This window comes from Polypterus senegalus, chromosome 6 (assembly GCF_016835505.1).
Source record: "Polypterus senegalus isolate Bchr_013 chromosome 6, ASM1683550v1, whole genome shotgun sequence".
Taxonomy (NCBI): Eukaryota; Metazoa; Chordata; class Cladistia; order Polypteriformes; family Polypteridae; genus Polypterus; species Polypterus senegalus.
Window position 1 is genome coordinate 132,545,278 of NC_053159.1, and position 101,228 is coordinate 132,646,505.

At 39.9% G+C, this 101,228-nt stretch overlaps 1 protein-coding gene across 3 annotated transcripts; it reads left to right on the forward strand.

Annotated features, from left to right (window-relative positions):
* Window positions 1–26,706: 26,706 nt before the first annotated feature.
* On the forward strand, window positions 26,707–93,423 carry LOC120531633 (solute carrier family 13 member 5-like). 3 transcript variants are annotated; one of them, XM_039757224.1, is made up of 13 exons: window positions 26,707–26,882; window positions 35,723–35,827; window positions 67,709–67,837; window positions 69,004–69,140; window positions 69,503–69,699; window positions 70,072–70,240; window positions 70,467–70,589; window positions 70,943–71,155; window positions 71,268–71,374; window positions 78,092–78,210; window positions 78,581–78,742; window positions 87,570–87,707; window positions 90,989–93,423. In XM_039757224.1, exons 2-13 carry the CDS (start codon window positions 35,726–35,728, stop codon window positions 91,112–91,114), a joined length of 1,722 nt encoding a protein of 573 aa, XP_039613158.1. In that variant the 5' UTR covers window positions 26,707–26,882; window positions 35,723–35,725; the 3' UTR covers window positions 91,115–93,423. The 3 variants fall into 3 exon arrangements, with proteins under 3 accessions (XP_039613158.1, XP_039613155.1, XP_039613157.1); XM_039757221.1 differs by having other exon boundaries at window positions 26,708–26,882; window positions 70,069–70,240; XM_039757223.1 differs by lacking the exon at window positions 26,707–26,882 and adding an exon at window positions 27,246–27,821 and having other exon boundaries at window positions 70,069–70,240.
* Window positions 93,424–101,228: the final 7,805 nt, after the last annotated feature.

Below are 101,228 nucleotides of genomic sequence, written 5' to 3' on the forward strand. Positions count from 1 at the left end.
CTCTGGTGACCCCATATAATTACAAAAGTTATAAACAAAAAACATAAAACAGGTTGCAAAGGTGTCTGTTCAGACGAGAGAGAGAGAGAGAGTGAGAGAGGGAGGTTGTGAGCATGCGAGCTCAGAACCAAACTCCCTTCAAAATGGCCGAACTTCCAATCATATGGGTTTCAGGCAAGAAAAGGTGGGTCCAGGAGGGCGGACAGTGGAAGTGACATCAGTGGTGGAATGACCATCAATCTTCCATCCTGCACAAGTGGAAAGAAAGAAGGCATTAGAGCATTAGAACACATTACTCTGGTTCGGTGGGTAAGTACCACCACTAGAGCCTTTAAGCTTCCTCCCTGCACACGCGCATGACAGCAGTCTGAATACTTTATAAACTGAGTAACCTAACTCATATCTTATTTAAGTAAACAAATCAGTGTGTTATTATTATTCCAGCAGCACTAGGTGTAAGGCAAGAAGCACACTTACTGGTACGGCGATTTTTTTGCATGGCTCAATCACACATCCAAGCATAAAAGAGTGTGCTGTGTTTAAGAAGTAACAGAAACCAATAAATAAAGCATCGATTTGACTAAACAAATTTATAAAACACGAGAAAATGATCAGAGGCTTCAGACTTAGTTTTGGATTCACGGTGGCCGATGATGATGTTTAACACTTTTTGTGCAGTTTAATGAGGTTGGAGCATTTGGACAAATGATAAGTGCAGAAGATTACTTGCTTATGTAAATGCAAATTTTTAAGAAACCAGGTTTCAGCCTTAACAAGGTGATTTTTCTTAGTCCAATGATGTGTGTGCATGCACTGTAAATGCGCTCAACGTTTGACCCTGAGAGGTGCCACAGAAGAATTAACCATGCGCTCTTAAAAATAAAGGTGCCAAAGTGGCTGTTCAGATCAATGCCATAAGGGAACCATTTTTGGTTAACCCAAAGTATCATCCACATGAAGGACATTTTAGAACCTTTATTTTTAAGAATGTCAGTAAATGATCCTGAAAATGGATTGAGCAGTGATGAACATGTGGAAGGGGCCAACATGCCAGGATTAGCTGAGCGATAATCATTTACCACAGAGCCCTCAGCGGCAAACTCCAAGTAAAACATCCAAAATGAGTGTGTTAGATGACTTTCCGCAAGGACAAAGTATGGCTCAGATTGGACTAAGTATGGCTCTTGTGAGGCACAGATGATATCCTTGAACTAACAGACAAGGACAAAGCTGACAGATTCAAGGTAATGATCCAAGAAAATTGTTCCTTACTACTAAAATATTTAGCACAGAGAAGTCCTATTATGTCATAAACAGGAGAGCAGCCAAGATGAACCAGATAGGGATTCTTGAAAAGCAGATGAACAAGATGAATGTTGAAGAAAGCATAGGACTGGCAGGGTTACAGCTTAGCAAAACGCAAAGTGGCTTTGCACAGGATGGAAAGTGACAGCAAGGGAAGGGAGGTGCATTTGTCCTATGTTACTGTTTACTTTTTTTGTAATTATTAAAATCTAAAGGAAATCAACATTGTAGAATGAGAAGCAATCAATATGTGAAAACAACCCAAAAAGTGACCCCCATACCACGTCCTGTGACATACCACCAGGAACTGCAGCAGGACAAGCAGTCCAAACCACTACAGAACTGCATCAGATGTTTGTACTACTAAAAGATTTTTACTCCTAGTCATGAAGGGAGTTGCTGGATGCTCCATTCCTTCATGATTTAGACAGCTCCAGAAGAATCAATCTATGGAAGACAGACAGCCAGTTCTTCAGTGTACTCAGGTCAGGGGACTCCCATCTAGAGGCAAGGAGAAGTTTACTAGCTATTGTGCCCAAACACAAAAATTTACTCTGGTTGCTGAGAGAGCCTTAAATTCTAGAAGTATAAGAATAGGCAGTAAGGGTTTAAATTTGAACTAATAACATCAACCAGAGTTAGGGAGGCCAAACAGCCAAAACAGGAGGACAAAACCAGTATGTGTGCATCATGCAAGCAGAAGTGACTTAGAAGATCTGGACTGAAGCCCACTAAATGTAGCTTATGAGGGGTAAGATATAACCCGTAACCAGATCTAAACTGAGTAAAATGATTGTAGGGGTTTGTTTGGTAAAAAATTGATATTTTTGAATATGGTATCCCAGCAAAAAAGAGAGGATAAGAAGATAATGTGATATCCTGAGGCAAGCAAGAGATGAGCAGTAGAAATTTATACAAAGCCTTACAAATCAGTAAGTAAATAACTGAGACCGGCTTCCTGAGAGGAGCAAATAAGCTAGCAAGTAAAAAATAAAGATGGTAGGGAAAAGGAGATGTAACCACGACACTATAGGGCCTTAGTGCTAAATAAAACTGAAAATAGTAGAAAAAAACAGAAGAAGTGTCAAATGAGACTGAAGATTTTGGAACAACATGAGGTCTCAACCCCAAAAACAATTCCATAACACACTGATACCACACTGCATGCAGCCAGACAAAAAACTTGTGCAACCATCTAATAGTGACACATGAATATGAAAGGATGGAAAATACCTATTGTCACACAAGCACAAGTAGGGAGTGCTCAACAATTCAAGTCAAGTCAAGTTGGGGAGTATGCACTGGTATAGTGCGTTGCCGCACCCACTACACGACGAAACAACTCGGGATCCCGGTTTGAAACCCCCCCAGGCAGACATGCGGTCCAGTCCCACCCTTCGGAAATGACCCTCCATCTGCTTCAGCCAGGTATTATGTGGGCAACCCCTTGGCCTGGTCCAGTCACTTGGATACCCAATAATGAGGATCTTACGAGCTGGATCACCCTCTGGGAAACGCGCCTCATGGCCGTAGTGCCATAACTGACGCTCCCTCACAATGCAGGTAATGTGCCTCATTCGGGACTCCATGAGCAGCCACTCATTCGACACAAAGTCAAACCAACAGTACCCAAGGATTTTCCGGAGAGACACAGTACCAAAGGTGTCCAGTCTTCGTCTCAGGTCATTGGATAGTGTCCATGTCTCGCAACCATATCGCAAGACAGGAAGCACCAGGGGCCTCATGTATAAATAGTGCGTATGCACAAACATGTTACGTACGAATGTTTCCATGCTCAAATCACGATGTATAAAACCTAAACTTGGCATAAAGCCACGCACATTTCCATGGTACCTCATACTCTGGCATACACAAGTTATGCGCTTGGTTTTGCAGACTGGCAGCACCCAGCGTCAAAGCAGTGCTAATATTCCAGTGTGGTTTCCTTTTCTTTTTTAGATCCACATCCCTGATGCGGCTTTATAAACACACTGAAATTAACTGCATACTGTTTACTAGTTTAATGCATCTGATTGTAATTAACCTGTAACAATATAATGGTCCACAGAATGGACAAACTATTCTAAATACAATAGCTGCTTTAGCATTGTTACTCTGACTGCACCTTCTTCTTCTTTCAGCTGCTCCAGTTAGGGATTGCCACAGCAGATCATCTTTTTCCATATTACTCTCACTGCACCACTCGGAGTATTTATATCACTGAATGGGGAATCACAGCTGTACAGCAGCTGATTGGAAAGAGAATTATCGGTATATAGCATCAAGCACACACTGCCTCAGTCATGCTGTCTATTGAACTGCTCTCATACGGCAAATGCTTCAGAGCCTTTCCTCACGGTTCAGAAAACGTTTCATCCCAAGAACTATAAATGCACTCAATCAGTCCATCAAGTGCTCCTTGTAGAACGCTTTGTATTTATAAGTACAGTTGCCTCACTGTAAACAGTTATAATATTGCACAACCTGAGCCACTTTATAAAGCGTGTATTAACATATGATGACGATATCATTTTTAAGATGAAATGCAGCAAAATAAAACTTTAACTTAATTTAAATAATCTATACTGTTAATAAATAAACATGTGAGGACACTGTCACAGCGCTAGCAAGGAGCTAGCACTCCGTTTACGGATTGTTCCTGCCTCGCACTGTATTCTTGCAGGGACTGGCACGACACTGGATGGATAGAATAATATAACATGTACATAAGATATTTCAATGTTCCTTAAACGTTTTGAAGAATCAGCGTTCTACGCTTACAGAAGGCTTAATGTCTATTACAGAGGTGATTGTGTGGCAATTTGGTATTTTGAGAAAGAAAAGTAAGGACAGGAATTGGGGATTAGTACATCTGAAAGAGACAGTACTGCTGCAATAAATTATTTCATCAAAGGGAGCACACGGTGCAGCAAGCATCTTGCATGAGACATGAACAATCACTGAGCCACCATGTTCCCATATTTAATAACATGCTTTAACCCCTATCATCATGAAAATTATATCAAGTATACATCTCAGTATTAAATTATTCAGAGAGCTGTAATATCACGAATGTAATGGATTCTGTGTCCTGTCGGAGGAAGAAAAATCTGGTTTAAGAAGCACATAGTAATTCACACACATAGAGCACACAGAAAATCAAATACAAAACAAAGTATTTAACATGCTACTTTAGTTACGATGGGATTTGAGAAACTAGTAAATTAAACGGTGTTAAGATGAAGTTTATTATGTTCTACTTTAATGTCAAAATAAACTATGTGATTAAAGTGGAAATTTACAGATTAAAGTTGACATTTCGTGCTTTTTTCCCACTGTGTGCCTATTTTTTTTTTCTCTGTACCCTAATAAGCTTTCATATGACACTCAGACGGTGGGCTACGACTCGCCTTTTCACAGCGACTTTGATATCTGACAGCTTCTTTTTTATTTTGGGCACTGTGCGACTTTGTAAACTTGAGCTTTCGGGTTTCTCCGACACTCTATGTCACTCGATCAACTTCCTTTTGTTGTTTACACCACTGTTTAAACCAACAAATAGTACGTTTTTCCTTGCCTCCACTTGGTATTCACTGAAATTCTTTTATTTACCCCCGTGCTTTTGCCATTGCCTTTTCACAGAACGCTGAGCTTAAGGGCCATTTACAGTATATTGATTTACATATTCAAAGAGGCGTAATTCTGGGAGGAGAGGGGGCAGGACAGCAGGCCACATGCGCATGCACGTGCATTACTTTTCACGCTGACCAGGATTTATGTAGCGGAAATTGGCGTTTGCACAGATTTATGCATCTGGATTTTTTTGTGCGTAAGCACATTTCCGCTTTTGTCCATACGCCATGTTAGAGTGTGAATTCTACACACAGCGTTATGCATGAGACCCCAGGACTCTAAGGACTTGGACCTTCGTCCTTTTGCATAGATATCGGGAGCACCACACACCCCTTTCCAGCGACCTTGTGACCCCCCATGCTCTCCCAATCCGTCTACTAACTTCATAGGAAGAGTCACCAGAGACATGAATGTCACTGCCAAGGTAAGTAAACCTCTCAACAAGGTCAATACTCTCTCCGCAAACAAACACACTGCTGATGGCTGTGCCCAAGAAGTCATTAAAGGCCTGGATCTTGGTTTTTATCCAGGACACTCGCAAGCCCAGATACTCAGATTCCTCGCTCAGTCTCTCGAGCGCCCCAATCAGAGCCTCTATTGACTCCGCGAAGATCACAGCATCGTTAGCAAAGTCAAGATCCGTGAATCTTTCTTCACCAACAGATGCCCCACAGCCGCTGGACCCCATGACCTTGCCCAACACCCAGTCCATATAAGCATTGAACAGAGTAGGAGCAAGAACACACCCCTGACGAACCCCAGAATCAACTGGAAAAAACACAAAGGTTCTGCCTTCACTCTGCACAGCACTCACAGTACCAGTGTACAAGCCGGCCATGATATCCAGCAACCTTGAGGGGATCCCACGAACCCTCAGGATGTCCCACAGGGCAGCACGGAGTCAAACACTTTGCAAAAATTGTCAAAGGCTGCAAAGAAACTCTGATGATACTTGCGTTTTTGCTCAATTAGAACCCTCAGTGCCAGGATGCGGTCGATGGTAGACTTCTTAGACATAAAACCAGACTGTTCCAGTTGCTAGTAGGTAAGCAAGTGATCACAGATCCTATTGAGGACGACCCTAGCAAGAACCTTACCCTAACAGTGTAAAGCTTTTGGGATCCAAGCATTCAAATTCACAATGAAAACAAATGCCTTGGTTAGTGTCAGTTAGGGCAATTAATAGAAGGACTTTATTCCTTCAGTATTTTTAGTTTGCTGCTAGTTTAGTGTTTCTGGCTTTGCCAACAAGTTTTGTTGCCTGTTTTCCTATTCTTACCCTTACCTGCTACACCTCTCTCTGGTTCTTCTGTTGCCTGGTCATTTTCTCTGTCCTCCTATCCAGGAGACAGCTTCCTGTTTGTAAAGTCCTCATAAAAACTACTAGTATAAAGATCTCTTTTTATGAGCACATGTGACCTTTCTTGATCAAGTTTTCTTACTGACAAGATGTTTTTTTACACCAAACTGCTACTCACTTGAGGTTTTTTGTTTAGCACATCATTTTCTATAAACTGTAGTGACTAATGCATGAAACTTCCAACAGAACAGGACTGCTGAGGTGCCTGAAACACCATGTCTAGCACCAAAATCATAATACACAGTCACATCTTTCCCATTTTATTGGGAAAACTGACTAAATTATTATAACTTGTATTATTATAAAGAAATATATATATATATAATATATATGTATTTATGCAATATATAATAATAATAATACAGTAATATACAATTTTATATATAAATATATATATATATTAATATAAGGTGCAGGAAGACAAGGAAACAAAGGTATTGTAATTGTATTGGACTGAGTCTCCCAATCACCCACTCCAAAATTCTGTGGTTAAATGTGGCTTTTTTCAGCTGGGACTTTTAGCTAAGGTAAAGGCTATTCTTTTTTTTAGTGATATTGAAAGGGCCATTGTGGTGAAGAAGGTCCACAGCTCAAATCAAAAAGGTCACTTTTTAAATAAATAGTCGGCGCACTCACGGCTTAGAGAGGGGGCGTGGTTTGTGTGGCCGGAGTGGTTCCCGGGTGAATTCGTGATGCGGGCAGTCCTCACTTAAGTGCACAGGTGAGGAGTCATCTGGAATTAATGCCGGGAGCTGCTAATTGCCACACCTGATCCACGTCCCCATAATAAATAGAAGCGCGAGGCGACTAAGAAAAGAGAAAAAAACGGACGAAGGTTGAGAAGGAGACAAGGAAGGAAGCAGGGAGGAGGAAGCAAGAGCATGAACGAGTGAAGGTGCTCATAGCAGAGAACACCTGCAGCTCAACAGTGAGCCTGGGTGTTTGGCCGGCACCCTGGGAGCAGATGGTAGTGGTCGCTCCTGCTGAGCATTATTGTGGAGCGGGAGTGACCGGAAGGAGGATGGCTCACTGCATAAGGCCGGGAAGGCAGCAGGAGTCGGGATTTGGGATGTGAAAGCCCCAGCAAGAGCACCCTGGTTGCTAGGGAGCCCAAGTCACGGTCAGGTGAAGCCCACTGGAGTCAGGGATCGACGAGATGAACAGACCAGCATTAGAAGGCAGAAAAAAGGTCAGCTGCAGGTAGGGAGAAGCAGGGGAGTCACTAGTAGAAAGGCACCGGGATTTGTTTTAAAAAAGACTGCTTCCAGCCATTGTATTAACCTCGTTTCTTAAGGATTTATTTATTGTTTTTAACCTCCACAATTCACTACTTTTTACGGATTATTTATTTAAAGAACTGTGATGCATTGCACTTTAATTTGAACACTGTTCTGATTTTTGCTGTTTTTAATAAAAACACTTTTTGCACCATCCCCTTGCTTCACTGTTATGCCTCACTGTCAAGCTCATCGGTGACATTACCGATGGTGTAGGGTTCAAGGGCTCCCAGAAGGAAGATGGGAGCATGGAGTAGAACCCAAATCTTTACAGTATTCCATGCTTTTGTAACATCTCACTTGGACTATTGCAGTTCTTTGTGTGTAGGTGTTGATCAGGCCCTGTAACAACACAAACAACTAGTCAAGAATGCCACTGCTCACTTATTGACCGACTCTCATAAGCATGACCATATTTTACCAATACCAGCCTCACTACGCTGGCTTCTATTCCACTTCAGAATCGATTGTAAAATTATATTCCTTGTTTTTAAATGTATGAATGGAGCACCCACTGTCTTACCTCTTAGAACTTCTTCACTTTTATGTGCCTACAAGAGCACAGCGGTCTACTAGCCAGAAGCTCTTAGTTGTGCCAAGGTCAAAGCTAAAGGGGGATTGAGCATTTGTTGTGGTTGCTCCTTTTCTTTGGAATGGCTTGCCTTATTATATTAGGTTTGTTCCAACACTGGCGATTTTTAAAACATTATTAAAGACTTGTCTCTTCGTGCTGGCATTTGACCCTGCAAGAGGTTAGTATATGCTGGCTCATGTACATTCATGATTATAAATATGTATACATGGGTGTGGGCAATTTGAATTTATCTTTTATGTAATGGTTAGTCATGTTTACAGTTTTGTGATGTGTGTTGTGACAGATAGGGGGCGCTGTCGTCCCCTTCATCCCTCTGACCAGATACCAGAAACCAGATAAAAGTCCTAAAGGTTGATATATTATTATAATTAAGTGTACAAAGCACCCTCCACTCCACATTACTCATAAACAATTCACAATCAATAATTACAATCTCAATCCTCCACTCCCAGACGAGTTGTCACCCTTCCTCTCAACTCAGCTTGATGCTCTGGGTTTCCCACAATCCTTTATAGTCCTTGACCCGGAAGTGTTTCTCTTCTCTGTCCATGTGACTGGCAACACTTCAGGGTTGGATGAAAACTCCTTTTCTTCAACCCGGAAGTATGTAATTTCTTCTGTCCCCATGACTGGGACGTACTTCCGGGCTGTATGGAAAATATAAGTTCCTGAGCCTCCCTGCAGCGTCCCCAATGTTATCCAGCAGGGCTGTGCATTAAAACTTCAATTACCATGATGCCCTGCTGGAATTCGGGGCATCTCCACGTCGCAGGGAGGGCTCCATCTGGTGGCTTGGGGGTATTGGCCGGGATAAGCTGCCGCCATAGTCCACAGTATATATATATATATATATATATATATATATATATATATTTAATTTCTTCTTTTATCCTTTCTTGTACAACACTTTGGCTCAGTTTTGGCTGTTATAAATGTTCTTTATAAATAAAGTTTGGCTTGACTTGACCCAAAGTTTGAGCTGCCATTCCATCAGCATTTGGGTGCCTATAAAAGTGGCAAGCAGTCCTTTTAAGAATAGCAAGCCACCTAAAAGAGTCTTGGAATCAGCACTGCCACTGCATTGGTGTCAGAAGTGGGACCCTCAGCCTAACTTAGCAAAATGCTGACTGTCACAAAGACCTAAATTGAATTTGCTTGGCTATGCTGAGGAGCTGCTGGAAAGTCTCTGAGCTGAGATCCGGGATCTGGAATGCCATTTACAACAGCAATACAAGATGGCACACAGCCGAGAGACTGCTACCTCTGCAACTCCACCAACACTTCTACATTTGCTAAGGTTCATTGATCTGGGTCTGCAGATGACAGTGAAGATTCTGGCTTATGGAGCTGGAAAGAAGAGTGCCAGATCGAGTTGTCACTGCACCAATGAAGCTAGGCCAATGGTAAAACTGTGCAGGCAAAGAATAAGGCAGATGACAGAGACGCTACAGGGCAACCATGGAGGGAGAGTCTCAAAGCTGAAATTCAGACCTGGAATGCTTGCTTCCAGTGTCATTTCAGTGAAGGAAAACAGCCAAGACCTCAGAACATCAGCAGCTTCTCACAAGTAATTTACTTGCTCACTTACAATCAACAGATTGCCACACGGTAGTGCAGTGTTTAACACCTCTGTAGCACAGCCCTCAATGTCCATACTGCATCACCTAACAGTGAAGCACTCAAGACCCCTTTTGACTGCAGAAGAGTTGTGTGCCATTTCAGAAAGTTGGAAGCATTGACTTCGGAGAGAGGGGTATGGAACTGTGATGACAAGCTTCATCAGCCAGGGATCAGCCACCAATTGTATAAATTTCAGACCCAGCTGCAGGTGCACCTATGAAGACAGCAAGCCTGCACTGTCATAAACAGAATTCCATCTAGTCCGGCAACAGCACAGTCCCTTTAAGAAAAGGGAACTACCTAAAAGATCCATGTCAAGAGCAAAGGGTCCGTTAAAGCACACAGCACTGTTGCTAAAATATTCAACAAAATAAAAAAGCCTTCCTACCCAAGAGTTCCGCTATTTCCTCGGTAGGGTGACTGATCGAATTTCCTACCTTGTTTCTCTTGCTTGCATCCTTGGTCTTTTCTTCTTTATTCACCTCATCCTGCCATTGAGTTCTTGCCTACACCAAATTTCCCAATTTCACATGTCTCCTGGCTGAAAGGGGCTTTTAAGGAATTTCTCAGACAACTGCTGGGGCCTTCTGGCTAACACTCCCCCTGCAACTGTGTTAAACAGGTCAAACCTCAGGACACTTGTACACCATACACAATAAGTGGTCATGCATTCATTACTGAGCCTCTCTATTGCCATCAGTCTACATGGGGGGTCAATTAGTATTCTTTGTTCAAGGAGTAATTATCAGGCACACAGAACACCCCAGGTGGTGTAGGTCTTACGTCATTTTCCTCCAGGATGTCCTGTGGTCCAACTCTGGTGTTGTATCTACTCAGTTTCCTTGCCGTTGTTTGTCCCTACTGGGCCCTCCTTTATTCTCTCTTTAAGTTTGTATGTGTAATTCTTCCCCTAAGCCAGTGTATGGACCCCACCATTACTAGCTGTGCTCATATATGTTAATGTTGCAGGGTTTTGCACTTTTATACTGTAGTTCTCTATTTGTAAATCAAAGTAAGGACTCTGAGCCTGTCTTCAATAAAAAGCATAACTGGTTTGCAGTCACATTTCTCTTGGCCCATTCACTCAGCAAGATTGATGAAACCCCCTCACACTTCTTCATCATCATTGAAAAGTGCTGATGGCATTTTAACAGAGCTTACAAGTGTACAGAGTGGTTAGGTTGATATGTGCTAAAGGCATGTGTTTTTAAAGTGTTTTCCCTCTGTGATTGCCAAGGTTCTTCATTACTTGTTTGTACATTAATGCATCAGTGCAGAAAAACAATATCACAAAGGGATTGTACTGCCAGAAACACACAGCTTTGTACTACTATGAGAATGAGAAGGGACTGGAAAATGAAACATTAGTCAAAAATCAAAGCCAAGTCATAGAATCCAAAATAAGCAGTTGTCAAAACCAGAATGCTTCCAAACTCATAGTCGAAATGAGACCAGTAGAATTACAAAGCCAGAAGTGTACTAATTACCACACAAATGGCTCTTTTTAAAAATCCACAGTCAGAGATGTCACAGGATGAGACTTTCAGGACAATGTACTCTGATGACAGGACAACTAGAATGGTGGGCACCCATCAACAAAATGGTGTGGCGGTAAATATATATATATATATATATATATATATATATATATATATATACATACACTGCTCACAAAAATTAAAGGAACACTTTAAAGAAACACATTAGATACATCAGATCTCAATATGAAGTTGGATATCTATACAAATAACGACAGGGCAATGTCTTAGGAACAAAAGGATGCCAAGTCTTTTAATGGAAATAAAAGTTTTCTGCCTACAGAGGGCTCAATTGTGTAGACACCCTAAAATCAGAGTGAAATGAAGATGTGGCAGGCTAGTCCCTTTTTCAAAAACTTAATTTCTGCTACTCAAAATGCTTTTCAGTATCTTGTGTGGCCCCACAAGCTTGTATGCATGCTTGACAACGTCGGGCATGCTCCTAATGAGACACGGATGGTGTCTTGTGGCATTTCCTCCCAGATCTGTATGAGGGCATCCCTGAGCTGTTGTACAGTCTGAGGAGCAACCTGGCGGCGCCTAATGGACCGAAACATAATGTCCCACAGATGTTCTATTGGGTTTAAGTCAGGGGATCGTGAAGGCCATTCAATTGTTTCAATTCCTTCATCCTCCAGGTACTGCCTGCATACTCTTGCCACATGAGGCATGGAAACCAGGACCTACTGCACCAGCGTAGGGTCTGACAATGGGTTCAAGGATTTCATCTCGATACCTTATGGCGGTCAGAGCACCATTTCCTACGTAGTAGATGTCTGTGCGTCCCTCCATGGATATGCCTCCCCAGACCATCACTGACCCACCACCAAACCTGTCATGTTGAATGACGTTGCAGGCAGCATATCGTTCTCCTTGTCTTCTCCAGACTCTTTCACGTCTATCACAGCTGCTCAGGGTGAACCTGCTCGTCTGTAAAAGTACAGGGCGCCAGTGGCGGACTTGCCAATTCTGGTGTTCTTGAGCAAATGCCAGTCGAGCTCCACGGTGCTGGGCAGTGAGCACAGGGCCCACTACAGGACGTTGGGCCCTCAGGCCATCTTCATGAAGTCTGTTCCTGATTGTTTGGGTAGAGACATTCACACCAGTGGCCCTCTGGAGGTCATTCTGTAGGGCACGAGCAGTGCTCAGCCTGTTCCGCCTTGCACAAAGGAGCAGGTATCGGTCCTGCTGATGGGTTGAGGACCTTCTACGGCCCTGTCCAGCTCTCCGAGAATAACAGCCAGTCTCCTGAAATCTCCTCCATGTTCTGGAGATTGTGCTGGGAGACACATTAAACCTTCTTGCTGCAGTACGTGTGGATGTGCCATCCTGGAGAAGTTGGACAACCTGTGCAACTTCTGTAGGGTTAAGGAATCGCCTCATACTGCCAGTAGAGATAATTACTCAAGCCAAAACTAGCACGAGTGGAAAACCAGCCAAAAAAGATCAAGAGGGAGAAACTTGAAATGACCTCCACATGTAAAACCAGTCCTGTTTTGAGGGTTTTCTAATTGTTGCCACTTTAGTGCACCTGTCGTTAAGTCCATGAACACCAATACAGCTGAAAGTGATTAACAATGACCTAAGCTGCTTAACCAACCAGAAAATTATCAGACAGGTTTAAATGATTTCATGCCAGGCCCAATAAAAAAGTGTTCCTTTAATTTTTGTAAAATAATATAATATACAGGGTGATTCTAATGAGTGGTAATAATGTATGACTGTCTTAATAATGAAGCAATCCAAACTAAATAAAGATCACTGCATCCCTGTATAAAATGTAGGAACGAATGAGGCATGGCGCTCCTTTTGACTTATTTGTGAAGGTTATTTCCGGCAAGTTCGCAGCATGGCACAGATTGAATCGTTTTTTTTTTTTTAGCAATCTGGTGATTTCAAAAGGACTTTGGCCACCTCGTCATCTCGGGATTTTTTTTTCCTTTGAGGAGCAATGAAAAGAAAAGTGTACAAGAACAAGCCTTAAAACACTGGAACAACACCGTGTTACAGTGAAACATTGAATATGAAATTGCTGCCATCACACTATACATCACCCTGCTTGTATCTGCACCTATGCTAATATGGAGCGGCGTGTCGATCTGCGTTTACGAGAAGACGACGATCAATTCCAACACCGAATGTAACTTGATCGTTTACACGTCTATCGATTTTGTGCACTGTATTCATTTCGTTTCTATCGCTTTACTATTATGTGGGTAACACATCGTAACTCGGGGCTCCGCCCATTAGAATCTCCCTGTACTTAAACCCTGAGATTAAATAGAAATAAAAAATCACACATCCAGAAATGATACATGACATTCAAAACGCCCCATACAACAAAGAAGGGTCATAAAAAATGCATTAGTCACGTAATAAATTTTAAAAGTTGTCTCGCCCGTAGCACAGGTATGGTTATATAAGGCAGACACGCTAACCTGGTCGTCATTTTGTACCTGGAATTTGTCGCAAATGATGGCTTTCATGTTTGCAAATTGTTGGTCTGGCATCATGATCCATGCAGGGCAAGTGACCCCAGGCCTGGTTCTAGAGGCAAAGCCGCTATCGTGCCATTTAATTTCAGCCGCCCCCTCACCCTATAATACCTTCACTCGTTTTCTAAACCAGTGTATTTAAAATTAAAAATTTTCGCAATTTCCTTAATGTCAATAAAATGAAAGAAAATTTCTTCGTAGGTATAAGAAAACTTAACTTACGCATTTAACGAATCGGCGACAGGTTTAATGAATTTATCAGTAAAATTCCGATTAACACTACAAAATCTTTTGATTGATGTGCTGCGTACTTGAGCTGCCACAATTCACGTGTTGTGACTTGCCCGTTTTTCTTTGAAGCAAGTTACCGACATTCGACGGGAAAAGCCGAGCCCCGCGCCGAGCCTGCGTTTTGTTGAGAATTTATTGTTCGACCACCTTCGTGCATGCACCCTTTGCATGACCGGCAGAACCGGGCATGAGTGACCCTGTTGTAGACCAGTCATGGGAACCACCTGACGCTGCAGGTTTTAATTTCAACTAGTTTCACCGTCGGCGAGTCATTTTACCTCTAATTAATCTCATTTCATTTGGTTGTGTTTTTTTTTACTTGTGTTTCCATCCAGAAAAGCAAAGCCGTGAGATTTTTACATTTATAATGCACTAGAAGCCGCACCCGGCGTTACACAAGGAGATTGTTTTAAGCTGTGGTTTGTTTGTTTCCTAGTCGGCTTCAGTTTGTTCTGGTGTTACACATGCTCTGAGCGACCAAGTGGCACTGTACATAATAAAAAAGAAGTACCTACAGGGTATGATGAAGGAGGAGTGCAAATATTTGCAGACTGGGTCAACGGCGTAGATTTGTATATACTGTATATACACACACAATAAAACTTCAATTATTCGTCAAGTGTTGAGACCGAGGCTGTGACGGATAAGAAAAAAGATAGATAACAGAACAGTTACTTTAAAAATTATATACAATAGATCAGTTTGGCAAATAGTCATATTAATTTACAAAACTATATTAAAATATAATGTCATGGCTGATATAAGTGTGTGCTGCTGGAATTGTTACAAAAATTGAAAATATTAAACGTTTACAAAACAGCAAAAGCGCTTCAAGTATTGCTTCAATTTACAGAGTAGGAAGAACAACAGTGAACGACATAAAGCGTGATGCCGATAAAATTAAAAAAGTGCCGAAAATGTAAACCACTGACACTAATGTCATTCCATATTAATGTTAATGTTCTCCTTGTACTGTCATTTTCTTTTTACATTCTCTTATATTATGTTTTGTTAATATATTGTGACTTGCAGGCAGCTTGTGATGCGCTGTGTGGGAGCAGCATTGATGGAATGAACGCGGTAAGTGATGAGACTGGGTGAAGGGCTTCTGCTCTGTAAGGGGCGGCCACGCCTATAAAGAGATGAGTGACGGGAACAGTTAGGAGAAAAAAGAAGGTGTGGCGAGTAGGGAGACTGCGGACAATAAGCGGGAGTGTCTCCAGTACAGAGAAAAACAGAACGTAAGTTGCAGGAGATAAACTGATTGGTAGGGAAAGCGTTCTTTTATTGTTTTGGAGGTGTACTCCGTAACCCAGATAACGTCGTATAAGACAGGGCACCGTTTGTTATGGAATGAAGACTCCAAGTAGGCCTAAAACATTGAAAACTCCAGTACCACTGAGTTGTATTTGCTTATTACGCCGGTCATTACAATATTATATAACTTAATTTTGTTACTATAGTAGATTCATTATAACAAAACAGAAAAGCTATGAAACGCTATTAAAACTGAAGGTACGTAGCTGACACTGTGATTTCAAAATGTTGCATGGCACGTGGTGCTGGGGAAGAACACTACATGCAAGCAGAAGGGAGAGTGTATCACACGGCTGTAGATACAGTAAAAGACAGGCAGTAGCATGCACATTTTTTTCTTTGGCTCTGATGGTTAATAGAGACTGGCGGTTAATCAGTTTTACTGTATATACATATATGTTATACAGTAACATATATGTTACACAGTATCCGCCAAATATTGCAAAGAGTACACGACATGCACTTCACCCTTATTGGGCCTCCTCAGGTTTGCGCACTTTTGCATCCCCTTACGGAAATCGAACCTCAGATATCAGCGGTTAGGGCGAAGCCTCTGACGTTGTGCCACAGTTGCTGGATGGCTTATTTGACAAAGTGAAGATCGGAGAATTACATTCTTAGGTTTGAATCGCAATCTGATTACTTGGGTGGTTAACTGCCAGGTAATGCTTGTTGGCAAACATCGGCCACCTCCTCTCAGATAACCGTAGATTTACAATATGTCAATATCAACGTCAATTTATTTATACTGTATAGCACATTTAAAACAACTTAGGAATGCTGTGGCCAAAGTGCTTTACAATAATATCCATCCTTCTTCCAACCCGCTGAATCTGAACACAGGGTCACGGGGATCTGCTGGAGCCAATCCCAGCCAACACAGGGCACAAGGCGGGAACCAATCCCAGGCAGGGTGCCAACCCACTGCAGAACACACACACCAAGCACACACTAGGGCCAATTTAGAATCTCCAATCCACCTAACCTGCTTGTCTTTGGACTGTGGGCGGAAACCCACGCAGACACGGGGAGAACATGCAAACTCCACGCAGGGAGGACCCGGGAAGCGAACCCGGGTCTCCTAACTGCGAGGCAGCAGCGCCACCGTGCCACCCTTTACAATAATAGAATACAAGAAAAACATACACATAACATAGTTAACATAAATAGAAATAAAATATATGAACATAAATAAAATAAATAGAAGTAATGTTATATAATCACAATAAGGAAACCATCAGTATTACTGAAGGTCATGGAATGCAAGTGAATAGAAACGAGTCTTTAATCTTGTTTTGAACAGTTCAATTGTAGACGACTCCTTTATGTGATGAGGTAAAGAGTTCCACAGGTGAGGAGCAGCAGCTGCAAAAGCTCTGTCCCCCTTAGTTTTACACTTGGTACGAGGGACAACAAGAGACAACTGACCAGAAGATTTAAGCACTCTGGATGGCTGGTGTAAAGCACACAATTTGGATAAATAGGCAGGAGCAGCATTTCTCAACCTTTTAAGTATTTGCGACCGAATTTTCATTACAGCTTTAATCGCGCCCCCCTAAAATTTTTTTGGAAATGTAGATGCATATTTTATTATACCTAGTTAACTTTTATCAACATTTATCTAACTCTATATTTATTGTTCTAGCATCAGAATGTAGTTTAAGTTAATTTGCTTTGGTTTCAACAGATGTTTTTTTCATATTTTTGATTCTTGTTTTCTTTTATTCTCATCTTCGCACCCCCCTTTTTGTTACTTCGTGCCCCCCTAGGGGGGCCTGCCCCACAGGTTGAGAACCACTGGGCAGGAGGAAGCTCCTGTAAAGATTTAAAAACTAGCAACAAGATTTTAAAATCAATTCGAAAACTGATAGGCAGCCAGTGTAAAGTAGCTAATATTAGAGAAACAGAAAAAATACTTTCTTGCCCCAACCAGGAAGCGAGCGGCAGCATTCTGGACCAACTGTAACCTGTGTATCATGGATTTGCTAATCCCAGAATACAGTGAGTTTCAGTAATCAAGGCGAGAAAAGATAAAAGCATGAGTAGCTTTCTCAAGATCCCTAGAAGATAAAAAAGGCTTGATCTTACCAAATAGACGAAGCTGGAAAAAGCAACACTTGACTACAGAATTAGTCAAAAGGTTACTGTCAAAATTAACACCTAGATTGCGGACTTGAGGTTTGCAAAAGACAGAGAAAGAGCCGAGAAGTCCAAGACCAATTTGGGCTTTAGCTAATGGACCCAACTATAAGCACCTCCGTTTTATTTTGATTCAGACAAAGAAAATTATTAGCCATCCAGGATCTTAGTTCAAACAGACAGTTGTGCAGTTGATTTATTGCAGAGTTGCAGACAGCAATATAAATCTGAGTATCATCAGCATAGCAGTGAAAAGAAATGTTAAATTTCCTAAAAACAGCTCCAATAGGGTAAAGGTGTATAGAGAATAAAATAGGAGATTAGTTTAGCAAATAGACATATTTATTTACAAAACTACAGTATATTAACAAAACATAATACAGTACTGAAAAAATTAATTCATTCATATATTATTGTAAAGGCCAGCGTAATAAGCAAATACAACACAGAGGTATTGGAGTTTTCTACATTTTACTTGGAGTTTTGGTTCTGTACCAAACAGCGCCCTGTCTTATACGCTTATACGTTATCTGGGTTACGTAGCACACCTCCAAAATAATAAAAGAAAGCTTTCTCTAACAATCAGTTTATCTCCTGCCATTCACGTTCTGTCTTTTTCTATATCTCAAACACTTATCTCCTGACTCCCTACTCAAAACTTCCTTCCTGCGTACCTTATTATTACTTTCGCGTATACGAAGTATAGGAAATGTATTGTAATCGTCCAAAGGATGAATGATGAATCTTGACGTTTTAGACCTCCCTGAGTCTGAAAATACATTTTTTGGAATTATGTCTGTGTGTCTGTCTGTCTGTATGTGTGTGTATATAAACACGATAACTTGAGTACACTTTCACTTAGGTCAACCAAATGTTGCAAACAAGTATTAGGGTCAAAACTTAGTTTTCTATCAACTTTATGTATATATAGTCACACACATGCAATTAGGAGACAGTTTACAGGCCTAAATTAATGTGATTATCAGCCACACCAGGGATTGGCACTGTCAGATAACACTTTCTCTCTTTCCTTCTCTGCAGACCATCAGAAGGAAGTCCCGCCTGATGACCTCACTTCATGTCCCAGCTCTACTGATCTCACTTCCTCCTCTGACCCTGTATAAATGCCATTTTGTATACTACAATTCGGTTCTGTATTAAGCCCGGTGTGAAAAGGCATTGTTGTTGCTTCATCTGTCGATACTTTTGCAGGTATACAGGGTGGTTACCCCAAACCTTTTTTTGTTGAGTTTGTGATTTCTTCACAGATTGGTGTAGTCAGCAAGATTCTACAGGAAAATGACAGAAGAGGAAGACCTGAATTCAGTCCTTACCAAGATCCAGAAACTCAAAGTCCAGGTGGGGGAGTATAAAATCCAGCTTGCCAAGTCAGTGTGAGGGTAGGGGATATCAGCATCACTGATATGCCAATGTGCTCAGGTTCACCAAGTCCAGTAAATTAACAATTATTTTTAACTTTTCAGTTACTCCATAGCTAAAACTTAACATAAAAATCAATTAGAGGCTAATTTCATTCCAACTCTCTTATTCAATTAAGTACCTATTTCATTAAGGCCATTAGGATAAATTGTTCCTAACATCTGCACCCATTGGGATTCATTACGGAGGTGGTTCTTTTTACTCCACATCAAGTCATGTTCCAAAGGGAAAAAAATGGGGGTGTGGCTAGTGTCTTTAAAATGGGTACAAAGGATGGTGATCTTTTTCTGATTTTCTATCAGTCTAAGGTGTTGTATGCACCTGGCTTTAAGTGCATTTTTTGTCTCACCGATGTATATCAAAGCACATTTCTTACACTGTATTGCATAAATACTTTACTGTTGTTAACGAGAGAGTCTGAAAAATCGGACATTCTACCAGTGTCGCAGAGTTTTTAATCATTTTATATTTGGAATCTGCCATGCACATTTATCTTTCCATTTAACAGAATAAGAAGCTCTCACTATCAGATTTTTTAAATTCTTGTTCTTCTTATATGCCGCCACGATCTTAAATTTTTGCATCTGTGTTTCCAAAAAATTAGCTTTTTAGCATAACTCCCTGTGGTTGCTTTGAAAAAGTAGATCATCGGGGTAATGTTGTCTTTTTCTTTTACCCTAGACTCCTCACCAACTATACCTTGTTGCAATCCACCTCCTCTCGTCCATTCCTCCCATTGTTCCAACCACTCAATCCAGCTCATATTTCCCCCCTTATTTACCTCCATATCCACCACTTCCAGCTCTTTAGTCCTTCCCATCTACTCACTATGCTCCAACTTTTTCCCACCTCTACTACAATCCTCCCCAGCCTCTGTAACCCTTCCTCCTTCCACCACTTTACTCCTACTCCTGGAAAATTTAGTTCACTCCACCCTTCCCTTTCTTTTATTTTAAGGGAGCAAATATAGGGTTCCTCCCAACCATTAGGGTATCATGATCCATAATCCATAGGGTAGTCTTAACATCAGGGCCCAGAATAGAAATGTTAACATCAGGGCCCCTTTTACTGCATGTGTGTCAGTCCAGCAAGATAAGTTGTGTGTTCCGTCCCAGATACTCTTACCCTGGCAGGAGAATGACAACTTTGAGTCAGATTCTCTTATTTTTGAGCATACCGCTACTAGGCACCACCAGGATCAAGCGGGATGGGTCAACATACTGGCACCATTCCTGAAGGGTCAGCAGACCTACTATATTCTTGAGGGTTAAGTACTAAGATTAAGCAAACAAGCACAGAGGACAGGGTTGAATGATACAGCATGAATACACTGAAATGGGAGCAGTGGGTTTGCTGGGCAGTTGCTCTTTATTGATTAATAAAAGACTTGGCGACAATTGATGAAGATTAGAAACCTGACTTGATATCACAAAACACACAGAGACAAGCGCCCCCAAATATATATACAGTAGCAGTTTAGATTTACATTTCTTGAAAAAACTAATAGTGTCTCTGCGTCTACTGTCAACAGCGCCATCTGCTGGGACTAGAAAACCCAACAGAAAAAATCAAAGAAATGCGCAGTCAGTGCGTGTAGCTTAGAGGGCTGTGCTATGGGATATTTTTTTTCTGGTAATGATTTATGTCAAAGGTAAACACGATGATATATTGCACCAAACTCAATTCCAGTCACCAAGAGCAATTGAGATAGATGATTACACTATTTATTTCATTGAGTGGATAGGGTATTATGACCTTGATTAATCAGATAATGACGGCAAAGCAATTGTATTAACTATCGTCATTTCACTTTTTTGCAGTTACTTTTGAAGTGTCCGTCGGCTATTCCAGGGCACCAGTACATCAGTGGCTCATCAATCCAATCAACCTGACGATTTAGTCATTAGAAAGTGGGAGGAAACATGAACTCCAAGTAACCAAAAGATTACAGAAGAATCAAATTACAGTTTATTTTTTTTTTTCTGTGAAGTATTTTTTCCATTCCCAGGTCAAAACAACAGGGGTGGAGTCGGGGTGGATCTACTATGAAACTAATGAAAGTTAGTCCGATGGAGTCCAAGGCACCGCTGCAAACCAGGTGGGCTGCCTTCTGTTGCTTCGGGGGAGGTACTGCTCTGAATATGTTCTCTCCCCAGGTCCTCAAATTGGGTAGAGACCCCGGCCATCCGCCACAATATCTTATATTTAAATGTCTACGTGTGAAAGTGTGTGTGTCTGTCTGTCCGGCCTGGCATGGTGAGGCTACAGCATGAAGTGCAAAGAAAGCGACTCTATTGCTAAAGTGAAACCGCCTCTGCTGATACACAAGCAAGGCAAGCACATCGGCAAAACGAAACCTCAGAGGAGAGAAAAACTCACTTAGCCGCTGATAGGCAACAGAGGTGAGCACATCAGCAAAACGACACAGACGAGGAGCCGCTAATACACAAATGATGCGATCAATTGATTGAAGTACCAGAATCTATGGTTTCTAGGAGCCTGGGCTTTTTACAGCATGGGCTTATACATCAAAAATTTATATAAAATAATTATAAATCATTTAAAACAATTAACAATTTATAACAGAAGTTTTTAATAAAAAATATTTATCTTAGATTAGCCATTTGATTATGAAGTCATTTGATTCATAATCAAAAAATGAAAGCATATTTCATTGCTTGTGGACTTTGTAAAGAACAACATTTCAGTAACTTTTTATTTACATGAATAATCTTGTAAAACCTTGTAATACACTAAACATCTAATACTGCTACAATAAATAATGACAATTTTACCTATATATAATTAAAATACAGTAACGATTAAAAGGTAATAAAAATATATTCTTTGGTAGATACAAACAGTAGATTTGTACATATTGTAGCAGAAGAGGGGCGCTGTTGAAAAGGCAGTGACAGTGCTATCGTGAATTGTTAACATTGTGACTATCGCTTCAACGTGGTAGCATTCGTGAATGCAATCCAGACAAGAATTTTTTTCAACAAAGTGTTTGGAAGGATACAATAGTTTAATTAGACCCACTCAAAAACAAATGTAATATTTAGAAAAGTAAGGTGAGTAATACATTGAAATAAATATTAGGTTAGAAGAAGTCTATTGTTTTTGTGAACAGTGATTACCCAGCCCTTGTTGATGGTTGTGAAGGGCTTCCCATAACAGTTCAAGCTGCAAGGCCCAAAAATGTAGGACCCCGACTGGAGAAAGTCAGTACATGGAAATTCTGGTAGGGTTATGCAGACCTGGGAGAGAAAAAGAGAGAGAGAGAAGGGGAGGGCCTCTGTGTGTGTGTGTGTATGTGTGTGTGATAGCTGAGTGAGAGAGAGGTGATGAAACACTTAAAGAGCACAGTCTACAAGACCTCCACCAATGCATAAATTCTTTGGCAGGGGTACATGGCTGTCAATGATCTTGGGAAGGATCCTGGCTTGGATCTGCTCACCTCACAGAGTTGGGGACAGTGTATGAAGATGGTGTTGCATCTGATCCCAAGTGAGCAATGTGAGGTGGAGCAGGTGGAATGAATGTCTAGGCAGGGGATGTGACAAAAAAAAAAAAATATATATATATATATATACAGTATACATATATCCTTTGAGCTGCATGGAAGGAGCCATGAGTGACCGAGGTGGTGGCTTTGGTGTTGGTGATGGCCTCCAGTAGAATATTAATTTCATAATGAACCAGTGATGATAAAATGTCAGCTAAATGATGCACACCAAATGATGATCTATCACCAAATTATTTTGCCAGTCACTCCTCAAAATAAAGGTGCCAAAGTGACACCATAGTGGAACCACTTTTTACTTTCTCATATACGAAGTATAGGTAAAGTATTGGAACCGTCCAAAGATTCGATGTCGAGATTTTGATAGATCTCAACGTTTTAGACCTCCCTGACTTTCTCGTATACGAAGTATAGAGAAAGTATTGGAATCCTGCACGTTTTAGATTCCCTGAGTCCAAAAATACCATTTTTGGAATTATGTCTTTGTGTGTGTGTGTGTTTATGTAAACACGATACCCTGAGTATGCCTTCACTTAGATCAACCAAATTTTGCATACAAGTCTTTGGTACAAAACGTAGATTTCTATCCCCTTTTGGGCTATTTCCATTAACTGGAAGTGGTACTTTACCTTTTATCCATGCAGCTGCAGAGTCCAATTTATTCAACTTTACTTTTATTATAATTGTTCAATATATTATTAACTTGATTTGATTTGTTGTTGATGGTTCTTTAATATACATAATATATATATGTATATATATAAAATTGACTATGTCGCCCGACCATGGGATACGTACGACAGAGCCCCGCCTGCCAACTCTAACCATCCTCCCGCGTCATGGGATACGCACAACAGAGCCCTGCCCGCCAACTCTAACCCTCCTCCCGCGTCCACCGTTGCTGCGCACTGCATGCTCATGTGCCCACACGCAACACCTAACCAAACACAGCCTCAGTCGCTTTCATCTCTGCTACAGTCCACATGCACCTCTGAGCCACATTGACTTTTCATTATTCTCTTCGGTTCCGGCTGCTTTTCTATATATATAATCGACCAAGTCGCCCGACCATGGGGTATGCACGACAGAGCCCCACCCGCCAACTCTAACCCTCCTCCCGTGTCCACCCTCGTTCTTGAGGCATCGACTTCTCAACTGTCACTCCGGAACAACTCAGTAAGTGAGCTATATTAAGTGTCACCAACAAAGACTAGCTACACCTTAATGAACAAGTATTGAAACTTATCCCTACCGACGAAGTAACTTTCACCAGCGTTGACTCCATCGTCACAGACGATCCCGCAGATCAACTTTCATTCCCCAAAGAATTTCTTAACAGTCTTACTCCGACTGGCATGCCTCTGTATAAACTCAAAATTAAAATTGGTTCAGTCGTCATGCTTCTAAGAAACCTCATGCCAGCAAGATTCTCTGTAATAGCACAAGACTGACTGTTACTAGCATTCACCGCAATGTACTGGAGTGTGAAACTATTACAGCTGCTACTTCACAAACTGTCCTTATTCACCAGATTTCCCTGACCCCATCAGATTCAAATTTGCCTTTTACTTTTACACGCAGACAGTTTCCTGTTAGATTAGCCTTTGCAATGACAATTAATAAGGTACAGGGCCAAACTTTCAAAAAGATATGCCTGTATATGCCAAAACCAGTTTTCAGTCATGGACAATTGTATGTTGCTCTCTCCAGAGTTCCATCTTTTCATTCACTCACAGTCGTATCCTCAAACCCACCCCATTTGGAGAACTGTGTCTTTCAGGAAGTGTTCACCCATCAATGAATATGCGGCATATACTACATCGCGGGTCATCTAGTATAAAATACAATCATTGTCTTGCGATTTACTCTACAAATATCCATCCCAGATATCTGAGTATACGAGAAAGTCTAGGGGAGACCACTCAGGTTTTTTTTACACATATTTAGATACATGACAGATCCCCAAAATAACTATGGACAGAAGACAGACTTACAAAGACCAATGTGGTCCTGATTTGTCTGCATACAATCACACGATCCGAGTTTAGTTTTTTTGATCTGCTAGTATCCTGCTAGATAGCCTACTATACATTGAGTACATTAAAGGTTTTTGTTTTGTCCACATATAAGGAAACTTTTCCAAGTCCAAAGAACTAATTTTATCTGCAAAGAAACCTTAATGCAATGAAATGTTTTTTTTTTTTGTCAAGCAATGATCTATGAGGAACCTCACAACCCAGTAAAGTGCCATTCCAGAACATCATTTTTAAGAGTGTACAGTGAAACTACCAGATGACAGAACTACAAGATATCTCAACACCAGCCTCAAGTACTCAACACTAAAAGCAAAACCGAACTGAAATATTCATATATTTCCAATTTTTGCTTAGTGGGTAAAATCTTAAACTGTATTGCACATTAAGCAATCAATGTGATTCATAATATTGAAAATGACTACTCAAGATGTGCAAGTTTTTGCCTGCTTTACATTTCATCATATGCCAAAGTGTAGCTTTAAAGGGCTTTAGCTTTCAGGCTCCAAGGCAGAGCAGAGCAGTTCAGGCTGTACATGCGCACAAATCGGAAATGTCTGACAAGAAAACAACAGGGTTCAAGGGCCTCCCCGAGCAACCCCGAAACGGGCACTAACAAAATTTCACATACTCCAAAAAATGTAGATCTGTACATGAGGAGTGAGCTCAGTTAGATATAAACATTTTACAAGTCGTTCAATTATTGGGACGAGTTTACTGCTTACTTCAGTTTTTTTTGCAAAACAGCGCCATCTGCTGGGAAGAGCCCGACTTGCTCTAAATGAGGACCATTGAAATCGCAAAGTGTATTGCGCGCGTCTTAAAGGGTGACTTTATATTCGTAGCCCGCAACTCGGATCATCTATCCCTAAGTTATTAGTTACATTGTATGGAAAAGATATCAAGAAAGACTTTATGCTATAAGAATATGAAAAGTAAAGTTTGGAGCAGCATTAAAGAAGGAAAGGAGCCTCTCAGCTGAGGTTTGGAATGGCCGAACCTGCTGCCGTCTAACAGCTTCCGCATGTGCAGCCATATACTGTAGCTGTGCCACAAAGTCGTGTAAGCATTATGCAAAATAAAGTCGTGCTTAGGGCATCAAGGAAAGGGGGGCACCTTAGAAATTATTCATTGCGATGGTCCACATGGTGCAAAACTGCAAATGGCGCAGCCGAACCAGGTTCCACAAATAGGGGCTCCATTTAAATTACATTAACGTTTATAGTATCCATCCATATATCCTAGTTACCTGTACCCTAACTACAGGGTCTCTGGGGTCTGCTGGAGGCATTCCCAGCCAACACACGGCGCAAGGCAGGAAACAAACCCCAGGCAGGGCGCACACATACACACTAGGGACAATTTAGAATCGCCAATGTACCTAACCTGCATGGCTTTGGACTGTAGGAGGAAACCCATGCAGACGCGGGGAGAACATGCAAACTCCACGCAGGGAGGACCGGGGAAGCGAACCCGCGTCTCCTAACTGCGAGGCAGCAGCGCTTCCCACTGCGCCACCCTTTTATCGTATACAGTAATAAAAATACTAATAAAATACTCATAATAGAGGTAAATGATACGTATATATTAATCTTGTAAATACAACAAAATTTGAATCAGGTAACTGCCATACGGTCCACCGAGGCTCACGTGATCGTTCTTGTCTTGGTCATGTCGGCTGTCCCGTTAAGTGCTCAGGGCCTCTAAAGTTCTTAATCCGGCCGTGGTAACATCCTTCAACACACTTCTTCATCTGCGATGCCGTTCATGTCTGCGTGGTTCAGATTTCCACTTTGTAGTCCGTTTTATTTATTTATTTATTTGTTTATTTTTACATTTGTGAGTCCTTGAGAGCCACCCCACTTTTGACCTTGCATCAGATGAGCGCTGCCCAGAGGATTCACTGTGGATTATCGAACGTTGGGTTGGCACCTGTAATGATGTTAAAGAGTTTTCATTTGAAGGGCATCACGTAGTGCCCCACTGCCGCGTGCACCGGCGTCTCCCCAACTTGCTTGGCAGGAGCCTTGTTACCAGGGGTGACAGTCCCCGAGGGTGGGCTTTGGCAACGAGTGAGAAGTGCCGTTGTTTCTAGAGAATGTGACACCCACCCCCACCACTTTGTTCTCCACCTCCTGTTCCTTCGTCGCAACTCTCTACGTCGTTCTTTTCTTCACTTTTTTTTACATTTTTTTTCTTATATTTTACTTCAATGATTTACCAAGGAAAGTCAAGATCGAATCACGAAATTCCATCCGTTTTCCAATTCAGCTTTCCCGATGTTTTCAAACCTGTCGCATTAATTTGTTAATTGTAAGTATACAGCTCTTATACTATTTTAAAAATTAAATTGCGAAGGCAACGATGAATAAAACAAATTGCATATTACAATTAAACGCTTGATGGATATCACTGAACTAAGAGCTCGTAATCTGATATAACCAATGCCCTGGCATTTAACGCATTTTGCGCCCACTCTTAAAATACTCCTGTAGTGTGCAGGCTTAAGGTCAGAAAAGAAGAAAACTCAGCGAGTCCATTGAGTCCGTTGAATCTCACTGGCGGCTCCGCTCAATTTTCTCGTGGCGTGTACCGCGCAGTTTCCGCAAAAGTAATGCAAACTAATTCGCTGAAATGTGCCGACTCGCAGGTTGAATGCTAACGCTGTTACTTCTCCTGTACTCCTGTAAAATCCTGTGCCGAGTCAGATTACTGAATAATCCTGGCTGTATTCGGTTCTGAATGCGCTTGAGGTCCGGTAATGTGAAGACGCTTCATCGCCATTTGTGTTCAAGTCATCGGCAGCTGAAAAGACAGAAACTGAAGTCTGTCACCCATAAGTGTTTTATCTGCGATCATCAAGAATGTTGTATGCTACTTGCGTGTAAAAGGATAATACATAAAACTTCCAGAACACCGAATATGTATTCATTCGCAGAGTCCATCCATCCATATTCGTAACCCGTTTTATCCGGAGCATGAAGGGTCGTGGGCCGGCTGGAGTCATCGGACACGTCTGTACAATTTCAAGGACACGTGGAACCGACTTTGGGCAGGATGCAACTCCACCATAGGGACCCTTCAAGCACTTGTCTCGCTAACGCAATTCTCTAAGAAGTGGACAGAAAGTCGGAGTCCGCGGACACTGAGAGGACATTCAGACGACACAGAAGGTGAGGCAAGGACTCGAGCCCAGCCTCCCAGAGCTGTGAGACAGCAGCACTTAAACATTTGCCCAAAATTAAATAATAGGTGAGAAATGAAAACATAAATTATAACTGCAATGTTTACATATTATATATATATTTGAAAGTAAATGATTGCACAACAATTCAGACTTTTTAATAAAGCACTTCTATGCCAGTTGTGTCCCTGCTGCTTGTACTGTATGAAGGGAAAGTAATGTAATTTCAGCATATTCACTCTTCCATAATACCTCCAGTTCCAACATGTTTTGTGTATACTCAACAAATTGTTATTTTGTTAGTCTCATCGTAAATTTCCTTCTGGATTCCAGCCCATGTTGATGGGTTTTTATTCTGCACACCATCCTTCTCAGAGAGTACAAAAGTACTGGCTCCTTAATGGTACTGTATGGTTCTTTACTGGGTTGTGTGTTTCTTCACAGAATTACTGCTTTCTCAAGTACCATTTCATGCTGGGAAGGGATCTTGGCATATGAATTTGGTTCTTTGCGCTTTGAAAATATTCTTAAAATATAGAAAAAAATGAAATATTGAATGTTTGGTAGGTCACCTAGAAGGACATTAACAGATTGAGAAAACCTGGACTTGGCCTGTGTTATCATATGGATGCCTCAGGAGTCCATTTAAAATCAGGAGCTACTTGTATTTCACAAATTGGTTCCCATCTGTTCATAGTCATTTACTGTGTGGAACCTGTTGTAGATTGAAATTAATTAAGGTTCTTTCAGGAACCTTCATGTGGATGGGTCTATGGGAACCATAAACGCTTCACCTATGGCATCGCTCTGAAGAACCACCCTGGCACCTTTGTTTTTTAAGAGCATACATTATGAAATCGTTAGTTCTAACTTTTTTTTATATATATATAAGATGGTCTAATATGGCTTTGACCTAATGCTAAGTGAATTCTAGATTCATCATTTCAATATATTGTATGTTTAACTAATTTTTAAAATTTCTTTTTCACCAGTCCATTTGAGGAGCATCTCCATAGCTTGGTGCTTGGGGTTAATTGGGCTACCTGGCACACTGCTTGGTTCATCTTGACTAGCCGTAGAACAGGGGTGCTCACACTTTTTCGGCTTGCGAGCTACTTTTAAAATGACCAGGTCGAAATGATCTACCTACATTAAAAATTATATATATATATATATATATATATATATATATATATATATATATATATATATATATATATATGAGTATACTTTATACATAAAAGATATGTTGTCTATCTTGCATAACTGAATAACCTTTAAGGCACAATAACAATTCAATACATTTATGGTCACTACAGTATTTGGATTTAATCATCTTCATGTGGGAAAAGGCTGACTCGCATAAATAAGTAGAGCCGAATAATGCAGTCAAGGAGCTTTTGAATTCAGCCGAGTGAAAAATGACGGCTGTCCGATTAACTACGATTTTAGTTCCCTCTCCTTTATCTTTCTCAGATCGCTTTTTGGAAGGAAGTCAGTTTCGTAGTTTTTATGAACAGTTCGAAAGTGCCTTTCCATATTTTCCTTCTTTGCCAGATCAGACAAACGCACCTTGATTGTGACATTGTGAGAAAAAAATCCTCTTCCAATTCCACATCCAGCCCATCCCCTTCCCCAAACAATTTTTTTTTAAATCTCTTCTTTAGTCGATATAAATTGAAAGGCTAACTAGATCACAGCCGGAGTTTTGCAGTAGCTCGCGCGTTTGATCTTGCGTGCGGGATGACCAGTGTGTTAGAAGAAAGATCTCAGACTGGCCGCCTTGTATGTCAATCAAGTGGGAAATGCCATAGGGAGGATATATGATAGACTAACGTTTAAAAAAAAATTTTTGAACGCAACGCGATCTGCCTGCACTACCTTTGCGATTTACTGGTCGATCGCGATCGACGTATTGGGCACCCCTGACGTAGAATGTGGTCAGAGCAGTTCAGTTTGTGTTTCATATCCCACTTTACTTACTAACGTGTTTTATCTGATAAACATCTTTCCAGAAATGGCTATCTACTGTACTTCCTACCTCACCAGTGAAGGCCATCTTTTTATGCACTAAGATTCCAATGATATACCAAATGTTTGTCTTTAAATATTTAAATTAGAAAATATACAGAAGCAAACAAAATTAATTTGTAGTCAATTTAAACTAAATCGATTCTGAATTAGTAACACTAATTTCATCACCTGAAACAAATTCCGACTGCATTATGGTCCTCGTATTACAGGTAGTACGTTTTACAAGGTCATGCAAATGAATGATTTACGAATTTATGTATAATTTATTAACAATTCATAAGAATAATATGCCATTTTCAAAATATAATATTTGAAAAGTGTGAGTCTCAGGTAGGAAAGGACTATGGAATTGTGTGTATTTGAATAACGCACTACATATTTATAGTGCTGTTTCTTCATTTTCTTGAAACAAACTGCTTTTTGTTGAAGTTTCTTATAAAAGTTTGAATGTGTTTTCAGAGCATCTGCAACATTTGAGTGTGAGAAGTTGCACCTTATTATTGTTTATGTGAACCCGAACACCAAAAACAAGTAAGACATACATGACTTGAACAGTGCCTTATTATCAAATATGCTCCAGGTTGTGTATCGCATGAGTGATTTACCATTACACTGGGATTGATTTCCTTAACTTCTGTAACTTTATGACACAGTATGTTGTACTCTAAATTTACCACTGGGTGGCGCTGTAGGATAACGATTGTGTTGTTAATTAGCCATCGTAATGCATCCGGCCGATCGTTTTCTGAAAGTGCGCTTGCAATCCGCAGCGAGCAGATCTCAGTAACGTCAGGCCGGGGCACAGGACATCACCAAAAAGAAGTCGGCCCGCAGGGGATTCACAAAGTATTTAGACCCCTTCACCTGTTACACATTTTGCTATGTTACAGCTGTGTGCTAAAATAATTTAAATTCATTGTTTCCCCTACATCAAGCAATACTCGGTAACCCAGAAGGACAAAACAAAAAACAATATTTTAGATTTTTTTGCAAATTTACTAAAAATTAAAAACTGAAATATCCCATTTTCAGACCCCTTTCCTCAATACCTCATTGAAGCCCCTTTCGCAGCCTTCTGGAATCTTCTTGGCTTTCATGCAACAAGCTTCACACAGCTGGATTTGGGGATTTCCTACCATTCTTCTTGGCAGATCTTCTCATGCCCTCTCAGGTTAGATAGACAGCTCTTTTCAGGTCCCTCCAGAGATGTTGGTTTAGGTTCAACTCTGAATTGTAGTTGAACCACAACAGTAAAGGAAATTCCTAGAGTTGTCTCTAAGCTGTGTTGTCTTTGCCTTGTGCTTATGGTCACTGTCCTGTTGGAAGGTGCACCTTCAGCCATGTTGGAGGTTCAGAGTGCTGTTGAGCTGCCTTTCATTCAGGATACCTCTGCACTTTGCTCTGTTCAGTCTAGTCACCCAGTTCCTGCTACTGAAAAACAACCCCACAGCCGCATGTTGCCACCACCATGCTTCACTGCTGGAATGGGATTGTGCAGGTGATGAGCTTTGCTTGCTTTCACTCAGACACGATGCTGAATTTGGTTTCTTCAGACTAGAGAATCTCTTTTCCCACAGTCTGAAATTCCTTTAGGTGCCTTTTTGAAAACTTCAAGTGGGCTTTCATGTGACTTTCACTGTTCTGTCTGCTCACTCTGCTATAAAGCCAGATCAGTGGTATGTTGTAGTGGGGTTGTCCTTCTGGACGTTTCTCCTATCTCCACACAGGATCTCTGGAGCTCAGCCAAAGTGACCATTTGATTCTTGGTCATCTCTCTTACCATGGCTGTTCTCCTGTGATTGCTCAAGTTTGATGGGATGACAAGTTTTAGGAAGAGTCATGGCTGTTCCAAACTTTTCCATTCAAGAATTATGGAAGGCGCTGTGTTCTTAGGAACCTTCAGTGCAGCAGGAATTTTTGGAGCCTTCCCCAGATCTGTGCCTCGACACAATCCTGTCTATAAGCTCTGCAGGCAATTCTTTTAACCCCACATCTACGCTTTTGCTCTGATACACATTGTCATCTGTGTGACCTCCTAAAGAAAGGCTGTGTGCATTACCTAATCGTATCCAGTCCACAGGTGGACTCCTAACAAAATATAGAAACATCTCAATGACGATCAACAGAACCAGTGCATGTGAGTCCAATTTCAAAAGTCACAGCAAAAGACAATGTGATATTTTAGTTTTTTATTTGTAATAAATTGACAAAAAAATCTAAAATCCTAATAATATTTTGTCATTCTGGAGGACTGGGTGCTTCTTGATGTGCAGAAAAAATAAATTTAAATGATTTTAGCTCAAGGCTGCAACAAAACAAATTATGAAAAAGTGAAGGGGTTTGAAAAACTGAAGGGGTCTATCTATCTATCTATCTATCTATCTATCTATCTATCTATCTAGTAATTACATATTCCTAACGATACGTGTGCACAACAAAAAAGAAAATATGCTACGTCCGTTCCTTTGCATGCAAAGACTGTAGATTGTTTCTAAGTTCTGCATTAAGCAGAGTCTGCGTGGGAACACAATGTTTCTTGTGCTCCTGTTACAAAAACGTTGAGGATTAATAAACAAAGAAAACTAAATAGAAACAAGGTGTAAAGTTCTGGTTGTTCTTTCATCCATTTAAAAAGTTAACTGCAACGTTTTAAAAAATACGAAACCAGAATAAAACACACAACAACACTGCCGAATTTTTTTTTGTGCACTTCCAGTTTTAACCGCCTAAGAAACTGGATGGTTCACACCTCTAAGCAGAACAGACACTAAATGACAGCTGGATATAAAAAGAATAAGAGATCTTACAATATACAAATCGGGGTCCGAGTAAGACTTGAGCTGGAGTTAAGAGGTACATGTTCGTCTGTTAAACTGTGGACCCCCTTCAGTAATCAAAACCCCAGTTTATAAACGCACAGAGGCACATACATTCCGTGTATTTAGCACATAGCCGATAAGGGGGAGATCTGGTTTTTGGAATCAGTTCGCCATCGATGAGGCTCATCCAGCGTCACTCGTTCGCTCTTCGTCCTCCTATGACCGGTCCTACTTCCCCTCACACTTGTCCACTTGTCTTCGTTTTTTACGAGGTCGGTTTCTTCATCTGTCGATCTCTCTCTCTCTCTCTATCTATCTTCTCTCTCCCTCCCCTGTGACTGCACGTTTTTTGGTTCACTTTGTCAATGCAGCTTTGATCAGGTGAAGTTATTGTTGGCTTGAAATAATAAACTGTATGAGCGGAATTAAAGTTTATTTTGTTTCCTCTCCAAATCGGCTCATTTGTACTTACCCAGGATAGCAGGTGTGTGGGAATAGTCTTGGTCAGTCAGTCAGTCATTTTTCAACCCGTGGTGCGGCTGCATAATCAATTTGTGCCTTTTTTAAACCTAAAAAAAACAGTTTCTGTAATACCGTTTACTACACTTAATATTATAAAAAAAGATTTTATTTTTGAATTAATTTTTATCATATAATGTGGCACCACCAAAATCTTCTCCCCAGTACCCCCACACCCACAAATACGGAACTACGGGGGTCGTCATTGTACAGGGTGTTTCAGGGTTCTGAACGCTCAAAGAACACTTAATTCATTTGATGTACAAGCTGGGGTTTTCGGACATCCATGAACATGTTGATTTATTACCGTGCGAACACGCTCTTGAAATACTAGTTTAAAAAAACATGTTAAATGGATTGGTGGGTAGTTATTTTCCTTAAAAAATTTAAAATGGTAATCCTAATATTGAAATCGCTTATAAATTGTTTATGGAGATTAATACCTCATATCAAGTAAATTTTGCCAAACATGACAAATACCAATTCACCTTCTCTTCCTTGGCCATGTAATTTTGTTAAAGCCGCTTAGTCCAGACTAGGGTCGCCGGTGGTCGGTGCTGAAACCAACCCCAGCTAGCAAGGCAAGGCAGGAACAAGCCCTGGACAGGGCACCAGTGAACACACACACATACCCACTAGTGTCAGTCCACATCACCTGCATGTCTTTGCAGGGTGGGAAGTAACCGGAGCACCCGAAGGAACCGCAGGCAGACCTGGCGAGAACATACAGGATGTGAACGCTGGTCTCTTTACTGCGAGGCAAAAGCGCTATCACTGCGGCACCCTCCCTTACTTAGTGTAGGCAATAATTTAAACTTCTAGAACCAAAAACGGTTCCCCTGTGGCGTCGCTCTGATGAACCACTTTGGCACCTTTATTTCTAAAGAGTGCACATGCGGCCAATATGCAAACGCCATGCAAGTAATGCAAACTACGGGACTTCGTTATAAAAGTCGGAATACCCGGAGAGAACGTGCAGACTCCACACAGACGACTGCAGTCGGGCGAATGCCAACAATAACACGAAATATTCAAAACTAGCGATTTTGACAACCTTGGCCATCTTGCGAATTATTTAAAATATCCTGGCAGACAAACCTGACACGCTTGTACTTCCCCAATATTGTTATAATCACTGCAGACATTTAAATGAATACTTGAAAGGAACGTTTCAGTAATCTCAAGAAATGGATTACCCACCGGGGCAGAAGAATGTCGAAAGGTTCGAGCTGACAGCAGTGACTCGTCCGCGATTTATGGGATGGTTGAGTAGCATACGAGATGAGGCTTTGCTTTATTCACTTCACCGAATGGATGTGTCGCTCGGTTCTATATTTACTCGGTGCCATCGGTTCGAGCCCTGACTGTATGCGCTTGCACGTTACTCTCTTTTACCCACCGAGTAACGTGTCAGAGTCACGGGTACCTCAAAGGTGGTGCTGTGGGTGCCCTTTTGCCCAACATAAGGTTCATTCCTATCTTGCGCAACATTTTTCCTCATCACCCTTGTGTCGCATCCGTTTAGTTGAAATCGTTATTTTTTGGTGTCGGGATTATTGGTGGTTTTGAACTTGCCCCATAACAGTGCTTGGAAAGTGAACTGTCCGTTTTTAACTTTGCTTTATAGTTCAAAGCACCAAGACAGGAAAATCCGTGGGAGTAGCTGTTTTGAGAATAGTCCTGGATTAAGAAGGAAAACCAAGGCCATCCGAATATATATTTAAATGTGGATAAAAAAGAAAAAAAATCTGCGACAAAGCGAAACTAAAGCCCTTATTTTGGTTGTTGCCCACAAGCCCGATTGCAAACCATTAATTTCTGGCGTTTTAATGAAAGGTTTCGCGCTCACTTTACAATGTGAAGTTACCTTACCCCGTAATCATGTGTCATTACGCGGTACAGTGTAAACGTGCCATACATCCCAAAGCTGCGATTGTCCGACTTGGCATCTCGTCGCTGAATTAGGCACTACAACGTCTTCGTCTCCCTTACCATGTGGGTGTCCTTCTGATTTTACAACAGCCCAAATAAGATCGTCTGCTTGGTGTTGGTACTGGTTATAAGGCACTCAACCATTAAAAAAGAAAAAAGAATAAGACGCGCTGAGTTATCAGGGGTATCCGAAAATTAATCTGAGATCATTCAAAATATGGGTACCCAGTTTTATGATAATCGGATTGCCATATCATGGTACATAACCTCTATACAAATATAGCATGTGTATTGTGAGCTCTGCCGAAAATGTTTTACGCTTTAGCACATTGAAGTATTTGCTCAGAGATTAAAAAGGATGATACTAAAAAGTAAAAACTCCTTAGCTGAGATTTAGTTTTATTGTACAGGTGGCTCATTTTAGGAAGCGGTGCATTTTGCGGTGTGACGTAATCCAGTCTTTGTAGCGCAGAAGCCACGTGCGGTTGGACCGGGTCTTTTGTTTCAAACGAGTAAAGCCCCCAATTTCACGCAATCCCTCCGCCCCCTGATCCCGCCCCTCAGTCTTACACACGCTCACTTTCTCCGTGCCGCATATATGAGCGCCGCTCGTTCCATTAAACCATTTACACTCAGTTGCTTTTCTTCTCTCTTTCTTTTCACAGACCATGGCGCAATGTATGAAATCTCTGTGGAAGCTGAAAAGTACGTTTGTGCTATTTTTCACCCCGCTGATACTTTTGCCTCTGCCTCTCCTCATTAAAACTAAGGTAAGAGTTGACAACGCTTACAGTGCATATATCTGGTTATAAAAATCTGTCAGTGTAATATGTTTGCTGTCATTAATAGGATGTCACGTATGATTTTAATACTTATACGCTTTGCCTCATGTTAAACTTTGGTAATCACCTCCCTTTCCACCATCGTGTTATATTAAGTACAAATAGCTTATTGGCCTATACAGTAATATGAAGTATTCGAATTTAAAGCAATAACTGGTTAATATCGCTAATATTCACATCATAACATTTTCCCATTCGCTTAATCCAGTTAAGTGTTGCTGGGGGCCAAAACTCATCCTGGCATCACTGGGCGCACGGCAGGTGCATGTCCTGTCCTGGACTGATCCTGACCTGCATAGAAGGAAACATCACGAAGAGACAGGGAGAACATGCAGACTCCGCACTGATAACGATTTGAAGGCATGACTCTGGTTTCTTGAAACAGCTGCCCCAGCCAGTCAGGATATTTGTGACTGTCTATATTTTATATAAACACCATAGAAAGTTTATTTTATTTATTTTTTAACCTAATGAAGTCACACTTCCGACCCATCAAGTAAACGGCGAATACTGGTCTTTATCTTTTAAATTACATGTATTCAGCTAAACCTCATAACAACAAAACCTCTTGAGATGAAAATTTTATAATTTTACAGGTATATCTACCAATAACTATTAAAGAAAAGTAACGATCACATCCGCTTTTGAAGTATATTGCTCTGTTCTTAGACAAGACTTTAGGACACACTGTATACTGCCTGAACTTTTTAACTTGCAAGGTTCTTTAGTCTCTTTGCACACCTGCATGCAATTATATATCACCTACCCGTATGAGCCCAGATTTATTATATTTTATTGTTACGTATATCAATTATAGTTATTTATTTTGGCTCTTCTGCAGTGGAAAACACAGGATTTCACCACACCGGTGGATGAAGGTCTACCTCCGCTCTGACCTTAGGGAGAGCGAGTGGTGGGAAACCTTTAATAACGTGGACAGGTATCGAAAGACATCCTGCCCGTCGATTTTCTTAAGTCCTTGAGTAGTAAACAGAAGTTCAAAATGACACGGAGCCTGCAGTTTCAGAAACGTATAGGGCAGAAACCGAACCTGAAGGAAAACTCAGGTCGTTGTCAAGTTACGATCATCCGCGTCGAAACACTCCGGCAAGTTAACGCAGAGTCTGTTAAACTATGGATCTGTTGTATTTAATGGTGATCGGTCGTGGATGGTTTGCGAATTGGACCGTGATGGGTTGCAATGGGTTCAATAAACAATCGTAATCTTCCTCGATTACCCAATGCTCTGGCGATCGTCCATGATTCTCCATATGGAACACCATCCGCCCAGTCTGCCGATCTCCCGGGAATTCAACATGAAATGGGTCTCGAAGACATCAAAAACGGCAAGACGTTTAAGAAACTCCGAGTTAGAATATTAAAGTCGCATGCAAAGCAGACTGTTAGAAATTGTGCATACTGGAGAGTTAAAGTCACCCGGTGTTCCGGAGCTGTAAGGCTGCAGAGCTAACTGCTGCGTCACTTAGCAATTGCAAAGTTATCTGAACGCGACTCCATTAAGTCATAAAGAGGCAGTATGCGCAAATGTACGCTATACATAAGCAGGTTTATCGCTTTTAAGCGTGTTATGCCATCATTTTAGGTATACTTTTTTAAACTTAAATATTAACAGGTATCCAAATATACGAATGCTTAGTACTGTATAAAGATTTTTAGAGTTGATGTTTTAAATAACTTAGCTCAGCTTTCTTTTGTTGTTTGTCTCATTAAAGTTTCATTCCTGCTTTGAGCGTATTGGAAATAAAAATGAATGGATACAGCTACACTGAAATATTATTTTTTATTCTCAAAATGTTTGATAACGCTTGTGACTATTTTTCACCCCTTCCGTCGTCTAGATTTTGTTTAAGTAATACGTGACTACAACCATTCGTTAAAATGTTCATTTGTGAGGCGAACCGAGTGCACCGTTAACGCAGATGCTGCCTCAATGTGGAGTTTGCACCCCCAAGTCTCCGTGTTTTTCTTCTTTTTTTCTTTTCTGGGTATTCTGGTTTCTCACTTACTTATTAAACGTGCCCTTTACGACTAAGTGTTGGTGTGATTGCAATGGCCAACTGGCTTAACGCAATATGTTACAAGGTTAGGCTTCAGCTCCGAGGCGAGTTCGAGGATGGCTGATGGTTAATCCGGAAAGCTGTAGTTCGGTGCAGAAATCCTCTGTGGTCGGGACGGCTATTCATTTTGGGGTACATTTACGCACGCTGCCCACTCTCATTCATTTTGGGTAGAGGTGCCTAATAACTAAACGTGCAGTTGGTGACCTGAGACTAAACTGGAGCATTTGGACGAAACCCCTACGTAAAAGCGATGAACATGTCTGTTCCACAAATGGAGCGAATGTTTAATATGCTGACCAGTTAATGAACCTGTATAGTCTGCACCGTGAGGCAGGGGTACAAAGCGCTGGGGTACACAACGTGTGCATCTGAAGTTTATATGAGAAGCGTGAGAATAATGTTGTGTCTGATAACTTCGAAATTATCAGCCTTATAAATGTGCGGTTGCGTTTGTATTAAGCCGATGTCACATTACACGACTCCTAGTCTGATGCGATGTTAGCTTTCACGACTTTGGTTGCCAGATCCGGAGCACGTCAGTTAATTACACATCTAGTATTGCTGGGCATTTTTACACGGCAAATAATTGTATGAAGGAGTCGGTGCTGTGGAAAGGGTTTACAGGTACAGTGAGTTCAGACACATTCCCCCAATCACCTTCCACCCCCCTTATCCCCTTTTTTCTTATTCTGATGTGGAAAGTAACACAAGAGGCACCACACAGTCAAGTCCCTCTTCTGTTTGACAGGTCAAAAACGCCCATATTGTGTTCCTTCGTCCTCATTGCTGCATCATATGCATTGAACTCTCTGGTGAGCTCTCATACACACAAGCTCTGCATCTATGACTTTAGACATCTGAGCCGAGGACTTGGTATGTCACACAACACAACTGTTAGTAATGGGACAGCGACTGCCTCTGACTCAATAAGGTTATGTAAATGACATCTATGATAGAAAGTCACTGAAAACGTTGTGTAATGTGACATGGTTTTCATGTCTTTCATATAAATGTTACCCCAATGGTAGCAAAATTAACAGAAACCTAGAAACATCCACCTTAAAAAAAAGAATCAGTGTGCCTATCTGGTTGCTAATGTCTCTGTCTTTACAAATCTTATACCAAATGGCATAAAACAGGGGCATGAGCATTGCAGGGAGTACTGCAAATGTTAACGCCGAGGTTTGCATTGATTACTTAGATTTCAGTTTTGAGGGGTAGCAAAGCTAGTTCAAAATAAACTGTAGTGTGTTTCTTGCACAAGAAAAAGAAATTGTTTATCCAAGTGAACTAAAGAAAAAACCTTTTGCTCAAGTGGTTGTTAATATTCATGATTATGTCTTGAGGCAAAATGTTTCGCTATCAGGCAAAAGGGATAAACACTCCCTGGATGCAGTGCCCACACATTTCTAAGCACACTCACGTGCACAATGGTCTTCGGGTCAATACCTCACACAGAGATGGGGAAGACACTCAACCTCCATAAAATGTGCTCAAAACTGGAAATGGAAGCCAGCACTTTAGAAGAGTGAAGCAGCTCTGCTCACCACTGAGCCACCCATTTCCTAGGTAGGCCTGTTTTAGAAGGAAACTCCACCACTAATCATCTATGGTGCCAAAGCATTTGCACTCTAGTAACACACTCGCCTGATGTCAATGTGTCCTATTCTTTTGCGGGAGTGTAATTTTCCAATAAAAACATGTCTTGTGTAAGATTTTCAACACCAACCACCACGCTACCAAACCCACACCATGTCTCTATGTTTGTGTTATATGATGCTAGGCTGCCAACATTCACTCCCAATCATCATTCATCAATCATCAGCCTCCCTTCTTGCAATTTGTTGGCATGCTGGGAAATGCCTTTCAGTTATCTGTCACGACTCTTTTGAATTACATGGTGGCGATCTGCACTTCTGCGAACCCTAAAATTATACCCTTCTCCATGCAGATCACTTACTCTGCCTGACCTTCATTCCTGCACTACCGCAAATCTCCAATTGAACAACTCCCAATTACACCAATCACAGTTTACTTTTGAATTTTGCTAGGACAACAGCATTCCTCCTCCATCCATCCATCCATTATCCAACCTGCTATATCCTAACTACAGGGTCACGGGGGTCTGCTGGAGCCAATCCCAGCTAACACAGGACACAAGGCAGGAAACAAACCCTGGGCAGGACGCCAGCCCACCGCAGGCATCTCTCCTCCATTGTCATTATTTTAAGAAGTTTCTTTGTGTGCTTGTGCTGTAACAGAAAAGCTTCTTAGTCAATATGGTGGCTGCAAGTACTGCCCAAGAGGACAGGGCAGGACCAAAGTTGTCAGGGAATGGAGTCAGGAGGACAGATGGAAGCAGGGTTGGCAGGGAGGACGGTGCATACAGCAGAAGTGGCAGCGTGATGTGTGGCGTAGTCAGAGCAGGGTAGTCGCTGAGAAGGTGGACAAGATGGCAGCAAGGCATGTGTATGGCCAAGAGGGTGGAAATCAATATGCACAGAAACTGGAGCAATGGCAAAACAAGTATGGAATATATGCACAAATACAATTTTCCCATATATACACTTTTTAAATGTTAGTGAAAGATTTAATTTCATGCTGGAAATTCTGCTATGTAGTAGACATGATCGCCAACTCCACTAATTTGAAGGTCTGGATCATTTCATATTATGAGGCCTTCTGTTGTTTGAGAAGATGGGTCAAAACAAAGGGTGGCGCATGAAAAACTTAACCGTCTCGGAATGGCTGGCTCGCGCTATTATACAAGCGGGTGCCGTCACAATCGCGGAGCCTCATTGTTGAAACAGGGCCAGCAGCCCCAACTGTGCATTAGTAAGGAAGCTGTGAGCCACCCGGAAGATGTATTCTCTGCAACAGAGGATTGGATAGTGGAGGCTTAAATGTCTACCGGTTCTTTAAAGGAAATGCGGGACATTTTTGCACAGAGGTTTCCTGGCGTAAACCTACCAGCAAAGAGCAGGACTCACGAGATGGTGAAGAAGTGGCGTAAGACTGGGTCAGTTGCAAGCTGCAAAAAGAATCGGGCCCCGTTGCTAGTTTCGTCTACGGGCTAAGAAACATACGTCGACGTTGGAGCCAGAGATGGTTCGGTTTTTCGTGTGCCACCCTGTATATTTCATATGTAGAATAGCATGTAAAATATAATGTTTAGAGCAGCAGTTATTAATATGAGGTCCGTGGGGCTCCATGAATGGGTTTAAGTGGGTTCCTGATGGTCAGATAAAAATTAACATTTATATTCATTGTACAGTCTGGTACAGTTGATTTAGAATAGATGTAGTAGATTTGTTTTAATTGGCACAAGAGGGTTGTATTTCATAATTATAATGAGCGGCCATTACTTTTTGCATAAAAAAGAAGTGTTTTTTTAAGATTGTTTACTTTAAAGTGTAATAATACTTTGTATATGACAATCAAATCTCGATAAATAAAGTACATTATATTCATTGCATGCAAAGTTTTTTTTTAAGTGAATATTTCTGGGGAAGGGGGTCCATAGCTTTCATCACATTCTTAAAGGGGTCAATGACTCAAAAAAGGTTAAGAATCACTGGTTTAGAGCCTCTAGAATATAATATACAGATAATATAATATACAGATTGTATGACAGTGTCATTTGACTTAGGTTTAACTTTATGCACTTTGGCATAAAGTCAAGAAATACAGCTAAAGGGCTAAAGTAAGCTGTCAATCAGCCCCTACATCCAGACCTCCAAGGTTAGCCCCAGGCCAAAGATTCTGCTAGCCCCCCTGCTCATAGGGCCTGAGCCTGATAAGGCTGCATCAGGGTGGAGAAGGAAGAAACAAAGATGGCAGAGGGAAAGGAGTGATGGCACATCTGGAGCAGGAAAATGGAGTAGTGGCAGAGACCACAGGGTGTCAGATAAGGAAGGGAGGGAGAGTGAATGGTATGCTATAGTGGTAGGTATAGGGCAGGGGTCTCCAACACATTGCTCACAAGCTACTGGTAGCTCGCCACCCCTTTCCAAGTATCTCGTCAAAGGGTTAATGAATCCTAAATAAATTTTAAAACTTAATTTGTCAAATCAGGGGTAGGCGATCTTTCCAAAAAAATCAAATCACAATCCACAATCTGAATTGCAATCTATCTTTTCAATTTTTTAAGAGAATATCCGGACTCAAACTCAACAAGACCTATAAGTAACACTTTATTTTAAATATCAAACAAAGTTGAATTCAATTGTTTTCTTATTTGCTAGCTAAACAGAGTTAAGGAACACACCACAAAGCTAGTGAGTGAGCGAGGAAGGCCCCTCTCCTCGGCCTGCGTGTTTCTCAGATTCTCGCAAATAAATCGGTACCGCAAGCAAACTATGATACATAGCGCAATGAGAGAAGTCGCAAAATCAACCAGGATGTTCAAGCAAATTATAGAAAAAAACCTGATCTAAATCTGTTCAGTAGTTCTTGCGTGAAAAGTGGACAGACAGACAGATATTGGATTTTATATACTGTATTATATATTAGTAAACCATGGACCCCCGTAACCCTGTAGTTAGGATATAGCGAGTTGGATAATGGATGGATGGATATTAGTAAACCTTCAAAATAGTGTGCAGTTAAAGTCTCAATGTCATTCTCAGCATTTCTGGAGCTTAGCAGAGCCAGATAACTATAAGAATCTTCACCAAGCAGCTCTGAAAATGTCTGCTTTGTTTGGGTCTCCATACCTCTGAGAGTCTGACATGAATGTCATTAAATCAAAGTTCAGAACAAGACTGACAGATGAACACTTAAATGACTCCAGAAGAGTGAACCTAAATGGCTACACTCCACCATACACCTCTCTTGTTGACTCCATGCAGTGCCAGTCATCTGACTAACTAAAAAACACATCACACATGCAACTGGTCATGTGAATACTCTTGTGAAGAGAAACAGTGACATGGAACAAAATGACAAATGAATAAGTAATATCTGTGTATTTGGAAATGCATTGTTTTGTTTGGACAGCATTCATGTTTTAATTCAATAGTGTGAGATACATTTGAAAATGCATGCAGACATACAAAATGCACTTGCTGGTGAACTAAATATTTTCTGTGATGTTTTAATGCAAAATGTGAGTTGTGGACACCAACATTTTGTAAATGTTCAGACAAAACAAGCTTATTCAGTTTATTTGGGTTGAAATAAGCTATGAGAATAAACGTTAGAAAACATGAGTAGCTCTCGGCCGTTTTCATTTTGTAAAAGTAGCTCTCAGGGAGAAAAGGTTGGAGACTCCTGGCATAGGGCATAGAAAACAGAACAGGGATAACAAAGAGGCAAAAGTAGGTACAAACACGGCAGGACTGCAGCAAAGACGAGGCAGCAGGAGTGGGACAGGAGCGCAGTAAGGGTGACAGTCAGCTCGGGACGGTGAGTGGTGTGGGTGAACGGGAAGGAGCAGGAATGGCAATCCAGACAGTGGATGGGCTGGCAAGTTAACTGCACGAGGAGCAGCATTCCTGCGGATGGAAGAGAAAATTCATTTGCTTCTTTTGCTAGAAGCTATAAATATGGCAGCTGTATTTTTTTTATCTGAACTTTTCTTTTTCAATGGACCAGAATGAAGTAGAAATGACAAACGCAATGGATAATTAGTTCATTACTTTATTTAAGGCCAGACATGAGTGGCCATTTACTATTTTTAGCAGGGCTCTTTAGGGTGGGGCAGCACGGTGGTGTAGTAGTAGCGCTGCTGCCTTGCAGTAAGGAGACCTGGGTTCACTTCCTCCCTGCGTGGAGTTTGCATGTTCTCCCCGTGTCTGCGTGGGTTTCCTTCAGGTACTCCGGTTTTCTGCCACAGTCCAAAGACATGCAGGTTAGGTGCATTGGCAATCCTAAATTGTCCCTAGTGTGTGCTTGGTGTGTACCCTGCGGTGAGCTGGTGCCCTGCCTGGGATTTGTTCCTGCCTTGCCCCCTGTGCTGGCTGGGATTGGCTCCAACAGACCCCCGTGACCCTGTAGTTAGAATATAGCGGGTTGGACAATGACTGACTGACTCTTTAGAGTTAACAGCTGCCCTTTAGAGTCCGTTTGTATATACAAATACAAATATAATTTCAAACTTATTATCATAAATAAATACCAAGGGCTGTGGATGAAACTAAGCTGTAAATAATGTAAATAGTCATTCCAACTTGCAACACTGTCTTTGCTGGCAGGGAGTAAACTAATTTGCAACACTTTACGAGAATGTGATGGGGCTTTCAGCCAAAAACATTTGCCAAAAAAAAGAAAAGAAAAACAAAGAAAAGAATGAAGCTTCCGGTTTATCTAGGGTACACAGTTTTCTCTGTCCAAAGGATTACTGCTCTGGGGGCATGTACGGGGGGCTCTGTAGCTGGTGTTAGTACGGAACTTATGACTGCATAACATCCATGGCCTGAATGAAAACTGACATAGAGTGGCGAGTCTGAAACCAAAGTTAACCTGCATTGGCATGAGAAGAGCACTGAGAGCAAAAAGAAAATAGAAATGAACTTGTCTATATTATCTCAGCAGCGTGCAGGCACATAAACCCATGCAGAGTCTGTCCTCTATGTCTGTCTTGAAGTTCTCTCATCAATTTGACAACAAATTCACAAAGATCACCATTCCAGATAAACCAGAAGTACAATAAATTCTTTAGTTTATCCATTCTTTCAACCAGTACAGGATCAAAATGAATAGGGGCCATCCCAACAGCATCGAGAAAAGAGCATAAACCGTCCTGAGATGGGATTGCAATCCATCATAATCAATACTCAATGACATGATGGGCCAAATCCAAATGTGAGATACTAAGCCGAGCATCACATCTTAAATTGTGAGAATGTAATGAACATCTGGAGGAAACATGTCTTAGTGCAAGGACATCACAATTACATCAGATTCTGTCCACTGTCAGGTAGCAACACCATATGGTATGCCATAGTTTCATGATTATAAAACAGTTGAGTAATGTATCCGATTTGTTAGTCTACTTTAATTTGGGGAGGATAAAAGAACATCCTGCAGCCTATGGGAGACTGAATCCTGCTTTGTGTCCAGTGCTGCTTGGATAGGCCCTGGCCCTTGCGGGTCTGAATCAGATAAGAAGGTTACAAAATGGATGGGTAGACAGAAATAAAGAGAGAGTCCATGGGCGGAGTCCACATATATACAAAATAAATGGCGTATGCTTCAGTTATGTACTACTGCAGTTCAAGCTGTTCATTCATTTAATTTTCAAAACTGATTATTTAGATACAGTGCCATAGATGCCTGGACTGTACCACAGCTACCACCCTAAATGTTGTGCCAGTCTAGCACATATAAATTAATTTCTAATAATAAGTGTAGTGGTCATCCAAGAGAATAACAGGCTCGAAGGAGGGAGAATTTTTGGTGCACCAACACAGCCATCCCTGTTTACTTCTTAGTCCAAACAAAAACAAATGTATGATGGTATAAAAGAAAAAAACAAACAACAATTGCCATGACAAATTAGGCTTTCTGGTCTGCCTTTGGGAAGTTCTGGAGCTCATTAGCTCTGGCCGTTCTGGGTAGAAGTGACACCTCCTTTAGGGTGGTCATGCTTTTGTAGCCCAGCCCTCTGATGTGTATGCATGACTCATATACTGTATATATATATATATATATATATATATATATATATATATATATATATATATATATATATATATATATATATATATATATATATATACTCAGCATAAAAAGAAACGTCCTCTGACTTTCAACGGTTTTTACTTTCAGTAAACTTAATGTGTAAATATTTGTATGAACACTAAAAGAGTCAACACCATAAGACATAAACTAAAAATGTTTCACAATGTGTCCCTGAATGAAGGGAGGCTCAAAATCAAAAGTAACAGTCAGTATCTGGTGTGGCCACCAGCTGCTTGAAGTACTGCAGTGCATCTCCTCCTCATGGACTGGACCAGATTTGTCAGTTCTTGCTGTGAGATGTTACCCCACTCTTCCACCAAGGTACCTGCAAGTTCCTGGACATTTCTGGGGGGAATGGCCCTAGCCCTCACCCTGCGATCCAACAGGTCCCAGACGTGCTCAATTCCTTCGACGATAAACACGAATCCGTCCATCACCCCTGGTGAGACAAAACCGTGACTCATCAGTGAAGAGCACTTTTTGCCACTCCTGTCTGGTCCAGCGAAGGTGGGTTTGTGCCCATAGGCGGCGTTGTTGCCGGTGATGTCTGGTAAGGACCTGCCTTACAACAGGCCTACAAGCCCTCAGTCCAGCCTCTCTCAGCCTATTGCAGACAGTCTGAGCACTGATGGAGGGATTGTGTGTTCCTGGTGTGACTCGGGCAGTTGTTGTGGCCATCCTGTACCTGTCACACAGGTGTGATATTCGGATGTACTGATCCTGTGCTGGTGTTGTTACACGTGGTCTTCTACTGCGAGGATGATCCGCTGTCCTTCCTGTCTCCCTGTAGCGCCGTCTTAGGCATCTCACAGTGCGGACATGGCAATTTATTGCCCTAGCCACATCAGCAGTCCTCATGCCTCCCTGCAGCATGCCTAATGCACGTTCACGCAGATGAGCAGGGACCCTGGGCATCTTTCTTTGGGTGTTTTTCACAGTCGGTAGACAAGTCTCTTTAGTGTCCTGCGTTTTAGAACTGTGACCTTAAATGCCTACTTTCTGTAAGCTGTTAAGGTCTTAACGACCATTCCACAGGTGCATGTTAATTAATTGATTATGGTTAATTGAACATGCATGGAAAACATTGTTGAAACCCTTTACAATGAAGATCTGTAAAGTTATTTGGATTTTTAAAACATTATTGTTGAAATACACAGTCCTGAAAAAGGGACGTTTCTTTTTGCTGAGTATATATGTATATATATATATATATATATATATATATATATATATATATGTATATATATATATATATATATATATATAATACTTTATATATATACAAGCTGTGCAAAGACAGGTTGAAATCTAAGTTACAAATGTAGATCTCAGTGTTAATGTTTACACTGCATATGTCTCTGTTATAATTTATTTGGTATAGGATTTATAAAAGCAGTGTTAACATTTGTGATGCGTCATCTTTTGGATTGACAGAGACATTGCAACTGGATGAACACACAGGCAGACACGCATACACTTATCCTTTAATTAAGGTGGATTTATATTATATATTACCTGCCAAATAATACAATATATATAAATAGTAAACCAATAGGCATTCCTATTGTTGGGGTGCCGACAGTTTACCAAAAGGATTGTCTAAAGTAGTGGCCCCTGTGCCTTTAAACAAACAAAAAGTATTCTGCCCTTCTCACACTCAGGACTTCACCAACACAGAACTCTGAGTTCTCAGTCTACTTGTTTTGCATTCGTCAAAAGATGACCTCTCTCTTTGTGTGCCTCATTTATACTCGGGCAGGCTCCCAGATGGGGACAGTACTCCCACCACCTGGCTGGGGGTCTGGCTAGGCATCATCTCCAGGTGATAGCTCCATGCTATAGAAGAAACAAAGGACATAGTTAGTGACAGCACCCCCTTTTGCCCAACGATGGTAGTGCTTGGCTTACCTGAGACCCCAGTGGATCCCTAAGTGTGCATGTATGACAATATATAAATATATGTATATACTAGGGGGCTTTGCCCCCTGCTTGTTTCACTCACCCATAAGGGGGCGCGCTATGCTCCAGCCATTTCACATCTCTGCCACTCATGTTGTGAAGGGGGCTGAACACACGCTAAGGAGATGTGGACGGATAAGCTGCTGTCTTTCTGCTGCTGTTGCCGAGCTGCATGATCTGCATATCACATACCACATTTAAAAGCCTGTACAGCAGTTGTCCTTTTGTCTCACTGCCTTGTCTCACGTGACATCAAAGTGTCTCTCACAGGACTCTCGCGAGACGTCAAAGTGTCTTCCGAGAAGATTACGCATCGACCCACGATTTTTTTATTATAATAAAAGAGATATATGTACATATATATATATAATTTGTGGAACAAGACACAGACAGACGGACAACGTTTTGTCACCCGACGCACACATTTATTCACACTAATATTTACAGTTCAAATGCACAACCCAGTGCCTCAGCACCAATCACCCCAAAATCCAGGCCTCTTCCATCAGTGCCTCTCTCTTCAGGCCACCTTCACTCCTCTCCAGCAAGACTTTGTCCACTCCTCACCCGACTCCAGCCATCATATGAAGGAAGGCGGCCCCTTTTATAGCCACCTCCAGTAACCTTCCGCCGACACACCCCTGTGTGGCGGAAGCTCCGGCTGTGTACCCGGAAGCACTCTGGGTGTCCTCGATCCTCTTCCCCCCAGCGCTTCCGGGTGTGGAGGAAGTGCTGAGGTCCAGGGCGCCCCCTGGCGGTGACCACGGGCCCCTACAGGGTTGAGCTTCCAAGCTCTGCACCCATGGTCCCAAACGCAACCAGGGCGGTTGCCCCCTCATGGTCTGGAGGAGGCACAAGCCCTCCTCTGGTCCTCTTGGGCGTCCCAGCTGGGTACCACCCCCAGCCGCATGCCACAATATATATATATATATATATATATCTATATATATATATATATAGTAGGTCCTGTAGACAGTGAGTAGATTCACTCTGGTTTTAGTAACAGCAGAGTTAGCCTGTGGAATCTATTGGAAAGAAAAGCAAGACATGCCATATTTTTGCAACAGCATATTTTGCCCGTGGAGCTGTATGCACATTCAGGTTCCTTCAAGTTGACACCTGAAGAATTCTTGGAACAAATGTGGAAAACTACTAGTATTGTAAGCAAGGCACTAAAACCAAAATACCATTCTGCTGATATTGTGGATTATTTGGAAAGAACTTCTCATAAGTTGACATGGTGATTATTACAACAGATGGTTGAGTCATTAAGGTGTTGTCAATGTGTACTCCTTGATTTAGACCAGCTACAAGCTATTTTTTATATGCCCAACCTGGATATATAATAAAGCTGAATGTGTGCGTGTGTGTTAGTTTGTCCAGTACTCAAATCCTCACCATTGAACCTATCATCACAAAATTTTGCAAAGAGTCCCAATTTCTACAGGGGAAGACTGTAAGCTATGTTTCATTCCAGAATTTAGTCAGAGACCCCACACCAGGCAGCAGTGGGTACCTGTGCTTGTGTTTGTCTGGTATGCAAATCCACACCATTGAACCCACCTCCACAACATTTTATGCTGATTCCCCATTTGTAAAAGTGGACACCCAGGTCCAGAGCCACCGTTATAGCGAATTTGGCTGAGAAAAACCCAGCCACATGGGTTAGCTACCGAACAGTCAGTTGGTGCACAAATAAGTTTGGCTGGGAGACACCACAAGGTATGTTTCATTCTGAAATTTGGTTGGTGCCCGCTTTCCAACCATATATACATATATATACACCATATATATATATATATATATATATATATATATATATATATATATATATATATATATATATATATATATATATATATATATATATATATATATATATATATTTATATTATTGGGGTGTCAAACAGGCAAATACATTGATTTTCTGAATATATAAAGTCAGAACTTGAATATATAAAGTCATTTCTGAATATATAAAGTCAAAACTTGAATATATAAAGTCAGCGTCGGAATATATAAAGTCATTCCCGAATATATAAACTTAAACCTTGAATATATAAAGTCAAAACCTGAGTATATAAAGTCAGCGTTGGAATATTTAAAGTCAAAACTTCAATATATAAAGTCAGCGTCGGAATATACAAAGTCAGAGCTGCAATATCCATCCATTTCTCAACCCGTTGAAGCTGACCACAGGGTCATGGGGGTCTGCTGGAGCCAATCCCAGCCAGCACTGGGCGCAAGGCAGGAACCAATCCTGGGCAGGGTACATGCATCATTTTCAAAACATTAACCGAACAGTGTTTTTTTAATTTATTTTTCTGAATACGTTTTTTTTTTACTTATTTCATTTTTTTTAGTTTACTAAAAATGTGCCTGAGTCGTTTCAATCAATATACACGTATTTTGACTTTGACTTTATATATTCAGGAATGAGTTTATATACTCCGATGTTGACTTTATATAATCAGGAATGACTTTAAATTCCGACGCTTACTTTATATATTCAAGTTTTGACTTTATATATTACGACAGTGACTTTATATATTCGGAAATGACTTTATATATTCAAGTTTTGACTTTATATATTCTGATGCCGACTTTATATATTCAGAAAATCAATGTACAGTATTTGCCTGTTTGGCACCCCATAATATGTATGTATGTATGTATGTATGTGTATATATATATATATATATATATATATATATATATATATATATATATATATATGTATGTATGTATGTGTATATATATATAAACTGCTCAAAAAAATTAAAGGAACTCTTTCAAAACACATCAGATCTCAATGGGAAAAAGAAATCCTCCTGGATATCTATACTGATATAGACTGGGTGATGTGTTAGGAATGAAAGGATGCCACATCGTTTGATGGAAATGAAAATGATCAACCTACAGAGCCCTGAATTCAAGGACGCCCCAAAAATCTGAGTGAAAAAATGATGTGGCAGGCTAGTCCATTTTGCCAAAATTTAATTGCAGCAACTCAAAATTGTACGCAGCACTTTGTATGGCCCCTGTGTTCTTGTATACATGCCTGACAACATCGGTGCATGCTTCTAATGAGATGACAGATGGTGTTGTGGGGATCTCCTCCCAGATCTGGACCAGGGCATCACTGAGCTCCTGGACAGTCTGAGGTGCAACCTGGTGGCATTGGATGGACCAAAACATAATGTCCCAGAGGTGTTCTATTGGATTTATGTCAGGAAAGTGTGGTGGCCAGTCAATGGTATCAATTCCTTCATCCTCCAGGAACTGCCTGCATACTCTCACCACATGAGGCCAGGAATTGTTGTGCACCAGGAGCCACTGTACCAGCATAGGGTCTGACAATGGGTCCAAGGATTTCATCCTGATACCTAATGGCAGCCAAGGTGCCTTTGTCAAGCCTGTAGCGGTCTGTGTGACCCTCCATGGATATGCCTCCCCAGACAATCATTAACCCACCACCAAACTGTTCATGCTGAATGATGTTACAGGCAGCATAATGTTCTCCATGGCTTCTCCAGACCCTTTCACTTTGTCACGTGCTCAGGGTGAACCTGCTCTCATCTGTAAAAGCACAGGGCACCAGTGGTGCATCTGCCAATTCTGGTATTCTATGGTGAATGCCAATCGAGCTGCATGCTGCTGGGTAGTGAGCTCAGGGCCCATTAGAGGACATGGGGCCCTTGGGTCACCCTCATGAAGTCTTTCTGGTTGTTTGGTCAGAGACATTCACACCAGTGGCCTGCTGGAGGTCATTTTGTAGGGCTCTGGCAGTGCTCATCTGTTCCTCCTTGCCCAAAGGAGCAGATACTGGTCCTGCTGATGGGTTATGGACCTTTATGGCCCTCTCCAGCTCTCCTAGAGTAACTGCTTGTCTCCTAGAATCTCCTCCATGCCCTTGAGACTGTGCAGAGACACAGCAAACCTTCTGGCAATGACACGTATTGATGTGCCATCCTGGAGAAGTTGGACTACCTGTGCAACCTCTGTAGGGTCCAGGTATCGCCTCATGCTACCAGTAGTGACACTGACTGTAGCCAAATGCAAAACTAGTGAAGAAACAGTCAGAAAAGATGAGGAGGGAAAAATGTCAGTGGCCTCCACCTGTTAAACCATTCCTGTTTTGGGGTCATCTCATTGTTGCCCCTCTAGTGCATCTGTTGTTAATTTCATTAACACCACAGCAGCTGAAACTGATTAACAACCCCTCTGCTACTTAACTGACCAGATTAATATCCCATAAGTTTCATTGACTTTATGCTATACTCTGATTAAAAATTGTTCCTTTAATTCTTTTGAGCAGTATATACAGTATATATATATATATATATATATATATATATATATATATATATATATATATATATATATATATATATATATTCTGCGGTGGGTTGGTACCCTGCCCAGGATTGGTTCCTTCCTTGTGCCCTGTGTTGGCTGGGATTGGCTCCAGCAGACCCCGTGACCCTGTATTGGATTCAGCGGGTTAGGACATGGATGGATGGATGGATGGATATATATATATATATATATATATATATATATATATATATATATATATATATATATATATATATATATATATATATATATATATATATATATACCAGAGTATCACAGATAGATTCATTGACTTGGCCCAATTTATTTTTTTCTTTTCACACTCTCAAAATGCTGTACATATTTATAAATATATTTCACATGCAGCACAAAATAGCCTTAGGTGAAAACAGAAAACACCCTACAGCTGAAACAAACTTTTGGATGCCTAAAACAGAGACTTGGAGTAAATTTGGCGGACACTTTGCTGGTGGTCTTTGGAGGAAGCGTAGTTCACGTGTATGTTCCAGAAATGAGTTGTGTTTGAGACTTTGCACCGCACAGCATCCTTAAACAGTTCATTATTTCCAGTCAAAGTTTGGTCAGAGGTGAACTGTGAACTGTTTTTGTTTGACTAACCTCCAGCTTATCAAATTTGTTCCCTCTTCTTGTGGGTGTTGGCCAGCTTCTGCCCCCTGAGTGGGCGAATACAACTTCCTGTGAGCAAATCAAACTCCTCTCATCCTTCTGGTGATCCAGTTTTGTAAGGTATAAATAAATGGAATCAAAAAAAATCTTATTTAATGACAGATTAATACCTCTGCTGTGGGCTGGCACCATGCCCAGGGTTTGTTTCCTGCTTGCACCCTGTGTTTGCTGGGATTGGCTCCAGCAGACCCCAGTGACCCTGCAGTTAGGATATAGTGGGTTGGATAATGGATGGATGGATGGAGATTAATACCTATAGTGTTTCATCAAGATAATTACTGAAATTGCCTGGGCTAGTTTATATGGCACATATCTGATAAGGTACTGCCTAGCAAACAAGCGCTGGCACTTGATAGCCGTCATATTCTTGGCAGATCAAGTGCACTGCATGTGTGTATATCAGCCAAATTGTGCATGAGGTTCTTGTCATATTGACCCATATCCTCTAGGAAATGTTTAACATTGTTATAAGAGGTGAATTTGTATTATTGAAAAAAGAGAGGCAGATGAAATCATCTATGTGTGTCAGGGGTGAGAGGTCAAGAATGTCAAGCTGAATGAAGGGAACATGAAAACAAACCTTTGTGGCGCTTGGGGAATTTGCCCGTGTTTAAATAAGACTTTGGAGTGCAGTGGCAAACAATGCCCTTGTCATCAGCTGCTAATATCCACAATGGGCACAGACAATGAGAGAGGAGGATAGTGATGGCAGTGGTCATGCAGTGCTTGACCATTCACACAGAAATCTCCTCCCAAAAATGTTTCAAATTGGTGTTATTCCACTAGGGCCACCGCTTCACAGTCAAGTTCACTTGGTTATCAAAAGGATCTAAATTTGTTTCAGAACGTGCACTTGTTGAATGTACATGCCTGAAAATAATAAAGCTAGTTGATTGGGTTCAGGAGGGGTGTAATCTGGAACTTTGCCAGGATTGGACAGTTTAGAGCACATTTGCTCTGTGGCAGTCTCCTGCAACACAATGGAAAGTTTAGAGTAGAGCAGTAGGGGGCAGTACAACAGGCAGTATGATTACAGGTGTTTGTCTTTCTGGATGGACACATTCTTTTTCTTTATTGTAATTGAATTTACTGTTACTTTGGGACAATGTCATGTAGAACAGACATCTTTGTGGCTTGGGAAGGACACTGGGGGTGTTGAGGTCATCTGTATGGGGAGCAGGCAAGAGCAGACATCTGTAAAGGTGAGGAGACTGAAAGGGAATCCATATGTGGACACAATTGTTGGTGCCCTTACAGCTCATTGAAAAAGTGATTAAATGAAAAGCAGTTATCCCATGATACCTGCATATGTTTGGTATGTCATCGAGTAAAGCAAGGCGAGTGTGAAAAGAGATCAAGTATTACTTATTCTACAAAGATATTCTAAAGTGACCAGGACACTTTTTGGCACCCCAGGAAAGATCATAAATAACTGGATTAGAGTGAATTTTCAGACTAGCTGTTTTCTTTAATTCGTATCACAAACTTCTCAAATCGAGCAATCAGTCATTTAGCCTATTTAAATGGAGAAATGTAGTCACTCTGCTGTTTGGTATTATTGTGTGTCACATACTGAACATGGACCAGAGAAAACAAAGTAGAAAGCTGTCTAAGGAGATCAGAAAGAAATTATTGACAAAAATGTTAACAGCAAAGACTAGAAAACCATCTCCAAGCAGTGTGATGTTCCTGTGAAAACAGCTCCAAATATTATGAAGGTGTTTCAGGTCCTTAGAACTGTAGCCAACCTACCTGGATGCGAAAGGAAAATCAACTTCCATCAGAATGGAAGAGCACATCTTCCAAAGAGACAGAAGCTGAACTCTAAGGTCAAGGTCCATCAGTGTCTGATCACACCATCTGTTGCTATTTGAGCAACAGTGGGCTCAGTGGAAGAAGAACACAGTTATGTTTTAGGACTACGTTGCTGTGTCTGACATGGGGTGCCTTGAGTCTGTGCAGGGAACAAAGAAATGTCAAAACTCTCAAGACATTCTGGAGTAAAATGTATGGCCCAGTGTCAGAAAGCTCGGCCTCAGTCTGAAGTAATGGATCCTCAAACAGGATAATGAGCCAAACACACAGCTAAAAGCACCTAAGAATGGCTAAGAACAGAACATTGGACTGTTCTGAAGTGGCCTTCTATACGCCCTGATCTGAATCTTATAGAGCATCTATGGACAGAACTGAAACATGCAGTCTAGAGAAGACACCATTCAGACCTGACACAGCTGGAGCAGTTTGCTCAGTAAATGTGTGCCAAACTACCTGATGACAGGTGCTGAAGTCTCATTGAGAGCTCCAGGAATCGCTTGTTTGCAGTGATTGCCTTTAAAGGTTGTGCAACAAAATATTAGGTTAAGGGTCCCATCATTTTTGTCCATACCATTTTCATTTGTGTTATTATTTGAAATATTCCATTGAATCAATACTCTAAAGCAAAGTCTGATTTTTGTTAAATCCGGACTAAACAAGTTATTTTAGAGACAATTCTGAGTTCTTTTTTCATGGAGGGGAACCAAGAAATGTGTTCACATCTGTACCCCAGATAAGACCAGTCTGTCTCCATAGGCAAACCTTGGGTACATTTATAAAATGAACTGGTGTGGAATTGGGGAAGATGAGGTTTTTTAAGATTAATACACAATTTTTCATAAAAGCTGGGCTTCTGACATCTTGTATTTGGGCAAAGTTTACCTGAAAAACAATGTTAGGTGTCTGCCCAGTTTCAAAAAGTGTCCTTTTATTTTAGATACCTCTGTGTCTAAATAGTCCTCTTTGAAGTTCTCTGTTTTCCTCGCATGTCACGCAGTTTAGATTCATTAATGGCGCAAAACTGACCTTATTCTGAGAATGAGTAGGACTTGTGAAGATCTGACTTCCTGTTCAAAACTGATTCCTGCGTTGGATCCAGTTCTTTCAGGATATTTTCTACCCTGTGACCTTGAATTAAATGGGTTTGATAAGATGAAGTTATGTCTTCCATATTTGCTGTGTCATCTATTTTGGAGTCATATGAATCTTAACTGTTGATGTAGTTTAGATAAAGGAACGCTCCTAAAACAGATCCAGAGGTGCTACTTTGATAACTTCTTACCATCCATCCATCATGTGAACATTCATAGTCCAGTTTTAGATTCATGGCAAACCTTATCCTAACCCAATGAAAACTGGGAGCATGACACAAAACAAACCCTGATGAGGTACCCATCTAGTAGAGGGTACAGTCACACACACACATTCACACAGGATTAACAGACAGCTGCCAGTCTTTGGAAGGTGTGAGTAAACTAGACAACACAAGAACGGCCTATTTGGACAAAGGAAGAACACACAAACTTCACACAGACAGAGAGAGGCTTGTCATTTGATCCCGGTGGCCTGGAGCTCTCGGGAAGCTGTGCTGAAAACTTCAATATGCTGCCTTTTTTCCCCAAGATCTGCACTGTTTTATGTTCATTTTCATAACCCACTATTATACTTTGCCAGAGATGCCTTTGGCTCTAAAGTCAAGGTTATAAACTTCATTCAGAACATGTCTGCATATGTCCTAAATAGAACATTTAATTCTAACTGTAACAAACCCACCATATATACATACTGTACATACACAAATCCAAAAGGAGAGTGTCCAGCTCTGTTTGTGTTGATATTATTCTGTTTTATGTATTTATTGTGCACTGTGCACTACATTAGGAAGTTGTGCATATTGTAACACAGTAGAAAATATTTTCTATGCTCTACCATCAAATGTATTAGTTTTAGGCTGTTACACCAAGGCAAACTCCCAGAACTATGCTTCATCACCTTTATATCACCTTGCATAGTTCCCAACAAGCCCTTTTTGGGTGGTCTTTACTAAACGTTTTCAGTTCTTACCAGAGAGTTGCTTCTCCTTTTTATGTCTTCCGACTTGTCTTTTGGTACGGCCACCAAACTCAAGACAAAAGTGCTGCCCAAAACCAATACTGAAAACCGCCGTCGAGTCTTGGAGGATACTGATTTACAGAAAGTCGGTAACACTTTAGTTTAGGTATTGCAACGATGCATTTATTGCTCGTTTACTCTTAACGTAACAAGAGTTTAACAAAGGTCTTCATAACATTTATAAAGCATCAGTAGCTATGTTATTCATCTCTGTGCAGGGATGCATATTGATATGATGGTAAAATGTTGTTAATGTGGAGAATTCACAGATCTTATGCTCAAATATGTCACATCAAGAGAAATGTGTCTCAGCAGTTAAGCCACCTCAGACCACTCCAAAGTGACGCTTTGCTGTCAGATCGCATTGTAGAGATGGATAAACACTTTACTGATGTTTTATAAGTGTTATGAAGACCCATAGTCGCCTTTGTTAAGGTCTTGTTACATAATAGTAAATGAATAATAGAGTCATTTTTGCAGTAACTAAACTAAAGTGTTACCAAATAGTCTTCTCGACTAATACCAGACAGAAAAATAGTAAAGAGATCATCTAAGGCTCATTAACTGATATGTCTCAATTATAAAACAAACTGCTCTATTAGGCAATGTTCCAGCGTTGAGTCAAACAGACTTGCGAGATGGAGGTGCCTTCTCCGTTTTCCCCAATGTTTCTGTAGACTATTCCTGAGGGCTCCTCTTTCTTTCCATTTATTAATACTGGCAGCTGATTGGTCGAGTGTCAGTAAATAGGTAATGTGACGTAGTTAGACCCCTCCTTCCTATGGAGGAATATTTCGGACAAAATGAAATAAATAAATAAATGCGTAAATAAATAAAAGTACTGTGAAATGTGAGCATAAATAAATAAATGTTTCATGAAATGACAGCCTTAATAAATAAATATGTCATGAAATGAGAGCATAAATAAATAAATGTGTCACGAAATATGTTTTTCGTTGCTTATTTATTTATTTCATTTTGTCCGTAACATTCCTGCAAACCGTCATGAAATACGGCTTGAAATAAAACTGTCACCTTCACTCGTCAAAGTTGAGAGGGTGGGCTCTAACACGCCCTCTAGTTACTGATTGGTGAATCGATAGCACAAGAATTAATTAGAAAAATGCTTACTACTGCCGATGAAATGGATTCTGCCGAAGATATTACGTATTTCAGAGAGAGAATTGAAGATTTATCGGAAGAAATTACAATGTTGGCGGCCCTTTTAGACTCCGATATAGATGAAACTGTTTTGAAATTATCGAAGAACAGGTGGAACAGACTCTACTACACTGCAGTTCAGGTGATGCAGTTCCCTGCTCTGGACGTCCATCCTTTGACATTCCAGCTGAGTCAATAGAACACCTTCTGTTATGCGGTGTAAAAGTACAACAGATTGCAGATCTATATGGTGTATCAGAGAAGACGATCACAAGGCGAATGAGCCAGTTTGATATACGGTAAGCTGCAACGGCTGTATTAGTTTAGGTACTTTGACATGGAATGCCCAAAGCAGCTCCACCTAATATTTTGAACTGAACAACTTTACCACTGATCAGAGCTGTACAGTTGTTTGAAAAAGTAGCTGCGAATATGCAACTGACTTTCTACTCGTAAAACAAGGGTCAAATACTCAGTTCTAAAAGGGCCGCCAACATTGTAATCTCTTCCGATAAATCTTCAATTCTCTCTCTGAAATACGTAATATCTTCGGCAGAATCCATTTCATCGGCAGTAGTAAGCATTTTTCTAATTAATTCTTGTGCTATCGATTCACCAATCAGTAACTAGAGGGCGTGTTAGAGCCCACCCTCTCAACTTTGACGAGTGAAGGTGACAGTTTTATTTCAAGCCGTATTTCATGACGGTTTGCAGGAATGTTACGGACAAAATGAAATAAATAAATAAGCAACGAAAAACATATTTCGTGACACATTTATTTATTTATGCTCTCATTTCATGACATATTTATTTATTAAGGCTGTCATTTCATGACACATTTATTTATTTATGCTCACATTTCACAGTAATTTTATTTATTTACGCATTTATTTATTTATTTCATTTTGTCCGAAATATTCCTCCATACCTTCCAGTCAGTGCTGCTAGAAAAAGCTCTGGCAAACACCTTGGCAGACTCAAGGCATCTTACAAAATCAACTTTCATTAAACTGTTAACACCTATTTATAATAAATTTGTCCACGAGAAGGTTAAGTGATTTGCTCAGCTTCACATACAAATATAAGAGGACCTTTGCCACGACACCACATTTCCTAATTAATAAATGTATGGGAAAGTGCCTGCTTCAGAAATTGAAGGGCCTGTTGATCTCAGAAAGAATGAGAACAATGTCAGTGTGTAATCCACCTGCTACGCCGTCTTCTATGATGTGTCTTTTGAGATGCATAATTGTCATTCTTGTTCAGTCACCAGTCGTTGTGTCCACTTTTCCAGCATGTATCCATTTTATTGCATGCTTCTGTCATAATTTGGCAATTGACTGAGAGAACAGAACATACAGAACCTTCCAGTCATGACAGCGTTTAGTTTGTGCGTATTTAGTAATGTTAGTTAGTAATGTATTTAATTCCTGTTTACTGTAACACACACTTGCTATTCTGGAGCTTTTAGCTTTTCTTCTCATTTTCTGCCTGATATCACAGATATGGATACACCTGTTCATCCACATTCTGAGTGCAGCAGAACATACCATACGCTTTGAATGAGATGATTAGCTATTAGTCGATTGATTGGAGGGGCTTTCCTCTGAAATTCACAAATATAACATTTTTGAGTACTACATACTATGTGCACTTCTTTATTTCATCAAGACAATATTGTGGATGATCTTGCTTGAGTTGGAGTTTAAGAAGAAAAAATTGGTCATAGGTTATAGCTGTTAGGTTGAGTTTTCAGAAACCATTTTAGAACTTTTTGTGGTTTTGATGATGCATATGGTTTATTTTGTGACACAGCATATTCTATTAGTTTAATAGCCCCCCGGTATAGGGGAACAGGAGGCTAAAACCTAACCAGGCAGCAGCAGGCAATAGTCACACATCCATACTGACTTACAATGGGCAAGTCAGGATTAGCCAATCAGCTTGACCGCATTTCTCACAACCTTCATACATAAAGTGCATGGCCATAAAAACAGGGCAGTGCACTATGAGTGAGGGAGCCATGCTTTCCATGATGTAGTCTACAATCTGATGATTCTCTGCTCATTCTCTCCATCCATACATCCATCAATTAACAAACTCATTTACAGTAGTCCAGTTCTGGGTCATGGGTGCAGGAGTCCATCCACACAGTATTAAGTATAAGGCATTAGATGACATGCCATTCCATTACAGGACAGTCACACACACACACACACACATTCTCACTAGAAAGGTTTCCTAGAGTTCATGGGATAAACCCACTCAGACACATGAAGACAACACTGACAGTGACTAGGCTGGGTTCAAACCTGGAAGATACATCCACAAGTCCAGATAACATGTAATCTTAGGTAGCAGGTCTTATTTTGAATCCTACAATACTACCTGTTCTATTCACTAATAACAAATTACAAATTATACAAACAAGTAGCTCAGATGGGTTGAAATCTAAGTAATCACCATAGACCTCAGCTAAAATGCTGGGTAGTCACCGTCTGTGTGATGTCTATTCCATCTCCTTGTATTTAACTCTCATATCTCAAATATATGCATGTTAGGATAAATGACAATATTACTTGGTTGATTTTAGTTGAATATGACATATGAAAGGGTGGTACCAGTACATGGCCGGCCCTGACTTGTGTGTGATGCTGGCGAGACATCCACATATCCAAATAACTTGTAATCTTAGGTAGCAGGTCTTATTTTGAATCCTACAGTACTACCAGTTCTTTTTTTTTTTTTTTTTTTATTTATTTATTTATTTATTTATTTATTAATTTTATTACAATCAATACATAGCAATCAAGTTTTACAAAAAAAAAAGAATTATGCTAAGAACAGATCGATCCCCACCCTTGAGAGAGAGAGCAAGCCAAGCGTGTAAAATTTAAGGCTTTTAAAATACCTAAATCAACAAATTCTCTGTGCTTTATAAAATCATTTCAAAATATTACTGATTAGATCCTGCCATGTTTTGAAAAAGTCTGCACAGATCCTCTAACTGAGTATTTGATTTTTCCAATTTTAAATAATATAACACATCAGTTTCCCACTGACTTAAAGAGGAGAGTTTGGGTTCTTCCAGTTTATCAGAATAAGTCTGCGTGCCAACAGTGTAGTGAATGCAATCACAGTTTGTTTGTCTTTCTCCACTTTAAGACCCTCTGGAAGAACCCCAAACACAGCTGTTAATGGGTTAGGAGGGATTGTGAGTCCAAGACTGTCTGAGAGGTAATTAAAAATTTTTGTCCAGAATAATGTTAATTTGGAGCAGGCCCAGAACATGTGACCTAGTGAGGCTGGGGCTTGGTTGCAACGTTCGCAGGTTGGATCATGCCCTGGAAACATTTTGGAGAGTTTTAGTCGAGACAGATGTGCTCGATATATAATTTTAAGTTGTATAATTGTATGCTTTGCATATGGAGCTTGAGTGAATTCTCTGCATTGCTACTTTCCACTCCTTTTCTGATATATTAATTGAGAGGTCATTTTCCCAGTGTCCTCTTGGATCTTTGAAAGGAAGGGATTGTAAAAGGATTTTATATATTGTAGAGATGGAGTCTAACTCCTTGAAATTGAGCAATAATTTTTCCAGCGTGGATGAGGGTGCAAGATGAGGAAAATCTGGAAGGTTCTGTTTAACAAAGTTCCTGATTTGAAGATAGTGAAAGAAATTTGTAGCTGGAATGTTAAATTTGGAACGTAATTGTTCATAGGATGCAAAGGCGTTGTCTATATAAAGGTCTCTAAGCAAGTTAATTCCAAATTTTTCCAGATATTAAAACTGCATATGTTTGTGAGGGTTGAAAGAGGTGGTTCTTTTGCAGGGTGCCACAGAAAGAAGCTTCTCCGTCTTAAAATGCTTTCTACATTGGTTCCAGATTCTAAGTGAGTGGAGCACAATTGGGTTATTAGTGTATTGCCGATAGCGTGTGTTTATTGGAGCACAAAGCAAGGAATACAAAGAAGTACTGCAGGATTTTACTTCTATTGCGGTCCATGCCTGTGTATGTTCTTCTATTTGTGTCCAGGTTCTTATCGACTGTATATTTGCCGCCCAGTAATAAAACTGGAAGTTAGGTAGAGCCATGCCGCCTTCTGCCTTTTGTCTTTGTAGGGTGCTCTTTTGATGCGTGGATGTTTAGAATTCCAAATAAATGAGGTTATTGTTGAATCTAATTGCTTAAAGAACGATTTATTAATGTATATTGGTATGTTTTGAAATAAAAAAGGAGCTTAGGAAGAATATTCATCTTAACAGTGTTAATTCTTCCAGCTAGTGTGAGATGAAGGGTTGACCAGTTCTATTCACTAATAACAAATAACAAATTATACAAACAAGTAGCTCAGATGGGTTGAAATCTAAGTAATCACCATAGACCTCAGCAGTTTGCAATGCATTGTGTCCATCCAGTTTTCATGTCTGTGTTACACAGCATTTAGTGCAAGATTTGTAAAAGCAGTGCTAATGTTTGTGATGCGCCATCTGTTGGACAGCACAGACATAGCAACCATGGGGATGCACACCTTTCATTTAGGTCAGGGGTCCTCAATCCCAGTCCTGGAGAGCCGCAGTGGCTGCAGGTTTTTGTTCTGACCTGGTTGCTTAATTAGAAAGCAATTCTTGCCAATAAAGCACTAACAAGCTATGAAATTAAATTAACTCTGCTATGTCAGGTCATTCTCATATCCTAGATTTTCTTTCCCTTTCTATCATGCAAATGATTTGAAGGCTAAAATGGACGAGTAATTCTCAGTCCTTCTCTTTTTTCTCTTCAATTTTCTTCCAAGTATTTAAACCCAATAGTGCAGATAAATACACACAGGTGTAAATGTAAATAAGCTAAATGGAGAAATGCTGCTCTCTCTTGTCATTTGCATGTTATTGATAATAAGGAGCAATTAAAATAGCTGTTTAAGACAAAATTAAGCAATAAGGGCTCAAAATCACTAAAGTGAAGCAGAAGTGTTACTTTAGCAATAAGTGCTTTTTATTAAGCTACTGGGTTGGAGCAAAAACCTGCAGCCACTGCAGCTCTCTAGGACCGTGATTAAGGACCCCTGATTTAGGTGGATTGCATGTTTCAAAGTGTAAATCAGGCACATTCACAACAAAATAAGCATTTTTTCCCAGAGTCCTAGTACCAAGGTTAATATAAGGTGGTGGCAAGTGTTGTGCTTAGAGATGATGGTAACTTAGGAAATAGACAAGGTCCTTAAAATCTCTATGGTGAGTAAAAGAAGGAGTGTTTACGTCAATGCTGAAGGTGACTCCAAATTGTCAGACACCCTGAAGTCAGTAGAAGACAGGCCAGAATGAAGCAAACTGGGCTTAATGGAACATTTTAAAAGTAGTAATTAAAACTAAGAGAATTTTGGAACTCTAAAATGCTGCATGAATACATTTAGAAATGCCAAAGGGCCTCTGCCCAGAGAACATAAGTGATCAGAAAGACAAAATGAATGCTGGATTATGTGTTTTTATCTGTAGAGTACAAGTCTGGAAAAATGCCGGCTATACTGTATAACACACTTCTAAGGCCAAATCTGAGATACTGCAAGCATCTGTGACCACCCGCCCCCCCCCAAAACCACAAAGAAAAAAGGACTAAAGCATTAAATAGTGGAAAGGCAACCAAAGACATGAAGAAGGCTCCTCCTTTAATCAGGTAGTTTATTCATGCATAAACTCAAGGAGAAATCCTCAAACATAGGGTTACACAGGAGACACTCAGGGTTACACAGCGGGGCAGGCTTGCAGATGAAAGAAAAGAAAACAAAGAAGTGTCTGTCTGAACACAGTCCTGTAGTCATGGAGTACAGCTGAGTCTGTCAGTATAAAGTCTGTCAAGGTCATACCTCAGAGGCACACACTGTAACTTGTAAAGAAATGAAGCTAAAGCTTTGAACAAGAATATTAAAGAATAATCTCAATGTCTAAAATAAACATAGAAACCAGGCCTTTACCTTCACAGAGAATACAATGGTAGTGTTTAAAAGTACAGCATGATGAGAATAAGCAATGCTGCAACAATTACCGGTAATTTAAAACTTGTCCTTCAGCACAGGCCTGGCGCATACATAGAAGCCGCTTAAGAGTGAATAGTGAAACTGCTAAAAAATTGAAAGAGTGTGGCTGAATGTTCTTGGAATTTCAATGTAATGTTATTAAAGATACATTAGATTTAATGAAAGTGATGATCTGCTGAATGTTGGGCAAAAGTGTCCATTTTCATGAAAGATTAAAGTAGGATTTTGGAATGGCATGGTGCAACAGTGGCTAGTGCTGGAATGCTGGGTAGTCACTGTCTGTGTGATGTCTATGCCATCTGCTTGTATTTAACTCTCATATCTCAAAGATATGCATGTTAGGATAAACGGCAATTTTACTTGGTTGGTTTTGGTTGAATGTGACCAATGAAAGTGATGCCAGTCCATGGCCGGTTTCCAACTTGTGTGTGATGCTGGCGAGACACGCTCCAGCCACCTAGTTACTTTCAATTGGGTCCTGAAAATGCGTTGGATGGATTGATGTTCGGTATTAGAGCAGGTTCAGTATTGATGCAGGATTAGCCAGTGGTGTCAACAGAGATAGAAAAATAGATAGATAGATAGATAGATAGATAGATAGATAGATAGATAGATAGATAGATAGATAGATAGATAGATAGATAGATATTCTCCCAAGGGGAGATTCAAGTTCACAAAAGCTCAAGAGATTGTTAATGTTATTATTAAATTTCTAAGTAGGGAAGATATTTTAGACCCTTAACTAGTTATTAATTAATGTGACAATTTGCAAAATATCAAAGACTATCAACACGGCCAAAACGAAAGAATACATTTGCAGTACCCCACTTAGAATGTTGTCTGCCCCATAGAGAGTTACATTAAACAATAAGAACAGTACATGGCACCTGTTGTCAGTGTGCAGCTGTCTAGTTTCACATACAGTAACAATGTCTCACACTTTATTGCGAGTCTGAGGGCCTAAACTAATCAGATTATGGAAGCCACCTTCCTGTGCTGGTTGATAGTTGACACAGTGTAGGTAATGATTTGATGAGAGAAAATCAAGACACCTCTTAAAGATAGAGCCTTAATTGTTTTAGGCATCTTTCAAAATATTTTATGCCTTTTTCTCTGACTTTGAGGAAGATCACAACAGAAGTAAGGACCACAGAAGTGCAAAAGATGGTACACATTGGGCTTGCTAAACTAACATAGGAGTGGATGCTGCTATATGCCAAACTACAGGACAGTGAGTGCCTTCTGTCCTCCTATCTAGCCATTCTACATGTTTCTGTTCTACCAGTGCTCCACTGATCTTGTTATTCTTAGTTTAAAACTAGTTGTAACCACATATTGGCTTTCTTTTTCATCACCTAGTCTCTTAATATTCACATGAATGTTGGCAGGAGTTATCAAAAAAGGCAAAACGCTCCATTAAGTGCTTCTACCTGGCAAACCCAACAAAAATTACATTGCTACCAAAAAAGGGACAGACAACCTAATCCACTAAGGGCTTCTTTTTATCCACAAGATCAGTCCTTCTTATGCTACAGGAGAATCCAGAGCATAATCACCTCCAATAATGTAATCCTATACTATAAAATTATTTAATTTCTTTTCTCAAAACATCTATTATTTTTCTACTGGTTGATCATGCAGGAAGGTAAACAAGGACTGAAGGAGTAAGTTAAGCCTACTTCACCTCGTCATGTAATTTTCTAGGCCAGACCAGGGTTGCTGGAGCCTGTCCTAGCTAGCATAAGGGTGAAAGACAGTAACAAACCTTGGACAGGACACGCACACGCACACACACACCAAACACACGCTAAGACCAGTTTACATTGCCAGTTCACCTAAACAGCATGTCTTTGGACAGTGGGGGGAAAATGGAGCACCCAGAGGAAACCCACACAGACACTGGGAGAACATGCAAACTCCCCACAGGGAGGACCCTGGACATAGATGCCAGTCTCCTTACAGCGAGGCAGCAGCACTACCACTGAGCCATAGTGTCTCCCTATTTCATCTTAATGTTTGGAAAAAAAAAGAAAAGGCCCTGGGTTAATTATCACATAGATAGCTTCCTCTTAGTTGTATCCGTATGTTTTCCAATAGGAAGATGCTTTGATTGCAAGGTGAAAACTGAAGACACACACTTTAAACAGGGATTCTTTAACCTAAAACCCTGTATGACACTGGTGTTTATGAAATTTGACAAATGTATAGTTGCTCGGTGATAACCATTGGCCCTCTATTCCTCCAGGCACTAGGCCTAAAAATCCTGGAGGCTGCAGACTGCAGATCTGTCATCTGTCCGCAATTACGTCAGTATGATAGCTTGTCGACTCAAAACCATTAATTACTAGATTACTAGCACGGGCCAACCGCAACAATTACTGTGTAAAAATAATGAATGACTGCCTAAAGTCCTCTGATTCTTACCGCAGTCAATCTAGGAGGAGAGTCAGAGGGATTAGCCCGTCTGATAGGATGATGGTGTAGTTCCAAGAAGAGCAATAATTACTGGATTTAGCTCGCTGCCATGTTGTGCCACCAGGATCTCACTTTCCATTCAAATGCAATACTCTTTAGAAGAAGTCTCCGTCAACTATACCAGAGCACCATAAAGCAGCTTCAGCATAACAAGAATATGCTCATTTCTTATAAATACAATCTGACAGTGATATTCCCTCCCTTTTTTCTTTTTCTGATACTCCCATAAGACATTATGGGTCCATCTACTTTGAGTATTCAGTTTATTAAACATACCAACCTGGCTAGTTGGTCCCCCAGTTTTGTTCTCAAAAATAGCTGGCATTTGTTGGGACTTGTGCCCAGAAGGGTGCGGCCTAGAAGTATTGACTCATGTCAGCTCCATTGCATTCCATTGTTGTTATTCAGTGAATGCTACATCTCTTTTTCAAGTAGCTTGATCCATCCACCATGATCAGATGATTGGGGAACCTATTTTATTACAAAGAATCAGTGATCACGTTTCTAAAACCATTCACGAACTTGATTAGTCTTGTTGCACTGAACATTATTCAGATGAAAAAGTCGTTTTACAGATGGCAATGCCATGTTAAGAAGGGATGCACCTGATTGGCAACAATGTGGTGTTCACATTTCACACATCCGTGTGTACAATATAATAACTTGCAGAATGGATCCATGCACCAGTGTTTTTTTTTTGCTATATTTAGATCATCCCATCAACATTAAATCATCAGGAGCATCTTTACATTAGAACAAGCACCATTTTACCAGCAATGTTTGTGTTTCATAGACAAATAAAACATCACGTTCTGCCTTTTTTACTATCAAAACTCGAACCTGGGTGTGATATTGGCTACCACAGTCCAACATCGACACCATACGACAAGCTGTTCTTTCTGACATGTGACTTTTCTTACTAGTGTTGTCTGTTATTCAAGTCATATCAGTTCCATAGGCCCTTTTTATAACTGTCTGTTCCCACCCTTAGGAATGCCATTGGCTGGATGGTTTTAGGGTTGTGTCTCATTCGCTATATCACTGTGTCCCCACTGCTAATAATATATATATATACTGTATGGTGTTATTCAGGGCTTGCCTTGTGGGATATGGTATTAGAAACTGATTTGGTATCAATGTACCATTTTCTCTCTGTCTCTGTCTTTCCCACCTTACAGCCATGTTCTCACAAAACTCATCTTCTAAATACTTTTTCTGCACTTGTGTCTCTCTTTCTAGGCTTCCTCCTGTTCTTCCTTCTTTAATATTTATTTTATGCTGTTTTCCCTCTCCTCTTTTCATCCTTTATTATCATTAAACTGTAGACAACCATTTAGGATGGTCTAATTCTGTTTTTATCCATTCACTGACTTTACTGACTTATGACTTGCTGCCTTTCATGAACGTGCCACTGAAGGTTGCTTCTTCTTGAATCCTGCAGGAAGCAAGTTGCTCTTATGTGATCATCCTGATGGCCGTGTACTGGTGCACTGAAGCCATGCCACTGGCAGTCACGGCCCTCCTGCCCGCCCTGTTATTTCCTCTTTTTGGAATCCTGCAGTCCAAAGAGGTAAGAGTCAAATTCTTACCAGCTAAATAATAAAAGTAAAGAGTAATGCTTTTTGTGTAAAGTTAAGTAATGCTACTGACCGATCATATTTTTGCTTTGAAATAACATATTGAATAATGAGTGACCAGCAGCAGGCCTGACTCTTAGTGACCCTTCTTTAATTTCCACCTCACTTCAATAAATTGGGTCCTTGAAACAGAATGAAAATGAGACCTACTCAATTCTGAGATCAGTGACTTGAGATCACTTAAGAAATTTGAGATTTTTTGACATTTGTCTAGAAAGTGAAGGACATGGCCATGAAGTAGCAGGTATGCTTATCTGAGGCTCCCCATATTGCTAGACAGCAACATGTGGTAACCTCACAAGTGTACTGGGCAGGGCAGCATATCTGCTCAATTCCAGTTTGTCTTCATGGTTTGAAGAGCATGCAGGAACATCTGACCATGCTGGGGGGTGTTTTGCCTATATGACACCTGGAATCCTGCAAGCGCTTATCGTGGAACAACTAGAAGTAGTAGGGGATGTGAAGTTAAGAAGAAGGAATGATTGCAGTAGATTGACAGCAAGTGGACCATCCACCCCATGATGCAGTCAGGAACATTCTTTGTTCATCTAGGCCCAAATGGCTTTCTCTTTTTGTTGTTTTACCCTCTTATTTTAGTATCTTTTGTCCTTTTTGTGGTTTTGGTTTCCTAGTCCTCTTGATTTTGGTGTAATGGACTTGTCTGTTTATTAGATACTCATCCGATTTTCACTTTTAAAAGCAATAACATTTCTGTGTCTCATTTATTTACTTCCAAGTCCAAAAATCATGTTTTTTATACTCAATCCAGTTTTGAGCAAGTGAGGCTGGAGCTTATTTTAACAGAATTAAATAAAAGGAAGGATCTATCATCCTAATACTGGCCTTCAAATTTTCAAAAGGCATTTAGATGAAGTCCATCTAGAAAGATTCTTTCAGTTAAATAGCAAAACAAATTCTCAAGAGAATGTGGTTTACCTAAAAAAATAGGAAACACTTCTTCACAAAAACCAATATGGGAATCTGGAATAAAGTATCGACTCATACATCTGAAACAAGGCTTACCAATGAGCTTAATGGATTGTTTTGGATTGTGTAGTTTGTAAAATGTCTTTTTCTTTTCTGTCTTTTGTAATCATAGGTGTGTGTCCAGTACCTGAAGGATACTAACATGCTGTTTCTTGGTGGGCTGATGGTAGCTGTGGCAGTTGAGCACTGGAACTTACACAAGCGTATTGCACTGAGAGTGTTGCTCACCGTGGGAGTTCGGCCTGCACTGTAAGAGCCCCTTTTACATTTCTCCATCTCTCTCTCTCTTAAATACTGCGTGAACTTTTGAAAATTTGGAACTTTGCCCATCTCAGCACACATAGTGATCACTAAGCATCACAAAAATACCAAAGATAAATCTTGTACTTTCTAGGATACTTTTTTATAATAGTATCCCCACATTCGTCCAGGAGGAACATACTGCAAGAATAAAATATCTGATTAGTGACTCTAGACAATCTGTCCAGGGTTTGACTGTGTCTTCTGGTTAACTTAGGTAAACACTCCCTTCGCTTTTGACTTTATCAGTGAATAGTGCATTAGTGATCTTATAAATATATTTGTCTAAATAAGTGTGTGTTGTCTTGCAGTCTAATGCTGGGATTCATGGGTGTCACAGCTTTCCTCTCCATGTGGATCAGCAATACAGCCACCACTGCCATGATGGTCCCCATCGTGCAGGCAGTGTTGGAACAGCTGAACAGCACTGAGGTCGAAAGTCCCTGCATTCATGATGGAGAGTACGAGAATGAGGAAAAGAGCAATGGAACACTTAAAGATGTCACTGGTGAGTGTTAAGCAGATTTAGGAACACGAAGAGCCCTGGAAAATATAATTAATGTCAGTCTGCCTCAGGGTGACCAAAAGTCCATTATCATCAATATAATGCTTCTTTATTTCTCAAAAGAAGAAACAGAACTTCTGGTCCAGTCTCATTCGGTCCATTTAAGGCTGCCTGAGTTGTAACACAGAAATCATGTCAGCTAGACCGTATTCACCCTAGTTGATGTTGTGTTTTATCCTAATGGCATCTCCTGTATTTCTAGGCCTGCACTGGGATTAATTTCTGTTCTTTTGAGTAAGCAAGACACCAAAGTTGAAGTCTTAATTCTCAAAAGATCTTCTTGTTTTATTTTCCCTGGTATATACTCCACAGTAGTACCGAAAGACATGGTCATGACAGAATCTGGCCAAAGTGACCCAGCTGCAGAAAGAAGGAAAATGTGCAAGGGAATGACTCTTTGTGTGTGCTATGCTGCCAGCATTGGAGGAACTGCTACGCTGACTGGTACTGGGCCTAACCTAGTGCTTCAGGGACAGATGAACCAGTGAGTCAATTCCATTGCCTTACTCTTCCTCATCTATCCAAAATTCTCTTCTCCTCTCCATATTTTCTGTATTACCTGTTCACCTGTCCTTTCTACTCCTATCTTTGTCTGTCTTTTTCCATTGCTATTGTCATTGAGTTTTCAGTCCCCACAACTAACCCATCACCACTTAGATAATCATATACTGTATACCTAATCAAGTCATTCATCTTTTCTATCTTCCTAGATTGTTTCCTGAAAATGGCGACGTCATTAATTTTGCTTCATGGTTTGGCTTTGCCTTCCCAAACATGGTTCTCATGTTGACCATAGCCTGGTTGTGGTTACAGTTTGTCTTCATGGGGTTCAAGTAAGTGCAAGCCCATGTATATTTTCTTTCTTGGTCAGCTTAAATTCAGGGTCTGGTAAAATTTAAAAGTTTCATCTGGTGAGGAAAGATCACTCATACAATGTGAGCTAAACAATATACAGCAGCCTACCCCGCCAGATTTCAGACAATTTCACAGTTATCTATGTTTGTTGTAGTGCAGGAGTGATCTTGGTTTGTCTTGGCTCATGCTAAACCTTAAAGAATTATCTAGCTAAGAAGATATAGTTTAACTCAGCAGGATGAAATGATAATGGGGCAAGTAATTTCAAAGCAGTGCACAATCTGTCACATCAAGTGAATTTTGCAAATTGATGGACTGTTTCATTTAATAGCTTCAGGAAGACATGGGGATGTGGAATGGTGAAGTCGGAGAAGGAGATTGCCGCTTACAATGTGATTAAGGAGGAGCACCGTCGCTTAGGCCCCATGTGCTTTGGTGAAATTAATGTCCTGGCTCTGTTCACCTTACTCGTTATCCTATGGTTCACCAGAGACCCTGGCTTTATTCCTGGATGGGCCACTTTTGTTTTCAATTCCGAAGCCGAGTAAGTCCTTATGCAAACCAATTTTTAAATCACCCTTTTGCTATCACGAACAAAGTTATTCATGTATTCCTGTTGGACAATCACAGTTCATTTTGTGCTTTTCATCTTGAAGGTTTGTCACAGATGCCACTGTCGCTGTCTTCATTGCTATACTGCTTTTTGTCGTCCCTGCCAAAAGACCCAGACTTTTCTTCTGGAGACAAGCCAGTGGTGATTCAGGTAAGATGGAAAATCTGCAAACAGCTTCATTTTGTTTAAACTGCGGGTTTCTGAACCTTTTGAAGAACAAACTAAAGTGGGGTCCAGCCAGTCCACTCCTTACTGTTTAACAATTATCAGTTTTATCTAACAATGAATAACTTTAATTTTTAATATAACGACAACAACATTTACAGGATGAGCCAAAGAGAAGTACCACATTTCAAACATTTATGCTACAAAAATGCTACAAGATAAAATAAATTTCTTTACGACACAAGAAAGGGTATACAAAATGGACTTTTTTCACTGTGTTTTAAAAATGATGTCTTCAGCGTGGTGTCCATCATTAGCGATACACTGTTCAAGATGATTTCTGAACGCTCGCATGACTCGTTCAGCCATTTCAAGCTGAAGAGCGGCGATTTTGTGATGAATAGCACCCTTGAGGGCTTCAAGGTTTTGAGGTCGGTATGTGTATGCCTTCGACTTGAGATAGCCTCCCACAAGAAGAAATCACAAGATCAGGCGAACATGAAGGCCACCCGACATCACCGTGCAGGGAGATCAGCTTCTCCAGAAACATCTCCCACAAAACTTGCAATGATCTCTGCGCCGTATGAGCTGTTGCTCCATCCTGTTGAAACCAGGCATCCACCACAACTATTTCTTCCAGTTGGGTCTGCAAACAAGTTCTCCTGCATTTCAATATAAAGTGACGGTGACCATTGCTCCCTCCTCCTAAAAGTAAGAGCCTACAATGGCAAATTCTGCAACGGCACACCAAACTGTAACATACTCACTGTGCAGTCTCTGATGAAGTTCACGAGGGTTGGTTTCAGCCCAATAGCAAAAGTTTTGCTCATTTATGCAACCATTCAAATGGAAATGCGCCTTGTCGCTGCACATGACTCTGGCATCTCTATGAACGGTTTGCAGAATGTTTGCACATAACTCTCATGCAAAATCCTCCTCAAAGACGTACTGGAAATGCCTAAGGTAGAAGCATGTTTGCACACTGAACATCTAGGAGACTGCAAAATTGATGCCCTTACAGCTTGGATATTTTCAGGCGTTCGTACAGTTCGAGGACAGCCTGGAGATTTTCTGTTCAAAGTTGAACCCGTCTGTCTAAATTTAGCCACCTACTGAAGAATTGTTTTGCTATTTGGGACGTCACTGTTAGGAGGAATCCTGAAGTGCACGTTGCGTAGTGATGATGGATTTGTTGTTTTTGAAGAACACTTCTACAGCGAAGCATGGTGTGCACCGGACCACGTTATGTTCCTGACTGAAAACTACAAGGATTGCCTATCAAAGGACACCCACCGCAACCCACTCGGCTGCCTCTACCACGCGTATTGACCTTGAGAAACGTGGCACTTCATTTTGGCTCAGCCTTTATTTCTGTAGCACATTATTCATACGAAGGATGTAGCTGAATGTGCTTTACAACATGTCAAAGAAGTAATTACATGCAAAGAAAGAACAATTTAAAATGAGATAAGAACAATAAGGCATAAATAACATACAACAAATGTAATGCTCACTTGCATACAATAGATATATACTGTAATTAAGAGAAATAGATTCCTTAATCTCCAGTTAAGCCGGAGAAAAAAAATATTTTGGGGTTCCAGGCCAAAAGACCACCTAGCCCCCATTGAGTATTCTGCCTTACATACAGTACATGTCCATAACTAGTTAGTTATTGTTTTTGTTTTTTAAGGCTTTGCCTTTGGTCTCATGGCACATTGGGGTATCCGCTTTCATTCAAACATTCAAACGTCACAGCTGACTGCGCAGAACTTTAGGCAGCACTACAATCTCATCTTCTGTGCTTCAACTTTCATCCTTAACCACCGATCACCAAAATCATTGAATGCTTGGTTTGGATACATGTGTTCAGCCTGTGCAATTTATTACATACCTCACTTCATTATATTAATCAGTTTCACATCGGCTGAGATATATTAATATATCAGAAAGTGAAAAAAAACTAACGTATTCAATCCACCCAGCTAAATTTACAAATCAGATATTCTTTTTTGGATGTTTGTTGCTCCAAAGCAACCCTTTGTTTTGGATATATTTTCCTCTTCTCTTTGTTTTTTAACTTCTCACCTGTTGTGGGATTGTGAATAGAAAAGGAGACATCAAAAAATGATCAATATTGAGTGAGTGAAACAACTTGAAAGAGTCATGGCATTGTGCTGCTGTTAAAAATGTAGCTGAGTTTTATGACCAGCTCTTTATTGTTGTGTATTTTCTCCCAGGCTTCTGTTACCTGTATTCAGTACTGTGCACTAATTGTGATGCAGTAACGTGATGGAAGAGTAGAGTGAAGTAAAAGAGGAAGCCTGACTAGAACAGTTCACTTCAACATTATAAACCGTGCCTTTGGGAAAAGCCTCCTGTGATTTGATGTTATCAACTTACTTGTCTTGGATTTCTGTCTTTGCTGTTTGTTTTGTATTCTGAGGCCTGTTTCTAATAGCCTTTTTAATGTTTCTGACTCCTATTATGTACCTTTCATGTTTGCCATTTTATGCAGGCTTTTTAATGCTTTTTTTAATTACTTACCTTTTTATGTTTTTGACCTTCTGCTAGTTTTTGGGTAACTCCATTGAATCAAGGATAGAGCTGTATGCTAATTCTCCTCAGTTGCCATCTGCATGTCTGGATTCGCACCCATTTCCTGGCACGCTCTATCCTGCCGAATGTGATGAAGAATCGCACGGCTCTCAATCACCTTGGCTGCTGTCAGGAGGTCTCATGGCGTGAGTGGTCACCTCTGAACATGCGGTCAAGATCGGTGCATGTCTGTTATCAATAAACTAAACTAAAACATTCTGCTTAAGCAAGCTTTGCACTTCTACTCTTAACTCATGCTTCTGAGTACCTGCATTGTTTAACAGTAGTGATCTGCCATTGTATTTCTACTTTTGTAAATTTGTGTTCCTTCAAAACCTCCTACAGAGAAGGAGTAACAAAGCCAAAAACAGTCCCAAATCCTTTTGAATAATTATCTATTTAAACTTTTAAATTGGAAAACAGAAGTTAGTTTTTATCAATTAATTATTTATTAAGCAAAAATAAATTTTATTCCATAAAACAGAAGCCAAAAATAATTATTTATTAATAATCAAATGAATAATTAAAAGCTAAAGAGCCAAATATAACTAACTCAAGCACTAAACAAGATGCCACAAAATGGATAAACATTCAGACAAAAGGGGAAAGAATTTACACAATTTACAAAACTAACTTAGAAAAGCATTGTGAACAGTTTAACTGTAACCTATTAAACTTAATTATATCCAAACACAGTTCACAAAATGTAGAAACCATTATGTCTGAAGGGTAACACGTGCAAGTAAGAATTTGGCCGTACCCTGTAAATTTGACAGTAAAGACTGTCATGACTTTGCATGACTTTGGGTCCTCAAAGGCCTACAGTTTCCATCGTTAGGTCTGCTTCTGGTGTTGCTAGGGGCGTGGCCTCTGAGATCGGGACACATGTGAAATCAATGTGATAGGATATAATATGGTGGCCCGAAGTGTAATGAGCAAAAACAAATTAAATCATGCAAAAACAAATCAGAAAACACAAAAAACAAATTGAAAACACAAACACAAATCAGAATGCGCAAAAACAAATCAGAGAATGCAAAAACAAATTGAATATGCAAAAGCAAATGAGAAAACACAAAAACAAATCAGAAACTGCAAAAACAAATTCAATGCACAAAAACAAAATGGAAAAGCAAAAACAAATCAGAAAACGCAAAAACGAATTGAATGCACAAAAGCAAATTGAATACACAACAACAAATCACAATACATAAAAACACCTTGCTTTCGCGTATTGAGTTAGTTTTCGTTTTCTCATTTGTTTTTGCGCATTCAGTTTCTTTTTGCATTTTCTGATTTGTTTTTGTGCGTTCCAGTTGTTGTTGCGCATTCAATTTGTTTTGCATTCAATTTGTTTTTGCGTTTTCTCATGTGTTTTTGTGTGTTGTGATTTATTGTTGTGTATTCAATTTGCTTTTGTGCATTTAATTCGTTTTTGCATTTTCTGGTTTGTTTTAGGTCCGTGTACTTTTTGGTATTTGAAATTTCATTTTAGAAGCAAAAACAAAAAAACGAGAATGAAAGGAATTTTCAGATTTTTACTTTTGATTAAAGAATAAAATGAGGGAAAATAAGGTATTTTTTAATTCTGTGGTAACAAATGGCAGTCATAAATTTAAAATGACACATACTTTTCTGGATTTATTTGTGATTCAAATAATGAAAGTCTAATAGCTCGAAAACAACAAAACAGATGCAATTTCATTGTCTGAAACCAGAAGTACTTCTTCTTCTGCGCGATTTTTGACGACACGTGCGAACAGTCCTCCCTTCTCACAAGACATCGATCAACAGCCTTGAAGTTACACTGCGTGGCATCAGCAGAGTATGGACCATCACGTTGTTTTTCGGAACAGTAAAAGAGTGACACTCCGGGACGAGGACATGACTGCAGAAAAACTGAGTCGCATCTTTCGGTAAAGAAATACAAGCTTTGCAAACTTTGCTTCATTGATGTAGCAGTTGCTTTATGAACGTTATTGTTGTTACTGACTGTGAAACAGCTAACACTTGGTGATTTCATTTACTAACACTAAGTCTAGCAATTTTTATAGTGCTATCGCTAGTAAACGTTTCGAGTATTAACAATGCGCAGAAGTGTAACACGTTAGGAAAGCAACGTGATGTACAGAAAGTTTTCTTAACATGTGTTACACTTGTCAATGAGCAACCATTCAAAATGTTAGCACTATAAAAATTGCCAGATCTAGTGTTAGTAAATGAAATCACCAAGTGTTAGCTGTTTCACAGTAAGTAACAACAATAAAGTTCATAAAACAACTGCAACATCAATGAAGCAAAGTTTGCAAAGCTTGTATTTCTTTATCGGAAAGATGCGACTCAGTTTTTCTGCAGTCATGTCCTCGTCCCGGAGTGTCACTCTTTTACTGTTCCGAAAACAACGTGATGGTCCATCCTCTGCTGATGCCATGCAGCGTAACTTCAAGGCCGTCGGTCGATGAGTTGTGAGGAGGACTGTTCGCACGTGTCGTCAAAAATCGCGCAGAAGAAGAAATGCCTCTGGTTTCAGACAACGAAAATGCGTCTGTTTTGTTGTTTTTGAGCTATTACACTTTCATTATTTGCATCACAAATAAATCCAGAATAGTATGTGTAATTTTAAGTTTGTGACTGCTATTTGTTACCACAGAATTAAAAAAGACCTTATTTTCCCTCATTTTATTCTTTACTCAAAAATAATAATCTGAAAATTCCTTTCATTTTCGTTTTTTCGTTTTTGTTTGTAAAATGAAATTTCAAATACCAAAAAGTACACGGACCGTTTTAGTGCATTCAATTTGTTTTTGTATTTCCAATTTGTTTTTACACGTTCTGATTTGCTTTTACGTATTCAATTTATTTTTGTATTTTCTGATTTGTTTTCGTGTTTTCTGATTTGTGTTTGTGTTTCCAATTTGTTTTTGCATTTTCTGAGTTGTTTTTGCATGATTTAATTTGTTTTTGCACATGGCACTTCAGAGCCACCATAATAAAAGGACAGCTGTGAGTGCAAATCCTTATCCTAATCCTTATCTGCAGATACCAAATCTCTGAAGTATTCAAAGTTTGTCTTTGTTCTCTTTCCTCACATGTAGCTTCAGTTAACCCTCTTGTTCTCTAAACCATAATTATTGTCTCTTGTATTGGGCTTCGGTTTTGTTTTGCTTTATGTGTTTTTTTTGTTTTGTTTTTCATGCGCATTTCCCAGTTTTTGCTCAAAAGTTTATTTTCCAATTCGCTGACAGAACAAAAACCTTATAAACCTAAATCCTAAGGTTAATCCTAAATTCAAAGAATTCACATCCAAAAAAGGGATCAAAGATCAAAATCTGAATTCAAAAGTGATGAATATTCAAAGAACAGAGTCTGAACTTAGACATGGGCACAGTGAGCACCGAATGCCATGCTCGCAGTGCGTCTGCTTTTATCTTCTTTCTCTTCTTCATTCAAGTCACTGAGGTACTGTTAGTAATAACACTTGGACATTGAGCATTGATTATAAGCAATGAACATCAGGACCTGACTTCACTGATCAAGCATGAAAACAAAGAACAGAGGAAACAAAACCAGAAAATCTAATTTCACAAAAGAATTAGAAACAAAAAAATTACAAAGGGCAAAAGATGGAGCCATGGGTGGAGTGCAGGCTGAATTGCGACACCAGTTCTACTTGGTCAAATCACATTTCGGCTTTCCTTTGAGCTGTGTCACCGGTGCTACTGAATACATAATAATATACGCCACAGTGGCATTCATTGTCTACATGTCTCGATAAATCCTGGTTCAGGATCTGCCAGTTAGCTTGCTTACAATGGCAGAGTCAGTATGCCAAATGTAGTAGTGAAGAAGGTAGGTATTTAGTGTTGCTACAGTTAAACAAACATTATGATCATGTTTTTGCAATCTCTCTCACATTTTGAATGCTTTGTGTAATTTATATCTATCAGAATGTCTCTGTGAACTGTTTTTGTAAATTAAATGTCTTCTTTCACAGCCTCTTGTCCCACCATTCTCCTCTGTCATCCTACTGCTAACGGTGGAGAATGTGAAGTGAGGTGTTACTAAAATGGTATTTTAATTTGAGCTGTGTTTGTTTTTCTGTAGAACCTCCCAGTAGCAGTTCCACAACAACACTGCTCAGCTGGAGAGTGGCCCAGAAGAAGATGCCATGGAATATTGTCTTACTGTTGGGAGGTGGCTTTGCACTTGCTAAAGGAAGTGAGGTGAGGGTTTCTATTTTCATTCTGCATTCGACGCGATTACACACTGTTAATTGTGGACTGGCAGTGGAACAGATTAACACTTCTAGGCCACTCTGTGCAAGTGTGGTTCTGGGTGAAGTTTCTAGAGAAAAATGGTCAAGGGTTCAAATCAGTTTGACCAGTAAGTTGTTACGTTTCCCTGTGCCAGATCTCCTCAGCTCTCTGTGCTCTTTAGTTTAACACATGGAGAGCAGCTAGCTACCTGTTCATTATATCAGTGTGGTGTTCATTCTGCAACAGCAGGTGTCACCTTTAACCCATAAAGGCCATCTTCTTATTAAATGCACAGAGATGTTGACTTGTGTCTTCTGTGAAACATGTTCTTATTTAGGCATCAGGCCTGTCTAAATGGCTTGGCAACCAGATGACTCCTCTTCATGCCATTCCACCATGGGCAATATCGATAACCCTGTGCCTGTTGATAGCCACCTTCACAGAGTGCACCAGCAACGTTGCTACTGCCACACTCTTCCTGCCCATCCTCGCCTCTATGGTAAGAGCTCATATAACATATTTATTGCATTTAATTGTTAGTAATATACTTTTGTGTGACAACAAAGATGTTTAGCTCTGTCTTAAGATCTAGTGGTCTCAAGACTCACCATTTGCTCAAGTATCTCTAATAATACAAGTAAATCATTGGGTGGGTAGGAGGAAATGCTTTTACAAGTTCAACCCCTCTTTAAACTGCTTTCATGTTTCTGTAGAGGGGAAACTTGCAAAGTTAGGTGTTAAAGTAATGTGAAAAAACATTCATGGCATCTCCATTCCCACAGCAACACAAGTGATGCGTGTTGTTTCAGAATTTAACCAGCTCCAAAATCTGATTTCTGTTCCACCTTATAAAGTGTAACTTTAAAATATTATCATGGGACTTGGTAGAAAGTTGAACGAAGTGCAAACGTTGCAGTCGAGCTCCAGCCTCACTACGCCACACGTTTTGGGCGTGCACTAAATTAACATCTTTCTGGACAAAGAAAATTGTAAATGCCTATCAGACAGCCTTGGTGTCACAATCTCTCCTAATCCACTAACAGTTGTGTTTGGTGGGCTCACAGAGGAGCTTGAAGTGGAGAAGGACAAACAAACTGTATTTGCCTTCACTTCACTATTAGCATGTAGACTTATCTTGCTCAACTGGAAGAATCCTAGACCAGCTCTTTTAAGGCAGTGGGCAACTGATGTTAGATACTATTTGAAATTGGAAAAAATCAAATTCTCACTTACAGGATCTGTTCAAAACTTTTTAAAAAGCTGGCAGGACCTACTCAATAATATTTTAGAATAAGCGTTTATATTGGGGGAAAAAGACTCCTTTCTCTCTTTACTACTCTCAATAGTTTTACTCTGGCTGTTGGCCTTCCTCTCTTTCTCAAGGCTGGGGGTTGATTTGAATTTAGCTTTGTTAAGTTTGACTTAATCGTGTGGAATGTTTAAATAAATTCAATAAAAGATAAAAAAAAGAAAGTTGAATGAAGTGTCTCAATCATTTTACTTCTGGCACATGAAATATCTTAAATGACATTAAAAACTTGCCAGACCACTGTATGTTTTGGAGAACTACCTTATACTGTAACTGTTGCTTCTTTTTGGATGTGCTTACCATTTTCAGTTGAGTTCAACTGACATTTAGCTGTGACTTGTTGTTAATTTATCTCACGGTCACTGTACAAGTTGTGTAACTGGAACTCCAAAATTAGAATCCAGATTTTATTACCAGGAATGTGTCATAATCTACTAGGAAATCGCAAAGGCGAAAAATCAGAATGAATTAACAAACTTCAAAATTTGATAAACTACAACAAAACTAAGTGTAGAAAAGTACAAAGTTCTACATGCAGGTAAATGGAACAGTAACGATTAATACAAGAAGAAAACTCTGAAAAGGTTTCAACGGTTCACGTTGAAGCAATATTCTCACCATCCAGGAAATGTGCAGAAATAATTAAACTGCTAGTCATAAATAGCGTGTGAATATGAATCAAGAGGTGTTATACTTGAAATAATGTGCTAGTGAGACTGCATATTGAAATTTATTTCAGTTGTGTTCACCACAAAGCAAAAAAGACAGAGAAGTCGTTGTGTCCCTATGAATACTGCATTCTGATGGCCTAGAAGAACTGAACACGTTTTCAGTGTTTGAGATCCTCATCCACCTCTAGAAAATTCTTCAAGATACTGATAAAGATGGCTCAGAAGAATTATTTCAGTTAAATAGTGAAACAGATATTTGAAGGCAATGACGAGAATAATGCATCACTCAAGGCGCAAACCAGAAAGCACTTCTCCCTACAAAACGTAGCATAAATTCAAACTAAAGTAATAAGTCAACAGACTTCAGGACAAACTTACTAGCCACATACCCTCGATGAACTGAATGGTTTCCTCTCATTCATAAATAGTATATTCAGAAATAGTATATTATATTATAAATAGTATATTCAGAACACTGCGGTGGGTTGGCACCCTGCCCAGGATTGGTTCCTGCCTTGTGCCCTGTGTTGGCTGGGATTGGCTCCAGCAGACCCCCGTGACCCTGTATTCGGATTCAGCAGGTTGGAAAATGGCTGGATGGATATTCAGAACAGCGCTGCCAGGATCCTGATGAGGTTGCGAAAGCACGATCACATCACCCCCATCCTGAAAACTTCATTGGCTCCCTGTCCAGCTCAGAATAGAGTACAAGATCTCCCTTCTAACCCATCAGTGCATTTATGGACATGCCCCTCTTTACCTACATGAACTTCTCACTCCTTATACTTCCTCACGTACCCTCCGCTCTGTACACATAAACACCCTCCAAGTCCCCAGAACTAAGTTCAGCAGCATGGGTGGCAGGGCTTTTTCGTCTGTGGCGCCGAAGCTTTGGAATGCCCTCTCTGATAACCTGAGAGCCCCAGAGTCGACTGATGTTTTTAAATGAAACCTAAAAACTCATCTCTTTAGAAAGACTTTTTGTTAAAGTATTTTTATAGACTTATTTTTGACTCTGTAGCACTTTGAGATTGCTAAAATATAAAGTGCAATACAAATAAAATTTATTATTATTATTATTATTAAAAATCTGAATGTTCTTTGACTTTTTGTAGTACCTACTTTCTATCAAGGATGGTAACAATCCAGCTCTGCCATACAAAAAAAGAGCCCTCTGTGACAATAGTCAATAAAGCATTTTTTCATCAGAAAATTAATTCCCTGCCTTTCCCAGCTTTCTCTTTTCCCCAGTTTACTCTTTCTGTCCGGCACCAATGCCTCCACCTTGTTCATTTTCGTCTTCTTGTCTCTTCCTTCTTTTTCACAGGTCATTTCACTTAGCTCTCTTTCTGCACTGCGTGAGACTGACCTTTGCACTTCTCTAATTGAGACAATGAGTTAGAAGCCCATGCCGGCGTCTGATGTGCCTTCTATGGCTTATTATCACTTACATAAGTAACCCAATAAGATGGTGACATGGCGGCAAAGCTGCTTGATGTTATGTTGGCACACTAAGAATATAAACTGTATCTGAGGTGTATTTAGAGATGAAAGGAACCACTTTTGCAGTTCTTTTATTAATGTCAATTGTGAAATGTTTTACATGAGGTCAGCAAATTCCTGAATTAATTATTAATCGTTTGGGTCCAAGAGATGTTTTGGCAAAAAAGTAATGTTTTACATGCCGCCTGTGGAATTTTCTTGACTAATTGATTCAGCTGTTAGACAAGAAGCGGCTTCCTTAAACCAAACATTTTCGGGCTTGCATCTTAATAGAGCTACAGGTTAGGCATCACAACTCCATGCATCATGTGGCTTTTCTACTGGGCAGCTTACCATATGGTACACACCCTGAAAACCTGGACAGAGATGGATATTTGTACCTTATCCTAAATTATTGTAAATTCCATGCTTGGAAATTTTCACAAAACATGACAGTCTGCCCAGTGGCCAAAGCCAACACCACATTGCTCAGAGCCTGTTCCACTTGAAATAATTACAGAACAGCTTGAACAATTCACTATAAATCCAACAAGAATGTTTTCTGTCTTGCCAGAGAGGTTGTATATCGCTAACCATATGAATCCCAAATAAAATTCCCAAACTGAGAGGTGATTGTGAGTGCCAAAACAGGATGAACTTTACCATTCTTGTCCATGTAGGAATCTCAATCCTAGCAACACACAAAGGGTTTTTATACACATGTAGTTTCTTAATCAGGAGATGAAGTGGAGGCGCTTCTTTTTACATTCACTAAACTGAAGGGAGGGCACACTCTGAGGTAGCTCTGCCCATCTTAGACAAGAGGGTAGGACTTTCACATCTACCACTCAAGATAAACTACCATCTCTGTTGGACTCTCGTCTTTTCTCTGTGTCTTTTAATTATACTTTAAGTAACCTAATGTATACATTAGTATACAGAAACGTCACAGGTACAGAAAACCAAACAGTCAGACTTGAAGATTTGGGACAAGTGGGCCTAAAGATTTAAAGTCAAGTTAAAGACAACATGTGCATTATGAAGTCACACTTTGAGCCTTTGAGCAATTCATCGATTCTCAGGGTAGAATAGAAGGCAGAAAAAAACAGCAAATTGTACTGGGATTGCAAATGATGTACCAGTAAAAATAATCTATTGATCACATAATTATTATTGGGAATAGTAAATATTCCACAAAGAGACCATGCAGATTCATTATTGGTACATATAGTAGCAAAAGGTCCATAAACAATGTCACCGTAAACATTTGTCAAATTGTAAAGGAATTGTGTTGCTAGATAGCTGGAAATTGGATAGCTTATTTATTATTGCTCAAGAATAACTCCTTCAGGATTATTAGACTTCTACTATAAAACACAAATTAGCTTCTAAGGCAGTTGTCCTCTTCAATTCAAATTTTCTCATACTAACATGTGCCCACATGCACCCAAGGACAACAAGTGGCACCAACAATAGTTGAAACTAACATGGAAGCCAATGGCATTATCAACACCTTACACTCAAAGAGGAAAACATAAATAATAGAATAATCAATGAACTGTGATAAAGTAAGAAACAAAAAAAAGATGCATCATAAATAGAGTAATTTTTGCAAGAAAAAGGACACATGACAGCAGTTTCTGAAATGTCGATGATACCTTTTCCATTGTTAGCTTTTTAACGGTTATTTCTAGCAAAGCAATGTGCTCAAGACTAAAGAGATTTATTTCCCTAAAGGCTGTGTCATATTATGTGACTTTTCACTCACAGACTTCATTTACATTTACTTATTTGGCTGACACCTTTGTCCAAGGAAACTTACAACATTCATAATACAATTGCTTACATTTCTTTTGGTTTTCCAGCTGAAGCACAAGCAGGTCAAGTGACTTGCTTATGGTCACACTGTGTCAGTAGCAGGACTTGAACCCACAACCCCAGGGTTTGGCGTCCAAAGCCGTAACCACTACACCATACTGCCTACATAATTTCAGTGAGTTGGAAACAGAAGCTGGCCACCTAATGTGACATGGCCAGTGACTCTCATTGTTTTGTCATGGTAGAGTAAAATATTAGTCTAGTTTCCCCTTTTGTATTATTAATATGTAGCCTTTGTCAGAATGCCTTAAATCTCCCAGACTTACCACTGTTTATAAGGTATTGTACCATATAACTTCTCCCCACCTTCCCTTCTACATTTATAACCTCAGGCAATTAGGTGTAGTAAAAGGCAAGCAGGAGTTAAGTTACATGTTAAATAATGTATTATTTATAATATTCATAAATAATAACAATAAGCAAAGTACAACCTGATAAATGGTGATGTGTAGTTTCAGGTGGCACACAGACTTGTTAGTTACTTAAAATGTCTCTAGTGAAGGCATCATTTGTGGTCAGCTTTCTTCAGAACAGGCCGCATGCCTGTCTCAATATGGCTACCAAGCTGTGCTCTTCATTGTGTTGTCCTTTTCAGTTCATGGTGTGTGAGATGGTCTTTCATCAGATGTTTGTAAGAGAGAGAGTGAAGGACAAAGCAAGCAAATTTATAGGTTTTTCTGTCCAACCCCTAGAGCCAATAGGGCGTCATGGTACTTAAAGACTTCTGATACAAGCCAATTCCAAACAGTCATACTTCAGGCCAAAGGGACACAGAATACCTTCACACCTGCCCCCCCCAAAACTATTTGTTGAGCTGATGCTTGCCAGCTAGGCAGCCTGGTTTCCTCTGGGGGTTTATTGAGAGAGTCCTGCAGAGAAATATTGGCCAAACTTGTTTGAGGCACTTCCCCCATCCCTGTCGTGAAATTACAAAGAGACTCAGTCCTAAAAGAGGGTGGGGGTACTGAATAATACAAATAAAGACATACAAAATATTTATCAACTCATATGCAAAATTTCACGCCACAACATTCATCCATGACTCGCTCCAATAAAATCACACAGGTTTGATTTTGTCTTTATTTGGATGGGTGGGTTCTGTGTGAATGAGACTGACAACCAATCATTGCTCCTGTGGTAGTACACTGCATAGAATGCAGGGTTGAGGCATAAGGAACTTATGTGTTTTGGAACTCATGAACAGAAGAGAAGCTCATCAGGTTGTTGTGTTGTGTTTTACATAAACAGCAGAATGGGAAAAGAAAAAAAGGGCAGAGAGAACGTCTGAACTCGCCATAGCAGTTAACCTTTTGTACAATGCTGGCTTTATGAGGCAGCGTGTCATTGGCTGTTACAAATAGAGGCGAGTATGACTTTGGTGGAAAGTCGGTACTCAGTTGGTAAAGTAAAGACACCCAGCGATTTTCAGTCTTTCAAACAGACACGGTCCGGCAATAAGATCAGCGACTGCAGTCTGCAAGTCTGACATGCCTCAGCACTAGAAGGCACGTAATGTGGCATTGGCTTTAGTTGTCAGAGTATAAAAAGTATTTTTGTTCCATGATGCATTTGGATGCCCTCCTCTGTGCAGCTCCTAGTGCTGCCATATCTTTTTTTATTATAGTGCAGTTTCCAAAACAGAACATGATGCTTCAGATACAATCTCACTACCACATTATAATGTCTGAGCTGAACCCGAATATTAACAGTTCATCCACCTATGATTTATGTTGAACACTTTTTATACCATTTTATTTGAAATTCTAATTACTTTTTCATACTGCTTTGATGAAGAGAATGTTTTGTTAATGTAAACCCTTAGAGCCCTATTAGAGCTTTCCGTAAGTCACCATTGTCTACTGTAGTCATACTGTTCCTTTTGCTCATGTTTAGCACTTTTCACATTTCTACATTAAACTGCCTTTTTAAGTGGTTTTTCCAGTTTTGTGAATTGTCCACACCTTTTTCAATTGTTTTTGCTTCCTCCTTAGTATCTTGTATTCCTCCAATGTCATTTGGGAATTCCATAAGTCAACTAACTACATCAGAATCAAAGTCATTAATAAAAATTAGAAAAACTAAGAGTCCAAGCACAGACTCCCTATGAACTCCACTGAAGACTTCATCCTCACGTGGAGCATTCCCCTCTTATCTATACTCTTGATTTCCAACAAATTAACAAACTTGAAATCCAGTTTTGTAACTTATATTTTAAAGTGTCATCTATGACGTTGGGCAGCACAGTGGCACAGTGGGTAGTGCTGCTGTTTCACAGTTAGGAGACCCTGGTTCACTTGCCCTTCATGGAGTTTGCATGTTCTCCCTGTGTCTCCAGTTTCCTCCCACAGTCCAAAGAAATGCAGGTTAGGTGCATTGGTGTTCCTAAATTGTCCTTAGTGTGTGTGTGTGTGTGCTCTGCGGTGGGCTGGCACCCTGCCCAGGGTTTGTTTCCTGCCTTGCACCCTGTTTTGGCTGAAGTTGGCTCCAGCAGACCCCCGTGACCCTGTAGTTAGGTTATAGTGGGTTGGAAAATGGATGGATCTATGACGTTATTGTGTGCACCGGTGACCCCACAATGGGAATGTATCCCTAAAAAAACAGGAATAAATCATATCAACAGCAAAGCAAAAGTTGGAAGATAAGTAAAAATTAATTACAACAGTAAAATAAAAACAAACAATAAAAAGATTTTCAAACACACCAAAACAGATAGCACTCGACAATAATTATGTCAAAGTAATTCCTCTCCAGCTGATCTTCATTTTGCTTTTGATTACAATGAGACCAGCCACAGATATTTTATCTGGTCTCGGTAGCCGACCTTTATCTAAGCTGAGAACAATTGAAACAGAGTGGAAATTCAGGCAAATCCTGTTGCTATGATTTCAGCTCACCTCGAATTGATAAAGGAGAAGAGTTATCACCAGAATGTTACTCTTACCAAAAGCTAATTCTTTTATCTTATCAAAGCTTAGATTGTGATGTTGCTGCTATAATGTGGCCCTTTTAATGACATCAAAAGTAGCAGCCACATAGTGGCAAAAAAACAAGCAAAGTAGGGCCAGTGTCAGACTTTCAACAGAATATGTGGTAGTAAAGGAGTCGGAAGTCGGTCCTTCTTGGATTACAGGTGGAATACTGATGCCACCTTTCCTGGTTGGTTTCTTTTTATATTGGTGATGGAAGAGGCAGAGTTTTTTCAGAACATTGCGGGCGGAGCTAGACATCTTCTTAGGGTGGCTTTTCGATGCTACAGGTGTAACATACTGTTAGTGTCAGCACCCCCATCTCATCCCAGGGTGGAACTGCTAACCTCACTAGTGCTAGGAAGGTGGTCTCCTGGTGTACATTTGTGACACACCTTTACAGTACATTAACATGTAATGGACATATAACTTTAATGTCTTATCTTGCCACTTTTGGTGCATTAACATAGAGTTTTGGGAGAGCCACAAGCTCATTGCTGATTTATTATTTGGTCAACAAAATAAACAGTTAAGGGGGAAAATAAAAAACAAACTTAAAGAATTAAAGGTGTTTTGCATCACACCAGATACGAGAAAGTCATTTCTGTCTGTCTGTCTGACATTAATAATATCTGCCAGAAAGAGTTGAGAGGTCAGAGTCTCCGTGAGAAGTCACAATTACGGCACAACTAGGCCAGAATTGTTTTCTATGAATTGTCACATTAGAAGCTACCTTATCAAAGGGCAATCACATAAAATTTCCTGCTGGGAAACCTATGAATTCCCATCTGTTCCTCAGCATTTCAATGCAGCATGTTACTTTCATGAAGTGGTTTCTTGGGCCATTGGAGCACAATGCTGATGATCAGTTCTTTTTTAGTAAACCTCTGCCTTATGTTTTTCTGTTTCTGTGATAACATACTGTAGGTACAACACTGTCTAAACATTTGTAAAATAAATCTTAGTTGATAGCACAGATGTAAAAATATGTGTGTAACTCTTGGCATCTTGTCTTTTCAGTCCAAGTCAATTGGCATAAATCCTCTGTATGTGATGGTGCCATGCACGCTGAGCACCTCATTCGCATTCATGCTGCCTGTTGCGACACCACCCAATGCCATTGTGTTCTCCTATGGATATCTTCAGGTTGCTGATATGGTAAGTTCAGATATCATTAGATACCTTTCTCTAATGCACTCACCACCAGTAATCTCTCCATACAGCTGGGTTGGAGGTCCAAAGTAAATTATTATTTCTTTGAATTACGTTTCAGGCTCAAGTTAATTTTTACTATTTTTGGGGGTCGTTTATGAGTAGTTCCTACTACCAACTATAAATTACAGAAGGTCCAAAAATCGAACTTATTTTTTTTTTAATGTGTGCACATTTTACTGAATTTAATACAGGGAACAACATAAAGAATTTTTACAAAAGAACACATCCAAATCCTTTTAGGACACTCTAGGTCTGCTTTATACAGGTGTTAAGAGACTTTTCTGACTATTGTGCTGACTTGCCTATTTTCAACAAATAGAAGTTAATTAACGCTTTGCCTTAGACCATCTTTGGATTAAACTTTGGTAGGGAATATCCTTTTCAAACCTTAACATGACAACATGAACATCAACAATATGACGTAATTCATCTTGCAGTCCCAGTCATTATTAAATTCTTATATATTTTTGCTATTAAAAGGATCTCCAGAACATCATAACTGAATTCTCTTGCTAAAATTGGTTTTGTGTAAGACTAAAGAATCCACAATTCATTAGCTATGACAGCCTAGAGGGATGGAGGCTTTAGCTTTTCCAGTGCCACAGAACACTTCCATTACAGGTGTCTTACATTTTTTATAGTAATGACTCAGTTGGCAAAAAAGAAGCTAAAAAATGTACCTCTAAATTTCCTTGCTTGTAGCCGTGAGACTGAGAGCTGAAAGAAACACTAAAGTATGTGATGTTAGCATCTAGCATACCTTAGTGCTATCTATCTCTGTAAAGGAAGCAATTTCAGAGGTCTTATTGGAGAGTCTGCTCTAGGAACGCAAGGCATGTCTAGGAAAAAAAACAGGAGATAATCAAAAAGGACAGAGATACATTCAGGCAAAGCAAGTGGTCAAGACCGTGAGATGAATAAAATGGAATCGTAACCATAATCAAAGAGGGATAATGATTACTCTGAATGCCACGTATAAATACATTGTAACTTTTGTGATGTCTTAGCAAAGTAATTGTGGCTTGGCATTTTCCAATGGCATCACGTTAAATAAAAAAAAAAACAAGAGCAAGAATAAATTTGTCAATTTATGTAAAATGGAATCCCCACATGAAAAAACAACAAAAACCCAGAGAATGTTTTAATATAATACCCATAAGGGTTTACTTCCACATTATCATTTCTGAGTGCCTGCCTTAAAATCAACAGCTCCTAAAGAGTACAATCCTAAAAAGTGTTGTTCTTTAAAAAGAAACAAGCATTATATTTTAATAAGTAGCTAGGAGAAAAGGCAAGGTCAACAACAAAGAGAAAATGAAGACCAGGAGAACAAAAATACTAAAAGCCAAAGCGAGAGACAGAAAAAGGTCAAAAGATGTTCACACACTGAAGAATCAAAAAGAATATTTAAATAAAGAAACAGCAAGAAATTTTTAGAGAATCTGAGTACATGGATACGGAGCAACTTTGAGGTGCTCTTTTATCCCGTTGCACTTTGATTGATGGTTCACTACCTCAGAGGATAGGCCTGTAGCAACGTGGGTGCCATCTTAACAATGGGAGCTCAAAGTAGCGTCACTGATAAATAAACAAAATGGTGGCAAAAATGATATGAATACAAATATACAAACAAAACTAAGCCAATTTGTGATAAACAGATATAACAACCAGCGCCACCAAATATACAAGAAAATCAAAACCAAGACCACTACAATCCCCATAAACACTAACAAATGCTGAGGACCCTGACAGAAAATAACAAAACAAAATAAAAGAAACTCATACAAAAAAACGATAGAACAAGAGCACATAAAAATACCGGTAGTTGTCGACTTGCGAACTATGCATCTTACGACCGTTACTGTGTCTCACAGGCAAATGACAGTTTTCACCACACAAGCATATGACTCATTCATCTCAGTTTTACTTTATTACATTTTGACTACGTTCAGTTACATTTGTCTTACAATTACAGGAAAACAGGCAATTGATCTTGACTCAAAAATGAAGGTGATCAAGAGGTATGAGGGAGGAAAGAAAGCAAATATGATAGCAAGTCACTTTAAGTTATCCCATTGTAACCGATGTTCACCGCACTGCATGTGCTGTATTGCTGCGCTTCGGCTTTGAATCCAGTTAACCTCTGAAAGATTTGCATTGTGACTCATGACATGAACTGCCACGAAGGGGTAATGACACCCCACTGAACTCTTTTATTTGTTTATGTTTATTATTAAGAGGCTGAAATGTTAAAACAGTTAACATACGAGTGCTCAAACTCTGTCAGTACAATTCTCTCAGAGTTAACACGAAGAATGCTGGGAGAGGTGAACACTGATGACGTAACGTGACACAGACAAAGAAAGGATATGTGAAGCACCCATATGTGAGCAACAGTAATAATGAAACAAAACAATAAAATGAAAAAATAATTTACAACAAAATGATAGAAAATCCACACAATGTGCTAAGAATGATGATAAAAAGGAAACAAAACAAACAAAATGACTTAAGGGACTTATTATACAGAACTATATGCACAGTCAGGTTTGAATACATATACCCGTCCAACTTACATCGAGATCGACTTGCGACGGGTCCATCAGAACTGAACTTAGTTGTAAGTTGACGACTACCTGTACCTAATGATTGGAAAACTTTTACCCAAAGAACGTTTTAATATACTACCCACAGGAACTAAATGCACAAGATACACGATATGCATATAATAGTAGTTACAAACACTTTATGAAGATGTTTTCAGACTGTCCATCATGGACTGGAGAAGCCAGGAGTTTCTTCCGCATTTCTCAGCTGGGTGTAAATGTATAGAATGATCACCGTGATGTGGCATGCCAAAGCACGCATGGGAATGCACCTGCTAGGTGCAAGCATTCACAAGAGAGGCAAATAACATAAAAGTGATTATCGCTGCTGTGACTTCAATCTCAGGACCTGAGACTATCATGAGACTATCACCTTGACAAAGTGAAAGAAACAAGTCCACAATAAAAAACATACAAAAACAGTATAACAGTCTGCTAAATGTAACATTTAACCTGATGAGTTGCCCTTTTTCACCTCAGCAACCTCCTTACTCTTTGACGATGGCAACATGTGAATGTTCCTACTGATGTACCTTAAGCTGAACGAGATGCTTTGGTAAACTCTAGCACAGATAATTTTACGTTAACTAAGTCAAATTTATTTTACTCTTTTCCTAGGCAAAAACTGGAATCGTTATGAACCTCATTGGAATTGCCTGTGTCACTTTAGCCATCAACAGCTGGGGACGTCCAATGTTTGATCTAGACTCAGTGCCATCGTGGGTCAACGCCACAGGTGTCTGATTCTTTGGGCCAAAAGTAAGGAAGCCGAGAGCCATCTCTGTTAAAAGTTTCTGAACAAGTTGATGGATGGGGTGTCCTTCATTGCCTCCTGTGTGTCTTGAACTTGGTGAAGTGGAGTACCCTGGAGACTTGACTCTTTGCACAATAATGCCAAAGAAATCATGTGAGTGTGTGAGTGTGTGTGTGTGTGCCTGTATGTGTGTAAGTTTATACGTATGGGGAGCGGGGCAAGAAGAAACAGATGGAACTTTATTAGTAGGTCAGAAATTGTACTGTAGGTTTGGATTGTTATATTTTTTAGCCCTTTTTCTATAATTTAATCAATGCAGGTGAATTATGGCAAGAGAAGATTAGTCATAGCAATAATGTAGCAAATCTCATGGGTAGAAGAAGACTATATTTAAGACTGAAAGTTCCATCACTCACATCAGGATACATATAAATAAATATGTGTTGTTTTATTTTGACTTCTGTAAATGGTACAATTCCATAGGGTCTTTCCATTTGCAATTTCATAGCTCAGGTATGAGAACTAGTTTGAGGAGAAATATTTTATAAATATATTGAATCTTTATCTGTCTGTTGTGGACTGGACAGCTTCATCTTCAATCCTATGTAATATTTCACTGTCACAGATACTTTTTAAATTTGTTAACCATTGTGATTCAGTGCATCTTACAAGAGGATGAGCTTGTTGCCTTAAATGTTCATTGTCCACAAAATTCTTTCTTGGGTTTGGGGCATCTTTACCTTCTTTTGATATTTGTATACAGGATCACAGAGACCAAATGAGCTTCCATGGTGGTCTGCTGCCAAAGCACATGAGCCACAATTGGGCTATCAGTCAAGGTTTTTGTGAAGTAATGAGGTATTAAATGGTGCAGATGAAGCACAAATGTCATAACCAATGTGGCTATTAGTCTCCTTCTGCTCCAAAGTTGGTTGCAAAGGGCTCAGGTTATTTTTTAAACTCAATTGCTCTTTATTATAATTAGTGCCTTTTATGGTGAGCACCATCTTAAAGCACTTTACATGAAAAATAGTATAAAACTGACACATTCGTATTACTGTAACTAGAGAGCAGGCTGGGTTAATGACTTGCTCAGGGTCTCACAGTGAGGCAGAAGTGGGATCTGAACATGTGACCCTGTGGAGCTGAGGTATTGCAGAGTGTGACTTTGGACGTTTAAAAATAAATTCTATGTCTACCATGTCCGAAAAAAATCTATCTCTGTGTAAAAGCTTCATGTATGGGGCTTGATCACAGCATCTTTAATCACCTTCATGTCCATAAAGGTAGTCATCAGTGCATAGACTTCATGCAAGTGAAAGTAAATACTTCTCATTACACCCTTTTATTACAATTTTTAAAACACTATAATAAGGATAACCACAAATAGTCCAAAAGCCAAATATGCTTTCCGCATTTCTATATGATAGACAATATATCTGGGTCCAAAATGTCACCCACATCGTAACTGACTCGTTTCCCCAGGTAGCACCAAGTAGTTACCCTTTTTTAATCTTTTAGTGGTGCACATTAATACACCAAAAATAAAATGCAGTATTTTACACTGGAGAATTACTTCTCTTTATGCTTTAAATATTAATGGATGTCACTAGCAGGAGAATTGTTTGATTCTTATCTACTGTAAGGATGGCAGCATGAGAATATTCTGGTCAAGTCTGAAGCAGAGCAGCACATGTCACAATAACTTACTTCAAATTCCACCTGTACATATTTGTTGGCATTTTTGACTTAAAGGTGGAGCACCAGCTGTAGGAGGATCAGGTGAATAAAGCAAAAATATGGATGGTGATGAGTGGTCTAGACTAAAGAGCTGTGGTGACCTCCAGCAATTAAAATCCATAGCACAGAAGTCTCCATCCATTTCTGAGGCCATCATATCCTTCTTTGTTTAGACTGATCTCTTCTGGAGGGTTACAGCATGAATGGTTTTAGGTTTATGAAGGAATAAATGAGCACCTTTATGTCATGTTAGTCAGGGCCAGTTACAATGTCCACCCTCAAAGTAGTGAGTGCCTACATTGTTCCAGATATTTTTTATAAGCCATCAGAGTCCCCAATATAACTACATGACTCAAATGATTGTTTTAAAGACCAGAACTCTTTGTATGGAGAAGTTCTTCTTGGTAGCCATTTTGAATGATCTGTGTCGTTGAGGATGTCCGTCAGTCATTCATTTGCTAACCTGCTTAGTCCTGAATAGGGTCGTGGGGGTCTGATGGAGCCTATCCCAGGTAACACAGGGCTCAAGGCAAGCACATACCCTTGACAGGGTGCCAGTCCATTGCAGGGCGAACACACACGGACCAATTTAGGATCACCAATTTCCATGCATGTCTTTGGGACTGTCGGAGGAAACCAGAGCACCCAGAGGAAACCCACGAAGACTTGGGAAGAAATGCAAACCCTGGCCTCCTTTACTGTGGGGCAGCAGTGCTACCACAGTGCCACCATGCCACCCTCCTTTGTGATTCACAATTTAACTGATTGGCCAGCACCACCTTCCAGCCTATGAAGTGCCCCTTGCAGTGATTAGTTTTACTGGACCTTTTCAAATTGCTATCGATCAAATTCACACAAACTAATTCATCTGAAGCTCAACTGAGCATAAAGCTTATCAGGTGGGCCCTTGTGTGTACAGGATGGGGTAGTCCAGTAAATTTAATTAAATTAGGCCCAGTGAGAACATAAATAAAACTGAGTCACGTGGACATTTTCTAAAACACTGAAGCTTGTTAGGATATTAAAATAAAATCGCTCGCTTCACCTACACTACATTCATGTATTGCAAATACAAATTGCAAGGACTCATCAATGCATACGCATGATATAAAAACAAACTGACACACTCATCTAACTGCTACTTAGGAAATTCCTTACATCAATTTTTAACCTTTTTAGTTTTCTTTTAATTTCTGAAACCAGGTAAGCTTAAAGATCAACTGTAGGCAGTGGTGTTGTCTTAGGGCAACATGGTCAATCAGTTTCTAAACAAAGAGGGCAGTTGAAGTTTGATAGACAGGAGTGCTAAATCGGAGCTACTGAAGCACAGCGTGTTAAGTACAGGGAAGGTCGAGATTGTAAGACTCGTAACTGACAGGAGTGTAGTGGCCATTCATCACATTGTGTAGTTAGCAGTGGCAAGTCAGCAGGGCTTCATACACACAACTGTACTGTAAGACTACTTTTTAAAACAGTCACCATGAATGAATTTGACTGTAAATTAGAAAATGTCAGTGCAACCTCTGTCCTTGGGTCACCTGCTCATCTCCCCTGTGCAATACTGTATTATAAAACAAGAACTAGAATATAGTGCCTATATGAATAGGTGTGCCTTCAAATTATAATAATAATCTTTGTAAAAATAAATTATCAGAAAGGTTTTCTTCTGTGGTATACACATTGTTTGTACTGCACACTTGTTGCAATGAGATTCTACTGTACTAATATAGTCTATGTTAGATATTTTAAATCTGATTAAAATGTAATACTGTATGTAAACTATGTATGACACTGTCTTTTTCAAACACTGGAAAGAATTTATAAAGTGTACAGTTTTAGGTCAAACAGGTGAGTGTGGTTATGGTTGCCTGGTATCAGGGCCAGCAGAACATCAGGAGAAGTCATTACTGAGGTGATATCATCCCGCTATGGAGTTAGTTAGTTATTGACTACAAATGAACTGAAAACTAGAGAAGTGGGACATTTGACCCGATTCACTCCATTTATTGTATTATAGTGTGCAAACTCTTTAAATAAGGGATGTTTAATGTTACAGAAAACAAAATGTTAAATATGATATTACATTTGTCACTTTGAGAAAAAAGAGAAATCATCTAACATAAAAATAAAATTTTGGAAAATAACATAAGTGTGTGTTTATCTTTTTTTTTTTTCAAATTTCGACACATCAAGTTAAGTCGAGTGGTCTTATTGTCGTTCGGAAGACATTACTGATCAGCATAAAATAAATGCCTGTAAGATCTGCTGTACACTCTTAAAAATAAAGGGGTTCTTCAGAGCGATGCCACAGGGCACAGATGTCGAACTCCAGGCCTGGAGGGCTGCAGTGGCTGCAGGTTCTCATTCTCACCCTTTCCCTAATCAGTGACATGTTTCCACTGCTAATTCACTTCTTTTCCCTTCAGTTTAATAGCCCTGTTTTAAAGGATTCAATCCTCTGAATTGATTCTTTTCATCATTAAATGGCAGCCAAGCAGAAATGAGATTTGAAACGAGCCAACAGATGACCAGGTTAATTGGGGCTTCAAACTCCAACCAGTTTCATTCCAACCAGGTTCTTAATGAGAAGTTGATTCTTGCTGTTAATTAAACCCGTTATTTAATTCCATAGCTTGTTGCTGCTCTCATTCTGTCACAGCAGACATTTCCAAAACTGCTGATTTTCTGTTGTTTTCCATCAAAATGTTTTGGTGACCTCAGAGATCAGCCTTACTGAGAGCCTAACCTTTCTTTATTTCCAAATATCGTGTGATGGGTACAGGTGAGCTGCTCATGTGGCGGCTCATTTTGTGCCTCATTATTGTTTGGCTGCTAATTAAGGAAAAAGAGACAACTAAGGGGTCTGAGTCAAGTTAATTAAAAGTAAGGTAAAAAAAGTAAATTAGCAGCAAAAACTGGCCACTAATGAAGAAGATGGTTAGAATGAAAACCTGCAGGCACCGCGGCCCTCCAGGACCGGAGTTTGACACCCCTGCCATAAGGGAACCATTTTTGGTTCCTAAGAGACCCATCCACACGAAGATTCCAGAAAAATCCTTTATTTATTTAGATCCATAACAGGCTCCATACAGTAAGTAACCATGAATAGATAGTAACAGATTTGTGAACAACAATATTTATTTATATAGTACCTTTTCATACAAACAATGTAGCTCAAAGTGCTTTATAAAATGAAATAAAAGGAAGTTAATATAAAACATAAACAGACAAGATTAGGCAATAATATTATACAGTTTGTAACAAAGAAAAAGGTAAGGGCGAATGACCAGGAGGACAGAAAAAAACTCCAGTTAGGCTGAAGAAGAAAAACAAAATCTGCAGGGGTTCTGAGGCCACAAGACCACCCAGCTCCCATTCTACCTAACACAGAGGGTCTAGATCAGTCCTTATGGTTTTCAGGCTTCACGTGGAGGAATCTGATAATGATGGTCATGTGGACGCTTGGGACACCTGTCATTCAATCCATAAACATGGGGGGCAGCATGGTACCTTGATCAGGTGGTGGTGGTGGTGGCGCAGATCACCACCACAGAACAAATGAAAAAGGCAGCAGAGCATAGCAGACTAGCAAGGAATTGCAGAACCCAGAGGAAAATGATAATTCAATGCCCATATAGAATAACAGGAATACAACTAAAATAATGGGTTTTTAGCAGCTTTTTAAGTTGTTCTACAGCATTAGCCTGGTGAATGGCAATACCAGTGACTCCTGATTTTTAAAGGACTATTGCTGCATACAATAAATAACACTGGCGGCTAAGTTTAGATTTTCTTAATCTGTTAGTGTCCTGCTAGGTAGCCAACCATACATTAAAGATTTCAGGTTTCTTCCATATACAGTATTAGGAAGTTATTCAAAGCCCAAAGAACCAACTTCATATTCAAAGAACCCGTCCCAGAACCAAATGGTGTTTTGTCAAGCAATGGAGCTATGAGGAACCACACACCCCACCAAAGAACCATAAAATGCCATTGAAGAAATAGTCATTTGTAAGAGTGTACCTCAGTAATTACATAGTTGTGGGGACCCAATGTCCGCCATGTTCAACACAAGAGAAAAAGCTTTTGTAAGTAGGGGAAGGAGGTTGTGTGCATCTTCTTTAGTCTGATGGAACATAGTGACTGGACTGCTGCATTGCTAACATGATTTTGTGTTTCTTTGAATTGTGTATCAGAGTATATGCTTTATTCTCTTAAATAAAAAAACAACAACTCAAATCTAAATTGACAGTCCATCACAGGTCACACACACACACAAGCCAAGTCACTTTAGACCTAGTGATTTACCTACAAGCACATCTTCAGGCTATAGGGGGCAATTCATGTAAATAGAAGATAGCACAAGATCTGCTAAGTCAGAGCCAAGAATCAAACCAGAGTTCAAGTGTCGTCTGCCACTAACACAACCTACAATACAAAATAAAACTTTAAAAGACTGTTCTCTTTAGTCCTGTGAGGGTTCGTTCCCATTTTATATCCAGTTCTGCTGGGATAGGCTTTGATCCTCAATGGATAGTCTGCCATGGTACCAGATTAATCTTTTATCTTCTGCTCAGTATGATTAGGGTCAATCAGTAAACTTATCAGTTAAGCAAATAACATTTCCTCCATTCTGGACCACATCACCGGTTAATTTTCTTCTGAGACAGTCAAAGGAAAATTCAAAGAGGACAAAGGTTTACTTGGGCCTGTGTTGGTGTTGGTTAAATGAGAGCTACTGTTTAAGCAATAATCCATTAATAACTTAACCAACATACTGTATGCATCTCTAAGATAGTTAAACACTTGAATTTGTTATTAGAAGATGTTTACAACACACACGTAAAATAAAGATGCATTTCAAATACCAAAACAATGTAGTATGAATTGAAATAGAAATAGAAATGTAAAGAGGTTTTTGGACAGACAGTACAGCAGAACTACACCAAGGAACGCCCAGGAATGCTAAGTACTTCTAATTTGCTTCTGTGGGTAGAACGCCATAGAGAGAGAGAGAGAGAGAGGTTAGAGGTATGCACTGATAGAGCACATTGCAGCACCCACCACATCACAAACCAACTCAGGATCCCAGATTAGGACCCGAGTGCAGCCATGCAACAGGTGACACCTCAGCACCACACTAGTTCAGATGGAATGGAACATTGGGAGGTTTTTTCTGGTGGCTGGAGTGCCAAATCTGCCACCAACCCCCAGGTTTTTCCCAGCAGGTTGGAGGGACTGGGCTGGATGCACATTAACGTCCTACCCAGGACGGAGCAATTGCAGGTTAAGGGCCTTGCTCAAGGGCCCAACGAAGTAGAGTCACTTTTGGCGTTTGGAGGATTCAAACCGGCAACTTCCAATTGCCAGTGCAAATCTCTACCCTCAGAGCCACCACTCCAACCACAACTCCATGGAGGTGAGGATAAAAAATGTATTTCAATATTCACTTCATTGAGAAGTATACTGTATAATTATTCCTCTGGTATATCTAGCAAATGTGCAATTTTCTTTCATCTGCCTTTGGGTCTGGAAATGCATTCCATCTTCTAGAACCGATTACAGTCTTTTGTTCTCATCAACTTAACTGCACCAATTCAATGATGTGACTTAATATTTAGATTTTTTATAACCCATGTGGAAAATTCAGGGCCCCAGTAGTCTACATGTTACAAGAAGATTACACAGCTCCTCCTGGTGGTACTCCCTGCATATCTTAATTTTAATAAACACCCAGCAGCATAATCAGCATTCACCGTAGTCTACTGACAGTCGTTAACAATGAAGAACACTTGATATTGCATTATTTAAAAACTATGTGGTTATGCATGTCAGTTTAAGCTATTAAACTGGCTTGATGATATGCAATTTCTTAAATAGAGAAAAATCAGTAATACCATTAATTTAAGGCAGCATGGAGGTGCACTGGTTAGCACTGCTGCATAATGGATCCAGGGTTCAAAAGCTATGTTGGGTGTTATGTTCTGGGTATCAATACAGTTAAAAACAATGATGCTGACACAGATGGGAAAGGAGGCCCAGCTTCATTATATCACTCGCGATAACTAGCAGACACCATACGACTGACACACATTTCAAAGTAACTGTCTCGTATAATGCATTACTCCCGGGCACTGGCTTCACCTTCCAAAGCCATTTGTGAGTCTTGCAGTGGACTGGCACCCCAGTATTAGATGAACCAGATTGGAACACGTGAAGCTTGATTTCCTTTACACAGCAACAAATTTCTTATTTGGTAATTAAAACTCAAGAATTCAAGTAACATGTAGTTGGTAAACATATTCAGGGATGAAACTGTTTGTGTATTTAAGAACAGGAAAACTTATGAAGTTATTTTCATTTTTGTGTTAGCATATAATGTTATATTTCTACATACATTCATCCATGAATTTTTAAGCCAGCTGAGCCCAAAAAGTTCCAATAAAGAGATACAACAGCATGGCACCTAACTGGAAAGCAGTAACCCGCTCTGGAAGGGATGCCAGAACTATGAAACCTTCCTAGAGACAGTGACTGGGCCAAAGTCTGAACCCACGACTATGGAACTGTCAAGCAGTTAACCTCTTTGTCACAACTAGAATCCTTAATCAAGTCACAGGCCAGTAGACTGTTAGGGTTATAGCCAATGCTGCACATCCTCTCCATGACACATTAACACTGATGACTTTCAGCCAGCTAATTTTAGCAGAAGGGTGTCAAGAAACACTACTGGGGCTCCAGTAAAACATTTACATAATGCCTCAAGGTGTCTGGGACTTACAAGTCAGAAGTTTTCTTTCTTTGTAGTCATTCTGGTGTGTGTTCAGACCATAGTGTTAGTGTATATACACCTACTGCATGTATCTATTTATTTTTTACAGGGATTCTGTAAAAAAGCCAAATCCCAACCCCCAGACAAATAAAGTTTTATCTATCTATCTATCTATCTATCTATCTATCTATCTATCTATCTATCTATCTATCTATCTATCTATCTATCTATCTATCTATCTATCTAATGTTTAAAGTGTCCACCACTTAACCCCCATTACCTCACACATAATGAATGCCTATAATGCAGAGTGTATGTTGTAAGAACGTGATTTCTCTCTTTTTATAGCTACAAGTAGGTAAAACCCTTAACTACAACAATAAATGCCTGCCAGTATAAGGGCTACCCATGATACTCAGCAATCAGCATTTCCTCCAGCAGGACATGCTCTTATAAGAGCCACTATTCATATGGCACAATGTGTATAACAGTGATTCTAAAACTCATTCTTGAGGACCCATTGTGGTTGCAGGTTTTTGCTCCAACCAACACGTGTTACTAATTGGTCTCCTAAACTAAGAAAGCAAGGTGTTATTTCCTAGCTTCCAGGCTTTAGAGTTAATATAGAAATTACAAAATATAGTTTGGTAATTTGCTTTTTAGAATGTACCAAGCATTTATGCATTGTGGTCATCAGAGGGAAATTGTGTCAAAAGACAAGATAAATGTTGAGGTGCTAACTCAGCCATCTCCATTTACTTATTGAGTTCAAAAACAATAGTGTGCAATAAATAACAAATGAGTCGCCCACTACTGTACTAACTGACAGAAATACTGTCTTAGTGGCGTCGTTAGATCACTTACATTGAGGCATAAAGAAACTCTGTTTCTTCACTCAGCCAGTCAATAAGTGACGCCTCCTTCTGGGTGGCTGGGCTTTAATGCTCCTGGGACTGGAAGGGGCAAGGACAGTTGTTTTCACTGGGCAGATTCTTGCTGCTGTAGAGGCAAAGGAAGATAACATGCCGTATATACTCACATTTAAGTTGGGTCTTGAAACCAAAAAAATTGATCATAAAATCAGTTCACCACTTATATGCCCGTTCAAAAATGCAGCACTTAATTTTTTTTTTTTTACATCTTCTTGCCTTCTCCAATCTCACATCAGTTTCTCAGACGCATCGAATTTTGTTGCAGCAGCGCAGTCACTAATTTCTTTCTCTGCTTCAACAACGTTTAATTTAAAACCAGTGTTATATTTTCTTCTGATCAAACTCTCCATCGTAGATAAGGGATGATCTTATGATAAAGGTTTATAAGGGTGTGAGATACAAAAAACACAAATCAGTGCAAACGTCACTTCGGAATAGTTTGGGTATTACTGTGTGGTCACGTAGGCACAATAGAGAGAGATAGAGACAGAGAGAGGTTAGGAGCACACGCTGATACAGCGCACTGCTGCACCCACATAGAAATAAAAGGGCAGTGTGCTCCATGGTTACTCTTGCAGGTGGGCATTAGCATATCATAATCTCTTGGACCAACAGCGTGAGTTTTCCGTATTCGACTTATATGACTAACATTATAAAATA

Bases quoted from the DNA above. Each gene is read 5' to 3' on its own strand.
- LOC120531633 (XM_039757221.1), top strand. From the start codon at position 35,726: ATGGCGCAATGTATGAAATCTCTGTGGAAGCTGAAAAGTACGTTTGTG. The intron at 71,156-71,267 runs GTAAGTCCTTAT...TTCATCTTGAAG, and splicing joins GTTTTCAATTCCGAAGCCGA to GTTTGTCACAGATGCCACTG. The intron at 78,211-78,580 runs GTGAGGGTTTCT...GTTCTTATTTAG, and splicing joins CACTTGCTAAAGGAAGTGAG to GCATCAGGCCTGTCTAAATG.